The 142,307-nt window shown below is 36.2% G+C and overlaps 13 protein-coding genes and 1 pseudogene across 14 annotated transcripts; 6 read left to right on the top strand and 8 right to left on the bottom strand.

The window, feature by feature from the left end:
- Nucleotides 1-1,407: 1,407 nt before the first annotated feature.
- LOC130734447 (protein phosphatase 2C 51-like) lies at nt 1,408-4,129 on the top strand. Its single transcript, XM_057586878.1, has 3 exons — nt 1,408-2,244; nt 3,056-3,161; nt 3,710-4,129. The coding sequence occupies exons 1-3, from the start codon at nt 1,558-1,560 to the stop codon at nt 4,003-4,005; spliced, it is 1,089 nt and encodes a 362-aa protein (XP_057442861.1). The 5' UTR covers nt 1,408-1,557; the 3' UTR covers nt 4,006-4,129.
- A 2,461-nt stretch (nt 4,130-6,590) lies between these two features.
- On the bottom strand, nt 6,591-8,681 carry LOC130734448 (probable 6-phosphogluconolactonase 4, chloroplastic). The gene is made up of 3 exons (XM_057586880.1): nt 8,277-8,681; nt 7,883-8,018; nt 6,591-7,411 (listed from the first exon to the last, which is right to left on the bottom strand). The coding sequence occupies exons 1-3, from the start codon at nt 8,639-8,641 to the stop codon at nt 6,938-6,940; spliced, it is 975 nt and encodes a 324-aa protein (XP_057442863.1). The 5' UTR covers nt 8,642-8,681; the 3' UTR covers nt 6,591-6,937.
- A 5,047-nt stretch (nt 8,682-13,728) lies between these two features.
- On the top strand, nt 13,729-16,106 carry LOC130733241 (uncharacterized). The gene is made up of 2 exons (XM_057585371.1): nt 13,729-14,904; nt 15,258-16,106. The coding sequence occupies exons 1-2, from the start codon at nt 13,729-13,731 to the stop codon at nt 16,104-16,106; spliced, it is 2,025 nt and encodes a 674-aa protein (XP_057441354.1).
- Nucleotides 16,107-17,602: 1,496 nt separating this feature from the next.
- LOC130734446 (probable 6-phosphogluconolactonase 4, chloroplastic) lies at nt 17,603-19,145 on the bottom strand. The gene is made up of 3 exons (XM_057586877.1): nt 18,697-19,145; nt 18,414-18,549; nt 17,603-18,327 (listed from the first exon to the last, which is right to left on the bottom strand). The coding sequence occupies exons 1-3, from the start codon at nt 19,065-19,067 to the stop codon at nt 17,857-17,859; spliced, it is 978 nt and encodes a 325-aa protein (XP_057442860.1). The 5' UTR covers nt 19,068-19,145; the 3' UTR covers nt 17,603-17,856.
- Nucleotides 19,146-21,449: 2,304 nt separating this feature from the next.
- Nucleotides 21,450-33,448, bottom strand: LOC130733196 (cyclic nucleotide-gated ion channel 1-like; annotated as a pseudogene).
- A 7,275-nt stretch (nt 33,449-40,723) lies between these two features.
- Nucleotides 40,724-45,986, top strand: LOC130734444 (uncharacterized). 2 transcript variants are annotated; one of them, XM_057586875.1, is made up of 2 exons: nt 40,724-40,831; nt 43,023-45,986. In XM_057586875.1, exon 2 carries the CDS (start codon nt 43,069-43,071, stop codon nt 45,628-45,630), a length of 2,562 nt encoding a protein of 853 aa, XP_057442858.1. In that variant the 5' UTR covers nt 40,724-40,831; nt 43,023-43,068; the 3' UTR covers nt 45,631-45,986. The 2 variants fall into 2 exon arrangements, with proteins under 2 accessions (XP_057442858.1, XP_057442859.1); XM_057586876.1 differs by having other exon boundaries at nt 40,733-40,831; nt 43,027-45,986.
- Nucleotides 45,987-48,670: 2,684 nt separating this feature from the next.
- On the bottom strand, nt 48,671-55,967 carry LOC130734443 (uncharacterized). The gene is made up of 4 exons (XM_057586874.1): nt 55,811-55,967; nt 53,568-53,732; nt 49,341-49,466; nt 48,671-49,127 (listed from the first exon to the last, which is right to left on the bottom strand). The coding sequence occupies exons 2-4, from the start codon at nt 53,719-53,721 to the stop codon at nt 48,910-48,912; spliced, it is 498 nt and encodes a 165-aa protein (XP_057442857.1). The 5' UTR covers nt 53,722-53,732; nt 55,811-55,967; the 3' UTR covers nt 48,671-48,909.
- Nucleotides 55,968-58,411: 2,444 nt separating this feature from the next.
- LOC130734442 (protein MAIN-LIKE 1-like) lies at nt 58,412-60,390 on the top strand. Its single transcript, XM_057586873.1, has 3 exons — nt 58,412-59,387; nt 59,471-59,977; nt 60,065-60,390. The coding sequence occupies exons 1-3, from the start codon at nt 58,473-58,475 to the stop codon at nt 60,257-60,259; spliced, it is 1,617 nt and encodes a 538-aa protein (XP_057442856.1). The 5' UTR covers nt 58,412-58,472; the 3' UTR covers nt 60,260-60,390.
- A 437-nt stretch (nt 60,391-60,827) lies between these two features.
- LOC130733188 (uncharacterized) lies at nt 60,828-73,547 on the bottom strand. The gene is made up of 5 exons (XM_057585306.1): nt 73,375-73,547; nt 64,190-64,274; nt 62,948-64,107; nt 61,545-62,850; nt 60,828-61,463 (listed from the first exon to the last, which is right to left on the bottom strand). Exons 1-5 carry the CDS (start codon nt 73,545-73,547, stop codon nt 61,284-61,286), a joined length of 2,904 nt encoding a protein of 967 aa, XP_057441289.1. The 3' UTR covers nt 60,828-61,283.
- A 3,334-nt stretch (nt 73,548-76,881) lies between these two features.
- LOC130734440 (chlorophyll a-b binding protein 8, chloroplastic) lies at nt 76,882-79,168 on the top strand. Its single transcript, XM_057586871.1, has 3 exons — nt 76,882-77,245; nt 77,383-77,444; nt 78,362-79,168. The coding sequence occupies exons 1-3, from the start codon at nt 77,093-77,095 to the stop codon at nt 78,975-78,977; spliced, it is 831 nt and encodes a 276-aa protein (XP_057442854.1). The 5' UTR covers nt 76,882-77,092; the 3' UTR covers nt 78,978-79,168.
- Nucleotides 79,169-80,437: 1,269 nt separating this feature from the next.
- Nucleotides 80,438-84,329, bottom strand: LOC130734441 (two-on-two hemoglobin-3-like). Its single transcript, XM_057586872.1, has 4 exons — nt 82,792-84,329; nt 82,558-82,688; nt 80,772-80,916; nt 80,438-80,682 (listed from the first exon to the last, which is right to left on the bottom strand). The coding sequence occupies exons 1-4, from the start codon at nt 82,926-82,928 to the stop codon at nt 80,589-80,591; spliced, it is 507 nt and encodes a 168-aa protein (XP_057442855.1). The 5' UTR covers nt 82,929-84,329; the 3' UTR covers nt 80,438-80,588.
- Nucleotides 84,330-87,461: 3,132 nt separating this feature from the next.
- LOC130734439 (abscisic acid receptor PYL8-like) lies at nt 87,462-90,516 on the top strand. Its single transcript, XM_057586870.1, has 3 exons — nt 87,462-87,893; nt 89,014-89,229; nt 89,868-90,516. Exons 1-3 carry the CDS (start codon nt 87,510-87,512, stop codon nt 90,084-90,086), a joined length of 819 nt encoding a protein of 272 aa, XP_057442853.1. The 5' UTR covers nt 87,462-87,509; the 3' UTR covers nt 90,087-90,516.
- Nucleotides 90,517-93,791: 3,275 nt separating this feature from the next.
- Nucleotides 93,792-108,028, bottom strand: LOC130734438 (ATP-dependent zinc metalloprotease FTSH 11, chloroplastic/mitochondrial). Its single transcript, XM_057586869.1, has 17 exons — nt 107,269-108,028; nt 106,275-106,428; nt 104,505-104,597; nt 104,270-104,355; nt 104,054-104,177; nt 103,481-103,600; nt 103,125-103,175; nt 102,716-102,777; nt 101,843-101,900; nt 101,607-101,732; nt 101,451-101,531; nt 99,080-99,209; nt 98,818-98,966; nt 97,305-97,586; nt 94,606-94,695; nt 94,415-94,468; nt 93,792-94,280 (listed from the first exon to the last, which is right to left on the bottom strand). The coding sequence occupies exons 1-17, from the start codon at nt 107,844-107,846 to the stop codon at nt 94,125-94,127; spliced, it is 2,394 nt and encodes a 797-aa protein (XP_057442852.1). The 5' UTR covers nt 107,847-108,028; the 3' UTR covers nt 93,792-94,124.
- An 18,817-nt stretch (nt 108,029-126,845) lies between these two features.
- LOC130734437 (bidirectional sugar transporter SWEET3-like) lies at nt 126,846-129,318 on the bottom strand. Its single transcript, XM_057586868.1, has 6 exons — nt 129,169-129,318; nt 129,048-129,084; nt 128,583-128,805; nt 128,241-128,402; nt 127,332-127,451; nt 126,846-127,217 (listed from the first exon to the last, which is right to left on the bottom strand). The coding sequence occupies exons 1-6, from the start codon at nt 129,203-129,205 to the stop codon at nt 126,987-126,989; spliced, it is 810 nt and encodes a 269-aa protein (XP_057442851.1). The 5' UTR covers nt 129,206-129,318; the 3' UTR covers nt 126,846-126,986.
- Nucleotides 129,319-142,307: the final 12,989 nt, after the last annotated feature.

Raw genomic sequence — 142,307 nt, 5'->3', positions numbered from 1 at the left:
GTACCCGGTACGTACCCGTTCCAAAAAAAAAAGGTTTCTGGGCTCAAAATGACGACGTTTTGCCTTTTTTTCATTTTTTTTTCCTAGTTCAAAACGACGTCGTTTTGGCCTTTATATTTTTTTTCCTAGCTCAAAACGACGACGTTTTGCCTTTTTTTGCATAATTTATTTATATTTAAATATTATATATATTTTATTATAGATTATATTTAAAAAAATATACATATATCTAACGTACTCGCACCCCTGTTTTTCAAAAATCGCGTAGCGCGTACCTAATACCGTACCCGTACCCGTGCAACACAGGTATCTTGTAATCTTTTTTCTTGGAAATTCCTTCAGCTTTCTAAAAAAAAATGATTAGTATCATGTATTCATGTTGGGTAGACAATGTACGAAATTTCGCTACACGTGTTGATGTCCAAATGGAAAAAGTAACTAATTGCCAGTTCCGTATGTCTTTTCGATGGAAACTCAGCACCGGAAGGAGAAAACCGCAGCTTGGCTCCAAGATATTTCCTTCTAGGCTTCTAGCTTCGGCCAAAAAGCATACTACATTACCAGTATACAACTGTATTTCACCTCACATAAAATTACATAAATAACCATAAAAATCATGATTGAAAGAATAAAATAAAGTAAAATATTCAATTCTCAATAATACAAAATTAATACAAACAAGAATTATTAAAGAGATTGGGTTACAACATTGGCTAAGTAGAAGAACAAAATAAGAAAAAAAAACTATAAAGGGTGCATGATTAGCATGGGTGACCCGTGGCCCACACCAGCATGGAGAAAGAAAGAAAAAGTGCGTGCGTGTGAGTCTTGTGCAGTGGTTGGGTAAGGGGCAATTGTACCTAAGGGCCCAAATCGAAGACGCAAGCCACCTACAAAAGACACCTGTCCCTCCAACCTCGCACAACCCAACCAAGGCAGAAAGCAACTTCTGCCATGCCACGTAAACCAACCTATGACTCTGACTACGACCCCCTACTCTTTCACCAACTGGGCCCCACATCCACGACACTTTTTTATTACACATATGTCCAGTCGAGTCGGAAACATTCACATCACAATAAATTTAACTTTGGCCGACGAAAGTCTGCATCATACATAAGGTTTCCAACCCAAGAACTTGTTCCAGGCGAAGAAATCAAGTAGATAATGTATCAGTTGAACCAACCACCGCCTACCGGTTAGTCTATCACACCTTTTTAGTTTTTACACAATCGTATCAGCTTCTCCAAAACATCGACCCTCCACGTACCCGACCCTTGAATCTGAACCGTCCACGTCTCCTTCACAAAAATCCAATTCACTGGTCATTAACATTCCACCTGTTACCCTCTTTCCAACCCTCTTTTCTCAATCAACGGCACAGATTCAATGTCTCTCAGATCTCGCAATCAGTCACTTTAAATTTGCTCCCTTCCACTACCGCCGTTTTTCCACCACTGCGTATATTTTTCATTGTCATTTTACATTTCGTTCTTCTTCTTCTTGTTCTTCTGTTTCGTGCTTTCGTTTGTTACAACATTACATGCAAAAACGACAATGAAGAACCCAAAACGACACCCGTCGGAATCCTCTCTCCGGCGAGTGACCTCTGAGGAGACCGTGACGGGGTTGAAGAATGCTCACCGGAGGAGGCTGAAAATTCGGCGAATGAAGTACAGCTGCCAGGCGAAGATCAACGCCGGCGACGGAGATTTTCCTCCGTCGGGGAAGGAGCGGAGGGAGATTCATGAGTCTGTGCAGATATCACTGTCCCTGGCGAACTCTTCGTCGTCATCATCATCGGAGGAGGATCGGGAGCGGAAGCGAGACGACGGCGTTTTGCCGTACGGTTCGGTTTCGGTGGTGGGGAGCAGGAAGGAGATGGAGGACGCGGTGAGCGTGGAGACAGGGTGCGTGACGAAGTGCGACTACTTCGCTGTTTTTGACGGTCACGGCGGAGCTCAGGTGGCGGAGGCGTGCCGGGAGCGGCTGTATCGGCTTGTGGCGGAGGAGGTTGAGAGGTGCGGGAATGGGGTGGAGGAGGTGGACTGGGAGGAAGTGATGGAAGGGTGTTTTCGTAATATGGACGGTGAGGTGGCGGGTAATGCGGCGTTGAGGACGGTGGGTTCCACGGCGGTTGTCGCCGTTGTTGCAGCGGCGGAGGTTGTCATCGCTAATTGCGGTGATTGTAGAGCGGTGTTAGGCAGAGGAGGTGAAGCTGTGGATTTGTCTAGTGATCATAAGGTATAGTATTTTTATTTTCTTATTTTGAAAACTGATACCCCTATTATTATTTTTTATTCTCGAGATTTTTTTATTCTCATAAGGCAGTATATTATATTATTATAATTTTGAGGCTAATTTTTTTTATTTGATTTTTGTAATTTGTTCTTTGATTTAATCCCTATACAGGTTGTCACAAAAAAAAACCCTATACAGCTATCTTAGTATTATTATTGTTGCTATTTCATTATCCTATGCACAAAATTTGACACTACATTATAATTATTCATGAACACAATCATGCAAGTCAAGTAACTTCGAATTGATGATGAAAATGTTTACATTGCCGAAATTGTTGCTGATGAGTGAATTAATGTCTATAGAGGAATGTAAACACTGAACATAAAATTTGGTCTTTTTGTCTTATCGTAGAGTCCATTATTTGGAATTTTTTTTTGACATCCATTATTTGGATTATTTGGATTATTATTGTTGAGATTTGAGATCTTAATTTATGGTTTCGATGGTGGATCAAAACTTCTATAATAATTGGTTAATTAATGCGGGTCACAATTATTTATAGAACACACTTTTTTTTTCATGATTAGTTTTATTTCCTTAATTGATTCAAATTCATGTAAGATCAATTAAAAATATAAGTCTTAGTGTCAAATTAATGAGATCCTCATGAACTTTAATCAATTATTAAGAGAATGTTAAAAAAAGAGTTTTAAAGGGAGTTTTGCGATCACTCCACATAATTTTTTTCTACCCAAAGCAATTTATTGTAAAATACTACATAATTCTGATTCCTTTCTATATATGTGCACAGCCCGACAGGCCTGATGAGTTGATGCGAATCGAGGAAGCTGGTGGAAAGGTCATAAACTGGAATGGCCAGCGTGTTCTAGGTGTTCTTGCCACTTCCCGATCTATAGGTTGGTTTCAACTTTTAAGACTCTTGGTTGAGTGTGTAATTATTTCACAAAGTCTTAAAACATGAAGATGTTATTCAAATTTAATTGTTTTAATGGTATGTTTTGATGAGCGTTAGCAAGAATTGATTCTGCCCGAATTGAATCCGGTAGAATTGATTGTTTTAACATGAGTTCTGTTAAAATATTCTGGATAGTGGCCACCAATCTTTGACATTTTTCACACTTTAACAAATGCTTTTCGTGTGTGTTTATGGTCAAACACGTGGATGGAACTCCCCAATGTTATATGAAAAGAATATTGTGATAGACTATCGTTGGTGAATGTTGATCTCAAGGTTAAGGAATAGCTATCTATCAAACACATGGAGAACTCTAATCCCCACATGCTTAAATAGTCAAACTTTCAGAACTTATATCAATGACGTATAACAAATGGAAAAGTGAATTTGCATGTGACTTGTGATACAGATCTAAAAAGTATAAACACAAAGTGGATCTAAACTTAATCATGTCAAGTTTCACCATATAACCATTTACTTTTGATTCAGGGGATCAGTACCTTCGACCCTATGTAATATCGAAACCGGAAGTGACAGTGACAAAGAGAAGCAGCAAGGATGAGTTTCTGATACTAGCAAGTGATGGCTTGTGGGATGTGATCTCAAGTGAAATGGCGTGCCAGGTTGTGAGAAAATGCCTCAACGGGCAGATTAGGAGAATTTGTAATGAGAATCAAAGTCGTGCTTCTGAGGCTGCAACTCTTTTGGCTGAGATAGCATTGGCAAAGGGAAGCAGGGATAACACCAGTGTCATTGTAATTGAGCTGAGAGGGACTGTAACATAGTTGAGACCTCATTATTAGCAATGACATGTAACATCTAGTTAAATGCCATGAGAGATTATGTTGTATAATAATTGACATGTGAATTGGTTTGTCAAAAAAAGAAGTCATGATTAATTTAGCTTAATTTTTTTAATGTTATTTTTTTTCTTATTATTATTTTTTTGATAGGCAAATGTTAGTTGTTAGAAATGTTGGTAAATTAATCCCTTCTCCGAGTTCGAACCCGGGACCCTTTTCACCCTTCATCCCACCCAATCCTTATGTCTCTAGCTCTTACCTTTAATTTATCTCAATTCAATATAACTAATCTTCGAAAAATCAATATCTTTAATTTGCAAAAGTTTTTTTTTAAAAAGCAGAATATTAAACACAAGCTTTGAGAACAAAACTCAATGGAGACAAAGTAGGTATAGGTGATTAGTAATAGCAAAAAGCTAATCATCAAATAGTGGAAAACAATCTCCAAATAATTATTCCGCTAGAAGTCCATCCCTTTTTTAGTAGTCAACATAGTGGGAGAGCTCACTAAGTGAATTTGGCTAAGGATCTTGTTAGGGTTGCTAACCGACCGATTAGTTCAGGGACCACCTTCACAAATCGTGGACTCTTTATTTCCAGGATGACCATGCATTTATCTAGATTTCCTTCAATCCTTCTCCGAGTTAGCATGAGATCCAAGAACTTCCTAGCTTGCACTCAAAAGGCGCACTTCTAAGAATTCAATCTCATGTTGAATTTCTTTAGTTGTTGGAAGACAGCAGCCAGATCTTCTACATGATCTTCACTACTTACCGTTTCAACAATCATGTCATCTATGTATACTTCAAGCTTTTCCTCAACCATTCCCTTAAAGACTTTATTCATCATTCTCTGATAAGTGGTTCTTGAATTTTTAAAGTCGAACAACATCATCTGATAACAGTAAATCGCTTTATCTGTTATAAAGGTTAGCTTCTCCTCGTTTGACGAGTATATTGGTATTTGATTATACCCCAAGTAGGCGGATTGAGAGGAACTGGAAACCTGGCGAGTTGTCCACTAACTTGTCTATGCACATTCACCACTTTTTTGTTCGTCTAGACCATCATTAGGTTTGCGAGCCACGACAAATATTGAATTTCTCGTATGAATCTGACCCATAGTAGTTAAGTAACTTGGCTTTCAACAACTTGTTGTAGCTCAAGCCCCATATTACATTTTTTTTATGAACCATCGGCTTATAATTGGGATGTATTCCGTTTAAACAACATCGCCCTCGGGTGGCCTCTCGATTTTATTGCTTTACTGTGACTTTCTTAGTCACTTTTCCTTCCTCGATTCTCCTCAAATCGACGTTATAGCACGTCCGAGTAGTTCTCGTGCTTCCCTATATTGTTACCATGTCAAGCTTTGTAGTGTGAAACTTCAACAAGTGTTGTCGAGCTGAAATAATGATCCTAAAACGATTCGTAGATAACCGTCCAAGGATCCAATCACAAGGGGAATTAGTGTCCATCACTAGATGTTGTGGGTTTCCACCTTGTTGAGCTTCCTTCATCCTAGGGTGTTTCTTGCATCCACATATCCCGAAAAATTATTTTGTGTCCTTGAGAACTACTCACCAACTCCACCACTATTGGTATCAAATCATCATGTTCGAGACCAAGGCGTGTAAAGCAAGTCGAGAACATGATGTTCGATGAACTCTCCGGGTCGAAAAACACTTTTTCCACCTCTAAATTTGAGAAGCGAGCTGAGCTAACTATTGGAATCTCTCAATTTGAACTCTTCGGCCAATTTTTAGGGTTTTGTGCCGACTTGAGTTTTCAGTCGATTTTTTAGAGTCGGGTAGATTTTTAGGGTTATGGGCCGATTTTTGAGTTTCGAGCCGACTTTCACGTTTTTGGCCTATATTTAGGGTTTTGTGTCAGACTTTCGGTTTTTCGGCCACTTTTTAGGATTTTTTTTCGACTTTTAAGTTTTCGATCGATTTTTTAGAGTCAGGTTGATTTTTAGGGTTTTCGGCCGACTTTCGGGGTTTCGGCCGATTGCATTAATATAAAAAAAAATTAAATGAAGGAAATTCAATTATATTACCGAAACAAAGAATTTTACAATTGAGAGTATTTTACCATTTTATCGAAACAATAAAATTTGAAATTCAAGAGAATTCAATTGAATCCCCTAGCATTTAAAATCCCTTGAATTTTTACAATTCCTCATCCAAACACAACCTAAGGGTTCGCTAATTCTATGAACTCTTATAAAATGTCAATATGTCATTCTGAGTGACACAAGGCTGTAAGAGATCGATCTTGTGTATGTTATTGTGAAATTTTTCTTTTACATCCAGTGCAATTATGTTTTATTTTATCTTTTCATTTCTTTGATCATTCCAAACTTTTGCTGTTTGGAATTATTCATTTCACAATTAATTTTTCTTCATTGGTTTCCATCAATTCATACAAAATTTATAATGACTGTTCAACGTTTTCAATAAAAATAACCTAAAATATTTAAATCAAATCCCAAGATTATTCGTGAATTTCTATTTATCTACAAAAAAAAAGCATAGTAACACATAGTACTAGTAGTGTTGTTTCAACTTTCAAGTACATTTTCCCGAACAATTTTCATATTATTGACAAAATAAACTTCTTGTCAAACAACTTACAAATTTCTCCGCCATAGAAGAACTACTAAAAATATATATAGAATGTTTAATTGTAGGGCTCACATTTATACACTCAATTTTGTGAAAAAAAATTTATCGTCATAATGCCATGACTTGTAGCAATAAAAACGGCCACAAAAATGAGTGTATGAGTGTGGTCGCTACTGTTATGCGGTCTATTTATAAGCGATGTTGGTTTTATTACTGACAATTTTATTATGATTGGAAAAAGTAGTTATTAATAAATAAAGGTATATTTGACTTGAATATCATATGCTTCTACTCTTTAAAGAGCTTTGAAGCAGCACCTTTATCCAAGTACCATTTCATTTCTCCTTCAGGTGAGACCAGCTCAACAGGCAACTTATCATCAGTTTTATTATCATCCTCTAGTGCAGAGTGCACGACATTTGCTTTACCTGCGCCGGTCACTACCATTGCTACGTTCGAAGAAGAGTTGATCACTGGAAAGGTAAAAGTGATTCTTTCCGACGGTGGTTTTGGGGAGTCCTTGATGAAGGTGACCCATTTCTGATTCTCCTTAAGAAGAGGATGACCTGGGAACAATGAAGCCACGTGCCCATCCGGGCCCATACCTAGAAGCATGAGATCAAATTTTGGAAACCCATTTGTTGATGTAGCAATGACATTACTCTTAATCAAGCGTCTGATATTTGTTTCACAAACATCAGCTGCTCCATCAGGTGATAGGGCATCATCAATGGCATAAACATTTACAGGAGGAATTGGTACCTTCAAAAACAACAATGGCATAGAAAATGTTTAATTTTTAGGAATGCATGATTTTAATGCAAATAGTTTCAATTGCTCAAATTGAATTTTTCTATTTTTGAAATTGAATAAAAATAAATTTACAAAATTGAATAAATTTGATCCAAATGTTATTTATTATAATGTTATTTATTATCCAATAACTGATAGAAAATTGACATTTAATGAGCATCAAAAAGAGTTGTCTAAATAACCTATGAGAAATTTTGAGTTAAATAATTCATCATTCAATCACATTGAAATTAAGTGAGTTGAAATTTCTATATTTTATTTATTTTAAAAAAATCGTATTTATTCATTGAGTTGTAGGTTAGTAATCTACATGGGTGATTTAGATCGACAATCCCGCATCCAAAATCTAAATAGTTAGTTTGAAACCATCCTTATTAATTCTTGAAGCTAAAATATCTATGGCACAATGCAGGGACTTACCTTGGAGAGAAATCCATCATAGGCAAGCTTATAATTACTTTCCAAGTCATCCTTTGCCACGACTCTCTCATCCACCCAGAAAACATGCCACTTTGACCACTCTATGGATTCAGCATAGGGAGTTTCAGCCAATTTCCTAAAATATATAAAATATATAAAAGTGGAGAACAGAGGAGAAACAGAGAGATAGTTGGTAAATTCTGTGTTACCCAGAATTTTTTTTGGGTATTGTACCCGTATTGAATAATTTAATAGATTATTATCATGTTATTTAAGGTAAATACTACATTTTTAGATTTTACTTTACTTATCAATTAACTTTATCTATAAAAGAAGTGCATGCATCTCTTTTACAATGGAATTAAAATGAATAAAATGCCCTTGTAACAGTCACCTGAGGTACTTGATGAGTGAGCCGCCAGATAAAACAACAGTGAAAGCACCTCTCTCTTTGGTGAATCTGTTAGAGAGTTGAGCAACATCATAAGCCAACGACACAGCAAGATGCTCCTTACTGAACACCTCAACGTTTGCATAACCTTTCTCCCACTTCATTGATGCATTCACTTTGCCAGCACATGATCTCTTGGGAGAAAACACTTTGTTGTACCTTAGAGGATTGTAAACGAGTTTCTTCCCAATTATGGGTAGTGGGTCTAACGAGGTCTTTGGATATGATTGAGTTGGATTTGATTTTTGTGCATACACTGAGCTACTTTGGATTGTGAATGAAGTAGGGAAAGTTGCTGAGAAAGCCATTTATGGTATTGCAAAGATTAATTGAGTGTGTACTGCGTTTTCATTTGGTTTTTTTTGGCAATTGGCATATTATTTATGGTTCATACTAGATTCTTTTCTTGGTATTACAACTTACAAGTACAGCAAAAATTGGAATGGATCCTTTTGTTACTACACGGCAAGAATAAAACTAAGAATTGAACCTCACGTTATTTTATATTTGTATGACCTTTATTTTTTATCACTCTTACTTTTTGATGAAATACGCAATCCTGTCCTTAGTTGATAGAATAAAAGAGTGTTTGATTGATATACCACTGAATCGTATATCGAGACTTACACACGCACGGATTTAGAAATTTCAAGTTATGTGGGTAGTATACACTTATAATTTTGCGTGATTATACAACTATTCAACCATTCATTTTTCCTATAATTTCACATCTTAATAATAATCGTAGTACAGAAAATTCTTTCAACTTTATAGTTATCACCGGTAGTATATTAAAGCCAACTCAATTGTGTTGAACCTATGAAAGTTAATTATTTTCAAATTGTCTTTGTAAAAAACTAATCTCTTTGACTTGACATGTAGCATTTTGAAGATAATATCTTCTAATCTCATCTTTAGCACAATAGGGTGAAAATATCAAATTATTGACCTTAAACTAGACTCAATGTTTTATCAAGTGCTTAGGGTTGGTGAGAAAATGATTGCCTTCTTGATTTTTCTTTGGAAATTTTCCATCAATTGCTAGAGTTTAATTTCTTTTTAATACATATATTTTTTACGGGGTCAATTCTCTATTGAAGTCACAAACATCCATGTCTTAGTGGGGTAAATTCTTCTGGTAAATTTTTTTCACACATAAAATTTAAATATGAGACATTACTAGAAATGTAAAGGCTTAATGTTATTGACCTGAGGGAGTTATGATATATACACATCTTTCCACTCTTTTTCCACTTTCACTTTCTATTATTTCTCTCTATCAATCAAATCACATATCACATATTTACTTTTTCTCTAATTTTGTCTTATTTCTCTCTTCCTCCACCTCTCCACACCTAAAAAATGAGGTGTGAAGATATAATTATTCGACCGAGGAGTTCATATTATTTGCAGAGTGAAAACAAAAAGTAAATTAGATAGTTACAAATAAGTCTTTCCATTTCTTTCTTCTTTTAGTTTCTCCTTGTGGTCTACAACTGGTTGAATCCATATTGTGTTAAAGTGGATAAATTAAGATCAAGAGAAAAAGAGGATTACAACTTCATAACACAACTTGACAAAGTTAAAGTTATAGTGACATTGAAGGTAAAATTATAAAGTTATGGGCATTTATTATTATGTGGTGGCAATTAAACATTTTATACCGTAGTATTAACAAAACAAGAAACCAAAAAACCTGCTATATCATTTAGTGCTTAGAGCATCTCCAATGCTAATTTTTAAAAGTGAGTTCTTAAGTAAATAACTAAAAATTAGGCATTAAGCATTGGAAAATGATTGACATGGTGTTTTTAGTTCTTAAAAATAAGAACTAATTCTTAGAGCATCTCCAATGCAAAGTTTTTAGTTCTTATTTATGAGCTAAGAACTAAAGTTCTTATTTCTGAGATAAGAACTAAGAACTGAGTTCTTAACCATTGGAGGAGGCTGACATTAAGTTCTTAATTAGTTCTTAAAAATAAGAACTAAGCATCTCCAATGCAAGGTTCTTAGTTCTTATTTTTGAGTTAAGAACTAAGAACTAAGAACTTTACCATTGGAGGTGCTGACATGAAGCTCTTATGCTTTGTTTGGTTGCATAGAGATGGAGAAGAGATTGAGGGAAGAGAAAGATAGGAGAGAGATGGAGTATGTATGGTTGTTTGGTTTGAAATTACTGTAGGTGAGAGAGAGATAGAGGGTGGGAAAAACCAACTTTTTAACCTCTTCGCAAAACGCGAAGAGATTCACGTGCAGGTGCTATTTTTTTTTTCCGATTTGAGTGAAGATAGTGGCGGTTCGAAACCGCCACTATTATTTATTTTTTCCTTTTCTTGGCAGTTAGTGGTGGTTTAGAACAGCCGCTATCTGCATTGTTGACTTTTTCGTTTTAAAAAATGTTTTTTAATCAAAAGTGTTTTTTTTTCTCTCTCTTCCACCTCATTATTTCTCATCTCTCTCTTCTTTATCTCTATCACACCAAACAACCTATAAATCCACTCTATTTCTCACTTATTTCTCTCTACTCAACTTCTCTCTTCTCTACTCTCTCTACTCTATCTCTCTCTTCTTTACCAAACGGAGCCTTAGTTCTTAAAAATAAGAACTCAGTTCTTATATAAGGAGTTTTACTTTTTGAGTTCTTAGCTTAAAATATTAATTATTTCTCTCTCATTCAAATTACTTTATTACTTTATGAGTTTTATTTTTTACTTTATGAAAATAAAAAGTATAAATAATGTGGTTGGTGAGACCAAATGAATAGTAGTAAGAACTAAGAACTCATGGTTGGAGCAAAATTGCTTGAAAGTTGCTTAAGCACATGTGGCAATACGGGCCCACATAAATAGTGCTAAGAACTAAGAAATAAGAACTAGCATTGAAGATGCTCTAAGGAGCAATGTTATTCGGTCCGAGTATCGGATCGGCATGCAATTGGTCTGTTGTGAACCAGTTTGGCTCGGCCGCTTTAACCGTGAAACCGGTGACCCGGCCGGTTTTTTGATGAACCGGCGAGTCACCAGATTTTTTTTCCGACATCTTTTTTTTTTGTCAAACAACATTCCTTAGTTCCATAAAAAAGGAAAAAAAAAAGTGTCTAGGAAGGATTCGAACCTCTTACATGTAGGAGGCAAACAAGGAAGCTTAGATCTAGGCTAACCTAACTGTTTTGGTAGCATTGATACAATTTATTATATATATAAAAAACAAAAAATTAATAATTAGTACTAATAAAACTATAGAATATGCGTAAGAATTAAAAAACTAGCTTTCAATATGTGGTAAAATTGCTTGATTTAAATGGCTAAAATAAGATAGTTTCAATTTTTTTACTAAAATAAGCTATTAAATCATGAATTGGTTGTTAAATAACAAAATAACCATGAAAAGAGTAAGAAAAAGCTAAGTATTGATTAAAATATAACACGAAACCCAATCAAAAATATATTAAAAAAAATTTCTTATTATTATTCATGAATCATTACAAATATATAAAACATCATCACATAAACTAACTAAAACCATGATTTCAAAAGTGACAATATTTACTTGTGGCATTTATTTTATTTTAATGTATATCATATTTTGTGACATTTTGTTATGGTATTATGAATTTTTTAAATTTTTTTAGTGTCAAACGGTTCAACCAGTGACCTAGTGGTCAGACCAGTGACCCATTGACCTAGTGCCCTGACCGAGTCGATATATGGGTCGAGTCTGATAACACTGATAATGAGTTTTACTTTTTGAGTTCTTAGCATAAAAAAATAATTTTTCTCTCTCATTCATCAACTGATTTAATTTAAATTTAAATTTAAATTATATGAAAATAAAATATTACTAATATAATGGTATTGTGGACCAGATGAATATGAATAGTGCTATGAACTAAGAACTTATGGTTGGAGCATAATCTGCACAAAGTTGCTTAAGAACTTATGGTTGGAGCATAATCTGCACACAGTTGCTTAAGGACATGTGGCAGTACGGGCCCACATGAATAGTTCTAAGAACTAAGAACATAGCATCGAAGATGTTTTTTTAAAAGCAACTTTGCTTTATGAATTCTGAGCAACTTTGCTCTGTTTTATTGCTTTATGAAAATAAAAAGTATAAATAATATGGTGTGGTGAGACTAAATAAATAGTGTTAAGAACTCAAAGTTAAGAACTTGTGAGGTTAAAACAAATTATGCAAAAGTTGTTTAAGCATATGTGGCAGTACGAGTTCATATAAATAGTGCTTAAGAACTCACCTCTAACTCTCTGTATTGTTTGGGTTCTAGGGTTCTAGCTAAATATTGCACGAAATTAGCCAATAATATATATATATATATATATATATATATATATATATATATATATATATTCCATTGACAACTTATAATCACCTCAATGATTAGCCACAACTACATTTAATTAATTATATTTGAAAATATTTTTAGATAAGTGGATACATTTTTTTATTATTTTAATATTACATTCGTTAATTTCTTAATATTACAACCTTCGAAAGATATGAGATCGTTAAAGACATGTATATCTAGTTATGTGTGTTATCTATATGTGGTCAAAGATATCAAATTTTTTACATAACCAAATATTACATTTTATGAACAAATGGGGAAGGAAAGGGTTAGAACGCATAAATGTTGATTATTGTATCTAACTATCTATGCTCTATATTAGATTCTTCTTTTGATATATACTTGATACTTGATACTTGAAGTAAAGCAAATGGTGTGGATCACTTTTGTTAATACAACAAGGCAAGTATCAAATAGCGTAGATATCATATTTTATTTAAATACTGTTTTTATTATTCAATACTGTTACTACAACGTACATGTTTCGTTTTTCGTAATAACCGGAAAGTGGTCATAAACATAAAAAATATTTTTTTTACAAAAAGAATGTTTATAAATTAATTAAAAAGACAATTTTTATATAATTTACTTTGTCTTTAGAGAAGGATCTATTGAAATCATTTCTATTTTTCATCATAGCACATTTGTTCTCATTTTCTTTTAGGTAATCTCATGGTCAGGGCTATTTCTACCTTTGGAATATAAAAGCCCACGAGACCTACAAAATATATTGGGCCTACGCCTTGCTCAGGCTCGAAAGTTACTTCTTTGGGAACCTAACTATGCCAAATGAATTGAATGAAACCTTGGTTGCCCTCATCCCAAAGATCCCTCAACCTGAGAACACCGGTCACTTTCGCCCGATAAGCTGTTGTAATTTCATCACCAAGGTCATCTCGAGAATTATGGTGACAAGGTTGAAATGTGACATGAATGACTTGATTACCCCTTTCCAAAGTGCTTTTGTGGGAGGCAGGCAGATTCAAGACAATATTCTGGTGGTTCAAGAAGCTTTCCATTGCCTCTAAGATGAGGGGAAGAAGAAGCAAAGAGCATGTGATCATTAAACTTGATATGAATAAAGCGTATGACAGGGTGGAGTGGGAATTTTTAGAGAGAGTTCTGCTAAAGTATGGTTTCCATGAGAGATGGGTAAAGCAAGTAATGGCACTAGTTACAGGAGTTACTTACAGATATAGGATCAATGGAAGCGTAGGGCAACGAGTTCAACCGCAAAGAGGTATTAGGCAAGGGGATCCTTTGTCCCCTTATCTCTTTATCCTAATCATGGATGTTCTGTCCAACATGATCATTAGAAGTAAGGTTGCGGGTGACCTAGAAGGTTTAAAACTCTCTAACAATTCTCCGGCTCTAACCCATCTTTTCTTTGCGGATGACGCAATCTTATTTGGCAAAGCACAGGAAAAAGAGATGCAGCAGTTCAAAAAAGTTCTCAATTTGTTCTCTTTAGCCTCAGGGCAAAGGATCAATGTCTTGAAGTCTGGTCTCATGGGGGGCAGTGGTGTTACAGAAACAGTTAAGAGAAACCTGGCAAATACCATGAACATTCAAGTCTGGAACAGCCCTGGAGTCTACCTGGGTATGCCTGCGGTCTGGGGCAGGTCAAAAACCAATTCCCTCCAATGGATAAAGGAAAAGGTGCTTAATAAAATTCAAGGATGGAAGAGCAGCCTCTTAAATCAGGCTGGGAGAGAAACTCTCATCAAGGCGGTGGTGCAAGCTTTACCATCTTATGCAATGTCTATACTGAAATTTCCAAAGAACTTTTGCAGTCAAATCTGCTCAAAGATCGCAAGCTTCTGGTGGAAGGGATCAAAGGAAAAAGGAATTCATTGGAAAAAGTGGGAGAGGTTAACCTACAACAAACAGGAAGGAGGCATGGGCTTTAAGGACCTACAAATCATGAACCAAGCCTTGTTAGCGAGGCAGGCGTGGAGAATACTCCATGAACCAAATGCTTTCTGGGTTCAAGTTATGAAGGGTATCTACTTTCCAAATGAAGACTTCTCAACTGTTCGAAAGAAAAGGCAAGCATCGTGGGGTTGGGCAAGTGTGATCCATGGGAGAGACCTCTTGATAAAACAGGGGCAGTGGGCTATTGGAGATGGAACAAGAATTGACTTGAGGAATCATAGATGGGTGGCCTCTCGAGAGTTATTAACTGAAGCACCAATCGGGTTGAAAGTAAGTGAATTACTAGATGGAGACACAAAAGCCTGGAATGTCCATAAGATTCGACAAACTCTACCCTCAACTGATCTGGGGAAAATCCTCCAGACCCCTGTCAGCCAAACCTCAACAAGAGATAGACTCTTCTGGCCTCACAGTGACACACTGACACTGGGATCTATAGTGTAAAGTCTGGGTACAGGAAAGCGAAAGAGGAAGCAAATCCTATTACAAAAAGAACCTCCACTTCAGCTCAACCTTCAAAAGACCTTTGGAAAGAAATTTGGGGTGCAAAACTGCCACATAAAATTAAGGTATTCCTCTGAAAACTCTGCCATGATGCTATCCCTTCCAAGTCAAATCTAAAGAGAAGAAACTGCTCTAGAGATGAGGAGTGTCCTGTTTGCGGCTTTGAAAAGGAGAATCTCCAACACATTTTCTTTGATTGTGCTTGGGTTAGACCAGTTTGGTTTGGAGGTGCCCTCCATTTGCACTATAGGGAGAGAGCTGGGGAAAATTTTGCGGTTTGGCTGGAGGAATCAATTGCAAACTTTCCAAAAGAGCCTGATTTACATATCTCTCTGGTCTCCTACCTGGGGTTCTCCTTATGGGAAATTTGGAAAATGAGAAATAACAAAACTTTCAGGAACATCAGAACTGATCCTGAAACTTGCATAAAGAAGATCAATTTTGCACATCAAGAATTTCTCAGTAGCCGTGAGCCTCAGAGGAGTACAACAAATTCAAGGAGAGCCCAACCAACCAGAATTCAGGTTTGGAGAAGACCACCAAGGGATTTTTTGAAATGCAATACTGATGCAAGTTTCACAAAATATAACAGGAAGGCAGCATGGGGTTTTATTTTCAGAGATGAACAAGGAAACACTACCTGCGGTTCAGCCCGGATTCTACATGCATCTTCTACTCTCATGGCTGAAGCCCTCACCCTTAGAGAAGCTGTCCTCATGGCAATTAACCTGGATTTAAAGAAAGTAGTTTTTGAGTCAGACAGTCTGGATCTGATACAGTCTTGCAAAGGGGAAAAACAAAAAGGAGAAATAGGGACAATTGTAGAAGATATCAAGAAGTGGAGTGAACAATTCCCTCAATGGAGTTTCAGCTGGATTGCTAGAGCTGGAAACGGAGCAGCACACTTGATTGCCCAGCTAAAGTCTCAGCGCAACCTTCCCCCAAACTGGATCTGGTCTCCACCTTAAGCTTTGCATGATGTCCTATCCAGAGATGTGCAAGAATCAAGGAGCCAAGGTTATCTTTTTGCTCAGAACAGTGGCCCAAACCTTGGTCCTCGTAGCCGTGTAAGACAGGTTTGGATCCCTGTTCAGAGATAAAATTTTCTCTCCTCATCACCATGTGAAGAAGATGGTTTGTTGTGATGCTCCCTCTTTACCCAGCTGACTGTTTCTCTCATGCCTCAATTATGAGGGGTCGGTGAAGTGTGGATGTTATCAATGCTTTAATGTTTTTGTTTGAATGGTAGTGGGAATCTTTGGTACAAAGCAAACCTGTCTCCACAGTGGCAATCCCAACTACCTTGGCTGTGTTATTTAGTGTTCCCTCCTTGTCGTTATTTGTTTTCTTTCACAGCTAGCAGACCCGCGTGATTTGTATTGTTTCTACTGTCTTTAGGCTTCTGTAGATATAGCAGTTTGCATTTAGCTCCTTAGCCTTGGGCTTGGCCCGTTATTAATGAATCACCACTCTTTGACCAAAAAAATAAAAGGCTCGAGAGTCCTTGTTGTATATATTATGGTAGTTGAACCGTGAACCGTGAACCGTATCGTAAATTGTAAACCTATTTTTCTAACTCATGAATCATATCGTCTTTATGTACCGTACACTACAATATAAGTTTCACATTATTTCTAATGTTGAAGAAAGAAGTTAATGAAAATAGCTTTAAAATGTCTCACATTGTAGAATGAAGAAGGGTGTGTGGGAGTGTAATGCAATATCTTTAGATCAAATTCCTTGTTATAATATACTATTTTCATTCTTATTTAATTTTCGGATCTTATTTAATTGTCTGATGAGAAAAAAACACACATATTAAAAAGTAAATTAAAACTCATTTTGTTAATTTTCAAAAAAAATATTATTTATTTTCATGTTTTACCCTCTAGAATGTGTTTTGTCTTCTCTTACTTATCGCTCCAGCAATTGGGCACTACTAGAAAAAACATCATTTAATTTTCTCTTAAAATGTTAAGTGGACAAATATATAGGGAACAAATTGCTTTTCCAAAAGTGGGCAGTTATTAAGGAACGAATGTAGTATACTAAATACCAGCAACCGAAAATCACTCTAGCTTATATTTTTTTTTCTATAGTACTCTTTTTTACTTTTTTACAGTAGTATGAGATATAGTTCAAATATTTTCTTTGGAGTGTAAGTATACTGAGGTCATGAGATAGTTGAGAATCATGTTCATATATTGTAAAAAAATTTACATAGTATTTGTTCATTGGTTGTCAACTTTGATAATTTTTTTTTTGGTCCTTTGGAATTTTGATAATATTTGTGGTACGGTTTTTCTTAAATTTTGGAGTTTTTCACATTTTATTTTTATGTTTTTTTTATTGTGTTCCTGCTGTTTTAATTTCACTATTATTTTCCAACATGAAGACTATTAAAAATATAAAGCAATAAATTATTCAATAATATAAAGTAAAATAAATAAAAAATATCAATACATTATTCAATCACACTTTATTTCCACAAAAGAAAAACACTTTTGGATATTTAAACAATATCCATTTACATTAAGAAAAAAAGCCCATTATTCTATACTTCTTAAAGTGTCTTGTAAACCAGACATTAGTATAACATCATTTAGGAAACAGCAGTAATGTGAAACACATTGAGAGCTAGCACTAGCAGTTCATCTCAATGCTTTATTTTCTTCTCTGCAGCATCTTGCATATATAGATTCACCAAATTACTTGGATCTACCTATACAACCTTGAAGCTGCACCCTTGTCTAAGAACCATTTCAACTCCCCATCAGGTGAAACCAATTGAACAGGGAGCTTATAATCAGTAGGGCCTTTCTCCAATGCAGAGTACACTGCATCAGCTTTACCAGCACCAGTTACCACCATTGCAATGTTTGAAGCAGAGTTAATCACTGGCAAGGTAAATGTTATCCTCTCTGGTGGTGGTTTTGGTGCATTCTTGAGGTAAGTAACCCACTTTTTGGTCTCATTCACTTCAGGGAACCCAGGAAACAGAGAAGCTACATGGCCATCAGGGCCCATGTCTAACAGCATAAGATCAAATTTTGGTAATTCAGTGAATTGTGATTTAGCTACCACATTGCTTGTGACCAAGCGTCTCACATTTGTCTCATAAACATCTGCTGCTCCATCAGCTGGTAAGGCATCATCGATGGTGTTGACGTTGCGAGGAGGAATTGGCACCTGACAAAGAGAATTAACAAGTTTTAATAGAAATTTGCCAATTAAATGTGACATTTATAGTTGTATACTGAGTTTGAATCATGTACCTTTGAGATAAATCCGTCATAAGCAAGCTTGTAGTTGCTATCTACATGAGTCTTTGGCACCACTCTCTCATCCACCCAAAATATATGCCACTTAGACCAATCAATTGAGTTATAATATGGAGGTTCCACCAGCTTCCTGAAATTGTAACATCAAGATTTAAATGCAAGGTTTTTACCCCAAAACAAACATTACAAAATTTTACATGACAACAAAAGGATTCTCATATAAAAAATGCTACCTCATGAAAAATGGAAACAAGGTAAAAATGGAAATGGCACCTACCTGAGGTACTTGACAGCCCCGCCAGACAAAACGACAGTGAAGCATCCTCTTTCACTGATGAACTTATTTGACAGATCAGCAATATATTTTGCCAATGACACAGCAAGATGCTCCTTGTTAAACACCTCCACGTTCTTGTTATTCATTGCTGCTTTCACTAAGCCACCAACATGAGTTCTCTTTGGTTTATTCATGTGAATTGGAGAAGAGGAAATATTGTACCTTAGAGGGTTTCTGCAGGGGTATTTTTGTCCAACCTGGGGTGACAACAATGACACAGTTGTTGGGGATGGTGTGTGCAGTGAGTTCGGTTTCGCTAGCAATCTGCTTTGGGGAGTGCATGAGAGGATGGAAAGTGTGGAAGATGCCATTGGTAAGGTAATGGCTTAGAAGCAGTGATGAGTTTAATGTAAACTTTGAAACTGCGTCGCAATATTATACTTGTTTATTGGCGGGGGTATTTATATATTTTGAACTGGTTGGATTCTTTTATAACTATAGGAAGCTAGGTATGGATACTTGTGTAAGTTCTACAAGCAATCAAGGACAAGAAGGAAACAAAATCATCAAAAGGGATCAGAGACAAAAAATTAAAAGTTAATATTATACTTTTCAAATTTTTTAATAAAATAAGAGAAATAATAGAAGAAAATTGTTGGAAGAGTGAGGATCACTTTCTAATCATCCAATGTAAGACATCATCAAAGGGTGAGTAAGATGTCTTACATTGGATGATTAGAAGAGTGAGGATCACTTTATAAATGAGATGACTCATACACCTGATGCCTTAAGATTTTGAGTTAAAAATGTGGTGTCAAATCCACTTATGATGTGCTCTTATTAGCCCAATGTAATGATACATAGGTTTTATCTTGTTTGCTGCCCAACAAAAATAATTTTAGACCGTGTAAAATTTATGACATATCACTACATTGATAAAAATTAATTTAAACATAGGTTTACTCACTAATTAATGTAAATAAGGTTCAACCAGTCATAAATTTAAGGGTTTACTAAGCTTTTAGTTAATCGGTCCTTAATGTTTGTGAAATACCCCCAGCGTTCAAGGTTACAGTTACCTTACCAGATATATTCATTATCTTCACAGATCCTAGCGGCTTTACCACATGTTTAATAAAGTTAGAGTGAATTGTTTTTCTTTTAATTTTTTCCACATCAAATAAATTACGCCATTTAACGGAACCCCATAGCCACAAGGGACAAAGTATACATTTATAAGGGAGCTTTGTCTCAATAGATGGGTATCTTCACTCAATGCACATTCTAGAACTTCAGGCTAAGTACGTACTTTCGTATCCTTTAGCTTATTCTCAGAAATTAGAATGAACAATAGGATTTAACTCATAGGGTTATAGAAAAATTATTAGAAAGATAATTATTATACAGAATATTATGAGCAACTCTATAATTCGATAAAATATAGATTAAGATTACATTTAACAAATTTAAGTTATCAAGGAACAGAGGAATATAGAGAAAAGCCACGAACAAATTTGAGATATTTGGAGCACATATGAAGATGTTATTTTACGAATGAGCTAGAATAATTTATAAGAATTACGATACTAAAATATAATCATTTGAGTAGAAATGACAAGCTTTCGGTAGATGCGGAATCAATGAATAATAACTTGCATCATTTAGGGATTGAGCTTGTTGAGTAGAAGGAAGGGTTTCAATATTTATTTATTTTTATATCGGAAATTAAATATAAATTGCATCATCCAAGAATTGATCCCTAGACCTCCCCCACAATACTCACTTATCCCCTAGCTTTTACTACTTGAGCTATCATTGGGGAACCTTCAATATTTATTATAAAAAAGAATACATATATGTTAGATAGTTTTATAATATTGAAAAATATAGGTATGTGAAAGCTATATTAACATTAATATATTTTTAATATCGGTCTGAGAGTAATATTTAATTGACTTAAATATGTTTTATGTCCCTAACTTTATAAGATGAATTAAATTGGATCTTAACTTTTAAATCTTTTGAATGTCATTCTTGCGAAAAAAAATTAATCAAAATATATCCAATTGATCAGTCAATAGCTAATGCGGTGAGCCTAGTCAGTTGATGGTGATCATGCGAACTTTTTCGCATTAGTTTTAGTACCTGTAATTTTTTTAATCACGTATAGTCCTTCCTCTTTCAACTCCATCCTCTCACTCTTCCCCTTATTCATCTTCCTCCGTTGCTCAAACACAAAATTCTATTCTTTCTTTTCCATCATCTTCTTCCTCCATAGCTCATGCATTTTCAGAAATAAAATGAAAAATTAAAACTCATTTTCACCCAGATTTAAGATGTTCTTCAAATTCATCATTCTTCTTCATCCCATACTCATTTTCAGTCAAACCCAAAGCAAATCCATGACTATCGCTTCTCCAACGTTGTTCCTGAAAATCGAAGCGTCGTCCCACCGCAACTTCGGTTGCAAGAGTGATGGTGGAGGATTTCATGTGGTGGTAATGGCATGATGCAATGTGCAAAGTGAGGATAGTACTGGTGTTGAGAAAGAAAAAAAAAGATATAAGAAAGATGTCATGTTATTAAAACTAAAAATTACAATGACAACCTTGAAATTATTTACATTTTCACTCACAATTTGATATCAACTCCGTATAATTCCTACCAAGCTCCCATAATATGTTCATCTTTCCTTCTTACTTCTCAGTCAAATGCACTTTTCTTAGTAAGCATCCAACTCCAAATTAATTATACTATTGCTCCTCATCAGTAAAATCAGGTTCTGCAGGCTTCTGAAGCAGCATGGGGGGTATCCTCTCCGACACCCTTGTCTTCCTGGTGCCGCTACGACGCAATAATCTGAGTGCATTGGCAGCAAACCTGGAAGCATATATGGTGGCGCCTAGACTTGGTGAGCTACCAATTGCCTTTGCCAATGCATCTTTCAGCCTATTCTCCTCTTCAACAAGTGACTCTTCAAGCTTCCTCTTGCTGTAGCGCCTCCAGGCTGTAACATCCATAAATCTTGAGGGTCATTTTATTAATATTTTCCAAAAACGTGGATAAATTTTAGCCGAAATAAAAACATTTTTAAAACATTGCTTGAGAATAAAGAAGTTGTGACAAGAGTAAATATGCTGAATAATTCATTTCATTAATGAAAGATTTGGAAGCGTACAATGATTCTTTCAAATTAAAACAAAACGAATAAACTAGTGTTCGACCGCCCCCGAGCCAACACAACAAGAAGGTCTCTAGGTTAGGTTCGAACCCTATAAACAAACTCAGCTCACCCCCAAGTACAGACTCAATTATCACGCTCAATACCCGACTCATACGCCGCGTGCCCTCCAAGGCCTCCTCCAACGCTTGCATCACATCATCTCGCATCCTCTTCTCTCGCCAATCCCATAGCTGAACAATCGGTCGCGCGGTCGATGTCTCGAGCCTTGTCGTCGTCCACATCAAGCAGGTATAGGCCGCATATCGACTGATCACACACATGCTTGTTGTCTAGGCGTTAAGCGCCCCAAACAACAAAAAACAAACAAGCAAGGGTCAACTTCTAACACACACATATCATAAGTAGCGTATACTACCCTATCAATCACAAGTTCTTCCCTAAGCTAACATTCACAAATAGGGGAACTATATTAAGTTCTAAGGTTCACAAGTATAGGGAACTATCTCATAGTTCTAAGTTATTGTTAGTCAATGCTCGTGTACATGCATGCAGACACTTGGATATCCATAAGCCAATCCCTCTTGGAAAGGCTGGACGAACACGACTCCACGATCGGGGCTGGACCTCTCCAACGCATCGCTGCCCAACAGCTTGATGATTGGGATTGGACCTCTCCAACGCACTGTCGTTTCACGTTCGTCCTTATTCAGGGGCTCCCCTGAATGTCACCATCAACTAGCCCAGTCCAGGTCACCAGTCGTGGCCAACCAAGCCCAGTCCAGGTCACTTGGTCCACAATGCATGTCATGCAAGTCAGTCATCATCACTAGGCCCTAAGCCTATCACGTTCATCTCTTATGAACAACATATCATTGCATAATAACTTGCATGCATATCAATAAATGTAGCTAACACCCTAGGAATATAGGCATGTTCATAATAACACTAGCTAACATTTATTGAATTATTATCACATAGCATATCTAGCACATATGTAACATCGATAGTCCTAGTATCATGCTTTCTAACAATCACAATCAATCACAGCTGAAGTGCCCTTACTAGCATATTCATATATCATAAGGTCCTTAACATTTCATAGTCATACAGCTACAATCAATCATAGCAGAAGTGCCCTTACCTCAAAGGTACGCTTTCCTAGAAGTCTCGTGTTGCCCCTTGAAGCTAGGTCTATACTTGGAAATTTCCTACCAACGAACGGACAGAGTAACGTTACTAATCGGACAATCGAATCGATCATAAGCCCATCCCCTTATTGACCACGAAATTCCCCCAAAAAACCTTGAAAATCCGAAACCATTTCTTTCATAAGATGAAACATTATTTTCTAAAACATTTTGCTTGAAGATCATAAGAACACTTGAAGGACTTTCGAAGAAAACATAATTTTCGCATAGGTTCAATCCTCCCAAGATCAAAAACTCTTTATAACAATTTTTCTATGCATATGAGAGAACATCAAAACAATACTTTGAAGAAAACACCATTTTCACAAACTTTTCCTTGACTACTCAATCAAATGATCATTCTTTTCTGGATGTGGCAGATCAGTTTATACTGCAACCACAGAGCATACTCAGAATGACCAACATCACCTTGATCAAGGAATAAAATAAAGCAAGGAAAATAAAATGAAAATAAAGAGAGGGAGAGAGAGCTCACACAAATGCAGAGGAGAGGAGAGCTCTTGGTGTGAAGAAATGAGAGGGGGAAATGCTCTATTTATAGTGAGGGGTGAGAGCCAACCATTAAATGCTTTTCTTTCTCCCCAAGAAGCAGCCCAAACCCACGAAATATTCAGCCCATTTTAGGGTTTCTATACTCTTCCAACCTCACTTGATTTGGTCATCAAAATTTGGCTTATTTCCTAATTAAACCCCCTTAAAAATTCCATTTAAATCCTTAATCATTTAAAATATATAAATCTGAATCCAAAGAGTCTTAAATCAGATATGAAAAGATCCTTGGAGCTTTTAAAAGTTCAAAAATTAATCCCCCATTAATTGAAAGTCAAGGAATCAAAATCCCTAAAATTTCTCCTTCATAAAACCTAGCCAGAAAAGGAAATTACTTGCAACAGTCTCATTTTCCTTCCTCCTCAAGCCTTGGCCGTCCACCACCTTCACCATGCTCAGATTTTCTCAAAAAAATATTTAAAATAATAATTTAAATAAAAACCCAAAATAATTAATGCATTTAATACACAATTTCCCTCCTAAATGCATCAAAACTTCAAATTTAAATTCAAAAACTTTACCAATGGTTTTGGCTCCAAATTTTCGTTCACCACTCTCATAATAACTCAAATTGTTTTTTCAGAATTAATTATTTTATAAACCATAGGTTAAAAAATAATTAAATACATTTTATTTAAATAAAAACCCATTTTATTTAAATAAAACCTCCAAAAATAAAACAAAGGAATATTCCCTCATGGAATATTCTTAAAATCATGCCCAGCACCTCCCCATAAGGTGTGGCCCACGAAATTATCCTCGTCGACTCGATTCGCCAACTCATCACCGCTGTCGGGCCAATTTTGACCTAAAAGTCGTCGTCGCAGAACCCTAGAAATATTACAGTCAAAATGCTCGTATCATCGCGCACGTCAACCTCTAGATATTTCTAAGACTTAATATTGCCTCTAATAATTAATCACCTTTTAAAAAGGCATAATTTCACACATAGCACAAGTAATTCACAAAATATTATTTAATATTATTATTAAAATAATGTGCCCTAAAACGAGGTCTTGCACAGGCCGCTTATATGAAACACGCTGCCCACATGCGCCATTGTTGCGAGTAGAATCTGAATGTGTGGCGCAGCTTCTTGTTGTGAAGGCGCCGGGACTGAGATGCCACGAACTTTAGATCATCGGATTTTAGCGCGAAGGCTTCCACTTCTTTAAGGGTTTGGGCAGTCCTGGTTGAGATGGGGAGGTTGGATGAGGAATGAGGATCTGGAGCCCATGTCAGGAGCTCCTCTCCACAGAAGTCACCAGCCTTGAGGTACTCAGAGTTGAAGAAACCGGTTCTTTCACCATTAGTTGTCATGGTCAATAGCTTACTTGGCATTATGAAGAGCATCTCATCGACCGGGTCACCTTCTCGAACAATGCAGCTTTCTTTTGTGTATAGCACTGGCTTGAGACGGTCACACATTGCATCCAAAAGTTGTTCATCCATTTTCTCGAACATTGGCACCTTAAGTTCATACAAGAAAAACAAAAAATATATGGTTAACATTAAATGGAATAGCAAGTTGTTTAAAATATAAAACAAAACCATTCATGTATCTTTAAAGCTTTTGGAATAATTGGTTCATACTTCTTAGCGTGGTATAAGAACCTCTATAGAAGCATAATTTCATGAGATATTGAATTTTCTAAAGCATTTTTTCTGTATTTTTTTTGTCTAACACATCCATCCTTCGTGGAAGACAATCCTACCCGAGTCGGGATTATCCACATCCTGGTGGGGATAGATATCTTAGTGGTGTTTTTTCATACATAAGACTAGAACCTGACACCTTATTTTAAGGGAATCAAACATGGACCACTTGACCCACCCGTTGGTTGCATTATTTTCTGTCATTAGACAAAAGTATATCTCCCTACATATGGATTTGGTTATTTGTTCACCAATCAAAACATAGACATCTGAAGGACCAAAACTTAGAGTGGAAGCACATTTTCAATCTGGAACTTACTAGGTATTTTGGAAAGATAAATTCATTATAACTAAGAGGTACAAGACTACTTCTACTTCACACAGGTGGTTCAAAATATTCACAGCATGAAACTACTAAAACGGGATAAAGAACAGGGCTAAAGTAAAATAAATCCAGTAAACCAATGATTTAAACAAGGAGTTGGATAAAATTACTCTCATCATTAAAGCCAAGCAAAGATGACGCTTGATGTCCCTTCTTAAATCCTTTGGAAGATTACAGATCAAATTGTCTTCATCTACGCCTCTGGTTTCTTGCAATTTGTATTGTTCATGTCGTCTGATTCGCTCTCTCAGGCAGCCAGGGAGCAATCAATGAGACATCCACTATTCTGCATCCCTCCTTTTTATTCTCATCTCCTCCAATCTTGTCGTTGTTGACTGCAAATATATCTGCTCCAAAGCAAATTTAATTTGTCAAAAACATTGAAGAACAGAATGGCCAAGCTATCTAAATATTGATCTGACTTTTGCAAGGAAAATCAAAACTTGAAACAACATTTTCTTACTCCCTCTCCTCACTTCCTATACTTGTTACATACTTATAGAAAACTAATTTTGTATCTATTACCACTAGTCCTAGATAAGAAAAAGTCCATCATTTTCCATTTGGATTTATTTGCAACCAAGGAAGGAAAAAAAAAATTTCATTTCATATAATGGACACGAAAAAAAAACACCAGTATAACTAGTGGTTGCTCCTACAATAAACTGTTAAATTGCAGTTTCTTACCTGTGAAATTTTCCCGTATACATGGACTATTATGATTATAACTAGTTCGGTGAAATAAACAATTTTGTACTTTTTATTCACTCTTTTTGTACACATTTTTTTTTGAACAGCCAAAAGAAAACATGTATTCAAGATAACACAAGGGGTGCTAAACCCAAATACAAAAGAACCCAAAACACATTTTCAAAACCTCTTTGTACACATGAAACAAGTTGAATATATAAGTTAGCATGCTCATACATTGCACTATTGTATGTTGTAGCATAGGTCATAACTAATTTATTTTACTTAACATGGTATTTTTGTTTTTACAGTAACATGGTATGTTATGAAGATGCAGATGACCAATATTTGAGTTCATGATCGCCAGAATAAGGATTGCCAATGTGAAGAAAATGTAAGGGCACTCAAAGCTATGGGTACTATTAGAAGACAGATAAGAAAATTTAATTTAACTTTCCAAGGAAGTCTCTCAACGAGGGAATCTTAATTCGATTAGAAGTATAAAGACTTTTCTACAAAAACAAGGCAAAAAAAAAGACAATCATCAAAGAAAAATTGTGTAACCTCAAAAGGTAAATGTGGCACTTGAAATCAAGTTATTACAAAACTGAAAATCAACAAATAGTGCTTGCCAGCTTTACAGTACTAGTACGAGAAACAAAGGAGATATTTGGTACTAACCTGCATATTTCGAATGAGGAACGAAAATAATACCAAACCAGCTATGGAAATGAAAACTGCAAAACAGATTTCCCAAACATCGGTACTTGTTTCCAGGTTCTGACCGAGAGAACTGCAACAAAGGCATCCGGCTCCCCAAAAGAGGATGGAGGAACCATAACAAAACATTAGATAATAATGAAAAACATGCTCAAAATTGAAATTCAAAAGAGATACACTCATGTTCATTGTGAAAAACATGAACCCCCACCAGCACACAGAAGCAGCATGTTCATTGAACCATTAAACAGGTACAAAACTAAGGTGAAAAACACTTTCATATCCTAAGCATCAAATCTGATCATCTAAAATGTGCATGCTTAAGATGATTTAATATTTGTCATTAAAAACTCTCCATTTTAATATTCAGAAAATTGGAGATACAGAACAAGACATGACAAGTTAACTTATTATATGTCCATTTACCAACAAAACTATGTGCTAAAAAACTTCTTCCACACAAACACATATGGACCAGAACATGCATGGACGTTGAAAGGAAGAGATTTGTATCCCTAAATTGACAGCCATAATAGAAAAGAACAATCATAAACAATTCTATAATTCATGCACACATGCATATAGAATCCATGTTGAGCTAAAGTTCACATAGTACTCTTATTGCACATCAAACTTCAAAGAGCGGCTACCAAAACCATAATGGCATAAAATCATTGTAACATAATATGATTTACTTCATAATCTAAATTCATATCATAATCATATACTGAACAAGAATCAATGAAGCAGACCTCAAGCTTTTTAGGCCCCACCAAAAACAGTAAAAGAATTTTTGAGGAAAATCTCGTGACTCCACAACACCAGATTGAAGGGCATCAAGGAATATTCCAAAATTAAAGAGTTTTTTATCTTCTTCCTTTATTGGACAAGAAGCATTCAGGTATGTTGAAATTTTGCTCAACTCTCCCCAATGGTCATTACAATACATATCTGCCTTGTTACACATTGTATTACTTCGACAGGCTTCTTGCCATCATATGGTTTCTCGTTCTACAGAAAACAAGTACCAAAAGGCACCAACAACCTAAAAGAAACAATTGATTCAGCAATCAGAAAAGACACACAGATGACATTGTTCCAGGCATTTGTTAATAATTTAACTTCATAAGAAAACACAACATTAATGCACATCAGTTAAATATGCAATTGGGAGCTAAACTAAAGTACTATATGACTTAAAGTTTGAATCTAGTATACACATAGTGGCATAAGAAGCATGAACACAGACATTGGCAACAACATGGATAATGCTACAAAGCAAAATTTTGAAGTGTTGCCTCACATCTGAGACACAATTGCCCAAATGTGTCCAACACAAGCATTACTTCTTTTGAATTGTTTTATGACTTGAAAGAATTTAATGTGATTAAAAATTTTAGTCATTGATATTATACAAATTACAAGCTTTAATATTTAGAGACACGAATTCTAATAAATGATAAAATTTGTCATAGTAATTACACAATATGTACCGGAAGAAAGGAAAGAAATTTCCATCTTAAAATAAGCTATTGACAACACTCCCTAGTCCCCCTCAAGCTGGTGAGTAGATATCTATCATTTCCAACTTCCAAGTATGATACAGTAGAAGCACACAAGGGTTAGCAAGCGCTGAACCCAAAAAAAGATAACTCTGGAGTCCACCAGAAAGTCTGGAATCTACCAGTAAAGAGAGAAAATTCTCAAATTTGATTATCAATAATAAACTGAATAGGCTATGCCTTACAAGTGCTTAAATAGGAAAAGAAAGAAAATCCTACAAAAAAAATAATTAAGATCCTAATTGAAAATAAATAAGTTCCTAGCCAAAAATAAATAAGATCCTAAAAGATCCTAACTTAATTAAAAAACAGAATAGATCCTAAATGTATTTAAAAATACTAAAAATAATAAATTCCTAATTAATCTGCTCCTGTATCAAAGTAAGATCCCAATTCCCAAAACCGCTTTGTGGGAACTCATTTAGCCAACATAACTGCAAATTGATGACCTAAGGGCACAGAGGTCGCAGTGACTAAATCATTGTCTAGATTCTCCATGATGAAGTGTCAGCTTATCTCTGTATGCTTTGTCCTATCATGTTTGACTGGATTATGAGCAATGCCAATGGCTAATCTGTTGATACACTGGCTTCATAGTAGGTTTATACATAATCATTAACTCATCTAACGCCACCTTCAACCACAGTAGTTTACATATTCCTTGTGCCAAGGCTTGAAACTCAGCCTTTGCGCTTAATCAAGCAACTATAATATGTATTTTGCTCCACCATGTAACTAAGTCTCTATCAAAGAATACAACGCAACCTGAAGCTGGTATCTTATCTGTAACTAATCTTTGTAAGTGCCTTACTGGCCATATATGAATTGGCTAACAATACTATTTGCATATGTAAGCCTGGTCTTGTCTGAGCAAAAATATCAATTTTCTCACTAGCATTTGATATTGAATTTTGCCAACTTGAGGACTTTCTTCATCATTCCCATTTCCCAACAATGTGACTCTGCTCTATGGGCACACAAATAGCATTGGAAAATAAAAATGGAATAAATATAAGAGGGGGACTTGGAGATAGGAAGATTTTGTGTATGGAGAGAATTATTGGGAGGGGGACTCGCAAGGCTAGGACTCTCTCAAATCTATCAGTTGAATAAGGAGAAACTGAGAGACACTTTGGATTGAATCTGTGTGTCTAAACTACAAAACAAAGTGTATTATGTATAATATGTACATTTATTATAGGTTACCGAATTAAATTTTATACAACATATTTATTTACATTATTTCTAACACTAATCCATTTTGTAATTTCATTTCTTTTCGTTCTTGTTTACCAAGAACTCCTGAATTCTCTCCATGTGCAAGGAGGACTCCCATTTCTATATCAGTAGAACTCTGTTCCTATCAAAATCCTACCTAAAGTAATTCAGTAATTTTATTCAATATGTGAATATCTCTATCTAAAAGTCCACATATAATGCAACTAGTATAACATGCAAAAGTGGGAACTCTAACCCACTTGTGCAGATCCAGAGTAACCACAAGAGCAAGTATTTGAGAACCAAAACTTCTAATTTATTTATCAGACAAAATGTAAGTGTTTAAATAGAATAAAACAACTACCAATTAAGCAAAAGGACATAGTATAATATAATTAAAATACTTTTCAGGGGAAAAAATCATGTAAATGCAGAAATGGACTGTAAATAACAGAAACAAATAGATGTAGGAGAAATCAATATTACCAGAAAAAATTGCCATGAATATAGATAAGAATGCAACACAAACTTACATGACTTGCAAGCATGTAAAGAAAGAGATTTAATGCGGCTCCACCCCAAGCTGTTTCAATGAGAATTCCAGAGGTCCTCGTGACTTCTTTATACAATGGAAGTATTCGTAATAAACGAGACACATATTGGAAAACAACAACAACTTTCAGCAAGTTCTTTGTATTGAGAGATTTAAACCCGCTCATCTTTGGAATGATAATTAGAATTACCACCTAGAAATATTTTAGCAAGTTTTGAGTCAATAATCTTATAAGTGAAACACACTGCAAAGCAACATTTTGAAACTAAGCCCCAGAAGAGCAAATTTCTGATAACTTTCCATACCTGTGGGAGGGAAAGAACAGCTAGAATATCAACTAAGAAATATGATGACAAATACCTCCTAGCTATTGCCCAAGAATCTTCAACCAGAACACCTCTTCCAAATACTTGAGAAGAGGGAGCTATGAATCCAGTGCGGAATTGGAAAAACATGCGAATTATATATAAGACATCAAAGAAAGATCTTAGAACAGTAGCTGTAATTTCCATTCCGTTGTCAAGGGAAAGACATTTCTTCTCATCATCAATCATAGGGACATAAAAGAACAAAGGGTCCAGTGATACTGAAATAGCACATAATAACACAAATATCTTGTTCCACTTTTGAAGGAATGAACCCTGTGGATCAAGGATTTTCCTTTTAGAACCAAAGCTTCTAGAAAAATCACTGTTAGAGAGAAACTATTCAAATGTTGTCCTGAGTCTATTTATCCTCTCAGAACCAAATTCCAATCCCTTCTGAAACTTCTCAGAAAACGAACTTAATTTAGTTCCAAACCTCCCTGATTGCATTATTTTAATTGCAGGATAATTGCTATCACAAACTTTCTCTGGATTACAAACCTGAAACCTGAACATCATATAAACAATTAATTTAATATAAACTTACTCTATGATTCTAGTATTCCTCCAAACAAGATGGCCTAATCAGAAGTGCTGACTAAGGAACTAAACACTTTAAATTAAAAAGGTTTCACAATTTAGAAAGTTCAAAGAAATTTGATGTGAATCAGTAGTAGCAGAAAGAGTGACTTTTAACACTAAAAGTTCGCATAAACAAAAGAACAGACATAAAATGCTTCTAAACATAACATCACTAAGAGAGTAAATTAAGGCACGCGTCATCGAACTAACCTAACAAACTTCTCTTGCTGAGTAGTACACATAATTGCATCTTAGTTCAAAAACAACATAGCATAAGATAAAGAATGAGCCTTGTGAATCTCACTGAATGCCTCCTTCAAACACTTCAAGTTCTCATTACCTGCTCCTGAAGCAAAAAGAGACATTGACTGACGATTACTATTTCATTTCTCCAACAAAGCACAACCTCCCCCATGAAAAAAATATATCAACATCTCAAAAAGATCAAATCAATTCAAACATGTAATTAACATTGGCCTCATTGCTTTCGTGAGAACCACAAAAATGTGAGACCCCAAAAAAAATATAGTTTGACTCAAAATTCTCACACAGCGCACGCATGTACCCATCATCAATTCATCATACATGTCTTTGCAGTGTGATAGAGTGAAAATCAAAAGATTAATAACAAAAATAACACATAATGACATAATTAACAAACCCCTAATGAAATTCAAAATGATGGGTGTGCTATAATCAATGCATGTATGTATTGTACCATAGTTAAAAGGGGAAAGATTCCATAAGAAGACAAATACCCATTAATCTAATGAAACCAAAAACAAAATCCTGGTTCTAAGAAACCAAACTTGTTGAAACTAACTTCCAAATTTGTGTCTAAATTATGACAAATGGGCAAGAGAAAAAACTCAAACTTTGAAACTGGTTACCATGGAAATGAAGAGAGGAAGAGAAGAAGTAAAGGGTATATTTACCTACTCAAGAAGAAGAAAAATGGAGAAGTAGAAGCAATGATGGGAGAGACACCGAAGAAGAAGAAGAAGAGAGGAAAGTTCGATGAAATGAGTAAGGAAGTGACAGATTCTACTACTACTACTACTACAACACTCACTAGTTTCGTTTTCGGTTTCAAATATAAAAATTTGGGAACAGTTTTTGTGTTTTTGTTTTGCAGTCACAGAGATAGAGAGAGAGATAGAAAAAAAAAAGGAATGGAGTATGTGAAGTGTGAACATCGACGAGGAGGGAAGAAAAGAAATTCATGTGAGTGGAGGGTCCCATCCACAAAGGTTTAAACTGTCTTAAATTAAATAAAGGACATATTTTTGTGTTGAGTTGAGGAGTGTGTATGTCCGCACCAGTCATGTACGTTGACAAACAAGCGTCACGTACAAGTAGGTACGGTTGATTTCGTGTAATAAGGGGGAAGAAAACATGAAAATAAATTAAAACTATATATATTAGCAACCAACAAGTAGCACGCTTGGTAGATAGTTGGATTCCTTAAGGGGTACGATTTCTGTGCGATGCGTATGGAGAAGCATTTGTTGGGAGAGACCTACCCATTTAACGTGATCTTAGAGCAAGAGAAATAGAAAACACAAATATAAGAAACATGAGAATTTTTATATATAGTATTAGACTCAACACTCCTCACCATGTTAGGCAATGTGAGACTTCTCCAAGATGCTTTCTTTCACATATTTCTTCATTCATCAACATTAGCAATATAGGACTTACATCGCAATCAATTCCAACAATCTCCACCTAAATTGACAGGCTCTTCCATCGTCATCATCTACACTGACAATCATAATTTTCATAGTTTTAAATGACAACTATAATTCTCGTTGCCTATATCAACATAAGAAATTATCATGCTACACCATAAAGATGACACTTCACTTGAAACTAAATCATCCCAAGAATTTATGCGTGTCGAAACCATGCTGGAAAGTAATGGTGCAACTTCCATGTTGACTTTTTCCAGAAGTTCATCAGTCATGGACATAACCACACACTTTACATCAACATCAACCAATGCTCGTGTGCTATCGCCATAGCCTTGCATCCATGTTAACCAATGTCTGCATGTTTTCCCCACACACCTTGCATCCATGTCAACTAATGTGTATGTGCCAATTGGAAAAAATTTCTTTACATGCCAAGAACTCGTGTAATCTTAGTTGCATCGGCTCATCCATGACTTGTGGTAAACCAAATTTTCAACTGTGTGCACCAGATAAGTTCTTAGGAAAGATAGATGAGTCACAATGGAAGCGCTTAAGCATTAAGCCTTTACTAGGCAGAACCTTTATATAACAACACTTTCGTGATATCAAACTTCTTCAGCATTTTCACGATGTCACACTTTTTTTCTAATGTGGAAGATCAAACACTATTGCAACCACATGACATACAAAGAATGTTATATCTTATTATCTCATCGACCCGGAGGCTCTGATACCACTACGAAGAAATAACACAGTTGAAGAAATAAAATAAGCAGGAGCACAATCACAACACAAGAATATAACGCGCAAAACTCCAAAACCGTAGAAAAATCACGACAGTTATAAAAGCCAACAACCAGAGAATAACCTGTATGTGAAAATTGTTACAACACATAAACTTCACTCTTATCCACCCATGACCCCAATACTTTCACACTCTCCAAAGCAAATATTTAAACTACATCTCACAATACCATAAAAACAAGAGCATAAGATTAAAAAAAATACATAAATATAAGAATAAAGTGTTTCCAGGTGTTGGTTTTTGATGTGTTGTAACAAGGAACTTGAGATATTTATATAGTCTCACCCACCCTTCACCATGCTAGGCAATGTGGACTTCTTCAAGATGTTTTCCTTGACCTCTTTCTTCCTTCATCAACATTAGAACGTGGGACTTATATTGTTTAGTCTTCGAAGTACTTGGGTATATTTCGCGCTAAGGATTTGTGCTAGAATACTCTCTCTTTGATTGATTGAAATTTATATAGGTTCATTAAAAGTATCAATCTCACTTCTACTTTAGTATGACACATGAATTTCAATCAATCGAAGAGAAAGTGTTAAAGTGAGTGTTGCTAACACTCCTCAAAACATAAATAGGGAGATAAATTAAGTTCATTTCGGGTGGACTCTAAAATACGTATGATTTCAAACCATGTACTGATAATTTGTTAAAATTAATCATTGAGTTGTCAAAAAAAATTAATGGCTAGGATCATTGTGAGGAAGTTACGATTTACCACAGCCGGTTGCAACCAAACTACAAAAACCAGTCATTCTCATAAAATCACCATCATCCAAGTAAACATCGCATTCCCTCTCCACTGGCCACTAGAAGAGGTAACCTACAAAAGATACACATCTGATTCGTTTGCCACATGATAAATCAGATGTTGTTCAAGCAAGAACTGAATGTCATCTTAAAAAATAACAACAACAATGGTAGTAAGTTATATCTCATTATGTTACCTTATGAACTCTACCCATATAATTTGTCATTTAATTTCAATGCTTTGTGAACATTTTCTTGTGACAGGAATATAGTTTGCAAACTATTGAGAAATTTATTATAAATAAGAGCATGTTGCTAATAGTTGATTAAGTGAATGAGACATTAGTTTCCCCAACATTAGAGAACAATTGTGAGTTGTGGGCATTCTCATTAAGTGACTGGAATATAGTTTGCAAACTATTGAGAAATTTATTATAAATAAGAGCATGTTGCTAATAGTGGAAAAAAAAAACAGACTTCTTGAACAAAGTAAATTCCTTAGACGAAAGTAACCATCTTCTCCTTCTAGGTCCATAACAAATATTCCGGAATGTACTCTCTCTATGTGTAGTTTTCAATTTCTTTTTAAATGACAGGGTTTAGTCGGCTTGAAGTGGGAGCATACAAAATTGGAGCTTTTGATTTCCAGGGATGAAGAGAGAGAAGGAACCGAAGGAGTAAATCAATGTAATAAATAAAATTGAAGATGGCAGTGTAGCTTTGCTAGAAACGAAGCAGACAAAAGATAGATCGAGATCTACACACATTGTCCTTCTTTTATGTTTTCACTGATTATCTAATCTTTCTAAAATCAGGCATGTTCATATTTTACTCAATCTTTCATAAAATCAATCTTAATTGAAGTGGGTTGAAGTTATGGGAGCGTGTGAGGGTTGTAGGTGTTTGCACGAAGGTTCTTGGACTAGATGGTGGTTACGGTAAAACGAGCCTGAGAAATGGAGCTATGGTCTGATTAAGAATATGAGGGCATATGCGTAATTTCATCCCAAAATTTCATAAGTAATTGTACATGATTTTCTATCATATGTGTATTAGGTTGCGTCTTCCTTTCGTGCACGTTGGGATATATAGTGTAAAATCGCAGTGGACATCTTATGCGGGCCTAAAATACATGATTTCTACTATGTTTTTCCTATGGTTTTGTACCCTACTATTGAATTATGTTTACATAATGTATGTGCTCTATGACAGATTTGAAATATGCAGGTAAAAATGGGAAAAGGAAAAATAGTGGAAAAACATGGAAAGAAAAGGCGAAAACAGGCATTTGGTGAATTCAACAAGTTGCTTACTCTAAGTACTTGTCGCAGAATGTCTCTTGCAGATAATTGCATCGTTCGATCGAGCTGAAATTTGGATATACTCAATGCTTCCAGATCTTCAATTTGACCGGTCGGATCGTCAAGAAAATGAATGTGCCGAGTGAAAGATCTCAAACAAAGGGGAAGAGTCGTACAAGATTTTGGCGACACCCATGTTATAGTGATTTAAATGAGCACAATCATGGAGGCATTAGGCACGACCACAGATTTAGTAAATTACGTTAGAAACAGGCCCATATGTGCTTTACGTGTATGAGAGAGGTTCCTAGGTCATTCTAACACATACGACTTGTTATTGGATCACTAGACTTCATCCTAGAGGGTCGTAGTAGCAGAGGAACGAGAAAACAAATACTCCATAGGCAGATCCAAGATGGAGAATGCCCCTTTATTGGTTTATCTCTTCTTCTTTCATCGGGATGTTTGCCACAATTAGGATTTCCATGCTTTTCATGTGCGTTACGATTGGTTAAACATCTTTATCAAATGTTGTGATGTAATTAATGATATGAACCCTGTTTATATATTTTATATTTTAGTTTCCTTTTAATGATTGATATTTATTCCTTGTGCTTAATATATACACATTATCTAATCATAATCTCTAGTGGTTAATTCACTCTTGGTCGAGGGATTAGTTTCGTATCCTTTCAATTACCTTGTGTCTCCATAGCCTTCTTTTACTTTTGTTCAAATTACAGAATAAAAAATCTCGCACGGGAATGAATGTTTTGCATGAAAATAATTTTATTTTAAAACTAATAGAAAAATACTTTGTGATATAATTTCAGTTGTTTATAATTATTTAATAATTTTAGGAATATATATGGTAATATTATAGTAAATATATATATATACTTCTTTTATTTATGTTCAAGTTACACGGTAAAAACCAATGGGTGGTTGGTATAAGTGGTATATATTTGATTCTCCTCAAGCAAGGTCTCCAGTTTTAGTCTTATGGTACAAGAGTTAGTCTCACAGTGATGTGGATGTTCCCAGCTCGAAAAGAATGACTTTCGATGGATGATACCTGTAAGGGCAAAAAATGGTTACACAGTAAAAAGCGCACACAAGACGAAATAGTTTACATAAAAGTAGTTGCATGTTAAAAGTAATAGAAAACATTCTAAGCATGTAAAGAAAATTTTCCATGTGGCCGACGAGCATTGGTCAACATGGATGCAAGTGTTAGGAAATAACACAGCTGAAGAAGTAAAATAAACCTGGAGCGCAATCAACAACACAAGAATATAACGTGGAAACTCCAAAACCGGAGAAAAACCACGGCCGTTGTCAAAACCGACAACCAGAGAATAAACACTATGTGAAAATTGTTACAACACATAGACTTCACTCTCAACCACACCCCAAGACCCCAGTACACCTGCACTCTCCAAAGTAAATATTTGAACTACATCTCACAATGCTCTAAAACAAGAGCATAAGAGAAAAAGAAAACACAAATATAAACTTAAAGTGTTTTCAGGTGCTACATCTTTGGTGTTTTGGTGTGTTGAAACAAGGAGTCTGAGATCCCTATATATAGTCTTGAACCCTCCCACCCCTCACTAATCTAAGCGATGTGGGACTTCTCCAAGATGCATAACTTGATCTTTTTTCTCCTTCATTAGCAATGTGGGACTTACATTGCAATCAACCCCAACAGCAAGGTATGTGGTGAAAGCACATATACATTAGTTGACATGAAAGCAAGGTGTGTGGTGTAGTCCACGACTATTGGTTGGCATTGATGCAATGTGCGTGGTTATGCTGATGGCTGATGCACTTTCGGAGAAAGCCAACATAGAAGTTGCACCATAAATTTTTAACATGGTTTCAACATGTAGAAGTTATTGCTATGGTATAGTTTCAAGTTAAGTGTACTCGTTATGGTGGATTGGTGGATTATAATAATTCTCTTTGACGATATATACAATGATAATTATTATTTTCGGTTAAGACAAAACTATGATTGTCGATGGAGACAATGAAGGTTGATGATCCTTGCAATTAGGTGGATGGATTAATTGCAATGTAAGTCTCACATTGATAATGGTGACCAAGGAAGGAATAGGTCAAGAAAAACATCTTTGAGAAGTCTCACATTGCCTAGAATGATGAAGGATATTGAGTCCAAGGCACCGGGAAATATGTTATTTGTATTTTTCCTATGCTCTTGTTTTAGAGTATTGTGAGATGCAGTTTAAATATTTGTTTAGGAGAATGTGAGCATGTGGTTCAGAGTGAAGTCTATGTGTTGTAATTATTTTCACATAGTGTTTATTCTTTGGTTGACAGTTTTGAAAATCATTGTGGGTTTTGTCTGCCTTTGGAGTTTTTTCACGTTATATTATTGTGTTGGTGATTATGCTCCTCTTTTAATTTCCTTAATGTTTCCTAATAGAGCAAGCCCTAGAATCATACAACCTCAAATCAAAGACCCAAACACAAATAATAATGTTTTAGGGGTTTCCATTATGACCTTCATCCTCTTGAGTAAAAGGTTGCCAAGTTCTTAATCTCTCCTTGCTTTTGTTCCTCCATGTAATCCTTACCCTATATCTTCTTCTTCCTTTTAATGTCTTTTTTTCTCTCCCTTCTCTCTTCTTTCTCTCTCTTTCTTTTCCTTTTTTTTCTTCATAATGATGCTATATCTCTCTCTCTCTCTCTCTCTCTCTCTCTCTCTTATTTTCATTTTTTAATCTTCTCTTAATTGCATCTAAACCCTTTCTCTATACTTTCTCATATTGTACTTTCTACTAAATTTTAACTCATATCTTTCATTAAATGATTATTTATTAAACACTAAAACTCTAAAATTCTTTAAAATAATTTAGAATTAAAAATCAGGGTATTACATACTAACTGGATCTTGTGAAGGATCCATGATACGATGTCCTCCTCCACTTAGATTAGCAGATCCTCTTTCTTCGTTTTTGTTCTTCATCATTACTCAAAGAAGGTAGATCTAGAAGATAAGCTCTAGTACCATTAAAGTAAGTGTGACTCATGTGAACTGAGATAAAACTCTGATTATTATTTAACAAAATGTAACATCATACATGTATGCTATTTAGACTCGTAGTAGAGTTCATATTAAAGTAAGCTAATCCTACACCCACTTTATAATAGCTTATAATTAGTTAAAAATAACAAAATTAATTAGGAAAATTGAAAGGGGGAACCCACTAACTATAACAACTATGACTAGTCTTTGCTATGCTCTAATATTGTAGATATCGTAACCCTAACCACACCCCAACCACCTTCAACAAAGTCCTCACAAGCAGAGAAGAAAGTGGTTGTTTGCAGCGTCGCCATGTACTAGACCTCCTTCCACATTATCTAGGTCATGTCCTCCTCATTCTTCTCTTACGCCATCGCAAATTCGAAGGCATTCTTGTTGGAACTCGTGGAGGAAGCTTAGTGGGATCTCTTCCTTCCCCCATTTTGAAGGGTTATTGGATCAAAAAGCTTCCAACGAAGGTAACAAGAAGGAAAGGTGTTAAATGATTTCAAGTGTTTCTTAAGCTTATTTTAGTGGGTCTAGATCTGCATTTATAAACTTCATCTCAAAAAAATTAAATTTGAATGAATTGTCCAAGTTTTTTAAGAAGAAAAATATGGAAATAAAAAAAAAAGTAACTAGAAAGGAAGGTGTGAAATGACTTTAAGTGCTTCCTAAGCTTATTGGAGTGAGGTCTTCAGTTATAAATTTGATCTTAAAAGAATTAAATTTGAATGAATTGCACATGTTTTATTTTGAAAAGGAAAATTGGTGCATTTTCACTATATTGAGCGTATTTTACGCCATATAAATGATATTGGGATGATCTTTATCTAGTAGAAAAGTTAGGACAAAATTCTACAACTGTTATGAATAATCCAAGAGCTAAATTAGGTGTATACTCAGTGATGTTCAGCTTATAAGACAAAATTAAGATGTTGCTACAGCATGTTCATGGAGGAGATGTATTCAAGGACATGTCTAGAGTTGTAGACCACCATTTTGCTTGAAACTTGTGACATTTGAAAGATGTTGTTGATATCTACAATTATGATTTGGGGACAAAGACGTGATTCCAATGTTTGGATTGTTAAAAGACACGCTAAAATTAACAAAATAAAATAAAATTTTACAGTGAAGTCAACCATTAGTCAACTCTTTTTAGTCCCACATTGCCAAAACTTCTCACCTCTTTCTTCTTCTTCCCTTATATAAGGGAGCTTATTCTCATATTTTCGGATCATCAAAGAAAATCTGAGACAAAAGTTTAAGATTAACACTTCTTTGAACATTTCAAAAAAAAAAAAACTTATTTGAGAGTTTTGCGTGACGCAAACGAAGGGTTACTATTGTGCTGCAGGGTAATCTTAGGAGTGTTCTCTTCAAGGTATGTCTTTTTTTTTTTTATCACATTTCTCCTTTTTTTATTATTTGTGTCTTCTTTATTTCGCTATATGTTTTACTCTCTTTTTATTTCCTTAAGTACAGAGATAATTTTTTAACTCTACTCAAATGAAAAATCAAAATAAAGAGCTCGGCCCAAAATGTTACTTAACCAATTTTCCTTTCTAGAAATGGATAATTAAGAAAAATGGGCTAAGTAACATTTTGGCCCATTCTCCTATTTGTTAATATCTAGCTAACCATAGTTAAAATTTAACCATGAGTTAAAATTTAACCATAGTTAGTTGTGTTTGGGTTAAACGGTAAAAGATAGGGATACAAAAGGCCATTCTCATATGTAATTTGGGGGCAATTAGGATCTTCCCTAGCATTTTGATAGATAGAGAGGTCATTGTACATGGTGGTTGTGTCTTTTCATATTCAAATTCCAAAACTCCACTCACAGTCACAGTCTCAGGTACTCTCAAATGCTGGTTTTTCACTTCCTTCATCACTTCCCCATTGTTATCACCTTCAAAAATGCTTCCTTTTTGCTTTTGAATTGCTTGTTAGATTGGGGGTTGCTTCGAAATTTGGGGTTTCAGTTTATGCTGAGTGGAACTGCAGAAATTTTCCATTTTGAATTTCGACCGTTGTTTGTTATTTTGAAAATGCATGTGATTTCCCTGTAGATCCTAGTTTTTCAACGTTGTTCTTTGTTAGCGAGATACATGAGTTTGTCTGAATTCTTTTCTGTAGCTGTCTTTGTTCTGTTTGTGTGGGTCAAGAATTGTGTTTATCAGATGATTTGTGATTGCTATCAAGAATTGAATTCTAGGGTTTTATATATTTATTGAGATTTCTCTTTTTTTTCCTCTGGTATTGAAAGGACTTGGTGTTGTTAGTTGTTACTTTAGACTTTGATATTGTCTCCAAAGGAACGGAAAAAATGAAGGTTTGCTGTATTGAGCTGAGTTTTCAAATGGGTTGAAAATATTTTTAAAATGATTCTAGTTAGTATAATCTTTTGTATATTCATGACATTTTGCGGTTCAGTTCTGTTTTCCCCTTTTATGGTGTGTTTGGTTCAATGGAAGGGAGGGGGTGGGAGAGATTTTGATGGAGGGCAGGGGAAGAGAGGGCTTGATAGGAGAGATTTTTACTGGGGAGGGGAAGAGAGGGCATGATAGGAGAGATTTTGATGGAGGGGACGGGGGAGATTTTGATGGAGGGGACTGGGGAGGGGAAGAGAGGGCATGATAGGGGAGATTTTTATTGTTATCATGTTTGGTTAAGATGAGTGGAGTGCGGGGAAATAACTCATTTCTTGTTTGGTTTATGAGGGGAGAGGAGGGATATTGAAACAAATTTACTTCAGTTGCCCTTAGTTTTAAAAGAGTTAGTGAGCTCTCAGCCTTAGTGATCTCAGAGGGAATAGAATTGTACACATTTGTTATTCGATATGTGAGTGTGAATAGAATCCATAGAAGTATTTCATGGTAATCTATGAATAGAATTTTCTTGAATATTTGGTTTACTAGTTGCTGCATTATGGAAAATCGAATTTAACTGATGGCAATACTTGAAAATGCTGCCAACAGTTGTCATAGTTTCTGTCTTTCTTTTCTAGTGTGGAAAGAAAGAGCTTCTTAATATATGGTATGTTTTTTAAAAACAAAGAACTCTTGTAAACAAGAATCAATTTTTTATAAATTCTGAGATTTGACATTTACTAGTTTCATGTTTTGTAAATATGTTAGAATTTTGATGTTAGATATATAATAAGTTTATGCTTCAATCATATAAATGTTGGTCATATCTGTTTTGCCCCTTTTTTGGAAACATCTGTTCTTATTTGTGTCTAACGTCTCTGAATGTATCGGTTCATTAAATTTTTTAAAATTTTCCCCTTCTCTTATTTTTTTGACTGTTGGTAGGGATTGACTTGTCCAGATATTTAGAGAAAGAAAATGTAGAACTTACTGTCCATTTACTTTCCCAGACGCTTAATCTAGTTTGTCTTCACATCATTATGATTCCATGATTTTTAATTAAATTTGATTGCTTGTAGTGTTGTCAAATATCCGCCATGGCCGATTCTCATTGGAGAATTCTAGCAAGCCGCCATGGCCGATAGTCTGTCATAATCTGCCATCCAGCATCTGCCTTTGTCAAATATGTTCTGTTTTTGGCTTTCTGCCATAGTGTCATTCGCCATTAACAATACTCTTGCTTGTATAAGAAATACCGTTGCTGACTAAATTTTTTGAGTGAGAAGTTGAGTAGGGCCTCATTTGTTAAAATAATCTTGTGAAGTATGCTGTATGAACTTTATGTTTCTGGTGTTTGGAAAGCCTTTAGCATTGACAAGGAATCTCTTATGACAGAAAACATGACTGTAGTTCATGTTGGATACTTGAATTGCTGTTGAATTCTTGAATTGCTTGCACCATTGATTTATCCATTACTAGTTTGCTATATTTGTGACAGAGAACTCTGAAATGCTGGCTTACTTGTAATTGTTTATTCGCTACCTAAAGAATTTTAGGGGCATCTCTCAATGTTTTTTTGTTCTTCTTTGGGTGTGGCATGATTGAAGGTTCATTAATTCAAAGTTTTCATGTTTATAGAATCAAGCTCTAATTGTTAAATTCTTTCATGTCTTTTAGCTAGGTGACAGAGCAACATATTGAGAGTTGAGACAACTGGGAATATATGGATTGCAACAAAGATGAGGCAGCTAGGGCCAAGGAAATAGCTGAGAAGAAATTTTCTCTCAGGGAATATGCTGGTGCAAAAAAGTTTGCTCTCAAGGCTCTAAATTTGTATCCTGCACTGGAGGGTGTTCCCCAGTTTCTGTCAATTCTGAATGTTTATATCTCTGCTGAGAATAAAATAAATGGACAAATGGATTGGTATGGTATACTTGGAGTGGATCCCTTTGCTGATGAGGAGACAATTAGAAAGAAATACAGGGTATTGGCTCTCAGTCTTCACCCTGACAAAAATAGGTCTTTAGGTGCAGAGGGTGCATTTAAGCTTGTTTCAGAGGCATGGAGCTTACTATCTGATAAGGCCAAGAGACTAGCATACAACAACATCAGGAGTGTGGGTGGACTTCAGCATAATGCTCCCAACCATGTTGGGGCTCAATCAAAAGCACCCAGTTCAAATGGTTCTAATAATCCTAAGAAGAATGCAACCTCAAATGTGGGTGGACCTCAGCATAATGCTCCCAACCATGTTGGGGCTCAATCAAAAGCACCCAGTTCAAGTGGTTCTAATAATCCTAAGAAGAATGCAACCTCAGATGGGAGAACTGGAAATAATAATGCCCGGGCACCACCTTCACCCTCCATTCCTCGTCCACATAAAATGTCGGGTACCTTTTGGAGTTCCTGTAGTCGTTGCAAGGTACATTTTGAGTATCTCAGGGTTTATTTGGATCAAATTCTCCTATGTCCCAATTGTAAGGAAGCTTTTAAGGCTATAGAGAAGAGTCCGCCTCCTAATGCTGTTAAGTCATCTAATTCGGCTTCTCGGAAACATGATCAGAAGTCTCAACATCATGCTGGAAAGAATCACCCCATCAATCCGGGAAGAACTTCTGCAGTTTCTCAAGACAAGAAATCCAGCAGTTCTGCAGGCATGTCTTCTTTTAACAATACAAGCTTCCAGCGCGGTCCTCCCTCAAGAATGCCTGGTTTTGTTGGTGCAGATGGATCGTCGTCTGTTACTGCTGCAAGTAAGCAGCATTCAAGCAAGAAAAGAAAATTTGAAGGAGCTGCATCAATTACTTCGCGGGAGAAGAATCACCCCATCAATCTGGGAAGAACTTCTGCAGTTTCTCAAGACAAGAAATCCAGCAGTTCTGCAGGCATGCCTTCTTTTAACAATACAAGCTTCCAGCGTGGTCCTCCCTCAAGAATGCCTGGTTTTCTTGGTGCAGATGGATCGTCGTCTGTTACTGCTGCAAGTTTTAAGAAGCAATCAGGCGAGAAAAGAAGAAAATTTGAAGGAGCCGCATCAATTGCTGCGCGGGAGAAGAATAACATGTATAAGGCGTCTGATGGTTCTTTTAGTAACGTTGAAACCCCTATGGAGAAAATAAGGATAGATGATATTCACTTGTACAGGGCAAATCATATGACCATGCGAGATGGAGCAACCAGTTTGGGATCTGGAAAACCTAACATGGGAACAGAAAGGACTTATGGATTTCCAGGTGTAGCTATAAAGCATCACATGAGAGAGTTGTCCCTTTTTGAGACAAGGACCATGTTGATCAATAAAGCACAGTTTGAAATTCGCAAGAAACTTCAAGAATGGAGATCAGCAGCTCAAGCTAAGGCTAGAAAGAATGACAAAGGACATATAAGGCAGAAAAGCACATTTGATGAGAAAACAACTGGCCCAGAGAAGCATGGAGGCTCCAATTTTGATAGTAATAATTATATGAAATGTGATTCTATTGGTGAAAGTGTAAAGAAGAAGCAAGCATATGTTGCTATCAGTGTTCCAGATCCTGATTTTCACAACTTTGACCTGGATAGATCTGAAAATTCCTTTGAGGAGGACCAGGTTTGGGCTGCTTATGATGATGATGATGGAATGCCTCGATTTTATGCTAGAATTCACAAGGTGATCTCCGCGAAGCCGTTTAGAATACAGATCAGTTGGCTTAACTCTCGAAGCAACAGTGAATTGGGCCCAATGAACTGGGTAGGTTCTGGTTTTTACAAAACTTGTGGGGATTTCAGGCTTGGCAGGCATGAGATAACTGAATCATTAAATTCATTTTCACACAAGGTAAGGTGGACAAAAGGCAGAGGAGTTTTTCGCATCTTTCCCGGAAAGGGGGAAATCTGGGCACTCTATAAGAACTGGTCTCTTGATTGGAATGAAAACACTCCGGATGAAGTGGTACACAAGTATGATATGGTGGAGGTGCTTCAAGATTTCAGTGAGGAGGAAGGTGTTTTAGTTGCTCCACTTGTTAAGGTTAACGGTTTCAAGACGGTGTTTCGCAGGCACAGCCATGGTCAGGTAAGGAAAATTCCTAAAGTGGAGATGTTCTGCTTCTCTCATCAGGTTCCGAGTTATTCGCTGACAGGACAAGAATCTCATAATGCTCCGAAGGGCTGTCGAGAGTTGGATCCAGCAGCCACTCCTTTGGACCTCCTTCAGGCAACAACAGAAGCTGATGAAGCATTGGATAATGTTGGGAAATCGAAGGAAGACAAAATGCCCAGTTCATCTGAAAAATGTGTTTGTTAAGGGTAGTATGCTTCAAAACCTAGTACAGAAGATATATTTTAGATGAGGATGGTAGACAGAAAAAGGATGATAGATGATACCTAAAGTATAGAAAAGTAATGTGACTGATGATGCAAAATGCAAATAGGCTTAAGACATTAATTTCAAGATTGATGAAGATATACTTTCATAGGTTACTATTGATTTTGTAAGCCTGACCATAGTTTTTTTTGGTGCCATAATTGATTGGGTTCACAGCATTTGGATTTTGCTATATAATTTTGAGACTCGTTATTCATATAGGTATGTATACTTGAATGCAATGTGAATGAATTCTCATCTTAACTTTTTATCTTAATGTGGTTGCTAACATCAAATTCAAACATCACTTAGATGAATAGACTATATTGCAATTTATCTGTTGGCCTGGTGCTTTTGCTTTTCCAGTATATTTGGGTCAGATTCAATGTTTACATGCTGATATGTGTTCAATGCAATGATTCTGTTATCAGCTTAACGTTGCACTTTAAATTATATTTATTTCAACTATAAGTTCTTGTATAGGTTTTAAGATACACGAGTTTGTGATAAATGCAATTTATGACATATGGGGAGATGCATTACTTTTCTATGGTTTTTACATTTTGAATTGAAGGGAAAACCCAAATAAAAACGATTTAGTGATGTTTAGTTGATAAATGACAAAATCTGATATTTAACCAATCATCACGTAGATTACAATGTTTTAAGACGTGGGTTTCATGTCATTTGCTAAAACTAAATATTTTTTTCTCTCACAAAACAGTATTTTCATAACCTGTTTTTTCTTCATATTTGTTTAGCATGTGGTTTTTTAAAACAAATCCATTAATGGGCTTAAATGAAACTAATAATTGTATGTATTTGAGTTTATGCATAGTTTATTTTTTTTTCTACGTCGGAAAAATAAATTGCATCATTCAGGAATTGATCCTTAGACCTTCCCCTCCTCAACTCATATGTCGTCAGCTCTTATCACTTTCATTCGGTGATTTTTTTATTTATTTATTCGTAAATTATATTTAATAATATTTTTATATGTATTAAATATTTTTTTTCGATTTTAGTTCATTGTTGGAATAAAGTTGCAAAAATATCACTACAATCAGAGGAAATCGTGGTACTAGTTCTCGCGAGTAGGAGCATCGGTCAATATGCCATATGTCAACAATGATATACTCACACCTCATTTTTTTTCTTTACTTCATTTCCGCTTATTTTTATTTCTATCACTCTCCTCTTATCATCTATCACATATTATACTTTCTCTCTCATACTTTTTCTTTTCTTTATATCTCTCTCCTCCCCCACCTCTTTTCACCTCGATTTTTAGGTGTGAAAGAATAATTATTCTGTCACATGTCGAGCAAAATTGATGTAACACCCGTGTATTAAAATTTTAATGACTTGGCATTTGAGGTGATTTTTAATAGAGTTATGATTCATTTACACTTTCACTTTATTTACACCTCAGTTTTTATTTATCTTTCTTTTTTCCTTTAATCATATGACTCGTCATCTTTTTCTTTCTCTTTCTTTTCTTCATATATTTCTCATCTCTCCACTCCATTTACACTTTAAATAGTTTGTTAACAAAACTTTATCCTTTTAATACTTACACATCACGTTAATTTATCTTAATCTCTCTTCATCTACGAATGATAGCTCAAGTGGGGACATATGGGTTAGGTGGGGGCGGTTAAGGGATCGAGGTCCAGAAATCAATCCTTAGAGGATTCAATTTATCTTTCCGATGTAAAAAAAAATCTTAATCTCTCTTCCCCCAATTCCACATTCATCATCTTCTCCTTCCCAACCTCCTCCATCACCACTCACCTTCATCATCAACTTCTCCCACCCCCCCGCCCCTCCATAACCATCAACCATCCACCTTCACCATCTTCTCCTCCTCAGCCCTCACCATAACCAGAAGTAAAAATAAACCCATACGTATAAACTAGTACCGGATGCAACTTTATGCTCCGTCAAAAGCAAAACTAATATTTAGCTTTAGATAAAGTTAATCTAATTTTCTTTTAGCATGTAAAAATAAAAATGTGAAACTGTTTTAGGAAGCATTTGGTTTGGTAAACAAGTTGGAACAAAACATATTAGTTATGTTATGTGATTGTTATATTTTTTAAGATGGAATAAAATAGGATATAGGAGTCCTCGAACAACGGTATAATTTGATATTGTGAAAAAATGTGGAACTGAGAATACCAAACGAAACACTCAAAAATTTTACATAAAAGTACTCCTATTTATATTTGAAATATTTTAGTTATATAATAATATAAAAAATTAAGATTCTTCACAAAATTATTATGTGTTTAATTATATTAACAATTAAAAGTTATGCATGTTTGTAACAAACTAGCAATTTTTTTATAAAATTAGAGCTAATATATAATCAATTTGGAAAAAGAATATTAAAGTAAAAATTGTTAGCATTTTGTAGCCATTTAGTTAGACTGACATAAACGATGATAATTATATTGTTACGACGAGTTATAAGTTTGCTGTCAAATATCTAGGTCCAAATATTGAAGCTTTCTTTTAGTGTAAATCCCAAATCAAATCCAGTATGAGCAAGATTACGAAAGTCACTAGCACAAAAAAAACTTCATCCATTATGCAAAATGTTCATTAAGACTTTAGCCCCATTTTAAATAGCTTATTTGAGCTTATATAATAGCATAAGCGCTTGTGCAAGTGTTTGGGTAAGCAAAAGCTTATGGCCTACCATATGCTGTTTTGAGCTTATTTTCATAAGCTACTCAAGATAGCTTATGAAAAAGATCGTATACTTATATACAACTTATTTTCAATTTATTTCAATAAATTTTTTCAAATAGCATATAAATAAGTGCTTATGTCATAAGCGCTTATGGTAACTCCAACTAGTGCAAGTCTCATTAGAACGCAAAAACTAAAATAAGTTTACCATTCATTAATATGGTTTCTATAGTTTATCTATGCGTCACCATTCTTGATACTTGTTCCCCAAGAGACTCACTCATAAGAAATTCAAAAATCATATTTAAACGGGGAAGATTGAGAGCCTGGAGATAAAACAACTAAGTTAGTACCTTAGCAAGAGATCTCCAAGTGCTTTCTTTGTGTGCTAATGTTATGCTAACTTTAAACTCTAGTAATATTGGAAATGGCAAGCTTAAGTGCAGTACACCCATAGAAAAACCCAATAAAATAATGCAACAAACTCTGATGAGTCTCCCCAAAATGACCGGCACTAAAATGTTATTTCTTGGTTGGGCTTGGAGCTGTAAGCCTCGTGAGAATATAGCAGTCTGGTGGCGTGATGTTTGTGTAATAGTTCTGGATTGTTTCTGTAATTTCGAAGCCGAATTTCTTGTAAAAGTTTATGGCATCTTCATTGTTTGTCTGCACATGCAAGTAAACCTCAGAAATGTTTTGCTTGGAGCAGAGATCAAGAACATGATTCAACAGTTTTGTTCCTGCATAAACCCCAAGATTCATATCAGAAAACCTGTGCCTATCAACTTTATAAAAAGCATGGTACATGATTTAAAGGAAGTAACAGATTTTGAAAATGACTGTAATGCTCTTCATAGGAAGCTTGCACCTTAACAGGCTCTTAACCTGTATTTGTCACACAGTGGCGAGTATGCAGCTAAGAGTCATAACTAGATGATAAATTTCTTTCTTACCAATACCAAGTCCACGGTAAGGTGCCAAAACCCCTAAAGTCATGATGTAAATCCGAACTTGCCCCCCACCTTCCTTCTTCTCAAGCCGGCACGCAATTGCCCCAACACAAATGTCACTGTAGTAAGCTGAAAGAAAGCATCACAACCAATCTAAGGGTTACTATTGTATTTCAATGATGAATGTGAACTTGCATGCAACATGAATAATGTTGTTGAATATCTATTAAGATTTAGTTTATTATGAGTCTTATCTCATGGAGATATAGTTAAGATTTGTTTATCTATTTTAGATTAGTATCTATTTAAATAGAGATGATATCTATTTAAATAGAGATAGGTTTAGATAGATTTAGTTTGTTTTAATCTCTTTGTTAGTCTATATATATTGTAGTCTAGTCAAGTATTATGAATGAAATACACATAAATATTTTTCATCAAATTCAAGTTGGTATCAGAGCCTCTGGTTGTTGTCCTTGTTTGTTGGGTTGGAATGTGTGATTTCAGATGCTGAATTTTCGGTGTGGAAACCACAAAAAGATCCTTACATCTGTGGTGATTTCTCAAAATCAGTTTTTCATAATTCATGTGAAGTATTCACACAGAGTAAGCGGTGAAGGGCAATTTCAAGTCTCTACAATTTCTGATTACCGCATTGCATTGTGTGCTCCGTTTGTGTGTGAATTTCTCTCTCCGGCAGCAGCGATTTCTCGAGTTAATTATATTTGTTACAAGCTATGCATATGATATATATGCTCTAGCTTGAGGGGAAGTGTTGTGTGAATTTCTCTCTCCGGCAGCAGCGGCTTCTCGAGTTAATACTATTTGTTAGAAGCTATGCATATGATATATATGATCTAGCTTGAGGGGAAGTGTTAGATATTGTTAAATATCTTAGAGACTACAGTCAGCCGCCGCCGCCGGATAGAGAAATTCACACAACACCTCCCCCGTGAGCCCCCTCATGGTGACTTTCCAAATCTCTTGGGTTTATTTTTCGTACTTTGCTTCCGCTTGTTAGTTCTAGCCGTTTTCTTACGGCCTCGTTTCTTCCTGATTATGGTCCCCTTTGTATTGGAACCCTAGTAATGTTCAACCACTATCAAATCAACGTCCTTCCACGTGCTGCCTTCCCAGCCGTCGTTCGTGACGCTGCTTCCACAGAAAGGTTCGCCATGTTCTCTTGGTTCTTGCGTTCTTGTCAGCCACAGTCACGGTGATTTGGTCTATTTCACCGCCGTTTTCAATTTTTCATAGATTCAGAGTACTGTTAGATGTTTTTGGAGCCCCTTGCTCTTTATCGTGTGATTTCAGGTTATCTCTTTTGTTACTTCTGCTAATAAAATTGAAGAAAAAGTTGGAGAAGGAAAATATTCTAGTTATTCCCTTGATGAAGTTGCCGCAATGATATGCAGCACCATATCACTGTATGGAGTTAAGGTTACTAACGTTTTTCAAGATCTAGAAGAATCAAATTTCCTCCGACCCTACATGAGTAAAGCCATTGAAGATATATTTAAAGCATGTGTGGCTTTGGAATTGAAAGAAGCTGCGTCTCAGATTTCTGTTTCTGCACTCTGATTACTGCAATCAGAGATTATAAGGATTTATGTTCTTGGAGCCTCTTGCTCTTGTACGTTTGTTCGTCTTGCTTGGTGGTATTTTTCTGCTCTTATTTGAGCCTCTGGTTGTTGTCCTTGTTTGTTGGGTTGGAATGTGTGATTTCAGATGCTGAATTTTCGGTGTGGAAACCACAAAAAGATCCTTACATCTGTGGTGATTTCTCAAAATCAGTTTTTCATAATTCATGTGAAGTATTCACACAGAGTAAGCGGTGAAGGGCAATTTCAAGTCTCTACAATTTCTGATTACCGCATTGCATTGTGTGCTCCGTTTGTGTGTGAATTTCTCTCTCCGGCAGCAGCGATTTCTCGAGTTAATTATATTTGTTACAAGCTATGCATATGATATATATGCTCTAGCTTGAGGGGAAGTGTTGTGTGAATTTCTCTCTCCGGCAGCAGCGGCTTCTCGAGTTAATACTATTTGTTAGAAGCTATGCATATGATATATATGATCTAGCTTGAGGGAAAGTGTTAGATATTGTTAAATATCTTAGAGACTACAGTCAGCCGCCGCCGCCGGATTCCAAGCCACGCGCCTCCCATCTCTCTGCGTGTGAAGTCCACGCGTCGCTATCTCCGCTGCTTTGTTCTCGCTGGTCCTCTTTGTGTATCAGCCAGGTTTGGTTTTAAGGATCCTCTGTTTTGACGTGTGTTGTGCCATCTCTCATTGTTGGCCAAGTTTGGTTTGGTTTGGTTTGGTTTTGGAGGTGACAGTGTCACCTTCGTTTGTTTTGTCTCGATTGTTTGGTTTTCTGGTTTTAGGGCTTCAGCTGCGAGTTGCGCTGACCCACTCTCTAGTTGAGAGTTATTGGTTTTGGTTTTAGGGCTTCAGCTACGAGTTGCGCTGGCCCACTCTCTAATGTTTGAGAGTTGTCTGTGTCAAAGTTGACACCATTGTTTGTCTTAGAAGCCATCAATCGATCGACCTCAAGTATGTTTTATTTCTGTGTGGTTGTTGTTGGTGAGTTGTTGCTTCAACCTTGTTTTGTTTCGGGCGTATTGTTGCTGGTTTTTCGCCCTTGTTTGCTGGCTCAGCTACCCTACGACACTCCAAAAGAATTGGTTTTTGTCTTGCATCAAATTTCAGCCAGATCAAGTATGAGAAGTTGTCTTTTGCCGCCATGGATTTACTAGAAGTTTGAAAGGTTGTTCAATTCAGAGATTCGCCAAGACTGTCATTATTAAGGGATATCTATTAAGATAATTTTCTTCTTGGGTTAGATTTTGTTACAAGCTTAAAGCTAAGTAAGTTTTAGCTTGAGAGGGAGTGTTGAATATCTATTAAGATTTAGTTTATTATGAGTCTTATCTCATGGAGATATAGTTAAGATTTGTTTATCTATTTTAGATTAGTATCTATTTAAATAGAGATGATATCTATTTAAATAGAGATAGGTTTAGATAGATTTAGTTTGTTTTAATCTCTTTGTTAGTCTATATATATTGTAGTCTAGTCAAGTATTATGAATGAAATACACATAAATATTTTTCATCAAATTCAAGTAATGTTATTAAATATACACTCTACAAGTCCTTGTACACCCATCCCACTTTTATGCATAAACCATACTATGGTACTAGCGCAGAGATATCAAACAAGTTCGCTAGATTAAGGTAAAGCTTGCATCTCGATCTCGGCCACGTCAAAAAAATTCAGAACTGAAAAATGTAATACTATGATAAAATATTGAAGATTTGCCATGAATTCCAATTAAGTGTGAACTTTTTTTAGAATGCAGTTGAGCAGATAAAAGAAGAAATGCTATCAGAAGTGAAGAAGAATTTCAAATCAAAGAGGGGGGGGGGGATCCTTAAATCAAGCAGAAAAAGATAAAATTCAAAAATCCGCATCTACCAAGGAAACTGACAGAACTATCCTATGTTATCATATATTCTTGTCCAAACTCTTAAAAGGGGTGCTTATTTCATGCTGTTAGGGGACAAGAGTGGGGAAGTGTAAATCTAAATAACAATAGAGGATATTGCAAAAGGTAGCACATACGAATTCTGAAATACACAAGAAATTCAAATTATTTACAGAAGAAAATCAAGTGCAAATTGAAGTAATCAATAATAAAAAAAACATATGAACCAAAATTTGAAGGGTTTTGCTATCTATTACTTGAGTGCTAGAGCACTTTACTTTTGGCCAACGGATAAAATATTTTTTTAGGATTAAAAAATAATCACTCTCCAAGGATTAGAGTTCACACGTAAAGGGACAACATTGTAAATTGTAGTTGTAACTTGTAAGCAATGATTAATAGCAGTACACAAATTTAAAACATCTTCAGATGAAAGAAAATACTAATTGTGAATTATATTAACCAAGCAACAGAGAAAATTTTGACCTCATTTTAATATTGGTAGGAAGCTATGGGCAATCTGAACAGGAAACCAAGTATGGCTTACAGAAAACCTCGAAGGAAATACAAATAAAATGAAACAAAGAACAATTCATAGTATGTTTTAGCATCAGTTAAAAGGACCAATCTATCAAATATATCCTCTGGCTATTAGCCCATAGAATCTGAATATGAATATTGAAACATGCAAGATAAAATAAATAGGAAGGGAGAAAGAAGCAATTAATGATTGAATGTACCTAGTTTAGTGAATTCGCCAGAAGCAAGTGCATCCGCATAGTATTTGTCATTGTAACGAACAGGGAAAAGAGCAATATTGAGCTTCTTGAGCTGCATAAGGTTCTTGTCCCTCACTCCATCAAGTGAAATTGAGACTTCACGGCCAACTCCCATTCTATTTTTTTCTATCAAAAAGAAACAAATTCAATTATAATAATGAGATGAAATGTTAGCAAAGGGGAAGGAATATATGTTTGATTTCAGGCATGGAAGTCAGCCAGGTTAGGCTTTGCTTATACAGGCCAGGCCTGATGTACAAATTAAATGCCCAAGTCTGGAGTATCAATGATAGCCCTTTTTTAGGCCTGACCTAGTATTTTTATAAGCCCGGTTTGGCCTCTTAGCCATTTAAAGGCCTATTTCATATTAAGGCCATTAAATAGGCCAACTAGCCTATCTCTAAACAGGTTGAAAGGCTAACAGTCTACATCAACAGACCCTTACCAAGAGGCCTATATAGGCCATCACTGTGGCACTACCTAAAGTCATAGCATATTTTTATGAAAAGCAGAACCTAGTGCATATTGGTTATCGACACTTTTGTGGATACATTTTAGTTGTTTGCTTAGTTATTGCCAACCCTATAAAAGATTTCTGTATAAGAATTCGAGTTGTCAACAAAACATTTATAGCAAGCAATGATAAAGTACTGAAGATACTACTAATGATGACAATTCTAATCCATACTAAAGTAAATTTAGTTCAGTTTAGCCTCCAGTTGCTAGATAGAGAAATGCATTCCTTATACATTGTAAAAACTAAGGGAAACGAGAAAGAGAAGTGCATTCCTTATACATTGTGACTCAAGCTACTAATACTATACTCGGACCAGCTATGATCTTGAGGGTCGTCAGTTGCAAATCAATTAAGGAGCTCAAGCAATTTGGTTAAGCTTTCCTTGCTGGAACCATTAGAGTTAGTGTAGTTCTAAAAAAGCAATTTGGCCTCTGCGACTCTAAGTTAGTGTTAACTTTGTGGATGCAAAGCTTTCAAAACTTAGAATGGGCTTTTGGATGCTAACATTTAGTGTGAGATTTTCCGACGCTAAAGTTACCAGATTGAATATTGAAGAGGCTGCTGCACTAATTTATACCTTTTTGTTTTTAAATTTCTAGAGGGGTTTTAATTTGGTTTTTGACCAAGAATCCTCACAACTAGAGCTGTAAGATTAGCGGTAGAACTAAGGTTCCTGTTTTTATGTAGGCTAATTTAGCATTCTTTCTATATAAATATGTTATGTGCTTGTGAATATAACATTTATGACTATCATTAGTAACCCAGCTCTTAGCAGCAGTTTATCATTACTGTTTTTGCACCTCCTCTGCAATTTCATGCTTCTAGGCTTATTGCATGAAAAGTAACATTATTTATATCTATCATATCTAAGTAAATATACTAGATAAAATCAAGAATGAACGTATTGGAAGAAAAGCAAGACCTTTAAAAAAGATGATAAATTGCACTTAATGTGATTTGAATAGGTAAGAAGATTAATTCGAAGTGAAAAGTCCTAATAAGAAAAATGCATCGAATAAAAAATAAATAAATCATATAAAAAGTAAACCAATACTTAAAAGAGAAACCAAGAATTGAGATCATCGACTAAGACTTTGTTCCAAATGGACTATCTAAATGGACTTCTTGAAGACTTGATTCATTACGAATACAATCACAGATCATTTAACCCAAATAATTAGCCTTCTAGTTCTAGAGTCCAGACTATTAGTATTCTCTGTGACAAGCACCTTAAGGACATTCATATTACCCAGTTCTTGGTCTGATAGTCTCATAGTGAGGACTTGTAGATTGCACTGGGTTTGTTCTGTTTGGAATTTTTATATAAGGCAATGGCTCATTCAAGATATCTTTAAATGCCGGAAGGATTGTGATCTCATAACCTCATTATAAATTTAATTTTCTCTGCATTATGGATCTACAGTGTGGTTTTGTACCACAAAACAAAAGAACTCACATTCTAATGCAGCCTTTTATTGAAGCTCGAAATTAATATAGGCTATAAGGCTATAAATATCAATATCAGCATATCAGACCAGAGAAGTAACATAGTAGACGCGAGAGTATTGTAGACTTGTAGTCATCATCCTCAATTAAAGAGTAATTGAGATGAAAAAAATAAAAAAAAAAAGAAGAACACGAACAACAGGGATGGAGAAAGATGAAAAGAACAGGGGAGTTTGCTTACCCAAAAGAAGAACACGAACAGGGATGGAGAAAGAAGGAGACGCGGCGCAGCGGCGGCGGCCCGCACCCTTGGACGGCGGCGAGAGTGGACAGGGAGACGCGAGAGAGGAAGAGGAGACGCGAGAGTAGAACACGGTCTCGAAAGGTATGAAATTAGGTTTAGGAAATTTTATAAATTAGGGATTTTTAATTATAAAAAAAAAAAAAAAAAACCTTGACTTGGTGACTCGGTCATGACTCGCGAGTCTACCGAGTCAGACCGAGTCTTGCCAGAAAACGAGTCTGGCAACGAGTCCACCCGTTTTCCCTATGCAGACTCGCGAGTCTACCGAGTCAGCGAGTTAACTCGCGAGTCTGACAACATTGGTTGAAGGACTCCATGACTATTAGACTATTGCTGATTAAAGCCTAATGCTGGTTGTCTACTACTCAAATTAAATTTCTATCAATTTTCATCAGAAAATGAAAATGGTTTCAATGTGTGATAAATGTTGTGCAATTCGAAAGCCCACCCCAAACTCAACTACGCGTAGCTACTCAGTAAAAGCACCCACAAAATTGTAAACTTTTTACACTATGAGACCCCCATGCTAGCCTACTACAGTATCATGAAAACATCTTCATCAGAAGAAAAAAAATTCACAGAAGAGTAAAAGTTCATAGTTTTTTTTTGGCATACATCTCCAACTTCAACGAATGAGGGAAAATCTAAAACCCTAATGTTGTATTGTTATGCAGGGTCGAATGAATCGGTGGCGGGTATAAGAGAGAATGACTTACAGTGATTGAATGAAGTGCTGGGAATTCAGAGAGGAAGACTTGGTTTCCGTTGACGTGGTTTCTGAGCTCCTCTACCGGTTGAGCTCGAGCCTCAGCTTGACCCTTTCACGATTGCAAGTTTGTTGAGGAGGAAAAGGGAGAGGGAACTTGTGGGAAACCTCAGAGTCACGATTGCGAGTTGATGAGAAAAGGTTGAAACCTAGACTCCATACTCCATAGTAAGGGAAGGGGGAGAATGGAATAGGAGATTTAAAATTAGGGTTGGAATGGGCAAGGGACAATTTTACATTTAAAATTAGGGTTGGGCCATTTGGATTTGGAATATTAGTGTGGGTGAAGCCTAGGTGATTTTAGGTAGCGTTTGATAGATATGTCAGGTGAGGGTCGCAACAAAACAAATGGATTTCGATATGTGTTTGTTATGGTTTTAAGATTGAATTGAGCGGTACATAAAACCTTTGAAACGGTAGACTCTAGTTTTGTGGAAAATGTTGAAATGGAAAAGAACGAAACAAAGATACTCTAATAAAATATTTTAGACCAACAAAATTAGCCCTACAATTATTTGTTTATCTTTCTTATCACACTTCACTCTTCTATTTCTCGTGGAGCTATATCTCTCATCTTTGGAACATTCAACATCACATCTCTTCACTCCCATCCATTTATTGTCCGAGGCAAGTTTTATTGTTTGCAAACATCTATTCGCCCTTCATCAATGATAGGTTTCTTCTTTTTTTATACGCTCATGACTTCCTTCTTTGCTAGCATGAATATGCCCTAAAACAAAACAAAAATCAAGGCATTTAAATCTGTTTAGCGTTACAAAATAATAATAACAAAATAAGATTAGTAATATTAATTTGGCAGAGACTATTTGCGCCCCCTTTTTTGCTAAGTCCGTCATCCCCAAACACGCGAAAAGACTAAAATACCCTTCAGTAATTTAAATTTAAAAAAAAAAAAAACTACCTTATCTCTACAAACCCTCCCCCCTCTTTCAACCGTATACCATCTTCCTCTCCCACCCAATTTCAAAAGTTTCAACCCTCACAAAATCAAGTCTCTCAAACCCACAACCAAGTCAAGAAGAGGAAGAGAAAGGAGGACAACCAGTAAGAAGAAGAAGTAAGAAGAAGAAGTTGAAGTAGAAGAGGAAGAAGGAGACCAAGTCAAGAAGGAGTAACCCACAAAATACAACAACAACCCATAACCCACAAGAAGAACAACAATGTAAGTTATTTCTTACAAGTTTTCGAGGCTTAGGTTGTATTTCGTGTTAAATTTCAGTCCCTCGATTTGATTCTGCAATGGGAGGAGGTTTCGTGACTTTCCCGCACTCTAAACCGCGGACAGGTTTTATGGCTACCGCATGTTTAAGTGCGGTACGCCTGTCAAATCTTTTATACCTACCGCATGTTTAAGTGCGGTACGCCTGTCAAATCTTTTATACCTACCGCAAGTTTAAGTGCGGTTAGCCTGTCAAATCTTTTATACCTACCGCAAGTTTAAGTGCGGTTAGCCTGTCAATTTTTTTTTAATTCTCTCTGAATTTTCTCTGAATGTTTATAAATTATTTTTTATGTTAGCAAACTGTTGTTTATGTTAATAAACTGTTGTTTATGTTAATAAATTGTTGTGCATGAGTATTAATTTTTGTATTTTTAATTTTCAGGCCTCCTAGGAAAACTGCCCGTGTTGTTGGTCCTTCTACTGAACCTACTGCTCCACGGGATCGTAGCTCCACTCATGCTTCTAACCGCAAACGGTCAGAAGATGCTAATAGAGGAAGGGGTAGAGGAAGGGGTCGAGGAAGGGGTAGAGGAAGGGGTAGGAATGCTGAACAAGAGCCTGCTGTACATGATCAGCAGGATGATGAGATTATGGCTGATCAGCCGGATGATGACACTGAGGCGGAGGAGGAGACTAGTGGTGAGGAGGAGACTAGTGGTGAGGAGGAGGCTGAGGAGGATGTCGGTGCTGACCTCGAGGCGGAGTTTGATGAGGAGTCTGGTGATGAGGACGATGAGAACAGGTTGTGGTATGAGGGAGGTCCGTTTGACCTTTGCTTGTTGACTAAGTATGGCGAACATATAGCTCGTGACATATGGAGGTCATACAAGCGGCCAAATTATGAGACTAGAGGTGTGCTCAAGACCTATAATCATGGGAGGATGTGTCATCCTGTAGTCCATCATGCTCGGTACATAAGGGGTGCGGTGCATAATGCAGGTTTGCGGTGGGTGATGAAATGCACAAGCCCGAGTGTTGACCAGAGCATTATTTCTGCTTTTGTTGAGCGATGGCATCCTGAGACGTCATCTTTCCACTTACCCTGGGGGGAAATGACGATCACACTTGAAGATGTCTCAGCATTACTCCACTTGCCCGTAGAGGGTGAGTTCTTCTCCTTTGGTAACCCGACTAGGGAAGAGGCGGCTCCTGCGGTTGCTCAGTTACTTGATGTGGACATTGAGCTTGTGATGGAGGAGTTTGATGCTTGTAGGGGTCCATCTCTTCGCTTTAGCTTTCTCCAAGCTATTGTGGAGAAACACGTAGAGGCCAACAATGAAGTTCCTGCATGCCGAGCTTATATGCTGCGGTTGATTGGCATGACCCTTTTCTGTGACAAGAGCAACACATATATTGGTGCTGTGTATTTGTCTCTGTTTGAAGATGTTGAGAATGCATCAAGGTGGAATTGGGGAGCTGCCACTTTGGCTTACTTGTATGGTCAGCTCGGGGAGGCCAGTAGGAATGGTGCTAAGTCTGTTGCTGGTTATTTATCTCTTCTGCAGGTATTGTTATTTCTTTCTAATTATTGTTAAAACGTTTGTTGTTAAATAATTAGCATCATACTTTGGCATTTTCTCTTTTGCAGTCATGGGTGTTTGCCCACTTCCCCGGATCAGTGTTTGAGCGCAGGGACAACCCTGCCTACACACCAGACAGGCCTGTTGCACTAACTTGGGAGGCGCTTCGAGGGACTACTGAGGTTGCGCAGAAGAGGATGAACCTGGATACGTTTCCGGCCAGTTCTGTGATTTGGAGACCTTATGTAGAGCACTATGATCACTGGCCCTTCCCTCAGGTTGCCTTGTATAGGGGATTTATCAGGCATGCCGGGATGATATTCCCATACCTCCCAGATCGAGTCATCAGGCAGTTTGGCCGGATCCAGTATGTGCCAGATCCCCCACCATCGTCAGTTACGTGCCGGGAGTGTGATCGTCGATTTGCGCACTGGAATGATCACATTTGCCATCTGTCGGAAGAAGCTGCTTTCCCTTTTCAGACCACTGGCGAATACACTCCTTGGTATATCAAGGTCTCACACCCTTACATGGTCCCAGATGAGTACAAAGGCGACCGCTTCGCATTTCTAGAGGTACTGACACTTGTTTTTGCCATGTGGCTTACATTACGATTATGTGTATGCCTATGTGTATATTGACCTTATTTATTGTCATTTCAGAACCAGTTTGCGGAGCTTGCGTTGTACTCTGGCATTGCGGTTGATCCGACGACAGATGGATCGCCCCCGCCGGGTTCACCGATGTGGGATGTGGTGCACAATATGCATACCATCATCGAGGGAGCAGTGCACGGGAGGGGAAGAAAGATTAGGGGACGGGACTCGGGAGCTGGGCCTTCAAATTCTGGGCGTTAGATTTAGGGACCTTTGTACTTTTATTTTGTTGGATAATGATGTTGTTTAATGTTGTTTAATTTCGGGTCTTTTGTTATGTGTTTTGTTGGATAAAGCATCTATGTGTGTTTGTTGGATAATTTCGGATCTTCTGTTATGTTTAGTTGGATAGTGCAACTATGTGTTTGTTGGATAATTTCAGATATTTTGTTATGTGTTGTTGGATAATTTGTTTAGCATCATACATTCATGTTATCACTGGCCCAAATGTTATGGTTAGAAATATAGTGAGATACATTGGTTCTATTAATGGGGAATGGTTATATGAACCAAAATTGGGAATGGTTATATGAACCAAAAGTTTTCTGCCAAAAAATCACCTACCGCAGTTATAAGTGCGGACAGGGTGAAAATATAAACACCTCCGCAGTTATAACCACGGGAAATTGGTTCTATTAATGAGGCTTACAGTACCTCTTACAGATGCATCATCACCTACCGCAGTTATAAGTGCGGACAGGATGAAAATAAAAACACCTCCGCCGTTATAACCACGGGAAATTGGTTCTATTAATGAGGCTTACAGTACCTCTTACAGATGCGTCATGACCTACCGCAGTTATAAGTGCGGACAGGATGAAAATAAAAACACCTCCGCAGTTATAACCACGGGAAATTGGTTCTATTAATGAGGCTTACAGTACCTCTTACAGATGCGTCATGACCTACCGCAGTTATAAGTGCGGACAGGATGAAAATAAAAACACCTCCGCAGTTATAACCACGGGAAATTGGTTCTATTAATGAGGCTTACAGTACCTCTTACAGATGCGTCATGACCTACCGCAGTTATAAGTGCGGACAGGATGAAAATTAATGACAGTTATAACAGAGGCATGCACAGACTGATTTCCTGACAGTTATAACAATCCAGAGGCATCACAAGCTTTTTAAGGAGACAGTTATAAAGTTCAAAGTAATCATCCGTTACACGCATATAAATTACAAGCAATTCGTTACAAAACAACTTAATGATCCAACATAATTAATCATCACTAAGGTCAATAATATCATCACTACATCCTCCATTTTTTTGTTTCAGATAAGCCGCGTATTCTTCAATGCGCTCTTTGTAAGGCTCTTCCCATTTTCTTGCATCCGGGTGACAGTTGTATGCCCACAAGTGAGCTGTGGTCGGCATTGGATGGCCTTCACGAAGAGTAACCTACAAGCAAAGAAGAGTATAAGCATAAAAGTATAAGGTTTTACATATACGTATTATGAAGGATAAAGGATAAGGATTTACCCCAACGAAATGATCTTTATTGACAAGCACAATCGGCATGAATTTGTGCTCTTCCACTAGGTCCGCCTTTCCCTTTAACGGATAAAAAGTGTTGCATCCGGTATTAGCAATAGTCAACACTATGAACTTATATGTTGTGGAAATAAGGTAGGCCATATTTGGTATCATCATCCACTTGTCTTCACCTACGGGCTTAGTATCCTTAACTGTTAGAGCTAAACGCATTTGGTTAACCTCGCTGGCTCCAAACATGTTGATGTACATATTAGCATCCGAATCAATCTCCGTCAGAAGTTCCCTACGTATAAGTGGCCAATCGTCTTCTGCAAGACCCTTCAACGATGCAACACATCTATATCCACAGTGGCCATCTCCCTTTACATTTATAAAGTCAACAACGAATGGATGAAACTCACCAGGGATTTGTTTAAGGTAGCGCCGACGTAGGTAACTACTCACAGGCTTCTTATTCTTTGTACACACCATCCGGATCAGAGGACTTTGTACCTTAGAAGCCTTAGAAGCCGTAGAAACCTTAGAAGCCTTAGAAGCCTTCGAAGCCTTAGAAGCCTTTTGAGACCTAACCTTTGGAGAAGGTTCCTGTAATGGTGTCGTGTTGCTATCACGCCATGAGCCCGGATACTCCTTGTCAATAGTCTCCCATCTACAAGGAATGCGCTTTGTAGAGGTCTCACCACATCCCTTGGCAAACTTCTTGGGCTTGTTAGTGGATCCCATTGGCCTACCCCTTGTTTTCTTCTTTGTTGGAGCGCACATAGAAGTCGTTTCTGGATAAGTAATCATTCTAAGGCTCTCAATGATCGACATTCTAACTCCGTGAGAAGACTCCTCGAACTTGGTTCGTAATTTATCAAATTCAGACTCAAAACTCAAACCCAATGTTGGATCCATGTCACGGTCCGAAGAATCCCAAGTCAATTTCCTCCAATGTGGATGAATTGCAAGTAATGGGACAGATTCAAACTTCATGAGCTCACAAGCACATGGTAGTCCATGGGTTCTCCTAAGTACACATTCACAGTATATACCACCAACCCCAATCATGCCAATTTGAGTCTTCTCTTTAACAATAATGTGCAATGCGGCTCTAGATACAAACCCGCGCAAATGCTTATAGAACGGGTCATTCAAAGAATGCTCTGTGACAAATATGCTGAGCTGGAAGGACTCCTTTATCTTGTCATGCTGCATGATAATAAGCTTGTTCATCGCAGTCCACGCAATGACCAAGTCACCCTTACTGTCGGACAATAGTTTCTTCAGCTTTGAGTGTGCCCCCTCAACTCTGCGCATGGTATAAACATGAAATAAAAAAAACAGAAAACATTTTGCCAAACATTTTACAGTTGAAGTAAAAAAAGTGAAGGATAGCAACAAATTACCTGTTTGTTGTCGTGCACCCCATGTGCATACAAGTATCAATCTCAAACTTCACAAACTTGCTTCTCAAAGGCAACCAGTTAGTCTCAATGTAAGTCCAGAGCTCACCGGTATTCGACATAGCACCCACAGCTTTATCATACTCAACCTCGTTGGCAGCATACATCAATCGATTCCATCTATCAGTAATGTCTTCACGTGTCTCAATGTCTTTCACAAGTTTCTTCATCTCGCCAGTTACACTCTTAAGTACATGAAACTGACATAGAAGACAGCTAGCTGCGGGAAAAACAGTTTCCAATGCTTCCATCAAAACTTGGTCTTTGTCTGTAACAAAGACCTTCGGCAGATTGTCCTCATTAATGATCAAGTCTTTTAATCTATTCACAGCCCAAACAACCTCATCCTTTTGCTCATTCTGCATGTACGCAAAAGCAATTGAGTATGTCAAATTTGTCGACGTAACCCCCACCATCTCAAGTAAAGGGGTCCTGTACCTATTGGTCTTGTATGTACTATCCAGAATCACAACATGAGGAAACTCATTGAATAAGTGAATGGAATCAGGGTGTGCCCAAAACAAAGATCTGACCACATCAGTACCATCCTGCACCCTGGACCAATGTGCGTATTTGTGTTCTTCCAACAACTTCATCAAGTGTTGCATCTCGGTCAACGATCCCCTCTTCAACCTGTTGTATGCTTGCTTCTCATTGTAAATCTGTTTAATTCTAGTCAAGTTGGTTGGGTTGTGTTTCCTTATAGCAATCAAAATATCACTGGCCTTGACCCTTTCTTCAATCATTTCTCCCACCATCGCCTTTTCCTCTGGATTTAGACGGCCAACATATGAGTGACCCTGCAAAACCTCAGCAGTGTCATGATTATGGATCCCACTATGCACAAGCACCGTCCACATTTTATCTTTATTACTACGCCTTGCCCTTAGCCTGAATGGACAATTACACTTCTTAGTTCCAGTCCGATTTCGCTTTAACACCGATGTGGATGGTTTATATTTGCCGCCACGCTCACATCCTAGTGTCATCACGGCCCTCCTTTTGTCAGATCCATAGTCCGACTTCTGAATAATAATAACATAGCCATGCTCTTTACCTACAGCTTTGGCCCAATTAACAAGATCTTTGGAGGATTCAAAAGCCTACAACATTTAAAAACTCAATTAAGTATACATCGCATGACCTACACATAGTGCCTAACTTGTTAAATTGAACAAAACTTACTTGGCTAGTGGTGAAAGCTTTTGTAAGATCCACAGAAGGCACAATCTCCATATTGGGCCTATTTACTTCCTCAGGTATCATTATGCTGCAATCAACAAAATAAGCTCAATCAATCTAAAAAACTTTGTTCTGTCCGCACTTTAATATGCGGCAGCACATATTTGCCTTCCGCAGTTTAACTGGCGGACCTATTATTCCAACATATCACTTTCCGCACGTATGTTAACGGGAAAATCAATTTTATTTAGATAGTAGCAGTACCAGAACTTAAGACGATTGAAATGACTAAGTTTTTTTGACTTCCGCTAACAAGTTAGCGGAAGGTATAAATTTAACACGTCCGCACGTATGTTAACGGGAGCGTGTAATTTGTTTCATTCCCGCAGTTTTAAGGGCGGGACTATCCAGTTACGTCAGAAAGTCGCGAAATCGCGATGGAAGCTAAAAAAAGCTGAAAAAAAGCTCGGAAAAAGGTAAAAACTTACATGGGTAAGCTTCTATTCTTGACTTGAGATCACCCAAAAGAGCTTGGTGGTGGAGGAGTGGAGGAGTGGAGGATTAAGAGGAGAGTGAGGAGGAGGGTGAGGAGGAAGAAGGAGATGGTGTGTGGGAAGTAAAAATTAAATATTACCTTTTTATGTTTTTTTTACTAAGGGCATTGTTGGAATTTTTAAAAAAGGAGATGGCGGACTTAGCAAAACAGGGCGGCGCAAATAGTCTCTGCCTATTAATTTAAAACTCTGAATGTGTTGTTAGCCACCATGAACAAATTGAAAGACAAAACTAATCACTAAATAGTCAGTTAGTCTCAATTTCTTAATAGAGGGGAAAAAATAAAAAATATGCACCTCACTGGTGTTAAAGGAGGATTCACATCCCTCATTTGGCAAGATTCTGGCTGAGTTAATTCCTAAAGTTATAAAATTTTCCAATTTGAAATGTACGATGAAATCATTGATCCAGAACAACGCTTAACAACCTTCAATACCAAAATGGTGATCAATGGAACGAATGACCGACTGAAACACAAACTCTTCCTGGGCAGTCTCACGAAACCGACATTGATCTTATCCATAAACCTTCAAACCCAATCAATGCTTAACTTTAGATATTTCTCAAGGAAATTCTTAGATTAATTCTCAACTCAAGAGAAGATAAGTATTTCCCCGACTGCCTTGTTCAACATACGATAAGTTCGAATGAATCCTTACGAGAGCATCTAGGAAGATTCAATACCATATATGTCTATGAAACTAAGTAGAACTCCTGCATGTGTGTCTCTCCTTTTTCTAGTGGAATAAGAGCAGCCCCCTTCAATAAATATTTGATCAAAGTTCATGTTTCCTCAATTGAAGTGATAAGAGAATGGGTGACTGGTTCTATAAAATAGTGGAAAGTGAATATGAGAAAATTACAAGGGAAAGCTTGGAGTAAGGCAAAGCTCTGAATTGTGAAATTTTATAGGACCTATGAAACCAGTAGACCTTGCAAAAACTCAACTTGGTATTGCTAGCATTAACGACAAAACGACAAGAGAAGGGGAGAAGGAGTGCTAAATGAACAGAGAAGGAATCTTTCTTCTTTAAAGACTAACAAAGCTAGAATATTGAAAGGAAGTATTTAATGTGAAGCTGGTCAATTTACCCACCTCAACGAATCACTTAATAAAACCACACAAAGATAGATGGTACCAAATTCGTAGAGGACATGGACATGACACATAAGAGTGTCGAACTCTTTGCAAATAAAGAAGTTCAAAAAGAAGAACATTTGAAAAGAGGCCTTCACAAAAAATATGCAAAGGCTCATGATCTCACAAAAAGGCTAAGAGTCAAATCGAGGAAGATGCTTGAGAAGAGATGTTGAGTGGAATGGATTCACACGTTGTGTAACTTCGAAGATTTTCACCTGCTTTAAGTACATGCATATGTTATGCATGTCAAGGTGATTAAATCATTAACAATATCCTGATATTTTAGAATCTGATTTCGTAATTAAACTTAGTTTCAGATGTAAAATTATCAAAAATGTTGTAGTACTTTAATCCTAAATATATTGGAGTACTGATAAATTTTATTTAAAAGTTGAAGATAAGCTATTTTATATTGATATACTTGATAATTTTTATTGTTAACAAGATGTTTTAATAACTGAGATATAAATTGGATTGGTATCCCTAAAATATTTTTGGTAGAAAAAGAAGTATTTTTTTAAGATTAAAAAGATTTAATATATATTGCCATAAACACAGGAAAATCCTTTGCAGAGAACAATATGGGAGGCAAACCCAGCCAAAAAAGTGGAATACAACACCTCCCAAGAGCATAAATACGAAAGGCCGTCAACCAAAAGCCACAAGACGTAAAATAGATCCAAACAAGATAATTAAAGAAAGCCCCAACAAAAAAGAAGTATTATAGAAGAATTTAAATGTGCTAGTAAGAATAAAATTAAATAAGTAATTTAAAAAGTGAATATCAATTTGCTTATATTAACTGTTGAGATTCCTAACTAAGGGATTTAAGCTTAAATTGGCCTAAGTATGTTTTTAGTCCCTCTAAAATTAGGTCTTTTGGTTTAGCCTCCTCTAATTTTTTTTTTGTTATATACCCCTAAATGCAAAATAATACCGAGGTTTCAGTCCCTGCCGTCGCCAAAAAACAATGATTTTAGAGGGACCTAAGACATAATAAAAATTGAATTTTAGGTCCTTCTAAAATCATGTTTCTTTAGTTTAGGTCCCTCTAAAATCCTGGTTCCTTGGTTTAGGTCCCTCTAAAATATGTCACGTCAGCGTCCTGTCAGGTAAAGGTAACAGCAGGGACTTATTTCTCCATATTATTATCAAAATAAGGGTGTATGCAAAAAAATTAGAGGGGCCTAAACCAAAAGTCTCTAATTTTCAAGGGACCAAAAAAATATTTGTTTTCTAAGTTTTTATAAATCATTTATGACTAAAGTTTCTCTATCATAAGTGAAAAATAGAGAGGAAAAAGTGTAATGAAAGCAAAGACTAGGTATATTATAGAACACACTAACATAGAATATCATGATATAACTTACTTCTTATCTATATATTTTTGACTTTTCAAAAAATATTACATGTTACTTTAGAATAATGGAACCCATATCTAATTGAATCTTTTTTTTTTATTGGTGTAACATATCTCATTAGTGTAACATCATACTATTAAAGCACCCGTGAGTTCATTGTTACACTTAAAGTCTTGGAACTGCAAAGTGAAGAACTAATTGGGAAATTGAGGACGATCCCATTGATCAACAATCTCCATATCAATTGATGTGCTTCTTATCATAGGTTGGTGAATTCATACTTGCTATGGTTGAAGGTATGAAAAACGGTAGAAAGGGGGGGGTTTGAATAACGTTTTCAGAATAAAACTTCCACCTTAAAGATTTTAACAAATCTTTCGAGAACGAAGTGCTTAAGATAAGAGATAGAAAAGCACACAAGGATTTTATCCTGGTTCACTTGATAAATCACTCAAGCTAATCCAGTCCACCCGTTAAGGTGATTTCTTCCTTCTTAGAATGAAGGCAATCCACTAATCAGGTAAATGTTACAACTGCACTTGAAACCTACAAGTGACTAACAATACACTGACTTAGCTCACACTAAGATTCACTCTCTTAGTCTTCTCTAGGATCCGATCAAACTTGATCTCCTAAAGGTAACTAAACAACTGTTTAAGAAAGAATGTTTACAAAGAATTTGCTTCTGAAAAGCTAATAGTAAACACAATGAATTCAGATGAAAGAATGCTTAGAAGGTTTGAATATAGCTTGCGCGTGTGAGATTCTTCCAACCGCATCTTTCAATCTTCAGCCTCTATTTATACTCTAAGGATTAGGGTTTGAACGCTGCATGGGAATGCTACCGTTGGAGGGCAGTTCTGGAAATTCCAGCTTCTGTTGTGGCTGAGAATGTTAGGTAGGTCGTCAGGATAGTACATTTGATTTTGTACTTGGATAGTGACTTGACCTTTAAATCTAGTAGACTTCTGATCAGGGGAATGCTTCATGTTGGAACTTGTGAAGCTCGTTGATCAGAGTCAGAGGGAAGCAGAGATCCTCTGACCGTTGTATCTTCTGATTCTGAACTCAGAGGGAAGTACATGGTCTTCAGAGTCATCTTGCTTCTGGACATCAGAGTTTCCACTTTTCAGCTTCTGGATCTTCAGAGTCTTCTGCACCAACAGAACATCTGAACCTTCAGAGTGTCTGGGTTGTCAGCACGTCTGGATCTTCAGAACTTCAAGTGACTGAGTCCATATCAGAGCTTGTATGGCTTCAGATCTTCTGAAGCGTTTCTACTGTTTAGAGAGAACATAGATGTTGCGAAAGCGTTGTTTGGGTCACTCTTTATGCACAGTGCTTCTGATTTGTGTGAGATAAAATTGAGGTCAGAGCCTGTAAATAGCACACTCAGAAAAACACGTTAGAGTACCATAATTGTTCATACTAAAATGTTAACTTGTAATTATTAAAACATAGAGTTGTACTACTCGATCAAAACTTGATCTTACAATGGTCCAACTACGAATACAATTGAAGGGTATTGAGGTACTGAGAAAACATAAGTTGATGAGTTTTCTAAGATGAGAACAAGGTTTATCTTTTAACATTGGTGAAAGTGGTTACAAAACTTGTTCCAACTTGTCTTGACAAATTCACCATTAATGGCATGGTATGTAGAACTTCTTTGATAAATTATTTCATATTTTTATCTTAAGAAGGAATCTACACTCCATGTAGGTAACAATATCCCAAAAAAGAGAAACAATAACATGTTATATTTCATTCCAATTTATTTGTAATTCATAGGTGCACCTGATGGATTTGCAACCAATGATTTTAAATCTTCTAATATTTACAAGGGAGAAATCAGAATGTACATTTTAGATGTTGATTTCTTCATGGTTAATTTCAACTTATTTATTTATTTGAATAGAAAACTATAAATGGAATATGTAGAAACTTACATAATGCCATGATTTTAGATATTATAAAAATAATTCAAAATGTAAAATTTCATATACTTACAGATGATTTTCTTCACAAAATTCCACAACACCTCAATTAACTAATCCTGTAGGATCAGAGAAATATAAGAGTGAAGTGCATAAGATTAAAAAACATGGCATGAATTATTTAATAAAGTAACTAATTAACATTACTTGCAATGAAAAAAAATCAGAATGATGATTAGAGATATAAGTTATAAGTTTTTCCTACATTATATCAATCCCTTTTTCAGTAAAAAAAAGTTAACAATTAGTTAATTCTGAAATAATTAACGCACCACCACAATTTTCCAAGAAATGTATAAGTGAAAAAAGAAAAGTGAAGATGATAATCTTCTCTCGTGTTGACTTGGATAATAAAAGACAATATAAATAAACTTCCAGTTATCGTGTTTTACTTGGGAGAGCTCAACAATTTGTATTATTCATTCAGCTTTTTCTCCACTTATACATGATAAGAAATGGAGTGTCAAGATTGAATTCAAAAGTATAGACATAAATGGAAGCACAATGTAAGTTATCTTAATTTATATACATGTAAAACAAAATATATTACTAATAATAATAATTATTATTGGCAATACCTTCAACACAACAAAGGCATGAACCATGACTTTCATTATCCATTTCCTGTACCACATTAAAGATATCGAGAAACTTCATTAATTATGAAAACTAAAACAGTTCAGCTACATTCTGAGTATAAGATTTAAAATAATCAAGAAAAAATAGGAGAAATTAATTGAACTTAGGATTACAAAACTCGATCTTACATATATGGGGAGGAATCTAAAGTTATATAGACATACACACAATATTTTTAGCACCAAGGTGGCTACTTAATTCCTCAGTAAAAAATTTCAATGTATGTTAGGAGCACTTGTTCCTATCTCACATAATCAAGAGCCATTATAATAAGAGCACTAAAAATTAAAATTTTGTTAGAAAACCTAAAGAATGACTGTTTTGTTTGAGAAATTTCCTATGTTCATTAATGTGTGCACAAGAACTATCTTATTTTACACTCTTACTACATTTAAAGATTCATACATGGAGTAGTAAGTTGAAAATGAAAAGGAACAACACTTCAACCTGGTAAAAAATCAATCTTTTTCCATACATAGGTATTGAAATTATATATTGCAACAACATACATTCATGTAAACATAGAAGTAGATGTGGAAAAACTGAAAGCATTATATACACCAAATATGATCTACAATAATCATAAATAGACTGAAACATAATAGTGCAATGACCAAATTTAAATCAATTGGCCAGCTACCACCATTCCTCAATCATACGTGCATGTTGTTGTCATAACATAACATAGAATGAAAGTATTTAAGAGTATTTAGCATGCAATATTATTTTTTGTAGTATACGAAAATTTTACTCAACTATGCAAATATAACTATTTAACATGCAATATTATTTAAATAATTTTATGTGGTATATAAGAGTTATGTAGTTGTCAAATTATTATGAAGGATGAAGAGTATTTAACATGCAATGAAAAAGGTGAAGAAAGAGAGAATGCAAAGAAAGAATGGTGAAGATAGAGGCATGATCAGGGCGGTGAGTATGAAATGATACTTTATGTGGATGTAGTTTGAGGTAAATGTGAAATGATGAATGAATTGATACTAATTAACCTAATATGTCACTATATTTATCTCAGACTCCACTATGTCCCATTTTTTTACCAGCCAACGTCTTTTACAAACATTATCAAATTGTTGAATAGAGTCAGAGTGGCATATCATGGCCCATGATCAAAATTTGAACCCTCCCACCCTAAGAACCTTCATTGTCCTCAAACACAAATATTTTATCAAATATAAATTACACAAATAATATTAGCAGAAAGAAGTTTAGATAAAATACACATATGTCTAGTTGAAATAATAGAAAATTTTTTTGGTAGATGAAAATTTTACTCAACTATGCACACATAATTTTTTTTCATAAGATATTTATAGAGTTATAATTCATGACTACCTCTACTAGCTAGGTCTTGCCATGGAAAATATAGTAAAAATACCAATACTGGAAATACAACTTACTTGAGCCAAGTAGGCATACTTCTGTAAGATTGAATATTTGACACTTCGAGTGTTTAACAAATTGAGGTAAAATATTTAGAAGGTCTCTGTAAGTTGAGTGGGAGATGAAAGCCTTTATATAAGGGTAAATTTTATTACTTAAACCGGAAAAATATTACATTAAATTAAGACAATTTAAAATTGGTGAGCGAAAGTGAAACGTGAAAATGATACATTGAAAAACTCAAGCCGTGGGACCCATTTTATTATACAAAACTTGCGGTGAACTAACATAACTCTCGCATGAATGATGTGTGACTAACAAGTTACATGATAAAGTCCACATATAGGGTGAATTTGTTTGAATGCAATAAAGAGAAAATACTAATTTTGAGGAAAGTCGGGGGCGTGAAAGACATGTCACAAATAAGATACATCATAAAGTCATAACACGAGATTTGCTTGCTTAGTTAAAATGAAAAAAAATATAATATTTCAATGAAAGTTGGCACAATTGCGGCATGAATGACATGTGATGAAGAAGCCTTTATCATATAATTGATTACCTATCTGGCATAATATTGTAAAATAATTAAAGTAACTAAATTTTAGACTAAAACTTACAGTAAACTGATACAATTGTGGCTTGAATGATATGTGACCGATAAGATATACGATCAACTCCTAATATGGGTCCATTTTCTTGAATGAAAATAAGATAAAATAATAATTTTAGGAAAAACCAGCATGATTTTGGCTTGAAGGACATGCCATAAACATGATACATCACAAAGTCTTAACATGGAGTCTTCTTGCATAAATGACATGTGTTGAAGAAGCCTTTATCACAATTCGTTTCCTTTATCAGACTTAGTAGTGTAAAAGAAAAAAGTATGGTTGGACTAAAAATTATTACAATGAACTGACACAATTGTTCCATGAATAACATGTGACAAATAAGATACATGATAAAAAGTCTTGATATGGGGTCCATTTTCGTAAATGATACGAATAGGAAGTAATAATTTTAAGGAAGATCGACTCAATTCCGGCATAAAGAACATGTAACAATCAAGATACATCCTAAATTCCTAACATGGGTTTGCTTGCTTAAATCAAACAAAGAAAAGTACAAGTTTCAAAGAAAATTGATATAATTACAACATGGAGGATATGCCACGAATAAGATGCATCATAAAGTCTTAAAATGGGGCCCTCTTGCTTAAATGAAATGAAGAAAGAAAAAACAATTTCATGGAAAACTTTTATAATTGCGATTTCGATGACATGTGATAAGAAGCTTTTTATCATAAAATAGGTTTACTTTATCGGGAAAGTATAGCAAGAAAAAAAATTAATATAACTGAATTAAAGTTTTGTGTTGGGCGGGACCTCACGCTATGACACCCATCCAACAACATATGCAAAGGGGTGACTGAAGAGCTTGGAAATGCATTCTCAGATCCTAAAAGGGAGACTTAGCATCCTAGAGGGATCCACAAGACTCCAACAGACCGAGCCTTAGTCACAATAGGGTTAGTCAGGCCACAACTAAGAAACTTGGTCGAGCCAGCAAAGAATGGACTTAGTTTATCCACATGTAAGGACTCTTTGGGCCAAGGATTTGTAAGGCCCAAGAGTCAAATTAGGCTTATAATTACGGTTTAGAGCCTCCCCTCTATAAAAGGAGGGCTTTCACTTGTAAAAAGGGTTCGAATATTATTACATTGCGTCTTGGTTTATTACACATTCCTATATCTTCTCAGGTTTTCTATCTTGAAGCTTCTCTTGTTCTTCTAGACAAGAACATTGGCGTCTTATAGTGAGTTCAGGCCTACTTGGTGTTTTCAAATCTAGTGGTTAAGAGGAGAAACTGATGCAAACATGGTTAGGGGTCGAAAGCCAATTCTTCGGTGTCCTGTTGGGCTAACTAGAGGAAACAATGGTGGAAAGAGTCCGATACACGAGCGCATTCCAGATCCGGTTGTGACTAATGATGGAAAGGGAGACCCCTCGAGCGACCACGATGATGTAGAAAAGATCCCGACCCCGGTGGTAGATGGTGGTGGTGGAGGCGGTGCGACCAAAAACATACCAGAGCCGCCACCAGAGTGACTGCTGTAGAGTTGCGACATGTGTTGGAGACCTTTTAGGTGGTCCAAAGGAAGTATGAGCACTTGCATGCTCAGGTGGAATACATGCGGTCTCTGCACAACTACTGTAGCAGTGATCATCAAGATGCGGAGAGTGTGGTTGATTTCCAACCATTTGCACATGTGGTTGTAGTTACGGATATCCCGAAGAACCTCCATACTTTGGTCCGACCAACAACAGACCAGAGCCGCCACTAGGGGTGATTGTGCCAGAGTTGAGATAGGTGCTGGAGACTGTTCAGGCGGTCCAAAGGCAGAATGAGCACCTGCAAGCTCAGGTGGAGTACATGCGGTCTCTACGTGACTACCGTAGGAGTGGTCGTCAAAAGGCGGAGATTTGATTGACTTCCAACCATTTGCACCTGTGTTTGCAGCTACGGAGATCCCGGAGAACCTCAAACTTTGGTGCTAGACTCGTATGTTGGGGACTCAGACTCGGTGGAGTACTTTAATGTCCCCGAAGGATAGCTCAAGTAGTAAGAGCTAGGGATATAAGGGTTGGGTGGGGTGAAGGGTCCCGGGTTCGAACCCGGAGGAGGGATTAATTTACTAACATTTGCCTATCAAAAAGAAACTTGAGGTGCTTTAATACCAAAATGGTCATCGAAGGGGAGAAAATGCAGTCAAATATAGGTTGCTTCCGTCAACGTTCAAGGGAACAATGATGACTTGGTTTATAATGCAACCACCCTACTCTATCAGGAACTTCACATACTTGTCCACAAAGTTCCTAACACAGTTTTCAACAAGCCAAGCACAAAAGCCAACCACAAAGGACTTGTTCAATGTTAGACAAAAACAAGGTGAGGTTGTTAAGGTTTATATGGCTCGCTTCAACAAGCTCTCCATGCATATGGAAGACTTGAATCCAGATATATGTGTGACAACCTTCAAGCATGGATTAAGGGCGGGGCCTTTGAACAATAATCTTAGTTGGCAACCCGCACAAGATATGACAGAGAACACACGATTTATTTTGATGGAGGAACATGATGCGTAGAAAAAGGAGTGTGAAGGTTGGGGTGTAGAAACAGGAGTTGGACCGAGTCGCCCGCCCATAAGGGCGGTGAAGCCCCATGAAGCTAACCAGCTGACAAGAACAAGGGAGGCAAGGCCTTAAACAAAAAAGGGGGAGGCCAAATCAACAAAGGTAGGCCCCACCAGGAAGGGTTTGGAATCGCCCCGCCCTTATCCCTCAAGTACGAGGAGGATACACACCCATGAATACTAGCATGAGCAACATATTTAGAGATATCAAACAAACCAAATCTAGTGCGGTACCTGTCCTTACAGAAGAGGCCGTCGTAGAATGTGGACACGTCGAAATGGTGTGAATATCACAAGGCGCTCGTACACCACACTGATAATTAATGGACCCTAATGAGGGCAAGCAAAAAACAAATAAAGGCAAGGCACATTGATAATTACATAAAAAGAGAGAACGCTTCCACCATATAAGTTCAGGGAGCGTCCCTAGTGGTAGAAGAGAAGGTGGCGAGTACCGTAATAGATATGTTAGGCGAACCCATAGGGGAATGAAACTCTATATGTGGAGGTTTCGAAAAGGGTAGACTAAGCAACAAGGCGAGATGAAGAAGTATGTGAGGGCGGTTCACTCGGTCCAGAGTGTGGAATGTAAGTTTAATCATGTACACATAGTGTTTTCAATGAAAGAATTCGCCCATGTGAAGCCACATGAAGATGACTCAGTGGTAGTGAAGCTCTGGGTGAAAAACTACATAACGTACAAGGTCTTGCTTAACCAGACAACCTCAACAAATATTGAATATAGGGATACCTTTGAAAAGTTAGGTCTCATGGAGCGGACTTGAAGCCCTATAACGGGTCGTTGATGAGATTTACAAGTGAGATTATGTGTTCGAGGGTATGTTGAGCTTCAAACTGCATTTGGAGAGGGTAAATATGCAAAGATTGTTATGATAAGTTCCTAGTAATATCATGATTTGCTTCTTATAATGTCTTGATTGGTTGGAACATGTTGAATTAAATATGTGCTTTAATTTCAACCGCTTACCTGATAGAGAAGTATCCCTTGAGCAATGGAAGGGGGGCGTTTTGTGAGTTGATCAAGAAGCCGCCCGTGTTTGCTATTCTGACAACATAAAGTTGTATGATAAAGTAGTGACAAAAGTGGGGCACAAATATCACAAGGTGTCGATGCAAGAGGACTTTTTCATAGATCCACGAGATGATGGCAAGGTTGACAGACCTCAGCCGATAGAGGACATTAAAATATTATACATTGGGGGAAAGTATTTGAAGGTAGGGAGTAAGCTGACTGGTTTTTTTAGTATTGGATTCATTGGTTTTTAAGACACTATTATATCTATGGGAAAATGGTTAAACATTTGACTATAATTTTAAGGATTAAAGGTGTGTCCATTATTAATGTAAAGTTTGTTTACACAGTCATTCATGTGAACTCTGTCACATCGAAAAATATATTTTCGTTTTTATTAAAATTTAAAACGAAAAGTTATTTCTCCTCCTAAACATGCTTTGATTAATTGTCAATGCAAAACTATTTTACACTGATAACGCATATTCATCAAACTCTAATTTAAATTAAGCTTTGTTTTTTAAAATAATACACCCATGTCATTGCCTACATGTCCTTTAAATATCGTACGATTATCAAACTATGTTAGTTATTGGACGAAAAGTTATGAGAAGACAAATTTTGTTTGATTTAAATAATTGGGGGACTTAAATTAAATGAAAAAAAAAACTAGATGGAGCAAAACCACCCAACTACTATACTAAGGAGACCGAAAATGTAATTAAGTCATTTTAATGATATAAATGAGTTTGATTTCTCGAGAATCATAAGCACTTTGCCAAAGCAACCCCTTTCGACTAACCTTGTTTACAGATGACAAAACTGGTATGATCAGTTAGATCAATCTGCTAGAAATGGGGTGTGACAAGTTGAGTTTTTAAGCCCACCAACATGTTTTGACGCACCCCGCATAACCCATCAGAAGCGTGCGGAAGGTAGATTGATCTCATTTGATTTTCTTCTTCATAAATTTGAAATTTTTCAGACTATTATTATTATCTTAAAATATTTCTTAAATTTTAAAACTATTTTAGATGGGTCAAACTGCCAATTCACTCTGTTTTAAGCAAATCAATTCATCTTGTTTTAGGAGTAATTACTTATCATTTATATTTTCATATATTTTTTCTTTTGATGGGTCAACCTGTCGCTCAGAGCCGAATGCATTATCCAACCCACTTCCAAAATGCGAGCGAGCCGGGTTTGGCCCATCTTCGAGGTCTGTTGACCCAAAATCAAGATTAGTAAACTATATTGCAAATTTTCAAAAATTTTGATGAATGAATGGCACCAAAGCGCTCCTATAATAAGACCGAGGAAATTCCCTCTTATCCAATTCATCCTACCACGTGTGTATACTTGGTTGGAGAACTAGATCTTAATCTCATCCTCCTTCAATATCAACCATGAGTTCAATGCTGTTCTTGAAGTAGTGGCTTAGAGTTGTTCATAACTTCATATCTTCCTGCTAGCCTTGGCTTATTAGTGTGTGGGTGCGCAATAGTATCATTCATTCTTAAAATCTAATTAATATTCTAGAACAAACCTCTCTTCTGCTCCACACTAGAGAGGGAAAAGCCATGGCTGCACAAGCTCTTGTTTCTTCATCATCTCTTGCATTCTCAGCTGAGGCTGCCAAACAGAGCCTTGGAGCAAGATCACTCCAATCTCCTATTGGATCCTCCAGAAAAGGCTCCTTCATTGTCAAGGCAGCTTCTACTCCTCCTGTCAAGGTCCTCTCTCTCTCTCTCTCTCTCTCACACACACACACACACACACTCAAATGTGCTTTTTTTTTCCCTTCTTCTACACATGTGTCCTTTGATCTGCATTTTTATTGAAAAAAGCTTTCTCTGTCTTTTGGATTCAGCAAGGAGCAAATAGACCCTTGTGGTTTGCATCAAAGCAGAGTCTTTCTTACTTGGATGGCAGGTAATTTCATCCTAATTGAAAATGAGTGCTATGTTTGTGTTAATTCAGTGACAGTGTACCTGACCACATGAACTTATAAGTTATAACATCATTTTAAGTGGATAATTAATAGTATTATTTCCAAAGTTTAAGTATGAATGTGATTGTAATTCACTTATACAGTGGTTATTTAACCTGTTATCTACTTAATTAGATGTTTGAGAGACTAAATTTAGCTAAGCTAAGTATGCAAGTTAGTAGGCTAAAAATTGAGTGAATGGTTGAATTCGTTCGTGAATTCATAGGTTGGTCATGCATGAAGGAAATACCTTCATAAATCCTTGAATTTGAAATTAATGTTGGTCCCTCCCTTAAAAATCCCTGAAAGTTAGTGGACTGAAACTGACAAAGGATCAACATGACTCACAATTGAATTGACACATTCAAGGGTTTCTGAAGGATGAATTGGAGGGTTCACTGGCTAAAAATTTGAAGGATTAGCTAAATATTTTCATATCTCTGTTTTTCTCATTGAATTTTCGCCCACTTTTTCCAATTTGTATTTTTTTCCCAATCATATCACTTTTGCTATCTCTTCATTGTCTTTTTTTTCCTACATCAAAGGCAGAGCTGACATGAGTGTGAACAATAAAATTTTACAAGATATATATGCAGCATAATCGGTTAATATGGATGAAGTTTTGTTCTCACCTCATTATAGTGGTAAAGAGATGGAGGGGTGAGAGATAGGAAGAAAAAAGAGAGAAAGTATGTACGAGATGTGATATATAATATGATAGGAAATAAGGAGAGGTAGAAACACAAAATTAAGTGAAAAAGAGCGGAAATTTTTTGGAGTGCCATGAATCCAGATTGGGTTAATTTGATATATAGCTTGAAGTTGCTGGAACTGACTTCAATTTTGGCATCCTTTGCAGCCTTCCAGGTGACTTTGGATTTGACCCACTAGGACTCTCAGACCCTGAAGGAACAGGAGGGTTCATCGAGCCAAAATGGCTAGCATACGGTGAGATAATCAACGGTCGCTTCGCAATGTTGGGTGCAGCCGGTGCCATCGCGCCTGAAATTCTCGGCAAGGCCGGTCTGATTCCAGAGGAAACAGCACTCCCATGGTTCCAAACCGGTGTGATTCCACCTGCAGGAACATACAGCTACTGGGCAGACTCATACACGCTGTTTGTGTTGGAGATGGCGCTCATGGGCTTTGCGGAGCACAGGAGGTTCCAAGACTGGGCCAAGCCCGGGTCCATGGGCAAGCAGTACTTCTTGGGCCTGGAGAAAGGCCTCGGAGGCTCCGGTGACCCGGCGTACCCTGGCGGGCCTTTCTTCAACCCTCTTGGGTTCGGTAAGGATGAGAAATCCATGAAGGAGTTGAAGCTCAAGGAAGTTAAGAATGGAAGGTTGGCCATGTTAGCAATCTTGGGTTACTTTATTCAAGGCCTTGTCACTGGTGTTGGGCCTTACCAAAACCTCCTAGATCATCTTGCTGACCCTGTCAACAACAATGTCTTGACCAGTCTCAAGTTCCACTGAATCTAATTAATGTATGTATCAATCTATGTATATGTATGTTGTTACATATATATTCATTACTCTCGGTTGTTGTTGGGGACTAGAGCATCATCGTGTGTACCTTTTGTTCCATGGTGTGGTGTTGTAAGGAAATGATCGACATGTAAAAGAACTAGAACTATTCAGCATCCTGTGTTTGCATAGATTCCTAACGTCCCTGATCCATTCTCTCAAGCCTTTTCTACCTTTAAAATCGCACAAAATAATGCTACGATTTTTCATATTCACGAAACGTATTGAAATTAACTGAAGGAAAACACTATTCTTCAGTGAAGAAAAATGAAGATGCATGAAACTTAATGTTTATGTAAACCTCTCATTGTCTCGCCCAAATTCACCTGAATGGATACCTTGCTGCAACTTGCACACATTACATGAAACATCCAAGACAAATGAAGCAAAGTCATTCCTTTATAGACGATCACCAATGGCGACCTTTTTCAATCCATTTCCTTTTGATGCGGTTAATGGAAATAGATAGAGATTTACAATACCCAAATTTGAAATCATAAACTGAATCATGCTAACATCCATAGAAAGAGCTTTGAGATGAATTTTACATTTTTAAGCTTGATTGTATTTTAATTTTGGAGAATTTTTAATACAGATAAGTAGTTTGAAAAAAAGTCATGTTTTTTGTCGAAACTCGAAACCCATATACAGGTCTTCGATTGATCATGGCGAACGACGGAACGGTGAAGGCTAACAGCGCGGCGGCAAACGACGTTACAACACAACGATGATGACTAACGACTTGGCAAAGAAAGACGCAGATGCAAATGAATCGACGATGGACGATGCTCTGTCACCAGCACAAACGCGTGATGCCTGAGTGACGAACGAAACGGAAAAAGGAACGACGGTGGACGACACACTGCCAAACGGTGGCACGAGGAGTGCGCTCGGTGGAGAAAATGGCGGTGGCCATTGGTGTTGCCCGGACGGTGGTCCTTCGGTGAAGACGGTGAGAGATTAAAAATATCTAAAGAAGAAAGGGGCAAATGGGTTTTTTTTTTATTCATCGGAAAACTAGGCAAATGGGTTCCGGTAGAAGAAACGGGAAGTTAAAGCAAAAATTACCGAAAGATTCAACCTTTCACTATATAGTTCTTTCACATTCATTTTGCTTGAAACCATTTTACTTTCAATTCATAGCTTGAAGTTTGCTGGAGTCAGCAAGTATCTTAAATTCGAAATCGTTAAAGGAAGAGTAAACAGTGACGGAAAAACGTTGAAGAAAATTATATATATTTTACTCCATCGGAAAACTAAGAAAATTATATTTCAATTTGTCATGATTTAACTATCAGATGTTTGAATTGTCAATGCATAGAGAAGTGCAATTGCTATTTCAATTTTTCGTGCATTTTATCAATTCTAAACTAACAAATAACCAAATTCATCTCCCAGTTCATGGATGATTCTTCTAGTCCATTCAATACGGAGTTTTATAAATAAAAGCATAAGGCAATTAACTGATACAAAGTAAGCTGTTAATAATGTAAGAAATTCAGAATCGTTTTTTCGCTGTGCAGCGTACAGGTAAAAACACTAGTTAACTGATAGCAAGTATCATGAATTATCACTTCCGGCTGCATGTTTGCATGGCATCTGTTCGTTTTGTTTCTTTAGCTCATTTCCAGCCACCAAAAAATATGCTGTGTGCCTAAAAAACATAAAAAGGGGGTGCGTATAGTAGATATTAAAAGGGGTAAACATTTGCTGGTAAGTGGCACTTCTGGAAAGAAAATAAACCTGAAAAAATTCTGCATTTTGATCTTTGAGTCATCATCTATATCTGGAGTACTGTCTAATGCTTGTTGCATGTGATGTAGCCACCTCTCAGCAGCTTCATGTGTGACAGGAAATGGTCGATGTCGCCCAATTAGGGCAGGATGCCCTGACATAAATCAATGAAGAAACCACGGTTCAATGTTCAACATTCAAAAGAGTTTATTTGAGCTTATTTTACAGCATAAGTGCTTATGCTAGTGTTTGACAAATCTAATGTATATCTTATGATCTACCTATAAGCTGTTTTGAAATTATATTCATGAGTTATTCAAATTAGCTTATGAATAAGTGCTTAACCTATTTTAAGCTGATTTCAACAAGTTCATGAAATTACCTTATGAATAAGCCCCTATGCGATTAGCTCTTATTGACATATGCCCTTAATTAAGCAGGCTTTTTCTCTTTAATGTGTATAACATTCAATTTTGATTTCATCAATCTAACTTTGACAGGAAAACACCAAATGTAACCATGCCATAAAAATATAAGAATAGAGGACATGTGATGGGATCAATGGATGAAAATGCAACATCATTAAAGAAATTTGTTCACATGCATCTAAACGTTTTAATAATTGTCTGTCTCAGTTATCAAGTTGTTAAAACTCATATAGAGTAGCTTCACTCCTAACGGGACTGGACCCAACCTGCCTGTTCTTTAACACTATTAAGATACAGTCCTATTGGTAAGAGAAGCAAATTTTGTCATGCAAGAACTAACTTGACCAACCAAGATTAATTGAAGAATGAAAAGTCCACAAGTTAAATTGAAATAAAATGAAGTTTCTCTCTATCCAACAGGATGATATCCATTATCCTTCTAAGAGGATTTAAATTCATTCCTGATAAGTACAGATTTAGGTGGTAAATTGGCCACTAAGCTTTTGCTGGGAAAATTGAAAGGGGTAGGTTGTAAAGATTTCTCTCAACATAACCAATACATGCTGAAGTGGATTACAGTAGAATAAACCTCTGTAAATTTTATTTATTTCTCTTAGTTTCGGTCGGTACTTTGGATTTGTAATTTGCATGACTCAATCTTTCAGCAACCACACTAACCGGAGCTACAAATTTGACAAGGTGATTGATTATTGTCAAGCAACCACTTATCCCAAAAGCTTAAGCTGTTTGGGTAAGGGTCACATCAATGGTTTTATATTATATTCTAATACGCCCCCTCACGCAAGAGTCCTTTGGGATTGAAGCCTGGATGCACAAGCCCACCTACCATGTGCTTAAACTCCACTTTTTAATTAGAAAGTGAGGGGAGCAAGGATCGAACTCTAGACTACTAAGTCATAGAGGCTCTGATACCATGTCAAGCAACCACTTATCCCAAAAGCTTAAGTTGTTGAGTAAGGGTCACACCAATGGTTTTATATTATATTTTAACAATTATCTTCTTCCTTACACATTTTGCTTAAAATCTTTTGAGGAAAGGAATATAAATCAATCAGCAAAACATTACAATACACAAAGACACAAACACCCACATCACTTGGAATTACTTACTATGAATTCTCAGTCATTTTCCCTTATCATTTTGAGATGAACAATCACTCAATTTACACATTCCTCAAAAAATACACCACATAAATAAAACCAATCAATTCAACCATCTGAAGTATTTTTGATTCTACCTCCAACTTTGAGGAGCTTCGCTTACTAGAATTGACTAGGGTTTAATTCAAATAATTAATTTGATGAAGGAAACATTTCGAAGAGCAATGAAATATAGAAAACGGTACCTTGTCTCTGAGAAAAGAGAGGAGGACCTCCCATTCTTTGCACAAAGAACTCGTATTGGTTTTGAATGGCGTTTTGTTTCTCAGAATCAGCGAATATAGAACGAAACCATTCTTCATCATCATCATACACCCTGCACGTACGAAACCCAAAATCAATACAATTAATTTCAATCATAAACAAACACAAAGCCAATTTCAGGCGAAATGTATGTATGTATGTATGTATGTATGTACCTGTTGTAGAAATTGGTGGAGAGGTTAATAAAGGTTTGAAGGCCAAGTTTCAGGAACAGATTGGTGTCGTCAATGGCGAAAGCTTCATCGGAGGGAACTCCGCTCCATTCAGAAGCTTTATGCTGCAGGCTTTGCATCTCTCAAACGACACAGCCTTTGACCTAAACAGCAATCACGAATGTACCGTGAATGGTTCAGGGAGTTCTACAGTAACTGCAAGTACAATTTATATTGAACTCATAAAGTTGGAAAAATTTATTATGGTCCTCTAAAAACTTGTGTAAAGTTACACCTCTACCTTTTGACCTGTCATTTCAGGTTTTTTGTATTTTTTATATTTTTAAAAATTAAAATAGTTAATATATTATACAATTATTAAGTAAATAGTTAGAGAATGATTAGGGTTCATTTAAGATTAACCCATTAAGGTAATAATTTATCCTTAATTTTTTCCTCTTCTCTCTCCCTTCTTCATCTCTTCTCTTTTCAACACCTGATCCAAACTTCTATCAATATCCAAACCCCAAAACCCATCCCACCATCTCTGCAAAGCCAATCATCATGCTTTGTTCTTCCTCAACCCAAAGAAAAAAAATTCAGGTGCAACACACGACACAGAGGAAAAAAGAAAAGAAAACCCATATGGGAAGTTTGAGAATAAAAATAAGAATTCAGAGGACAAAATTAAAGGAAGCCATATCTAATCTGAAATTCAAAGATGATGTTCCAGAAATCAAACGAGGTATCGATTCAGCGGAATATCCGTTTGTACGACTTTGAAGCACCAACAGAGACAAAGAGCGGTTCAGGGAAGGGAACCTCTGATAATTATTCCTTATCAATTCAATTCATTTTTCTGTTCCTTTGGCTTGTTAAAATTGAAAACCAAATCATCATCATTACTTATCAAACCCAGAAAAGAAAAGAAAAGAAAACCCAGAAAGCAAAATTACACTAAACACCCACAATTTTCCTTCACTACCCATTCTCTCTTCATCTTCCCCACAAACCTTTCTCCTTCATAGAATCCATAGAAAGCTTGAATCTACCAAACAACAAACCCAGTACCAACAGCAACCAAAACAACAGATCTGTAAAGCCTTACTTTTCTCATCCTCTTCCCCTCTCTTCTTCTCCAAAAAGACCCAAACACCTCTGCCCAATCCAGTCGCCGCCGCCATCTCCGCCGCCTCTCTTCCCAATCTACACGACAATCATCTCATCTCTTCTCAATCCACACCTCAGTCATCTCCTCTTCTCAAATCGACTTCAACCGCGATTTCTCCTCAGATCTGGTGGTTTGGGTTTGTTGGTGGTTTTAGGGTGGGTTGGCTCGGTGTGTTCCAGATCCAGATTCAATTTGTATAATGTGGCTGCTGGGAAGATTAAGTGGTTTTATGCTTCTTTTATCCATTTGTATAACAGTGGCTGCTGGGAAGATTATGGATCTGAGGAGGAAGAACATGTTTGTTTGGTATCTCAGAAAATAAATCTGCAGGAGGAGAGAGGACCTGAGGAATTGTGGAAGATGATGATCAACAACCATCTTAAAATGTGGATTATTAATAATTATTTCCCTAATTATATCATAATATATTAAATATTTTTATTTTTACAAAATATAAATTACCTGCTAAACTTCCTATTGCAGGTCAAAAAGCAGATGTGCAACCATGCACAAGTTTTTAGAGGACCATAATAAACTTCTCCCCTAAAGTTCGCTTAGATTGCACGCAGTTCTTGTACATTATATTTTCATTTTATTATTTTTTTAAATTTGATTTCTTATTTGTTTTCTTTGTAACAAAAAATAAAATCAACCTTGGATTGTTCTAAATTGCTTAGCATTTTTTTTCGAAAGCAAAATCTATATTGATGACAAAATTGGAAATGATATATAACCCTCCTTGAAGGGGATCAAAGACCGACAAAACTAAAAAAACATCGAAGAAAAAGCCCTCAAAGACAAAAGACTACCGGCCAAAGAAAAACCTTCAAAGACTCCAAAGAGCCAACAACCACCTAAAACTTGCCCTGCTAATCTAAGAAGGTTTGTGCATCACGATTTGGGGTGCAATTGTAACGCCCCAATTTTCGAGGGTCACTTTAGTAACCTTTGCACGAATTAAATACGTTGACTAAACTTTCGGAGTTCAAAAATGCAAAATTTTTTCTTCTTCTCCAAAACATGCTTTAGGAAATGCATAGTTATTACCCAATAATAGATAGTTCTATATCCATAAATACACGTACAATTGAGTTTTAAAAAAGAAATATCAAATAGATAACTCTAATGCCCGACAAGCCCCTTGTGATATCCACACAAGGTAAACCACAACACAACAGAACATCAAAACCTACCATTTTCTCTGAACCCAAAAGAATACAAACTCATATGATCATTCTACAAGCTTCAACCAACAACGGTAAGCTTTCTACCCAAAAGGCTCAAGCCTTACACAAGACGCTACTCCTCCTTTGAAGAACTTCCCTCGTCGCCGATCGATCTCCAATAAGAACTGCAACGGAGCTCTGGAATCTGTAGTCATGTAGTCAATCCCACAAACGACTCCGGGTGCACTTCACCGAACTGATACAAAGACATAACACTTCATCACATCATCATGGATCCTCCTCATCGGCAGCACCACCGTGACTTCCTCCAAAGCATTGTACTTGATCATGTCGTCGGCCATCACCTGACAGTCGCTGGCCGCCTAAACACAAACAATACAAACAAATGGTGTGCGAGGGTCAACTTCTAGAATATAAATATATACATAATAATAGGTAAGGAAGTATACACACAACCATATACTTATATGCACTCATAAAATATAGTATATTCAAGAGTCATTTCTATTCACAGTTACTGATGTCGATCTATGGATCACGTGGCTTGCGTCACAATACGAGAGTTGTCTATGATAAACCTCCCAAACACTCATAACAATCAAACAAATTCACATAAGAAATTATCCCAAAGCACATGAAATTACAGTTCATATTATAATCATGAAGAAATAGGCATCATAGCATACATCACTTGTTCTCACAACATCAACCAGGTCAAGTTAAGTTAGACCCTAAGTCAAGTCAGTCTATATGTCCGTGCACATGCAATGCTCATCAAATGAGACAAAATAGGGAGTATGAGTATTGTTTGTGTTTGTTAAATTTTTAAGTTGGAACAAAATGAGATAAAAGGCTTTTCAAACAATACACTTTAGTTCTATGAAAAAGAGTGAAAGTAAAGACAACAGAACATGATTCCTCTAATTACGAAGTACGAGAATTTTTCCATTTTTTATTTTTTACTTTTTCTTTATGTATATTAATTAGTATAAATCATTAAATATAATAGGGGTATGAATGTAATTAAATTTGCAGTCATGTTTTGTCCATAATGTATCTACCAAATACAATGTGCAAAACATTGTCGTCTCGTTTTATCCTATTATGTTTCATTCTCTTCAGTTCAATTTTCAAATACTACCTATGTATTTCATCTCTTTTAAAAAGAGTTAAAGGCTTTAGCTTGATCTTGTCTTTGGAATAGACTTAAAGGTTTTAATGTCCTTTTCTATGTTTAAATGTTAATTTTGTATATGGGTTAGGTTACTTTATTTTGTACCTTTTTATTGGCTTATAAAAATAAAGTGGATAGTTAGGCTTCTCGCCAGACAACAACATAAGTTTTACCCCAAAAGATATTCCTATTACATAAAAATAAGTAGTATTATTGGTGAAAAAAAATAGTATTCATACCTTTGCAAGTTCGCTAGTACATAAAATGACACTGTTATCATATTTGGATGCCACTAAGGATTGACGAGTGCAAATGTACAATACAGTGTAACGAAAAATCATATTAAAATAAAATAGGATCATTAGTAGTAGATATTTTGAATATTTCAATTATAAAATGTGAACTTCTACTAACTTACACTTTAATTTTTTTGTGTTACAACTATACTCCACGAGAAACAATCATGTTCGAGTCAGAAATATTTACATTATTATGATGAGGTTAACATTCTTAGCAATTAGCTTTTTCAATTCACAAAACTCGAATATAAAATTTCACTTAAGGAAAATTAAATATGTACCATAAGAATAAATTATATATTATATATATAAATTGAAAGAAAAACATTAGTATAAGATAAAATAAAATGAAAGAGGCATTTTATCAAATTCTATTTTATTCTACATGTTTGAAACAACTAACAAAATAGACTGCTCTTTTCAAAAAAAAAAAAATAGATTGCTTAACCAATAAGGAAAGCTAGATTTAATTGGCAAGTAAAATATGGAAACAAATAAAATATTGTGTTTCTTTTGAATTTAATGTCAATTTAGATTAAAATTAACGTGTCAAAATCATATCTCTTTAATCCCGTTAAATTAATATAATAAATTCTAATTTCTCAATTAATATATTAATATATGGACAAACAAATTGTTAGTTTGTAATAATAGCAATGAGTGGGGGGCCATTTATAAAGAAGCAAAAGAAAGAAACAGACAAACAAATAATATTTTAACCAAGATATTTTCATTTTTATAATCAAGCAACGTACCAATTAGGCAATTATAGTAACAAAATTATTAATTTATTTAATTTCATTATTAATTTATTTTTTTCCTCAGTTGAATCGGATAATAACAAAGAAAGAAACAGCTTCATTCGGTATCAGAAGAAGTTTCCACGATCCATGGTTGTTGTTGTCTCTGACTCTCTCACTCACTCACACGCATCTTCTTCTCTTCTTCTCTTCTCATTCCTCTCTCTGATAATTGAAGACCACACGCTTTCTTTCTCTTTCTGTTTGTTTCTTTCTTTAGGAAAAGTGATTCCTGCACGGAAGCGATTTCATTGGGTTTTGCGGCGGTTTGACGGCGGTGAAGATTTTCAGCTGAAACGGTGTGTTTTTGAATTGGGTGTGAGCGAAATGAATGGGATTGGTGGGATTGGGAATGGGAATGGTGGATTCAGCAGCTTGGAGATGGAGTATATAAGAAGGCACCATCGGCATCAGCCTGGGGAGAATCAGTGTGCCTCTGCGGTTGTTAAGCATATCAGAGCACCGGTTCCTCAGGTAATTGAATTGAATTGAATCAGTGTGAATATTTCAATTTCGCTTGCATCACTGTGTTTGAGTGTTTTTTTTTTCTTGTTTTGAATGATGGTGTTTGGGAATTGCTGGTTTGATTATGGAGGTTTTGGGAAATCATGTTTTGGTTTTGGTGATTTGGGTAGGAGCATGATGAAACAGTTATGTCTGATTTGGTTAGGGGGATGTGAAAATGTTGGAAGCTTTTTTTGGGTCTGTTTTCATGGTTGACCTGCTTCTCAGCACTGTTTGGTCTGCTTGTACTTTTTAGGTTTTGGCAATGAATGTTTGTGTTAGGAACTTGAGTGGGAGAATGATCAGTGTTATTTCCGCTATTTGCCGCCAAATAGCGGCCGAAATAGCGGATTTTTGGCTCTCCGCGATCGCGATTTGATAACACTGAGAATGATGAAAAACCTTGTTGTTGTCAAATAATGAAAAACCACAAGATAGTGTGTGATTCTTGTGAAGTGTTTATATTCATAATCCTGCTACAGAAGCTGTAATTTTGACTAATTGATGCTCTTGTTATTCTATTTCAGCAAACAAACAAGAAATATCCGCGAGCCTTTTGCTCGTCTAAAAAACTTGCAGTAGGAATTTTCAATTTTGGATTTAGTGGACTGATTCTTGATTTTTTTAGTGAGGATTTTTAGATTCTGTTTTTTGGTTCATTGAATATTCTGTCTGCTTGGTTTGGTTGGTACAGTAGTATATTACCATGGTTGAATCATTACCTTTTACCTGAAAAATTGACCAAGCTTGAAGCTAAACCAAATTTAGTTCTATTTTCTATTCCTCCTCCGTGCCACTGCTATTTATCGTGTGTTTGTTTTTCGTTCGCATTAACACAGACATGATTTCACGGGTTGCAAAACTCAAACTGAGAAGCTGAATTTTGTGGTGTTGAATTCAACGTGATCCAAATACACTATATAAAGAGTTTGGTGTGCTTTATTATAATGTTTTCTGATAATGCATTAAAAAATTTCATTGACACTGATTGAATTGTTGTGTTCAGCACTTCAGCTAGCACCTACCCTGTGCTGAGAAATTGTTAATTTATCATGCATTGATTTTCTTTTTTTCAATTCTTCTAATCTAGGTGTGGTCCTTGGTGAGGAGGTTTGATCAGCCACAGAAGTACAAGCCGTTTGTAAGCAGATGCATTGTAAGAGGAAACCTTGAGATTGGGAGTCTGAGAGAAGTTGATGTAAAGTCAGGGCTTCCGGCTACTACAAGTACAGAGAGATTGGAGCTCCTTGATGATGATGAACATATCCTCAGCATCAGGATTATTGGCGGTGATCATAGACTCAGAGTATGGATATATCTTAGCAACAAATCAACTCATTCCCTTTTAAATTTATTTTTCTGATAATTTATTTGTCTTGTTTGAATATAAGTTCATGTGTAAGTTGGACTTCTTGCCAATTGGAAGGACGTTAAACTAAGGTGATATTATTTTGATAACTTAAAAATCTCTACTTCATAACTCTGATGTTGGTGCTGACGGTGAGGCCTTTATGTTTATTGATTAGGTGAACACATTGTGTTTCATTTATATAGTTGTCTGCATGTGAGTATTTGCTTGGATGAGGCAAGATGCTGAATAATGCCAGTGCATTCTTTGTCACTTCTAATATTATTATATTCTTGCAAGATACTGAAATGTTTCAGCTCTTCCTAACATTGTGAACTTTGGCTCTTTCTTTTGGGATATAGTGAATCTTTTAAATTTGTCTTCCTCCTTCGCTTTCTGAAGGTGAATTAATTAACTATTCTGATGCATATGATGGTTTTTTCTTTTTCACTTCAAAACATGCAGGAATAATCAGGCTCTTAATCTAAGTGTATTTGTTTTCTGTAATTATTGGTTATATTTTGCCCACAATCTTACTCCCTAAAGAAATAAATAAAAATTTAGCTTTTAATCTAATAATATATTTTCTCTTTCAGAACTATTCCTCTATCTTGTCCCTGCACCCAGAAATTATTGATGGAAGGCCAGGTACACTGGTAATTGAATCTTTTGTGGTGGATGTACCTGAGGGTAACACCAAGGACGAGACCTGCTACTTCGTTGAAGCCTTAATTAAGTGCAATCTCAAATCACTTGCTGATGTTTCAGAAGGGCTTGCCTTACAAGATCGCACTGAACCAATCGATCAGATATAGGAGCTTAAGATAAGAGACGTTGTTCAGAACTTAGCTGCCATGAATGAAGCTTCGGGGGCCTTCATATCTCGAAGGCTTACGAGATGGACTGGTGGTGCTTGCTTCCATTAATTATAGAGTATCAGGGTTTGCTATTCCATTTGCTCTTTAGATTACCCTTGTTATATATGCTGGTTTCTCTCTTTATTAGTAGTTAAAGAACAGTATATAAGACAGTTGACTGAATCCAGTGCAGTAACAGATGAAAGACCAGGCTCCTTGTAGATGTCCATTGTTTTTGTCTTTGTGGTATGTTCTTTTTTGTATATAGGTGGTGGTGAAGCATGGACTGTAGAAATGTTTTGATTAGTCAGTTGTAGTTTCTAATTGTAGTAGCCTGAGGTTACTTAATTCTTACAACAGATTTCTATAGTTGGTTTGTTTTTCTTTATTTGTTTCAGTTTTGGCACTTACTTTGGTTCTTTTCCTCTTCTTAGTTTTCAAGGGATGAGTGAGCGCTGCGGAAGCTTATATGAAGATTGAACTTTAGGCTATTTTTTTATATCATTTTATTTCATAATTTATCAATTAATATATTTATTAAATATGCCATTTTTACCAACGAGGTTTGGCTTAGGTCTGGTTGCGTTTTATTTCCTCTGTTCTTTTCACTTAATTCATGGGACTGGATGGCTGCCATTATTGAGAATTCTGACTCTGAAAGGTTTCTGCATAATCGATGGAAGAATAACATGATGATGTCTGGTCGTTGCAGTTTGTGCAACGAGCATTCTTTACGGTGTTTCAACCCCATTATGATTTTTCTGTTAATCATATTTCTAATAACTCCCCCCCACCCCCCCCCCCCCGGGTTGAATGAATTTGAATGTGGAAGGCAGTTAGGTCCCTCTAAGATGGGTTGTGGAGGACCAAAGAGATCATAATGGAGTTTGGATCTTTGGTTTCCTTTGAAGGCAATGATTGTCTCTCGCAGTTGGGCTCTCTAAATTTGCATTCTTGTGCTGCGTTTCTAGCACAAGAATGCAAATTGGGAAGTATTTATCAACCATGTCTCTTAGGGAGTTCAATAAACCGACAGATGGTTTGGCAAATATGGGTGTAAGAGAAAGGACTATCTTGAGAATGTGGGATTATCCTATCAGGGAGGTTATGTACTTGCTAGATAGTGGCTAGTTGCCCTTGTTTTGTTTTTGCTGTGTTTGTTCCTGTTCTGTTTTAAACTTTCCAAACTACCGAAAAAACAAAACGAGGTGTTGGTAAATAAGTTATAGAACCTGTAAGGATGAGAGCACAAGTTTAAATCGAGTAAAAGATATTTGTTGGGACGAACATGCAACTGTTTTCTTGATCGAGTAGCGATGTTTGTCAAGACAAAAATAATCATATTTATTAACCTGTTGGCAGTTGGGTCACATCAAGTTTCAAATATTATTTTACCTGATTTAATTAATTAATAAATGGAGTTTTAGATAAAAGAAAAAAAAAATTGAAATTTTGCAGTCGAATAGGAGGACTCATTGGTATTCACCCAAGGAGGCCTACCAAATGAAGTATGAGGTTGTTTTGAGGGATAGTATACCCAAGAAGGCAAACCAAATGAAGTATGATGTTGTTAGTATAATAGTATAGACCCTCCTAATAAGGAAGTCTCGATGAGAAATCCCAAATTCAGGAGATGAGAGAGGAGAGTGAAGGAAGCTCAAGTATTGAAGCTCCAAGGGATGGACAACATAAGGAAGATTTGGGGAGAAAGAGCAAGTAGAAGGGTTGATGAAGCATTGATAGGGACGCGGTACAGAAAAAAGAACCCATGATAGAAGAAACTATGTTGGTGTGTCGAAGGGAAATGGAAGGTTGCAGCAATGGAAGCAGTGGAGGTTTAAAGAGATGCGGTGGAAGAAGTAGGTGAGGCCAAAGCGCAGATGGTGTATCTTTGTTGATGTTATTCACGAGTCATGACAAAGTGACCATGCAAAACATGTTGCAAACCCTCGATAAAGCACAGTACCCTCATTCTCATGATTCACACATCAATTACGACCATCTTCATCCTCATGAACCATCGCGTTCAAATCTTGTCCCCTACTCCGCCGCCAACCTCAATAAAAGGCTCTAAGGTGCAAATGCAGGTGTATGTTGAGGGTTCTCGAGTTATTGAATAGCACTAAGAAAGCTATTGGTAATATTTTGCATTCCTTCAGCCAAAGATTTTTGAACAGGTCTTAAAAGATTGGCTTGCTCCCTCAAAACTCCTTTTATCTTTGAAGAAGTTCTTGTATCGCTTCAAGTTGTACAAATCTCATGATATGTACCACTACTTCCTCATCATGAACTAGAGGGAGGAAGATATTAGTCCTCACCAATCTAGGTTTTTATAACATATGGCTGAGATTCTTATTAACCTTGGTAGAGAAACCCCATCATTTCGGCAACGGTGCTATTCCACTTTAATGGTTAGCCTCCTTGAAAGCTTTCTTTTAGTAATTTTTATAGAAGCACTTGCACACCGCTATTCCACTTTAATAGTTAGCCTCCTTGATAAAGCCTCCTTTTAGCAATTTTTTTAGAAGCACTTGCACACCGATATCTTAACCCAACAGGTAACTATTGGTTAAAGCTTTGCGGGTGGGTGATAGCGTTTGTTGAGGTTGATAGAGAAGGTGAGGAGAGGACAAGTGGTGGAAGGAAGAAGTGGACCTGGAAAAAAGAAAAAGTGTTTTTCTCAAATATGAGCTCCCGGATGCTCTTGATCTTTTACAGTGGCAAACGACCTTCAAGAATCTTCTGGCACGATGGTGAGATGTTAACATGACAAGTAGAGGTATCTGCAGAGTCTCTCCGGCACTCAAATCAGAAAGAGTGTTGCGCGAGAAGCTCAAAAACATAGAAAAACAATGAGATAGAAAAATGAGTAATGTGCTTCGATAAATAAATAGCCAAGCCTACATTTATATACGTGGTAAGAGTCATACTCGAGGCGTTGTGCCTTGGTATAGACTTAATTTGTCTTCCAAGACATAGCTTTCCACAAAGCAGCCTTTTTTTGGACAAAACAAAGCAGCCTTGTAATGGTGTTATAAACATGTCGGCTAATGTTCGCTCCATTTTAAGTTGAATCAGACAAAACTCGCTTTCGATCATCTCGACTGACCCACATGGAGTCCACTTAGCTATGGGTCCTTTGGGCCGCCTCAAATGATATTGGACCCAATAACCTTTTGAACAAACAAGAACAATAAGTAAACAAAATTGAACTTCAAGGGTAGACATCTCTTACGGAAGAGAGCGTTAAAACTGCCTTAGATGGGGTAGAAAAACTTCAATAGGGAAGAAAGCTTTTTTCATGTCACATGGAAAATACTCCTGATTGAGTTTGCTGGGTCTCCCGTCTCGTAACATCATCCACAATGCAGATGTAACTGGAATTTTCAGCTTACAAAAATGTCATTTCACTCTTTTTTGGTTGATGACGATTCATATTCGCATATATGAAAGAAGGCTCTCAGCCACTCTTTAGATTTACTATTTTCCAGCTGATTCAAAGATTACATTTTCAAAGTTCAGATCATCAACAATGATCAAGGCCCGGTTTCAGGAATTTGGGGTTGGGGAAAATTTCAGCTCATTGTGTGCAAGCATTTCATTTCTATCAACCCTTCCATTCACAATTTAACCTTGCCAACGAAAACTTGGAACTCCATAATATAAAGAAATTCTTACTAATGAAGAATGAATAGGCTACTAAACACAATTCTCAAAATGTCCAATAAGTTACTTCCTAAAAATTATACAGTTCTCAAAAAAATATTGCCCTCACAAAGAGCAATCATACTCTAATGGGAGTAGTTGCTTCAGAGATATTCAAAGGTTACAACATATAACTTACTTCCTATAACCATCTTTTGCAAAGAATAGTATGCACAAAGAGGGGAACTGGCAGAAACTAGATTAATAAAAATACCTGTAGGACTTCTAGGTATACTGTACAGAGCTTCCCCTATAATTAGTACAGTAATGGACAGGAAGTACAGAAAAAGATTACGCCAGTACAAGCTCCCCTTCTGCTTCTTCTTGTTCCTGTTGTTCTGGAAGTCTTCCTTCCCGATGTGGGAGAAGTAATCGCTTGATTTCTTCTGCACTAAGTGTCTCATACTCTAATAATGCATTTGCCAGCGCATGTAATGCCTTCTCATGCTGAAGAAAGGTCAAAATGTTACTAGGGTTATGACTTTTCAGATGCCAAACACTAGTAGATATCAAACATTGCATAATCCGAGATAGCCAACAAATATTAAACCATGCTAAGCAGCTAATTTAATTTGACAAACCTTCTTCAGAAGGGCTTTCACTCGATCATATGCTTCTCTAAGGAGTTTAACAACCTGCAGAACAGGTAACAAAACTTAAATCCAATAGATTTCATGTTTTCTAAGGTATTCTTTAGAGAGAAAATCAACTAAACCAAACATGATTTTCATCATCAACACGTTATAAAAGGATATAGATTCATAGCACTTGCCTCTGCATCAATACGTGACTGCATATCAGAACTTGGTCTCTCCTTTATATGAACTGGCCCGATTGCATCACTCATCCCACAATTTGATACCTTGTGTGGAGAGGAAAATTAGAAACAGAGTCAAGCATTGGATTTTAAGCTCATTTAAAAACGAAAGTATAAAATTAGGAGAACCCGAGAGACAACTTAGATTGAATCCGTGTGTTTCAATCACACAGCGGACACCATTATATATAATAGGAGAAATAAATGTACAATGTCATTGTAACCCTATTTTCAATGATTATGCTACCTATTTACAATTAATAAAAGAGCCAAATTTAATTAAAGACCTACTTATTTACTGGATTAGAGGCAATGCGTAAGGCTGCCTGATTGTCACAAATAAGTGTAATCTGTGGAACGTCCCTAAATCTCAAGTCGTGAAGAAGTTGTCTGAGCCATATAAGTTCACAAGTAGCTGTAACCATGGCTCGATATTCTGCATCCGTACTTGATCTTGCCACTACACTTATTTTATTACTCTTCCAGGAAATTAAGTTATCACCAAGGAAAACACAATACCCAGAGGCAGATATCCTATCCGGAGAAGAACCCGCTCCTATAACTCGTGCATGCCCCTTGTTTTCGTATAGTAAACCTTTTCCTGGAGCTCCTTTAATAGATTTCAGTATGTTAATCGACAAACACTATATAGCAGTATAGTGTATACAATGTTAGCAAAATCTATAGCAAAATCGCAAAATCCTAAGATTTTACGATTTTGCAGCACTGTTCCGATTCAAAACGCATGCAAAATCTTTTTTTTGGTGGAATCCCGTAGAATCTTAGATTTTAATCGTAAAATCGTAAAATCCTATTGAATCTTACGATTCTAGTATTTTTTTAATTTTTGAAGCTGATTCCTAAAATTGGGGAAACTAGAGAGTTTTTTGACTTTGTGGAAAAAACAACCCACCACCCAGCATTTAGGGGATTTTGAAATTGAAGCTCTAATTGATTGTAGTTGCCAAATTTGAATGGTTAATTGATAAGAATTAATAACTGATTGTATATTTCGAAAAATCAACTCATGTGACCCAACCTTCATGCCTCTAATTGCCTATTTAATTCACTCATAGTAGAGTGAATTGAATCACGCATTCATGCTCTGTTTTCTGTAGTCTCTATCTAGGTCTCTTCCTCTTATGTTTTCTCTTCATTCTTCAACATCTTTGTTTTCCTTCATTCTTCAACGTCTCTGTTTCATCTTTTAATTTCATGTTCTAGTACTCTTATGATTTTGGATTGAGATTATGACTTATATGGATGTTAATCTGATGAATTTTTATTCCAATTTTTGTTAAATGATGTGACTTACAAGATATCAATGCTATTTTTTTGTTTTTCTATTTATGGTAGAATCTTACGATTCAATTTACGATTATACGATTATACGATTTTGAACCCCTCTCCGATTCTACGTAGAATCTAGCTTTTCACAACATTGAGTGTATAGCAAGATGGTGGCTACACCGAAGAAGAAGCAGGAAGAAGGAGGATGAAGCCAGAAGAACATCCGAGGCTCGCTGGCGGCTGGGCTCGTTAGCGGCCGGTAGAGGCTCGACGGTCCAAGGGAGGCAGCACAAGTCTTAATTCGACTTTCAGGGTCTCTTTAGGGTTATAGGAATTAAGAACCCAAAAAATAATAAATACCCCCACTAATAGAACTGAAAAACCTAACGTACCCCCATGGCTGCGAATCAGGCCGCGGTAGCGCTCGTGATCACTGCGATGCCTATCTGCGCCGCTACGCCCCTCGCCCTCGCCCTCGCGGGAAAGCACCTCTTTCACGCGCAATTAACAACCCTTGTTTAACATATTCTCTGTATGTTAGTTTCTGTTAAGCCTACTGTTTAGGTTTGTAGCTAGTTAGGTGGTTAGTCTATCTGGCACTTTGCTGGCATTCTGTTAGAGTCAATTCTGGTTGTTGAACTGTATATATAGTGTAATCATGTACACATTCAGTTTAATGAAATCATTTCACTTTATTTAGAAACTGTTTTCTCTGAGGTTAACAACAAGAAATGCAATTAAGCCAAAATACTAATGACCTGTCAAACCCTCTTTGCTATCTGCTCTCATTCACACGTCTTTGCTCGTCTCAGGCTCAAACTTGCTCAGCTGCTATCATATTTCTTTTCTATCCCTAATGAACGGTACGACTGTGGATGGCCCATTCTCTTCCTCCATTCGTTTCTAGTATTTCGTTATTTTCTAAGCCTCAGTCCCTGCTCTATATACAACTTTTTCCTTCCTCTACATGTCTCTCTATTTCCTTCTGTACTCTCTGCCCTACTTCTTGCATTCTTGGGATTCTATCCTCTTTGTTAAGTGATTCAATCATTCAAGGGTTGCTTAACTATGATACTTTTGGTGATTTTCAATTAGTAAAACATGTTTCTAATTTATTTTTCTTGACAATTGAGTAGGTTATTAGTGTTTTTTTATTTTACCACATTCTGTAGTGCCTTTTGGTATACGGTGAGAGTGTGTGTATTACTTTTATATAGCTGCTGCTATAGACCGCCAACATTCACGTGTCATTTTTATAGCGAATTTTAGGCCTTCCTCCATGTACCGCCATCCACCATTAGGGACATAGTTTTTTTAAAATACCCAGACTGCACTTGACACAAAACAGGGGAGCAGAATATTACCATGTAATGGGCAAGCTCAGTAGCAGTATGAAGATCACTACTTGCTCCAGTTGTGACATAATCCTGACCAAAGATAAGCTCTTCTGCAACTCTTCCTCCCATACAAACATCAAGGCGAGCTAACAACTGCTTCTTGCTTATTGAAGTCTCATCACTTGAGGGAAGCTGAGTGACCATTCCTAAAGCAGATCCACGTGGCATGATTGTTGCCTTGTGAATTGGATGTGCACCCTCAGTGTTAAGGGCAACAATTGCATGGCCACTCTCATGATAAGCAGTAAGCTGAAATTTTCACAAGCACTAGTAGCATAAATAAACATATATCAACATAATATTTTATTATCTGCAAATAAAAGCTATTACTACTAGTAGATAGGCATCTACTTAGGTAAACCGGTGGCAAACTGGTACAGAGAGCAGAACATTTCATAATACACCAGCACAATCTGATTATTCTAAATAAATTAGACTTAAATGATGATAAAAATATTTGTAAAATAGTTGGTTCTGAGCAATGAGTACGTCAGAAAGTTACCTTGAGAAAAATGGTCAAAAGAGGTGAAACGTTTATAAAAGAACCTATTTACTTATCCATGTATACCAGCAAACAACTAATTTAGCAACTAACTATTTGTTAGTGTCATCCATTTTTCTAGTTTCACAATATAAAGGTCAGTGTTCTCTCTGAGACCATTTTGTGGTACAGTCAATGGAATGGTTTAGTTTCCAGAATTTTCCATCTTAGTACTTTTTAGTATACTGAACAGTGATGCTAAGCCTATCTTCACATCATTTGTTAGAAATAATAGTAAAAAAATAAATAAAATCATCCAAGTAAACATTTAGAACAGTTGGTTCATGACATTGTATGAAACCTCTATAACTAAATGGTTTAGAATTTGATCCCTGTTACTCCCTCCTTTAAATAAAAAGTTGAATTGAAGCACAAGATAGGTGTTCCTGAGCACTGTCCACGATTTAAACTCAAAGGGCTCTAGTTTAAGGGGTCATGTTAGCAATAAATACAAAATCATTTGGGTTGCTTCACATAACGGCGTAAACTTTGGAATCATTGATTTAAGACAAGGTATCAAAGCCTCTATATGACCAAGTGGCTTATGGGTTTATGCATTATACACACTTCAAGCTCAAAGGACTGTTGTATGAAGGAGTATGATAGAAATAAATATATAACCATTCGTATGAGTTCACTTAACAACTTAACCATTTGGGATAGTTACTTCATGACAGGGTTTAAAACTTCCCAAAACTTGTTTTCATAATTTTAGTATTTTGATAAGCCTGCTGCAACTTCCCAGCATGTGTTTACTACTGCTACAGGGAAAACTCAGTAATTTTCATATGATGTAGCACAGAAGATCCATGTTCAATTTTTTTTTTAGACAATTAAGGTTCAAAAATATGTAGTGCAACCCTATAGTTTATATCAATCGTATAAGCCACCGTTCATTAGTTTAAATACTAAACCAGATTTCCTGCCAAATGCACATACCTTTTTTGACTCTTCTGATACAAACATTGTTTTCCGCTCTGTACCCATAACTATTCTGTCTTTTGCAAACTCCAACTGTGTAGTTGTTACTTTCTCTGCACCTTCCACTGCAGCTTTAATGGCAGCGACATTTACCAGGTTCGCAAGATCTAGTTTAAGGGAATATATAATTAGAGACAACATACTTCAGAACTTCAAAGGAGTATATGATTAGCATTAATAAAAATTAGCTCATGTCAAATATATTTAAATTATACTTCACCTGCCCCATTGAATCCTGGGGTACCACGAGCAAGTGCTTTAATATCAACATCATCAGCTACAGGTTTGTCTTGCAGATAGAGTTCCAAAATTTCTTGCCGACCACGTACATCTGGATTTGGTACAACAATCTGCAATTCAGAGTTTGTCATTCTTCTTATCTTCTATAATTTATAAGCATTAATTCGGTTCTCTTTATTTGGGTTTACCGGTTTAGTACCCAAGATACGTTGAGAAGTACTATAGTAGTTGATACTTATATTATATATTTAACAGATTGTCAACTATTAGTGAAATTAATAATCAATAGATGCTTCATAACTCACCTTGAGTACAATATGTCCATAAGGGTACCATCACAATTCCCATATTTAATAGAAAACTAACTTATCCATTCAGCACACTGGTATGATAATCTTTTATATTTAAGTGTTCAATGTAAGGTTGCTTGGCTGGTGTTTAAATTTATAATTTTTGGTTAAAAGAAGAAAATACTACTATAACAGACAAAGAAAGACGCTTAAAGCATGGCATGTGATATCTCCTACTAGACCTCATTACGGGGTGCTTGAATCTAAATTTTGTCAACATGCCACTTGAAGAGCTCAACAAAAATTCAAGCAGAATAAAACCTAGGTCAAGTGAACTCCAATGGAAAGCCCAAATGCACCACAACCAGAAAAAGGATAAGCATGTCATCTAAGTTAGGCTAGGCAGTCTCTCTGCATGTCCGATAGACAAAACCCTCTAAATAGCTATTAATTGAGTACCATGTTAGAATATCTACAGAATATATTATCATGACAGGTACAGCCAATGAAGAAGAAAGAAAAAGTGACTTTATTGAAGAATGCTATAAATTTCCAAGTTACTTGGACAGGGTGGGAGCTGTTGCTTATAAGTTGGATCTTCCTTCTCATAGTAGGATTCATCCGGTTTTTCATGTTTCACTTTGAAAAAGGATGCGGGCAAGGATTTTCAGAGTCAGCCACTGCCCCAAGTGATGTTTGAGGATCAGGAATGGGTGGTGTATCCGGCTTCGGTCTTGGACTCCCGTAGTCCCGTGAGTCAGCTTTTGGTGTAGTGGAGGTCTTGATCCACTGGCTGGATCTCCCCGATTATGAAGATAGTTGGGAGTCTGCAGCTTGCATTTAGGAGGCTTTCCCAGATTTTCACCTTGAGGACAAGGTGGATGTTTTAGGGCGGGGTATTGATAGGGACCGACCTACATTGGCGAAGGTCTATGTTAGGAAATGTAAATAGGGAAGCAGGGAATAACAACCTCTTCCCTTAGTTGGTTGTAAGTAGTTTTCGGTAATACATTCTGTTAATTGAGAGTTGTATAGAATAACTTCCTCCTTTATAAGGATAGGGATAGAAACTAGAAAGAGTTTAGGCAGGGAATAACTGGGATTAGTTTGGTGGGAGTGCACTGGATACTCGAACTTCCAGGGGATACTTGTATTCATTTTCCCTCTGTTCTTGCCAATTACAGGAAGCAGAGATATCCTAATAAGAACTCAACAGTTTCTTTTCTCTTCTTCTAGTCTGAACCTATCACTCTTGCATAGAGATTCTGCATCAGCTGGATCTACAACCAGCAAGCCTCATTTCCTTCAAACTATGCTATTTAGTTCGTCCTTCATTGAGTTATATACTCAAGTATGCAATCTCTCACCAATATTCTTCGAGAGTTTCTTCTCCATTCTTGCTCATCCCAATAACAGCTCCTCAAATAGTAAAAAATCATTAGAATGGACTACCCATTGCTCCAAAATCAGAACACTGATACCAATAGACAGAACACTGGTATTTTATTAGAAAGCCTGGGAAAATCTCCCCTAGCTACAAACTCGCAAAATTCAGAGGGTTTGCATTTTGAAACCCCTTTACCGAAAGGCCATCCCTCTCTCAACTGAAAAGATACCTCTCCCATTCAACCCCTTCTCTTATTTACAAGTAACATGCATTATTTCTTCTAAATTTCCTAGCCAACTAACTAACTGTCACACTAACTGTTACTAACAGACCAAACAGTTTTATTGAAGCTCTGAATACCACTTTTCTTCTTCAAGTTTCGGAGGTGTTGGTTGAGTGTATAAGACCATTTGGGTGTATCACTATTTTGTAGATTTGTTGCTGAGTAAAATGCCAGGGTTTTTAGGAGAACAATTCTACACTGTGAGTTATCATTTTGGCTTTGACAAGGGAGACACTACAAAGTATTTTCTAGCTATGTTTTATATTTTCCTTTGTCTCTAACTTAGTTTGTTTCTTTCTTTCTCTAGGAGGACTTGTTATCATCCTTCTATCCACATCTCTTTTTTCACTTCATAACTTTTTATAGGGGAGAAAATAATGTAAGAACTTACATGCCGATCAAATCTACCAGGCCTTGTTAAAGCTGGATCAAGAATATCAGGCAAGTTTGTTGCAGCCATTAATATTATTCCCTACAAGATAAAAAATTGTGAATAGATTTTGAAAAGCAGAGAGGAAGAAATTGCACCCAAACTGTTCAAAGATACCTCATTCTGCTCAAACCCATCCATTTCAACAAGAAGTTGATGCAATGTCTTTTTGGTATGGCCCTCCCATTGTTTCCTTGTTGATCCAACAGCATCAATTTCATCAATGAATATGATGCAAGGAGCCTACACAAGATAGAGACAAATTAAGCATGTTCCAGAATCAGAAACAAGGACCAATGTACAGATGAAGCCAGAGACAGTTTTGAGAGACCATCAACAAAAAAACAACAAACCTTCTTTTTGGCTGCTTGAAATAAGGATCTTACACGTCGAGCTCCAACTCCAACAAACCTAAACATGAAAAGCGATATGGAAATGATCACCCCTAGCAGCCAACATATCACAACACTCAATGCAATAAAATGGCTACAGTATTGATATGCAAATGCACAAGAAACCCATTCCAGGAATTACAACTTTCTGAAGGGAAAGAAACTAACAGAGAACATTTTAGCATCTAATTAACCAATTTAAAAGTGCTACACATCTCACAGAAATAAGAAACACTAGAATGTTAATAACTGATCATTGTGTTAACATATTTTAATGCTGAAATTATTTATGTATTCCTTTGTAGTAGAGATCATAAAAAGGCAACTCCTGTGTTTGAGCTAAAACATGGAGACCCTTGACAAATATACTAAATTCTTTTCACATATCTTCAGTCTTAACAACAAACACAGTTCATTATGTCAAGATGCTGAAAATCAATTTAGGAATAACCAACAAGCAATGCATTCAGTTCAACAAAATGGTGCCTGTACTACCCCTCCCCCAAGAAACAAAAGACTGAGAAAGGCATCAATTCTTGTTAACAAAAGACTGAATACTGTTACTGATTTAGTAATATGTTGATAAGATCACGTTCCCACGAAAATTGAAATAATAAATAAGATCTAGTGATCAATAACAGAAAAACATACAGTTTATATTACAAATGACACCAGTGTTCTCATTAAAAAGAAGTAACACAACAGCATTCTTAGTCACTTTCAGAATAAAATTAATGTACCCTCATTCAAGCCCACTAGCATGCAATATCCTAATCTCAAAGCTACATACCAATGCTAAAAATTTAAAGTTATAGAAAACAAAAGCAGCCTTACATTTCCTCAAATTCAGACCCTGCCCGATAGAAGAATGGAACGCCAGCTTCTCCAGCAATAGCCTTCAAGGTCCCATATAAAGAAAATGCAATCAGATCATAATAATCATGAATTTTAATAGATTAACTCATAATGTCCATAACAATAAAGTAGGGTTTTAGTTATAGTTCAGAAGAATTCAGCAGAGTGTCAGAGTGTAAACAATATCAGAGACAGAGACAACAACCGGAATCCAGATTTATGTCCCTCCATGAACTTCCCAATAGCACATAGTGTATAATAACAGTGACAGTGTAACACATCCAGAATGACAATGAATCCATAAATAACATTAAAAAGAAACACCAGTAGTTCTAATTATGGAAGACAATAAATTTTTAAATTTCTGACGACATAGAATTTAACTGACCTTGGCGAGCAGTGTTTTTCCGGTTCCAGGCGCTCCTGTCAAAAGAATACCCTGAAAAGAAGAAGAAACCCTTAGCCTCATTTGATGTAAAAGAAAAGCAAGTTCATCAGCATAGTATGCAATGAAAACAAAAAGATCACATAAAATTATGCTGATCAAAACCCAAATGTTTAATAGGATTAACAAAATGTGCATATAGAGATGGATTAAATGTGTTATCATCAGCTCATAAACAGTAATGGAATAAAGGTCTTTCTCCTAAGAATTAACAAGCCTATACATGTAAAGTAGAAATATGAACAAAAGCTATCGGGGGGGGGGGGAGCACAACAGAAAGAAAAATAACTTTGTTAGACCTTTGGCAACTTTCCTCCAAGGCGCGTAAATTTAGCTGGATTCCTTAAGTACTCTACAACTTCCTCAAGTTCTTGCTTTGCATCATCACAACCTTTCACGTCCTTAAAAGTTTTTACATTCTGTAAGGAGAGAGAATGAGATATAAAGAGATATTAGAAAAAGATTATATAAAGAGGTCTGGCAGAATTCTGATTTGTTGATGTATTTTAAATGCAAGACCTTCAATACAATGACCTTCCACACGACAAATAAGCAAACTATAAATGACTCACTTGATAGTATTAGATATAACTTTAGAACTAAAGGGGGTGGTTAATCTTTCCAACTTCATTGTTGAGTGGTCAACGGAAGAAGTAATGGCATGTGGTTAGCAAGGACTTTTTTAGCTGTGGATAATAGAAGGATTATGCATATATCATGTCATTGTCGATTAACCTATTTCACTTACAATCTTCTAATTCAAACATGTCCATTGAAAGTCCAAATTTTATTTATCCCTATCTAAACTATACAATTTCGCATATTGTAATAGAAATCATAGTATGTCAGTAAGAATAGATTGACAAGTCAACCTTTTCTGGCATTACTTCCTTATTTAGCTCCTTTGGGGAATAGGAAGAACTTGAACCAACACCTGAAGTTCCAATCCCACCCAAGCTTCCTATGTATTTTTGAAGTGCAGCAGCACCCATAAACCTGACCATAGCAGAAATACAAGTATACACAACTCAAAGAGTGAATGCTATACACAAGAATGAGAGAGACAGAGAGAAACAAACGGCTCATACCAGACCAATCCCACAGCTACAGTAAACAAAATAGTCGAGATAAGCTCTTGGGCAAAACGTGATTTGTTTGATACTTTTGGATCAACCTAAAGGACCAAACAGCTTCATGAGATTCCAAGAACAAACAAGCAAAAGAATCTGGGTTACAAAAGAAAATTTGAACAATTTTATTCCCTAGTACTTATATATGCTAACCACTCCAAGAATAAACAAAGTCATTTGGTAAAATTGTTACCATAACCACGTGTAACGGCTGCTTGTCTGATATTCCAGGGCTAAGAAAAGCTTCATCTGTGCTACCTGATGCACGCTGCTTTAACTCTTGCAACTGAAAAATATGTTTGCTATAAATTGCCCGCAGTATAAAACAAGTAAATTATTAACTCAAACGTCAAATGAGACTGTTAATATGATCAAACAAAGTTCATGTTCACAAAAGGAAAATTTGCATAAGTAACTGGACAAGAATCCTTATCGTTACGGCTCCATTACATATTCTATCAGACTCTAAGATAAAAAGGCAAATCAAACAATTCAGATCCAGACAGCTATGTAAAATGTACCAGAAAAATAGATTATCCAAAAAAAATATTGTGAAAAAAAAACCACCAAGGTCTTTTTTCTCATTATGTGGACAGACCACATAGAACAAGAAACGCCATTGTGTTCTATCAAGAACCAAATTCTCAATTCCATTTAGATCTAAGTTCATGTTAATTATTAATGGTTTATCCTAGAGTTTTTCGCAGTTTCCTTTTACCTCTAACTATAGCGTATCCTTCATTTGGTCCACTTCATTTGAGGTTTGTAATAGTCATCTTTTCATATCCCCAAAACACCTTGGATGAGATTTAATCTTCCTCTTCCCAACAGATACTACTCCCCACTTTCTCTTTAATGCATTCATTTATCATACTATCTTGTCTTGTTTTCCATGTCTGATCATTCAAACATCCTCATTTTTGCAATATTGAGCTTTTTCTCTTCTTGGTTCTATATGGCTCAAAGTTTAGTACCAAAACAGCATGCAGATTTTATGGTTGTGAGATGAAATCATCCTTTAAGCTTCAAAAGTATCTTTCAATCACACATAACACACCAGGAATTTCTCCCTCTCATCCACCCAACTTAAATCCTGTGATTTGTGTCTCCCTCTATTTCTCTATCGTCTCAAATAATAATGCCAACAAGTATTTCAAATTCTTAAGCTATTAGCCTATTACATAAAAAATATGAAAGGTTATGAACAAGTATCTCTAATAGACAACCCAAGATAGTGGAATGTTATGATTCCCAATTTTCATCCTTATGCTGGAGCCCATGCACACCTTGTTGAACCAACCTTCAATGCAATCTATTTTGCTTATACTTTACCAGTAAACACGTGCTTCAAAAGTTTTTTTGACAACTTCAATTCCCTCTCTTAACACTCCAACTAGGTCTATATCATCCACAGAAAGCATGCATTGTGAGTTGAGACACTAGTCCTTGAATCAATCAGTAAGCAAAACCAAAATCAAGGTTTCAAGAAAACAATACTGGAATTCACAAAACCAATCATGTCAAGTTTTCATAATAAGGCTAGAGTCATAATTAGTAACATTCACGAAATCAGGAATATACAAACAATTCAGCCGAGTTGATTCAAAAGTAAAAAATTAAATGAAAATGGTGCTGCATGAAACTAATACCTCAATAAGAAAAAAACATCATTTGGAAAGGAAAAAACCATCACAGAGGAAATCGCACACATATAAATCGCACACAATGAAATTATCTATTACAACATATATCTAAATCTCTATGATGATGCTTGTGGAAAACAAAACAGAACAAATTTACTTTTGAACAGACTACTATCAACAAATAGATACAAAACAAGACGTCTAGCACCACGCCTCTCCACCTCCAATAATGAAAAATGAAGTACCAAGCATTCACTAATACATACTAATAATAGACTGAAAAAACAAGCACAAGAACATGAATAATTCAAAGTGATTACCAAGATGGGAAGGCTAGAAGGTTTTCCAGATTCCTCATCTGGAAGATATTCGGCAATCGCATTAGTGACTACAAGAGCCCGAAGATACTCTGCAACCCCTCTACTGTCCACAGCTCGATCCCTTTGCTCAAATCGCTTAATGACAGACTCAGGACTAGAAAAAAAAAAAACATGAATTGAACTTTTTTAATACAAATGCTAATGAACTTCGACACAATTTCCAGCTCAAAGAAAAATAGGTAGTCTCCTATTGAAAAGTTTATCTCAACCATCTCCAATTTCAGCATGTAATTTTCTTTTATCTAACACAACCTTCTAATTTAAGTTAAAACAAAATAAAATGAACATTCAGATTCTTAAGCCTAATGACTAACGCCTCAAGCATTCACAGCCTGAGCATCCATTCTAATATTTTTTCGGGTTTCAAAATTCGTTTCTTAATTTACAATACGGACCTGTGAACTTTAACACAATTTCCAGCTTAAAGAAAAACAGGTCGACCTATTGTATACCTAACTGAATTTTCTCCTAATGTCAAGTTTTTCCCCAGTAAATTAGATGCCCACATTCTTCAATAACTCAAATTCAAATTCATATTTCTACTTCCAGCTTCTGATTTGAGAAAAGCATCCTTATAAGATTATAAATGCTTAATGGAAAAGCATCCTTATTAGTTTATCTAGTGCCTGTTTGGGTAAGCATTCCCACCCTGCCAACGCGCGTCTTTCTGGAAGCATTGCACTGGTCAACTCCAATATAACGCGTGTTCACCCTCTGCCAACGCCAAACCAAACCCACCCCTAAACTATCACCAATTCAGCATGTAATTTTCTTCTATCTAACACAACCTTCTAAACATCCAAGTTAAAACAAATTAAAATCAACATTCAGATTCCTAAGCCTAATAACTAACCCCTCAAGAATTCACAGCCTGAGCATGCATTCTAATAATTTTTCGAGTTTCGAAATTCGTTTCTTAATTTGCAACACAAACCTGTGCTTGTTTAGCTCAACAAACAAAGCACTCTGCTTGGCAGCATCCTGAGGGTTCGCGTCGGCATCGGAAATCAACCGTGCCAACCGCTTCTCCCGGCGCCAAAACGGCCACCAGCCATAGAATTCCGAAACCACCCTCTCCACACCTTCTCTCGCCCTCGCCCACACTCCCACCAAAAACACCAATAGCGGCAACCGCGTATCACCAGCAACAACAGCCTCAACCTCCACCTCCTTCTTCTCATTCAAATCATTCCCAATCTTCTCTTCCCCCTCCAAATCACCAATCACCTCGAGCCTCGATTCGTTCGAATCCGAATCCGAAACCGCGACTGTCGCATCACCGTCACTGCTCGAATTAACAACCGCTTCCGCGGCCGCGTCGACTGAAGGTTCCTCGGGTGGTTCGGGGCGGGAACTGGCGGCGGAGTCGGGGCGGAAGGTGCAGTGGACGCGGGGGCGGAGGCGCGTGGGGTGGAAGGAGAGGTGGTGGTGGAGGGAGAACGCGGCGGCGTGGTTGGGAGAGAGGAAAGGGAGGGGTGGTTTGAAGAGAAGAGAAGCTTGAAGTGTGGCCATTGTTGTTGTTATTGTTAGGTTTTATTGTGATTCTCTTTCACTCACTCTCTGTGTGATTGCGTGGAGTGAAAACGCTAGAGGAGAGACATAGAGGATGTGAGGAAGAAGACGATGCAAGGAGAGGAACCTTATCCTACACTGAAATTGGCGCCTGCTTCAGATCTTTTTGTGCCTGAGATTTTATTAAAATTTCATCATATATTGCCAATTATAATTGGAAATTTATCCCCTTTTACACCAAGTTGACTAATTGATGATAGAAAAAAAAATCAGGACTATCACTTATTTTAAATAAATATCATTAGTCCACATAGTAGAATGGGATTTAACCCAAACTCTTCCTATGATCATGAATTCATGATCATGTATTTTTTTTTTTTTGAAACTTTCCTATGATCATGTAGGTTACCTTTTTATAAAATTATCTTTATTTGATATTTTTTTATTTTACACTTAAAAAGTTTAAGAAATAGAAGAAAAATCAATTAGACCTGGAAAGTTGAGGAGGGCTCAATTTACTCCAGAAGTAAGTTAAAATACTTACTCCAAATCTTATTCCTCAATTCTATTAAAAACTAACGGATGAGATTAAAATTAAAAAATGATCACATGACCTGTCTCCACATTTCTTCCTTGGCGTGAACCTTTCCCTTTTCCCTCATTTCCTATTCTTTCACTGTTTCTGGTAGGATGCTTACTACCAACACTTTACCCTAGGAGAGCAACGGTAAGGAAGACAAGAAATAAAGGAAAGAAAAGACTAATTTGATTGTTCATTACTTTCAGCCGTAAGGGTTTCCCCTTTTACATAGTGGATAATGGGTCTGATAGGCTCTTGGGCCTGCTAACTTCCTAGCCCAATGGTATCTAGTACCTTCATTTAAAGAAAAGACAAAAGATGATTAAACAGTAAATAAACATCTAGGAGCTTCTAGGTCCTTCTACTGAAGTGGAAAGTAGTCATTCATCCAGATGGGTTTGTAGAGGTTGCGCTTGGGCCTGGGGTTAACAGGCCTGCTACCAGTTTCTTCCTCAAACAATATGAAAACGGGATCTCCTATGTTTCTTCCATCTCCCCCTGTTTCTTCCTCCTCCAGAAACGTTAGCAACCACACCAATTATGAGATTGTTATTCATAAGATCTGTATGTGTAAATTAAATCACATAATTTACAAGTAACAACTTGATTACGCCTCAACTTGAAATCAGGTTTTGATCTTGATTATTCCCCACCTATATCAGTTAGTTAATCTCATGGGAGACATAATCATAATGCAATGCTTAATCTAGACATCAATTTTCAAGGCAGAGAAGTGGCTGCAAGAGGAAGAGAGGCGTTGGAGCATGGTGTTAGGGAAGTTGGAAACAATAAGGTTCCAACGCAGTGCAAGGGTCACGTGAGAGATTAGTAAGTATTAATCTCATCCGTTAGATTTTAAGGACTATATATGTTTATCATAATTTGAAGGGTTATATATGTTTGTAGTCCATGTTGAATCTTTGCTTCATGCAAGATTTGAACTCAAGACTTGTTCGTATTTTAAGATATTCCAATCAAATAACTCGTTAGGAAATCAGCTAATATATGTTAAATCTAAATTATTTTCTCAAAAAAAAAATCATTGTTTTTTTTTTCTAAAAAATTATTTGAAATAGGTTGTATGCTGTCATCATGCTCAGTGGCGGAACTAGAAAAAATACCATGAGGGGGCCAAAAAAAGATATGAAACATAAATTAAATTTTTTTTATTTGAAATGGACTCATATAGACATATATACACAAAAATTAGTGACTAAACTAAATTATATACTCATTCAAAATTTATTATAAGTTATATTAATAATGTTGGAAATTGGCTTTTTTCATTTTTTACAAATTTTTCTATTGAAAAAAAATATTCTTTCAGTTATTAGTTTTTTTGAGAAATTTATATATTAATTTTATGCTCTACGACTATTAGCTTTTCTTTGTACCAAAAAAAAAAGACTATTAGCTTTCCTTTGTACCAATAAAATAATGTACATGAATGACTAAACAAGTTTACATACCTAGAAAAAACACAAGCAAGTTTGTCAAAATGAAATATAATGAAAAAATGGCTTGGGGAGGAATTGAAGACGCAACCTGGCAGTCATATGGCATAAGCAACAACCACTGGGACAACATACATCATATGACCAACTATGCATAGGTACATATATATACAATTTCAGACGTGGCCTTTGGGGGGGCTGCAGCCCTCCCCTGTCTCAACGTGGCTCCACCACTGATCGTGCTTACATGGTTTAAATTGTGCTGAATCATTGACTCATATTACCAATCTTAATCAACTAAAGGTTGTTCACGTAGACTTTTTGCACAATTTTTAGTCATTGCAAAAAAATTTCATCAACTTTGGACTCTTTTCTTTTCATTTTTCATCTTGCCCAACCTCTAACTCTAATGCTACCTTCTACGCCCGACGGCTATGGCTCCACCACCTTTTGGCAGCTTCTTTAACCTCCACCTCATCATCTTTCCTTTCAGTTCCCCACCTCTACCTAGACCCTGAATCCCCAAACCTCCCATCCACCTATTTCCTCCACTTTCCCAAACCTCTCAAATCAAACCCATTTAGTGAGTTATACTTTTGTGTCATGATTATACTTCTCTCATTTTCGAGAAGCCAAAAGATGGGGTAACTATATTTCCCAGTTCTCTTTCCTAACAATTAAACCTAGAAACCACTTAGAGATTGCTGGAAAGAATAGGACATTGTCCCTAGGAGAGAAAACAGAGATTGCAAGCGAGTGAGAGGTTGACAAAGAGAGAGCACATGAGATATAGAAGAGGAAGATTTGAGATGTAAGTAAATAACACAAGAAAAGGGGGGCTTGAACTGTTTTCTTTTAAAAATCAGTTTTTCGAAAAGAATATATGTTTTTGAAAGCTTTTCGTAAACTTTTAGTGCAGCGGAAATATAAGCAGAGTTATCAGACGATCAACACACACATATTTATACTGGTTCACCCCTGAACGATGGGCTACGTCCAGTACTTAGCCACCATCAAGATTTTCACTAGCAAGTATTAAGGACTTCTCCAATACAAGTATTCTCCAGTGTAACACCCCGATTTCCACGTGTCACTTTAGTAACTCAAAATCAAAATAAAGCGGAAAAGAAGATATTTTTTTTTTCCGTTTTATTTTAAATAAAACGACTTTTCGAAATAAAGACTCAATCCAATGCGATGAAAAGAAACTAATATACAACTATATATATACAGCTCCGGCTGTAACATAAAAGTCAACATCACGAGTGACCTCCAGTGACGGAAAAGTAGTCTGAAAGTGATGTCCGCAGGCCAATAGGTACAAACCATAATCTGTGACAAAGTGTGATAGTACAGTCCTCCAAAAGAAAGTAAGTCAGCCTCAAGTGACCTCAACAAGACCTCCTAAGTCCAACCAACTCCATATGATCCTCATGAAAGAGAATCACACAAAAAACTATAAGTCGGGAACTACCATGTCCCAAAAGAAAAGACCATCAGAGCCACGACATACTCTTACTCTAATTACCCAAGAGAGCGCGTCTCAATACTCCTCCTCCTCCTCCTCAGCATAATCCTCGTTAGAGTCAGAGTCAGAACCAAAGTCCAGAATAATCAGCTCACTATCCACATCAATAATCTCTCTCCTTTCATACCGAGACACCAACCTAGACGCCCGTGTCTCTGCATCCACCACTCTGACGGTCACACCCTCCTCTGACACGCGTACCAAAGGTACCACGCTATAACCACGGGAGGAAGCATATGTCCTAGAGCGAATGACGGTAGTAGGGTCAGAATCATCCTCAGACTCAGCAGGCCTAAAGAAAGAAGCGGCATCGGAACGGTCAGCGGCGGCGGGAGAGCTCGAACTAGACGATGCTCCACCGGCCGGCTCCTCCTCAGAGGGATCCTCGTCATCAAAGGACGGTGGTGGTGGCGGCACTCCAGTACCGGGACCACAGTGAACAGTGGGTGGCAAGTTGAAGCTCACCGAGTAACGTCGCAACAAACCCTTGGTCAATCTCCCAAACTCATCAATCCGATCCTCCATGATCCCCCCCCATGTATATAGCTCGGTGACTGGCGGGATCGGTCACCCACGCAGTTGGGGAATCATCTAACATCTCATATCGGGTTCCCCCCGAAGGGTGAACCAGCTCGGACCAATCGACCATCGACATCTGACAGTAGGCGTACAACCGCCCAAACACAAGTAGACAAACAAGGCAAGCGCGAGGGTCAACTCACGAAATAGATAAATAGTACACATAGTGCACGCAACGAGTAAAGTATACAAGGATAGATACTTAGGTTCGATAGGCTTATAATATCATATGAGTATCATAACTTCAAATGAAATAGCAATAGACAATAAATGACAACTCAATCAGCTATCAAGAAACATAACGATATTCAACGATATCAAGTCAATAAGTTAGAAATGTATGATGAAATGTATGTCATGCTGCAAGAAATGCTCCGGAAAAAGGATGGGCACCAACGAGTCAGTCCTAACACTGGCCTAGTGTTTAACCATTTCCGTTCGAGCGTCTCTTACACCAAACAAATGTAGTCAGATCGGTCGTAACCCACAGGTCTTCCATTTTCGTCTGCTACTAAGAACCACACGCAGTGTTCTTATGTGAAAACCCGGGTCTTATGACCATTTTGGGATTCACCGAGGTCCGATATCCCACCGTGTATGAACCTGAAAATGTATGAATGATGCAATATGATTAGCCAATAAACGTACGACCAACCCCCGTCACGTCGTCACGTGTTCCGTACTCGGAAACTTATAGTTTTCTCGGCTTATATTTTAGATAGCCAAACAACAAACTTGCTCGTTGAGCATAGTGTCAACGCACACAGGGTTTCCCCTAAACTTGGACTCGGCGACACTTCTCATTTTCCAAAACTTAACTCCAAGTCCTAAGCTTTCTTCTGAGATCATTATCATTAATTAAAGTGTTCGGATGTTGTTTAGTGTATTATGAATTTTCTTTGTGAAATAATTTACATTTCTTTTTGTCTCTAATTCTAAAAGTTTAAAAGATCCGATCAACCTAAATGATTCCCTGAGAAGGTCTCGATCCATTAAAACAATGAGGGCCCGAACCTCGGTTCGTCCCATCAAACATTCTCTCAAAATCTCGTCGCTAGTATGGCATAACTCTCCTGTTTCCCCACACTCAGACATACAACATATATATGTATAATTGCACAACAAAGTTAGCACAATCCAACAAATCATGACACATATATCAACACATCCTAAGATTAACCATTTAGCACATAACATGTGAATCAATCAACATCAATCAAAGCAATAAGCAAGTAATATCACATATATCGGCCGAAGCTCTAGAAATCAAAGACACACGTTTCAATCAGTTCACTCGACCAAAGCCTCCAAAAATCATTTTCCAGTTCAACTTAACATGTGAATCAATCAACATCAATCAAAGAAATAAGCAAGTAATATCACATATATCGGCCGAAGCCCCAGAAATCGGAGACACACGTCTCAATCAGTTCACTCGGCCGAAGCCTCCATAAATCATTTTCCAGTTCAACTTAATCAAGTAAAGCATAAACAATAAATCAAGTCGAATTGATCGACGCCTAAGACATTAGCTAGCAAGGTCAGTTGCCCTCACCTCGAGGTTTTCCAGCATCACACAGCAAGAGTTCCCCACTCGCTTCACTCACAACTTCAAAGAGTTCCTCAGACGAACCTTTGAGCAAAACATAACAGAATTCAATCAATTCAAGTCAGAACTAATCAAACGATAATTACTAACGTTATACAAAGCATTATAAGCTCCATAGTACGATAACCTAACACGATAAGACAAGTTTTCGCAAAAGAGAAATTTCTCCTCCCCCCTTAGGGTGGCCATGACACATGAAAATGTGTTCCGACACTTTTTCTTCGATCAAACTTGTTTACTAGGTTATCATTAGTCATAACTAGGGTAAATTAGATCTCAAAGAATTATCGGGTCGAAAACTGAAATAGGGACAGTTTGGTTAAGGTTTTTAGCTCAGAAATTCAAAGTCAAATTTTTTTAAAATAAATTGGATGAGATTGTTGCTAACGACGTTTATGACGACTAATCCTACTGACTCTAAGATCAGTCGAGATTTTTTGATCCAAAAAGCAGAACCACAACTTAAAAATGGGTATTTGGACAGTTTTGAATACTTACAACGATCCGGCGAGAATCGGCGAACATTAACGGAGTATTTGTGACGTATAAATCGTAGGGATGAAGTTTAGAAAGAAGAATCGAGCTATTTGGACAGTTTAACAAAAAGCTCTAAACTTTGAGCATAGAAAGACATAGAGAAAAACGACAGAGTTGACGATCAGAGGTTAGAAGTAGCATACATACCTCGATGCCAACGTATAGCAACTAACAGAGCGACGATCGGGTAAGAAACGGCGAAAATCTTCCCCTCCCTCTTCTCTTCTCAAGCTCGCGGGTTTGGTGTTGATGGTGATGAAAATTTTGAGTTTTCATGCTATTTATAGAAGATGGAAAACGCGGGAAAATGAAAATTTCGCGATTCCGATTTTTCCTGTGCGTTCCTCTGTGAAATACAAGATAGAATCTAACGACAGAATTCCAGAACTCGAAACAGGTTTCTTGAAATTTAGATAATCGATCCAATAACTGTATTAGACGATTTAACCCGAAAAGTTACTTTTTGCAATCGATGTCGGATCAGAAAACTTTCTTCTGAAGAAATGTTAGAAACATCGAAAGAAATCGGTACACACGTGTGGAATCTACGTTTGAAGCTCCGAATAGAAATAGTCTTCATCAACAGTTTATTTTAAGGTTCTTGAGCTACCAGGAACCTAGTTTCGGAAAACTTCCAGGGTTTGTGTCGAAACACTTGTTATGGAAAGGAATAAGAGAAATTCTTATATTCCTCTGAAGATTTTTGAATTTCGTTCCTACAGTGCTTTACGAGCAGAATAGCCATTAACTAACACTTTCGCCCTAAGGCAGAAGTGAATAAGGCTCGTGCTATAACCTATAGCGAATATAGTACTATTCTTAGTCATTTCCTGAACTTTCTCCTTCATGAAGTTATTACAAACATTGAACACTCATTCAGTTTCCTTCACGATACATCGAAACCTAATCGTGAATAGTAATTTATTTAATTAATTCTATAACTCAAATTTTGGGTCTCACATCTAGGACTTCTCCTTCAAGTATTCTACAGGACTTCTCCTACAAGTATTGTCCATAACTTCTCCTACAATCTTTACAAAGATCGTTTGGTTCTACAGAGATTCTCTTCTTACAAGAGTTATGGTAGAGAATTTATAGCACTGGAACTCTAAGTTTTTTGGTTCAGATTTGACTTTGAATCACTCAAGAGTTCTGAATCTATAGAGAAATAAATGAAGAGGTTTGATTCTTTAAGGTTCTAGGTTCTTTCTCTCTTTCAACAGATTTGGTGGTTAAGTATTTGACACTTAAGAAATTTCTGCTTTGAGCTTGAAGGACTTTGAATGCTTAGAAGAATGAAGAAATGAATGCTTTGATGTTCTTGTTCTTTTTTTTCGTTTGACTCTCTGTTCTTCTTTCTTCAGATCTGCCTTAAATACTTGCTTGCAATTGTTGTAGCCGTTGTGAGATAAATTTGGCCGTTGTTCTAGCCGTTGTGTGATAAGATATGGCTATTGATTCAAATGCTTCGGTTGGTAGATGCATTAAATGCATGCATATGTTCAAGTCTATCCTTTAGCTTAAAAGGTGATGTTTGTCAGCTAGTAGGTGACAATAGACTTTGGCTACTTTTCAGACATGAGACAATTGGGAAATATAATGTTGACATGTTGTCCTTTTTCCTTTTCGGTCAGCGAGCTTTAAGGAAAGAGATAGTCTTCACGTGATCTCTTTTGAATCCTTAACAATTGGTTGCATTCTGACTTTGTCTTTGGCGCCTTGAAATTTGTCTTCAACTTTTCTGAATGATGAGTTGACATTGGACGGTTAGGAGTGAATGTGTCTTGACTTGTGTTGTATGTGTGCCAGACGGTCTTTGCGAATTCTGAATCTTTTTCTTTTTTAAATGGTTTGACGTTGAAGTACTTTGTTCAAATTGAATATATTATGAAATTCAAATTAGTTGATAAGCTTAGTTGAAATTAAAGTGCTTCTATATAAAAATTGTTATTGATCAAAATTAGATTTTAAAACGATATGATGCATTTGAACTTAACAAGATTGACGAGGGTGGTCGACATGTTTCGCAGGTGGTTGATGAGCATATTTTTCAATGTTTTTCTAAACATAAATGCTCAATTTTGAGTAAACAACATTTAATTTTAAAATGTATATTGAATTTATTATTTTAATCAAGACATGGAACATTTAGTTGACGTCTAACTCCAATTAATCGCCTTAACATGCATAAGATATGCATGGAATCTTTTTTTTTTTTGAAAATTAGTTCATTCAATTAAGAAGAAACAACCGACATAGAAGTCCTTACATCAGATTGGACTAAACCAATAAGTTCTTGAGGAACCTCCTCAATCCAAGCAACATCACCCAAAGAAAATGAAAGTTTAGCTAAGGCATCAGCAACAGAATTGCCAGTTCGCCGGACAAACACAAAGGAAAATAACATCAAAACTAGAAAGCAATAAACGACAATCCGAAATCAAAGCATGCAAAATAGAGCAGCCACCTCCACGAATCCAAGCATCAAATAACACCATGCAATCCGTCTAAAAAATAACTCGCCGAAAACCAAGATCACGAGCCATTCCAAGCGACCAAGGAGTAGGGGACAAAGTCGAGCCACAAGGAGTGCAAGCAGCCGCGAGCACTTCACCACGAGAATTCCTAGCCACAAAACCAAAGCTAGTGCATGGAATCTAACTAGGTGCAAAGATGGAATGTTACATGACACGACTGTAAAGACTAAGGTATCGTGGTTGTGCTTTGTGACACCTTTGATTCGTTCTTTGTTCATGTGATGAACGTGCTCTTTTATGAATTTATTCAGAATCGTGCCAATATTCACCACAATCGTGCTCTTGTCAAGCACCACAATTGTTCAAACCTCAGCACGACTATGCTCTTGCACTTTTTTTTAGATTTAGATTTTAGCTCTATTTTCATGTTAGAAATGGTTATGAAGAAGTAATTACTAAATAAATTATAATACCTCATTTTTAAATAAAGCCACTTGCAAATTATGTCAAAACTATGTATGGTTTTGTCATGCACCATTTAGGGGAAGGTTGTAAGGTTAACAATTACAAGCAACACGAGTACGTACTAGCGCCTGAATGTAAGGCCTAAATCCATCAGAACACAAGTCTAGTCTTACATTCATCGTCTTTCTCACAAAGTACTTATATGTGTCATCAAAGCTTCCAAGCCTCCTCATCAAATGGATAAACATAAGAACTTGCATGTGTACTTTTATTTTCATGATGTCATCTCATATGAGCCACAATTTCAATCAAAACAAAGATTCTATGTAGCATAGAAATTATTGGGAGATAGAACATCCTCTTTTGAGGAACATCTTTGTATCTTCCCGATCCTTTACTTCCAGGCTTGAACCCCAGTTCTTTGCAGATTTTGCATTGAGTTAGGTTGACATATGCCTTGTAATATATTGTGCACCCAGAGACACAACAATCTATCTTTTGAGCATTCAACCCCAATATATGCACCAACTTCTATCCTGGTAGTAGCTGTTTGACATACACGCTTCAGCAATTGGGGCAAAGTAATCTATACCTTTTTGACGTAAGTGAAAGCTAGACCTGCTTGCTAAAATGATAACAATAATTAATAAATTAGACTCACTAGACCCTTCGTGGATTGGTAGGTTTGCAGTAATAGACATATCATAAAACCTTTGAGCTTTGAGGTTGGATGATTCCTATTGTCGATTGCCTCATCACCAACATGAACATCACAAATTGGCCTTGGGGGGTCATACGTCAAATGATCCATTGCTTCAAACTGATCCTCATTCTCGTACTCCATATCTTGACTATGATCCGAGTAATGCTCCTCAATGTGTGGATGTTCTTCTCCATATGAAGTCCAAATCTTGTACCTAGGTTTAAATCCAACTCCTGTACAAATGATCTTTCATCTCTCCCGATGTCAACAACTTGATGCATTGACAATTGACACATGGACCCCTAATTCCTCCCTCTATAAAAAACGATTGGTGTTGTCTAAAATTGTCAACAAATCGACCAACTATAGTAATTTACTCTAGTTTCACACCTTTCCTTTCTGCATACAACCTATCATACATCGAAGAGCAATACATTTTTCTGCATGTTCACACGATTTATTACAATTGGAAATTGATCATACTTAATCAATGGATCCTTTTCCACAAAAGGTATGACCTTCAAAAATAAACACTTCCCATACTCGAGTAATAGTTCAATTTTAAAACTATCTCAGACTCGATGAAATTAGCGTCAGTGTCAAAACCAATGCTAAATGCTAATAGATATTCTCATTTGTTAAGTGCCTTTCTATCTTATTTCAAAACAATTATCATATTCCCAAGTCATGCTTTACAAAAGCTTGGTCTCTATCTATCTATTTATCAATATCAATCAATCAATATCAATATATATTAGAAAGAAGAACTTCTATCAGACTGATTTAGTGACGTGTCATTCTCACGTTAATTCTTAGTGACGTGTCATTCTCATAAAAAAAATTCCACATGTCATTCTCAGGTTAATTCTTATAAAAAAATACATTTTTAAATTTTAGATTTGATTAGGATTTAGGTCGCTTATTTCTTGATTCTATCTTAATTTATTTTTGATTTATTTTTGGAGTATTAATTAATTTTTATGGTATTTTTATTGAATTTTCGGATTTTTAATTAATTCAGAATTTTATGAGTTTTTATTGTAATTTGCTAGATTTTGATAGTTTTTATCTATATTTATTTAGTACCTTTTTAAATTTTAGATTTGATTAGGATTTAGATTGTTTATTTCATGATTTTATCTTAATTTATCTTATTATTTATTTTTAGAGTATTAATTAATTTTTATTGAATTTTTGGATTTTTAATTAATTCAGGATTTTATGAGTTTTTATTGTGATTTGTTAGATTTTTGTAGTTTTTATCTATCTTTATTTATTATCTTTTAAAATTTTAGATTTGATTAGGATTTAGGTTGTTTATTTCTTGATTTATCTTAATTTATCTTATTATTTATTTAATGTTAATTTCAGGAAATATTTTATTTTATTTTAGAGTTATTTTTAGAGTGTAAATTAATTAGGATTTAGGTTTTTTATTTTTATCTGAAATTAATTAATACTCTAAAAAAAATTCCACGTGTCTTTCTCAAGTTAATTCTCATAAAAAAAATTCACGTGTCATTCCATTTGATAGATTCTCTTATGTTGTCTTATTTTATCTTGAAACCGAATTGTAAAAGATTTGCCCTAATTATCTAAGATTTACCTAGATTACTCCTTACTAAATTTATTTCCAAAACAAATCTTGAAACCGATTTTATTATCTCTTTAAATTAGGAAAAGTCTCAAGCCTAATTTACTACATATTTACAGGAATCCCGTGATTTATCCTTTTATTCTTTCTCATGATCCACAATATAAAAAAAAATGTAATGCTGAGATTATATTCCATTAAAATTTAAAAGATTTTTCATAATTATCTAAGATACTGCATCAGTCATCTCCTCCTCTATATATTAATATATATTATAAAAGAATTAGATAACTTATCTTTTGTTGACACGTGTTTCATAATTCCAAAACAGATCTTAAAACCGAATTTTAAAAGATTTTCTCTAATTATATAAGATTTAAACAAACACGAATAATCACATTCATGATGAATTGATATATCAAATACAATAGACATATTCCCCGTGCAACACGCGGGTAAAAAAAACGTGGTCCTTATCTATTTATAATATAGGAATTGATAAACGCGCAATCTAACACCGCCACAACACCGCCACCTCATTGTTTAGACCTCTAGCAATAGTGTCACATCATCAATTTTAATCAATTTTAATGATGTGTCACGTTGTAATCTTTTAAAGGATTGAACAGAGCTAGAAATCAACCCAGCCATAGATCCACTGCAATAGAGGCACGCATCGAGAACCTCCGTCTCCTTGCGTCGCATCCTCCATCCTCAGAGTCAAGGATCAGCAATTGACGGACGCCTCCGCCTCCCTGTGTCCTTGCAGCAACGGCGGAGCCACACCCACCAATTACAAGACACTCAACGGCTTTAGAAGGTGATCGATAACTTCCAGAAGCAGTATGATGAAATCTGCTTTGAAGCGTGTTCGACCATCCCCTTGCGTGCTTTGCAATGTTGTACCAGACACCACAAAACCTGTGACATTGTGGCCGTGGCATGCTAGGAAAAGGGGTTTTTCTTGATTCTCTTACTCACAGTGGCGGAGCCAGGATTTTCGGGGAGCCTGGGCAAAATTAAACCTAAGCCTAACTAACTGCACCTGATGTCTGACCTAGAATTTTAAATTGCAATTGCGGGCAATGCGGTGTTGCGGGGTGAATAGCTTGTTGCAGTGACAAATATGTCGCATTCTTAATTAAACACCCAACTTGAAACAGTGTGTGTTTGGATCAGCGTGGTTGAACTAATAGTAGTTAAATAATATATTTTAAATAAATATTAAGTAATATATTAAAACAAATTACTCTTTTTGACTACTGTAATATATGTTTTAGATTTCTAAAGTTTGATTAAATTTTACGGACTCAATTTTGATATTGTTTTTTGGTCAACAGAAAACTATATCTATATAATTTTTTTCCAAATCTATATACAGTAGTATACTCTTTTTTGGGTCAAATACAGTAGCAGTGTTGTCAAATCACGATCGCGGAAAATCACGGCGAGGCCAAAATCCGCTATTGCGTTTAGCGGATAGCGTCGCGGGCAAATAGCGGTAACCACATAGCGGTTAAAATAAGTAAAATATTATAAAAAAAAACAGCAGCTTATCAGACATCTATTGCAATACTAGAGCAGAAACATTTGAAATGAACAAATAAAAACTGCATAAAAAACAACAGCTTATCACATAACAATAAAAACTGCATAAAATCATCATTTTTAACAACCAAATTTTAATTATTAAAGGGTGCCACCAGAAAACTATATATACTCTTTTTTGGGTCAAATACAGTAGTAGTGTTGTCAAATCGCGATTGCGGAAAATCGCGGCGAGGCCAAAATCCGCTATTGCGTTTAGCGGATAGCGTCGCGGGCAAATAGCGGTAACCACATAGCGGTTAAAATAAGTAAAATATTATAAATAAAAAACAGCAGCTTATCAGACATCTATTGCAATACTAGAGTAGAAACATTTGAAATGAACAAATAAAAACTGCATAGAAAACAACAGCTTATCACATAACAATAAGAACTGCATAAAATCATCATTTTTAACAACCAAATTTTTATTATTAAAGGGTGCCACCAGAAAACTATATCTATATAATTTTTTTCCAAATCTATATACAGTAGTATACTCTTTTTTGGGTCAAATACAGTAACAGTAGTATACTTTAAAAAATAATATAACGCTGATGTAATGTTAGTTTACACATATAGATAAGCTCTTTAGCCCAGCCCAATATATACCTAAAACCTAAAAAAAAGAGAGAGAAGGATACACAGTACACACCATCTCTTGCAGCCGCCGCATTACTCAAAAATGAGAGAAATAGATTCAAGATGCTACAGATTGATTTTTTCTTCCAAACTCTTCTACCCTCCATCTCCTTCTCCATTTTGTGCGACACATTATCTCTTCTCCCCCTTCAACACGATCACAGTGTGTTATACAGAGGCTGAACAGTAGCAGAGTAGCTCACGGTAGAGTTTTTGCCTAGGCTGCCCTTATTTTTTTTTCCCAAAAAGGACCCCAGTCCAAATCAAATTTTTTTTTTTGCCATGGAGCTCGGGCAAGCGCCCAGGCAAGCCAGGCGGTGGATCCGCCCCTGCTTACTCAGCCAATGGTTTCAAACTGCAATGCCAAATTTGCAACAAATACATGCACTTATTAAGCAAAATGTGAGGCATATTGATTACCTGTAAATATGTTATGTATTTGGGTGGAGAGGCCTGAAGATTTGTCTGCTTTTCTTATGATTGATTGACAGATAATGTTGAGATTCAGGATTTGAAGGATTGTCTTATGATTGAGCAAGAAGAAAAAAATGGGTTAAACAGAAAAGTGCAAATTTTAGAAAAGGAATGTAAGTGGGCGATTGATTTGCCAGATCCCCTTTAATTGAATCACCCAATCCTTCCCGCAACCAAACTTATTATACTTAATTTATTGCAATTCTTTCTTTATAGAAGACCAGCTTATTGTTTTATTTGGGCATTTTCATATTCTATAACCTGAAAATAAGTTGTTGTTTTTCTGCTTCCTGCAGTGCTGCCACAATATATGACTCACTAACATTGTTCCTCCTCACCAAAGAAGACATATTGAAGCCAGTAGCTATTGTGCTCACTAGACCAGCTATGGACGGTAATTAAGCCATTGTGGGAGCAATTCTTTACTCAAAGTAAAGCCTACTCCTCATTCCACCAATCTTTGTCTTCATAGGCTTACCAAATCTCATATTCTTTCCTACTACTTTGGTCATCATGAACTTATTATAAGCCATTGGTAAGTACAATCATAAAATTCTCTTTTGCCATGCATTTAGGATCTGATTAATTATTCTATCATTCAGTTGGTATGAGAAGTTTAGTGAATCTTAATGAGTGGTACTAACTTTTTACATTTGAATCGACAATTTTTGCAAGTTAAGGAGTAAGGACTCATTGTGCTGTAGAACCCTTTGTATTTGCAATAGTTAAATTAGCAATATGGATCCTGTTTACTTCCTTTCTTGCTGCTCTTACCAATGTCAAACACTTTCTCATTTTCAGTCAAATTAAGTAATGTTAAGTGAGGAAATGAGACAATTGCTGAAGTAACTTGAGAGAAAGCTATATGCAACCAGAATATGACATATAAAGGTTTCCGACTGTGACAGGGACAATAGTCTCAGTTTAAAGGGGCTTATTCATAGGTTAGATATTTTATTTTCCTGTTCAGTGTTTATCACTTTATTTTCACAAATACATCATATGGAAAACATATGCTGATTTCAGCTGAAATGAGAGAGGTAATTTCTTCTTTTTTTACTGTAAGTACCAGTGTATATCATTTTGGTTTTCCTTCCTGAGAAAGCAAGTTTATTCTCATAGAATCTTAACATCATTTTTATATACTAATGTCATAAAGTTCACTGCATTATATTCATAATCAGGAGGCATGTGTTTTCTAATAGTTATAAGTAAGCAAGTTTTTATAACATCTTTTGAAAGCATATATATTGGAATTTGGGCTCGAAAATTAATAGATTCATCTATGCTACTGAATGATAAATTGTCCATGTGTAAGAATAAGGAAAAGAAAGACTTGGGCACTATGCATATTTTCATTGCTCATTGGTATTTTTAGAATAACAAAAAGTATCATTTTAAGCTTATAAAATAATTTTAACCACCGTGCATTGCGCGGGTCTTAGTCTAGTAATAATATAGTAATTCTGAAGCGCGCGCTATAATGCTATCAAATCATTCTTTAGACTACTATTAACACTTGCCAGATCAGATTTAGAACTTACGTGTCTCTTTCTCCTCCACCTTAGCTACAATCCTCTCCGGAATCCCTCTCTTGTAACGCTTTCCCATTCTATATACTTTTATCTTTCTTTCTTAACAGTTCTTTTTACTCCTCTGTAACGCTTTCTTTCTCTGCATTTTACCCTCTTCAACTTCAACAATGCAAACTTTAATTTTCCCCCTCCCGTCATGCAATATCCGTGAATGGATGAAGGATGTGACACAACCCCTTCTTCCTCCGTCTGCGACGATGGCAGCGACAAAGCCCCTTCTTCCTACGCCCGCAACATCCTTCACCAAACACAATCATTAGCCGTGGTTTCCACCCCTCATCACGTTTTGGACTCGCGAACTAAGAATGAAGGTTACTCAGCTCCTTATTCGTCCTTCCAGTACACCATTTTTGATTCTTTGTTAAGGTAGATGATTGACATAGGCAATTATGGAGGCTCACAAAAGAAAATCCCCAAAGCTGTTTTTTCAAGTATGTCACTTTCCGATCATTCCTTTTAAACCTGTGAGTACCCATCTTAGAATATCACTTCCTTTCACAACCCTTCACCCATACTACTTCTAAAGTCCATTTTTATTGTTCTTTTCAGCATTTAACCATCACTTTATTATTAGCAGAGACAAGCATATTTTACCAGTGTTTGATACTATGTTGTTTTATTATGAATCTGCTGTAGCAGAGGAACAAGCATTGAATGGCATAGTGATGATATCAAACCCTACCACAAGCAATGTCACATTTCTGTGAGTGCTATTCAACCCTTTTTAAGTTAATCTCAGGTTTTCCCATTCACATATTCTCCGACAACATTCATATCACTTGAAAAGGAACCCATGGCGCAATAGTTCTGTATGATTAAATCATTTTTCTTCATGAGACATATCCTAATTTTTATGTTGTACAAATAATTTGGATCACTTTCCTTGGACTTGTATTTTGCATGTTTTGAAGTGATTATTAATATGGACAATTTGCTGCAAATTTCCTCATGTTATGCCAAGTGAAAACTGACATGTTTTATGAAATGGTTGTTAAGATGTTGGCTTTTTAGCTAATGACTTGGTAGGGCATCTTTTTGTCCCGCCTATATTTTTGTGGCCTTGACAACTATTATAAGTGGTTCTGTATCAATTGTGATAAAATAGGCCAGCTTATGGGCCTGGATTTGGGGCTGCTAATGGACTGAGCAGTTAAGGGATTGAGTTGTATTAGCTGTTAGTTTGTGAGTTTGTAACAGCTGATTAGTTGGTTAATATTTAGAGAGCCAGCTGTCAATTTGTTAGGAAGTTACAATAGCTGGTAGTTAGTAGCAGTTCAGTGACCTTCCTCTAAGTAGGGAGCATAGTTAGAAGTTAGGGTCATTTTGGAAATAGAATCAGTTTGATGGGAGTGACCTATTCTCTCGAATGCTGAGGAATTGGTACCAGTTACAGTGTTCTTCAATAAGAGAAGTATATTTTCTGTTCTGTTCATCTTTAACCTTCTTTTTGGTCCAGTTTCTATCAATTTGATTTGCTAATATCAACTAAGATGAATGAAAAGGGGCTTAAAGTTAATGCCCGCTTGGCTTTTTATTGGTATTTGAAGTTATATTATAGCCTTCAAACGGTTTGAGTGACAACAAAGACCAATGTTGCACATGAACATGTTAGGTGTTGAGAATTGAGATTTTTCAGAGTCGTTCACAAATATAACGTTTGTGGTTATCTTTCCTTTAAGCATACTCACCTGTTTCTCTTTCCTTTAAGCATACTCTCCTGTTTCTCTTTATCATTACTGATGACTGGTAGCATAATTGTCTTCTATGTTTATCTTACCTATGTGCCTATGGATCAACAATTAAAACTACAAAAAGCTAAGTTGAGCCAATGTCCATTTTAGTCAATAAATACACATTGAAACACAGAAAAAGTATCATCACTTTCATCATGATTCTGAATTCCTTGAGCCTGAGGGTATGTATCTCAACCAATTCAAAATAACTGAGTGGATTTTGAAAATACATTCAAGCTATGATGCACGGGTACTCCAAAAATCGCATTGTACCCGTATCGGTACGTACCCGGTACGGGTACGCCATGGGTACGCCGTGGGTACGTACCAGGTACGTACCCAAGTCCACCCAAAAAAAAAAATTTGGGGTACGTTTTTTGGTACGCCACGTGTACGTTTGGGTACGCCCGTGGGTACTCCGAATACTTTTTTTACAAAAAATTATTTTTTTTCAAAACTACCTCGTTTTTGTTCACTGATGATGGAGAAGGGAATGATGACATCATTACTGTTTGAGAGAGCTTTGATTTTGTACTGTTGGTTGTTGAACAATCTATCGTTTAATTGTTTTGTTGTGTTGAACAATCGTATTGTCTCTTTTGCGCTATTTTAATTTGTGTTACTGTCTATGTTGAACAATCTTATGTTATGTCTCTTCAATGTTACTCAATCTTATGTTATGTTTCTTCAATCTTAAGAATATCTATGACGGTATGTGTTTGAAGATATATGTTTAGGTACGTATTACATATTTTTTTGATGATTTTCATTAGGTTGTGATAGTTTTTATGTTGGTCTTTCATATAAGTATTGACCATTAGGAGATTTGATATTTTTAATTAATAATATTGTGGTAGAAAACATTTTATTTCTATTTATATATTTATTTATTTATACACATATATATATATATATAACTGGCGTACCCGTACCTTGGTTTTTCATAAAATGCCGTACCCCGTACCCGGTACCGGTACCGTACCCGTATCCATGCAACATAGCATTCAAGCAATGTTTTCAAATATGGGCACCGGCAAAAGTGATTTAATTTCTCAAGTATGTATTACTACAAACATCAATTAACTATATAATTAGTGGCAGCGAATTAAGTAATTGATACGTAGGTTCATAATCAGAAGCTCATTTCCCTTCCAAATATGGTAACTTTTTATAAATTTTAATGTCTGAATATTATATTCCATTAAAATATTTATACTATAATAGGCCACTTCTATTCTAAAAAATTCACAAATCATTACTTATGCCGCGCAACGCTCGGGTTTGTAGTCTAGTTTATATAAATTTAAGAACAAACTTCGTTAAGTTAAAAAGCTCTCCTTGAAATTTTGTCTGTTATATGTTTTTTTCTTTTCTTTTGAACTATCTCTGATTAAAACATATAATCAATTAGGTAACAAAATATCAGTACCCACAAAAAGAAAGACATGAAATAGGAAGTGCCTTAAATTTATGTCATGAATACATCCACTTGTTCAATAGCTAGCTTCTCTAATGAGGTAGACATTTTTTTTCATGTTAAGGAAATTTGAAAAATAAACATAGAAATTGAAATCTGAATAGAACTACATGGTCATATTTTTGGAGTTGATATCATTATTAAGAATTGTCACATTCTTTTCTTCAATGTCCTTCGTTTCAAATAATCCCCCTTTTTCCAAGTCCAATTTCTCCATGTTCTCTTTGTGCAGCTCCACCTTGTTGTTAATTGGTTCTTTCATTTCTCTCCTTTTCCAGTATTTGCAGTGGAGAACCAGCTGCAGGATGCTCAAGGGAGTTCCAACTAAACTTGGTCCCTGTCATATGATTGGTGGAACAAAACATCAGTGCATGTCTACAACATTTTCCTAGTAAGATTTTTGTTGAAATTAATTTATAGATAAATAGATACTAATATTAATTATACGAACCGCAACGAATATATCCTGAATGAGAAGTCCATATGTGAGCCACAACACACTAGCTAAGAATGAACACAAAGATAAAGGGAGTGGCATGAATTCCACGCTCTTGGTTTGTATCACTTTTTTCTGCAATAATCAAAAGAATTGAAAGTTATGTAATGGAAGGCTATAATTTATTCTTGTAAAGTGGAAACAAATTGCTGAGCTATCAATTAGAATTTTTACACAAATTTAATAATTAGCAATTTCATTATGGTAAAAACTTTTTACTGTACTTTTTGCGAAAAAAAAAAGTTTTTACAATTATGATTATCAATTAAGATAGTCATGAGATATCAATTACTAATTACTACTACACGCTTTTAAGTTTTAACTTAGGACTTGATAATTATAAAATGATTATTTCTCTAAACCCATTTAAAATGGAGGAGAATATTCATACTTATTTTTTCTAAATATTTCATCTTATCTTATGTAATAAAATTTTGTAATTTATAAATTTGTGGACTTAAAATTTCAATTAAGAGACCGAAAAATGCTAAAATATTCACCATTTTTTACACATATCAAATCACATCTCACCATATTTTTTAAAATGTAAATGTATAATAATGTACAAAGTGGATTTAGTCGCTAGCACACCTCTTGCTGATTTACCGTATTAAACTATGAATTTTAATATATTCACACTTCATTTTTTATCTACTATTTTCATTCATTTTTGTTTCTATCTTTATCCTCCTTTCTTATCATATCACCTATAATATCTCATACTTCATCTCTTCCCAGCTCAATGGTAGGTAAGGAAACATTAATCATTAAACTCCTCTGTTCCCCTGTTTTGGTTTTGCTTTGTCTGTCTGTGTTTCCTTTTATGTTAACAAAAAATCAGAGTGGGAGATAAAAAAGACTCACCATTGCAACCAAAGGGGATGCATACATTGCTACTGCAACCCCCAAGCCCACACTACCAACTAGTAGCTTCCGGTGACGATGATCAGGGAAGTTAAAAGCCGATACCAAAGCAATGGCGCAGAACACTAGAATGACTGGTATTGCTGTAGTTGCTACCTTCACCTGTTGAAAGTAAAAACTTATCACTTTCAGCAACCATATAACTTATATTAACATTAATTTTATTAAACCACATAATTGTTAATATTTATTTGGTTTTGAATTTTTTGTCTCAAAATTAAACAACTAGTAAAATTTGTAAGACCCTCTAATTTGTCTTTGTGCATGAAGAGAAGAACTTGCCTTTTGTTTTGCTGAAGAATACCAGAAATAAATGAGGACATAGGATAGTTCAAAAACAATCCCAACTCCATTAACTGTAACCAGAGGGAAATTTTCCCACTTGTTGCTTACAACAGGCAATCCATACCAAGTGAAAAGGAGACAGTTCAATAGTCCTATGATGTATGGAATGCATGAAAATTCCTCTGTGCTTTTTTTCCTAATCACTCTCTTGAAGGTAACCCTGCACAATTAAAATTTAATCATTAAGTCATGTCAAAGGTTAATACTTCATAGGGAGAAGATGAAAGGAACTATGGGCATATTTAGATAATGAGTGAAAAATCACAGCAACAATCCAAAATCATGATGGACAGAAACCAATTTTGTTAGCTTTTGCGACTGTCCATCATGGTTTTGGTCTTATCACAATTTATCCACATATGCATTGTATGGAGTTCTAGAATAGTGGGTTGTGTAACATACGTTGGTGCAGCATAGAGGGACACTGAGGCAACATTCCCTGTAATAAACATGGGTCAATTTTTTATTGAAGACATTAATACTAAAGAATGCTAAGAAATTGTGGCATGAAAAGAAAAAGTACCAATAACAGCAACGACCATACGAAAGTGTTCTGCCATGTTTAGATGTTTACTCTCTCTAATGAAATGGGATGAATATTGTGTACCACTTGAGTATGACACTTGAGAGGATGCTCTATTTATAACACTTGAAGAGCACTGTTGAAGACTTGAAGCCTAGGAGTAGGCTCAAAATAGAGGTAAAGAAAGAATAAGAAAAAAGAATATGCAAAATTGAAAAACAAATTAAGAGAGAGAGTGAGTGAATGAGTGATGTCTGCTTTTTTATTATACTTGAGAAACTTTTCTCTCAAGTTGCTCTACAGTACACTCAGGCTGATATGTAATTCCATTTATTTTACAGTTTTAGAAGGTAACATATTGTACAAGCAAGACATATGCTAGTCTGCTACTAACTTTCATAAGAGTGGTAAATAGCACTAGATTTGCATCATCTCTTTTTGACATATTTCCTGCGTGTCACTTGAAATTTTTTGTCATTTAGAATATGTTGGCTATATTCCTTCTTTAATTTGTTTTTTTGGGTACAATTTGTTAAGTGCCTTATGCTTTTATGTGGGTAAGCATTATAGATACCAATAATGTGTGAAGAAACATTACTAAATGAAATGCTCTGTTATTGATGATGTGGCTTCCATTTTCTTGAGACATGGAAATTTGTTTGGTTATAAGCCACAGATTAAGTTCATTGGACTATTGTTGGTTTTCCATGTTTGGAAATTGACTTTCTTTGTTTAAATGAAAACATTTTTTGAAGTATGAAGAGGAGAAAAACGAAAAAAACAAGTAAAAGAAAAATGATGCTTTGGGCAAGGTTTTTTATTCTTGCATGTCAATGGGGTGTGACATCCCAATATGTGTTATCATTATTATAACGCTTAATATGTCTTCTATGGTAAACGAATAAGAGAAAAAGATGATGGACCGATGGTGTAAGTTTTTTTACACCGTCAACCAATCAAATTTCAAGGATGTGTCATGTCAATTAATGAAATTAAATAAAATGAGAGATTTTCTCACATTCTTGAAATCTGATTGGCTGACGGTGTAAAAAAACTTTACACCGTCGGTGCATAGTAATTAAACTCAACGAATAAATTATAATTTTACTTATTAGCTAAACTAACTTGAATGAAACACCTAAAACAGAATAATACGATATGGAATTTTATTATTCTAATTCAAGCATCACCAAGAATTCTGTGAACCTTCAAACAAAAACTTTCCAGTATGTGGAATATAAATTATATTCATCTGATCTAAAGGGCTTTTAGATGTGCCATTAACAAGTTCATCTGATCAATACTATTCTAGTTCACTGCTTAAAAAGTGGGTTTATCTTGTTGATGATGATGATGCCTCATGATTAAGAAAGAAAAATATATATTGACCACAAATTAAGAAGGTAGATACCTTTTGGTTCAACATGCAAACCCTAAGTTTTCAATGCGAATAATCCAGAAAAAAAGTTTAGTGAAGATTTGATATGAAATCCCCTTTATGTTAGTCTTGTCAGTATAGCTATTTGCTAGCTAATTGGCTTCACAGAGTGGAAACTCAATATCCGCATCCCAGACTCTAGCAATGGGTTTCTGATGCTTCTTCAATGTTTGGTTCTGCATTGGTGATGCCATTCAAGTAGCAAGAAGAATATCATTCTATGTCGACTTAGATAACCTATGTATAGTTGGCGTCGCACTGTTCATACCAAATATCAACTCTTGTAATTTTTATGATACGATCGATATGGAAAAACGATTGAGAGAGAAAAATATGGTGTATATAAAGTGGCTTATATATGCGATAAGAAGAAATAAAATTAGTGAAAAATTGGATGTATGTGAAGTATTGTCTTACTCTTGTGTCTAGGTATAATAGTAATTGCTAAAAGTAATGATCTCTTATTCATATGAATCATATATCTCAAAATGCATAGTTAAGGGACTAATCCACTACCTTTGTAGATCTAGAGTAGCTAAATGAGCTCCCCCTCAAACATTCTTTGTTGCGTTTAATGTTGATGGCCTGGTAGTGTGTCCCAGAATCCGATTGACGAGTATGCTAACTGGTTAATTGGCTTTCATGATTTCTTTAGGATTCTGATATTCTTCATATGACATTGTTAGCAATTTTCCATGAGCTATCTGTGACTTAGAAAGGGTGACTTAGCTTCCATCCTTCTGATTTGCTTTTCAGATTCGCTTCAAGCAGTTTCTTCAATTGAGCACGCTTCTTCTCCCATCATAGATAGGCTACTCTCATTGATATTAAAGTTATTAGCACCATACTAGACCACTGGTGTTGGTCACATTTTGCGAGAAAGCAATGCTTGTGAAGTTTTTTTTGGCAAAACTTAATGTTTAGTGTGATGAGGAGTTTCACATTTCGTTAATATATGGTAAATTTCTTGTAGTGGTAAAATCTCACGAGTGAATTAGAAGCTAGTCTGAAGGGAGATGCTATAAAAACTGCTTTTGTTCCGAATTAGTTTCATTTTTTTAATTTTTTTTTACGCATTCTACCAAAGAAAGGGAATTTTCAATATATGTTTCTTGTAGTTTTATTTTTCGTGGGTGTCAATTAATCCAACTTTCACGCTTTTGAAGTTACATGCGGCTGCTGAATTTACAGCTTACAGGACAATATTTTTTTCTTGACTTACATTTAGCCTTTTTGCTCCAATTTGTAAATTGTTTAGGTGCCGCTACATCACCCAATATTTATTGGTAAAAGCATTCTATATATCTTCAGTGCTCAATAATATTTGACATGTGTTTTAGATAATTCTAGTTCATTATACATATCAAAATATTATTGAATCACCTTAAGAAAAGTGCCTGATTTCACTTAATAATTATCTAAACTAATTTAGAGAACCTCTTCTTAAATAAATTACATAACAATTGTTATGTCTAAACTTGTTCAATAATGTTTAAAACTTAAATTATTATTTTTTGAAAAAGTTTAAAGCTTAAATTAGACGACAACATTAATGCTGATAAAATTATGCCAAAAAAAAAGTTAAGACCTATAGCCAAAATCCACCGATTGATACCATATATCCACTTTTTGATCTAAACCATTCATTGAGTATTACTCTGAAACGCAAATGGGGTACCCCTGCTGCTTCTGCATGATTCGGTGAGCTCTATGGATGGATCAGCAATTCAGCAGCAACACACACTGTGTTTTAATTCCACAAATGTGAATTCTATTTAGAACATATACCCGAATAGTGTAAACATTACATCTATTTTATGTGTCTAGCACAAAATCCACTTTGGCGTGGATACTTACACGCTTAATCGTCACATGGGGTGTAACGAAAATAGAAACTCATTTTCTTTTAATCAACTGACAATTATCCCTCACATGAGTTAATTTTGTGTTGGGCGCGAGAAACATAAAATTTTGGAGGATTTTTGCATTTGACTAAATAGCAAATCATAAGTGAGTATATCACATGTTTCATCCAAAATTTTAAAGCATTGAGTGAATAACTCATCTCACCTTATAAATCGCTAAACATTTTCTTTTCTACTAATGTCAGATTCCTTACTCAACTCGATATATGATCAACATTTTATTCGATATGAAAACATCACCATCTTAGTAGAACTAGTTATTACAGTATACATTTTTCTTTCATTCAAAACTTTGCTTGAGGAACTCCACCTATGTTTTGAGTTATGTTAGGCTTCGGCAGATCATGTAACTAGTCCATGTATTCAATACATGTACCAATTTTATTCAATCAACTCAGATATTTATTTGTTCACAGAATAACTTCTTTAGGCATTTAATATTTTCGATGACACTTAAAAGGTCATGATCGACATGATATCGATTTGTCACGATCCAGCTTGAAACCTAAGTCTCAAGCTAACGGCCAAGTTTTTTTCTCCCATTTTATGAAGCAGATTCACCAAATTAAATCTTGGTTCAACATGTGACAAAGGAACTCAAAGAGATAAAAAGATGAAATTTATGTTGTGAGATGGAATAACAGGACTGCATATTGGAAAGGGAAGCAGGTAAAATATCTTTGTCCTTTCTTCCATTGGCAATGTTGTACATGTATGTCTTTTTGTTGCTTCCCATACTTCTAAAGCTACCAATCACACGTACGTGCCAATCTTTTAACATTATCTACCTCCACGAACAGGTCTGCTCTGCATTAAAAAAATCAATGTCTTGTTTTGCCGACGTATGATGAAGTTGACTATACATGAAAAACCCCGTAATTAATTCAGTACACCATTAATTAAGATGAATCAGAAGACACAAGCTTCATCAACAAATGATTTTATAAGATAAAGATACATGCATGCTTCTGTATTACAAAGCAATCGAAACAAATAGTACATAAGTCAGGGCAAAATATCTCCATCTTCCTCTCGATCACTACAAGAAAAGTGTTAACTAGCATCACGAAAAGAAAAATGCTAATAAGCATCGGTCAAAAGAAGACACTAAATAGGTAAAAGTTGACGCTACAGTCAATTTAGCATTAGTATCGAGGCTCACGATAAATGGCTTAAACTAATGCTATAACGTCGATTTCTGCAGTTGGTCGGGTCTAAACTTAACGTAGGCGGCTCTAAGTCATAAAAAACATGTACGCTTCCATTACAGTTGACGCAAATCCATAATAATTAGGGTTGATCGATCGTATAGGTCAACTCTATAGTCGATGAATAGCGTCGGCTAGGCCAACGCGGTTAAGCCTAAGAGTATATACCTAAAAGTCCCTTAAGTATGTTTTGATTATAATACATAAGTTATAAGGATATCATGTATGTAAGTACTTGAATGTAGTACTTGTTGTTAACATCCCCTTATTTGTATTTTCTTGGGGGTTGTTGCACCCCTTATGTCATTAATTCTATTTGGCTTACCAAAAAAAGTACTTAACTGTAGTGTTTTGAAATTCCATGAACAAATTTATTCAAGCACTATTAAGTTCAAGCAGCTTCGTCTAACGAAGTCTGCCTTGAAAACTTCATTTCACTCCGAAGCAACTTTGACTAACGTCATATGTGAAGTTGTAAGGACTTTCCACACATGATATTATGGCAAATCAAGACTATTCAACCTAGTTTGTACTTCAAGATGCCTTAGAACAAGGGAATTATATAGATATAGGGTCAGCCTTTTTTTATACCCAATTCATTCCCTTCCCCTTTATCATTTTACTAAATACACAATACTTTTTTGAAAACTTCAGATTTGCTTTTAAAGAAACCAAACTTTGAGTCTCAATTAACCAGCACACAACATATATTCACATATCACATAAGCAGTGGCGGATCCAGGACCCCCGATCAGGGGTTCAAATTTTTCACATGAAAACATCGGTAAAAATATAATTAAATACAACTTTAATATGTTTATACATAAGAAATTATACAAGTCATAGTTGTCATCTACGTGATTTCATATTATGAAATCGTTGAACAATTTACACGAGCAGTAGCGATCCTTTTCTCCCCTCAATCAAAGGAAAACTGAATAAAGTTAAATCTTACATAAGACTTGCAGAAATATATAAAAGCGACTTTCTCTTATCATTTTACTTACTGATGAAAATAGCAGCCCAAATAAATAAAAACAGAGGAAAAAATACCTGTCATTTGAAATTTTGTATCTGCAAATATTTATGTATATATGCACATGTATATGTATGTATGATTCATTAATATTTATGTATATATGCACATGCAAAATATCTTAGTTTAAATTGACCAACTGAGGTGAGAAATCTAAACTGAAAACACCAGAAAAATATATTATTCTCATTGAACGTTTCCAATTCAGTAAATATCAGATAAATGAATAATTCGATTGTCTTCAAGAATTAAGTATCTAAATCGAAACAGAAAAATTAAACAAAGGAAACATAATTTGAGATTGAACTATTTTGCAGACGATGATTCTGATTGCAGTTCTCACATCTCAATTGAGTGGGACTTAGGGCAGCGAGAGAAAGAGGGTGAGTGACTGAGTGCGTGTGTGTGTGAGAGAGTGAGAGGAGTAAGTGATGGTAAGTCTTTAGTGCAAATAGGTGCAAAACTTGGTCTACTAGTATGATCTAAAAATTTCAAGGGGTTCAAAAAATATATTATATAAGGGTTTAAGTGCAAAAAAAGTTTGTTCAGGGGGTTCATTTGAACCCCCTCACTTCCAAGTAGATCCGCCCATGCACATAAGCATATGCATCATATCTTAAATAGAACTGAAGTCTTAGTGATACTTATAGTTTATCACACACTTAGACACCCAACAGGAAAAATAGTTAAACCGGATCCCATAAGTCGGATACAATGATCTGATAGAGGAATAAACCCTTTATTTACACCAATAAGCTTACAATAGTCCATTATAACTACTACTCTACTAAACACATCTATATCTATCTATATCATGATATGATCCCCTATCTAGTTCGTTCCTTGTCTTGTCTCTCGTGTTATGATCCACAATAGCTATTAATAATAGATTTTTCTCATGTTATCACGCTTTGAGTGTGTCCATTCATTGTTAATTTGTCTCCTCATCAAAATACTCATTTAATTGAATTTATGCTCAATTATGTATGTGGACCATAAATTAGTTAGGGAAAGTCTGTCTCCGAAAGATAGCTCAAGTGGTAAGAGGACATAAGGGTTGGGTGAGATGAAAGGTGAAGGGTTTAGGATTCGAACCCTGAGGATGACTAATTTACTAACAACTAACATTTGCCTATAAAAAATAAAAAAATAAAAGCTAGGGAAAGCCCGGCAAAGCTCCCAAGTCAGTGGGAGCATTAATTAACAAAAGATCTTATCCGTGCATAATTTGGGTGCAAGCTTGCTCTGTTTCTACGTCAACTAAATGTGGCATGGGAACGTAAATGTTATCTATGCCAAGTATAGGAACATTGAGATATTAAAAAACAGACCTAGCTAGCAATTTCAGCATGGAAAAGGTTTCGATGAGAGCCAGTTGGAAGGCAAAACAAACATAAAGAGACTGAAGAATTTGTCGCTGGCTAGTTGAAGTTTGTTTCCTTTTCGGATTTCACATGCTCTAATGGTCAACATAAAATATAGTTCCTGAGGTTTGAGTGAAGCTTCATGCCAACAAACATTTTTAAAAACTTACGTTATATGGGGAAGGGTTGCTCACTTAGTAAATTAAGGGAAATGAAGGGAGTTGCAGGGTGAAAAGTTAAGGTTTAAATTCTGACGAAGGAATTAATTTACTAATAATTAACAGCTACTAACATTTGCATATAAAAAAATACTTACGTGTTATATATTTTATGTGCAGTTATGATGACGTATGTTAAAAATTGGTCTATCCATGAATTATATTTTTACAGCTAGTATTATTCTATTTTATTTACAATGTACTTTCTTATGTGCTTAAATTTATTTGCTCAGAGAATACTCATTTTAATTTAAGAAACATGTTTTTCTTAATCTGAGGTAATACTTTATTAGTACTACTGTTGTTATGTACCAAAAAAAAATTAGTACTACTGTTGCTGGTTTAAAAAAAATATTACTACTGTTGTTTTGGATTACTTGGTAATATTCCTGGTTATTAGCCACTATCTTAAACACTTTTCGGTGGAGTTGTACGGTTTGAATTTGAACCACTAAACTGAGTTGGATTAGTTTGAAGTAGTTTTGACCTTGTTACAATGATAAAAAATGAGGAATGAATTGTGGCCGCTTAACCAAGTTGGATCTGTGTCATTGCCAAGTAGTTATTGAGTAGGATGAAGGATTATTCTACAAAAGCAGTGGGCACACACCAAATCAAACTTCTCATATTCGTCCATCTAGAGCATTGAATTAAGCAAGACACTTTTACCTACCCATTTGTCAAGTTTAACTATTTATGTAAGGTTTTAATTTTGTCTCTTTATAAGCTTCCCTGTAGATCTTCAAATACTTGGGGAGCCCTAGGATATACATGTACGACACTAAATATTTGAATGTCTAAGACCCTATACCATGGATTTGAATAGTTTTTTATTGATATGAAATACATGCATTGACCAAGCTTTTATTCCATGACCATATATTGGACTATATTCATCACTCATCAGTGCCATTGAACGCATGGAAGATGGCGGTTTCAAGCAGTTTTTCAAAGGGTGCATTTAGAATCAATGTAAAGCTAGGATCTTCTTCTATTTAAGACTTAATTAGAAAGACTAAATAAATGTTCACAATTCTTTGCTCGAAAAATCTCCACAAGCTATATGTCCCCATACATAATGTTGGAAACTTGGAATGATGACATGCAAGAAATTTAATTCATCTTTATTCTCTTTTTCTGTTACTCTATCAAATATTGAATAGCTTGATTCAGTTTTATATCAATTACAGTTTGGTGTTTTATTGGTCTTAAAACCCATTTTTATGGTTTTAAACACCCTTTAATGTGATCATCATGAGCTGATGGCCGTTGGAAGAGCATGGGATGGGTACGACTATATTATGGCTAGTATAGATTGGTTGGACTTGATCAAGGGAGTATGAAGAGATGTGATGTCCATTGGTTTTTATGTAGGCATAAGTGAGAATAAGATTGATAGATATACAAAATACAAAACGTGTTTTCGTCTCCTTTGGTTATTCTGAGCATTATTGTAGAGATTCTAGCATGTTTAAGTTCTGAGTGCACAGTGCCTTACATGCGGCTGTGTTAACCTTGGGGAGCAAACTCGGCAATGGATTGCACCGGAGGTCTGCCGGAATTTTTGCTTTCAAGGCAGTGGTTCGTCCACGGCGCAGCCTTATCTTCCTAATATTTCCAACACATAAGAGACACACAGTGACAGGGGAAGTGGGGAACAATAAGAGTATGTTCAATTTTCTAAAAGATCCTGGCTTTCGTGCTTTGGTGGGCTCAGCCGATTGCTCGAGAATGCAAATTATCCTATTTTCTGATGTTAGCGATGTATAGCGGTCAAATAGGCTCGGGGTAGAAGTTTTGTATAAATGTATCGCCATGATATTAAGTATTTTGATTTAAGATAGACGCTTATGACCCCCCCCCCATGCCCTGCGGTAATGATTTCTCAGGCATTACGACCTTTACTACAACGATAAAACATGCTATGGGGTGGTGGTTCCGCCTATAGGGTCAAACCAATACGTTCTAAGAATAAATATTTGAATCTCATCGTGGATATGAAGATGGAGACCATTATCCCGGCAATAGTGAGACATTACATTTAAGACCTATTGCTCATGCAATTTGGGGTCCTCATTTTGGTCAACCGGCTGTAGAAGCTTTTACTCGAGGGGGTGCTCTTGGTCGGTGCAACCCTTTTTTCTTTCCTATTTGTACTTTCTCTTATTCGATTTGCTTCTTTCTGCACTCTAATTTGCGCTTTTTCACTTTTTCTTCATCGTTTCCTTTAATTTTACGCTCTAAGCTTTTTGACTTCTTCGCACTCACTTTCTTAACAAAATTCACAACAGTGCATAAACATTTTCACCAAAGAACTCAAGAGGGCTCTAAATCCAGTTTGTAGATCCTACTTTGATTCCATCTGTTTGTCTCGACCAGGTAAACAGCTGCAAAAAATGCTATAACGTTGATACAATATAAATATTGCTATGATTTAAGTCAAAATTCTTGCGGGTCTCTAGGTAAATCATTGGCCTACCCTGCTCATCACGAAGAATATCCCATGCATGTCGAGGATCTCCATCGATCTTCCTATTTAGCTCAACAGAATCCCAACTTTCACCTTCACTGTGATAAATACAATCATTGATGTCAAATAGTGAAGGAGTTGGTTCAAATATGTGTGATGAGGATATGCTTTGTCGAGCTTCAATTCCTCTTAGACATTTTCTTGATGAATTCATGAATGTGCTTGATGGAATGAAATGAGGAGGATCGGGTATCAAAACATTTGGCGGATGAGAGTATGGATGCTTTTTAAGCGCCAATCATAGCACCACGAACATGATTCTTGAGTTGGGACCTCTTCACAAAAGAAGAAGACTTACAAAGGGCATGAGCCTTCATTTGGACAGGGTCACGACCATCTGATGGATCATGTGTTAAAATTTGTTTAATTTATATCAATTTATTTATATGAACAATCAATTAATTGGAAAGTAAATTTAGTGACCCTCAATTTATATGCACCCTAACTCTAGATATAACTTAATAACACAATGTACAATTCTAATTTTATAATTATATATATATAACTTTCATAAATCTTATAAAAATATAAATTTAATAATTAAATTTCAATTATTTTGAAACATGAATAGGGATTGGTTGGGTGAAGTAGAACTTGGACGGCTCGGTTTGGGGTACCAGCGAGGCGGCATGCAGCGGTGTGCTTCATGATAGCTCTGGTCATTGGCTTCAAGGTTTTTGCAGGAGGTTAGGGACTTCTAATTCTTTGATGGCGGAGCTCTGGGCCATCCAGATCACGTTGGAAGTACTTGTGAGTGGGTCCTGTCCTAAGGTCATCATTGAGAGTCATTCAGCGGAGGCGATTGCGGTGGTTAATTCATATTTGGAGATGGTGGGGGCTATTAGTCGTGCAGTCCCGTATGGAGTGGAGGTCCAGTTCCATCATGTTTTGAGATAGGCCAATTTTGTGGCGGATAGCTTAGCTAAGTCTGCTCATGTTTTTGGTTTTGGGACCCAGGTTCTGCTTTCTCTGCTTGCGGAGTGTCGTCATCTGTTATACCAGGATGTGGAGGCGGCTCAAGCTGCTCTTTTTGCTCCTCTAGTTTAGCGTTGTTTCACTTTCGGGGCCATGCCCCTCCATGTTACCAAAAAAAATATTAAAACATGAATAGTATAAACAATTTTAGATGCAAGGAGCCTCACAATACAAAACAATCAAATAAGAAATAAGATAATTCTATAAATAAAAATATCAAAAAGAAAAAAATGACCGAGTAAGAAAGTAACCCGAAAGCTCATAATGCATACTGCAATTGCAAAAATGAAAGAAATCCTAAAAATGACATTTTTCAAAATCTTATATGTTACCGACGAACTTTACCATCAATAATGTACTGACAGTTTTGACTAGGTATTTATAATCTAGCAATGAAAAGTTGTTGGTAAATTGACAATGGCTTAAACCATCAGTATACCTTAGTTCATGATAAAGATTCGAGTTTGATTTTTGTGGCACATATTTTCCAACGACCATAACCATTGGTAACGGCCGTTAGAAATGCATCAACAGCTAATCCCACTACAAAATATTTTTCACCAATATTAGTGAAGGTTAAAAATTACCACTAACTTGGTAGAAATTGGACCATTGTCGCGTCCCCTTCCATGAGTGACGACTTCACCCGACTCCTATCACCTCAGGAGCGAGCGACACGACGTAAATTTGTTTTTTCTTGAAATTCTGGTTCACGCACAAGATAGATGTCGAACCAAATGTCTAGGACATCTGGCACAACGTACAGCAGATAACAACACAATATTAAATCAACAAAAACAGTAAAGAACACAGAGAATTGTTAACCCAGTTCGGTGCAACATCACCTACATCTAGAGGGCTTCAGCCCGAGAAAAATAATCCACTATTATAGAGAATCAAGTACACAAAAGGTCTTAATTGAACAACCCCTGTTCACAGCCTTTCCTACTTATTCCTACCCGTGGTTTATTACTTAGGTCTCCCCCTAAGTATGAGAATCCCCTCTCACTTTCTCACACACAATCACTGCCACAGTGATTAATCTCTTACAATGAGAGTAAAGACGATCTCAAGATCAAACACCTCACAAAACAACCCTCAGCTTAGAAGAATAACATAAAGCTGTTAAGAGAACAATACAAGTGTGAACTGACAAGAGTAAACCCTAATTTACTCAACATGAAGCCACACCTAGCAACTAGGTTTAGGTCTTCTTAAGTAGCAGTCATCCAGGCCTTGTCTTCAATGGGCTTGGGCAAGCAAAGAGTCCACACTAAAATCAGGAAGTTGTTAATGAAACAGATTTGCATAAAATCTTCAAAGATACGTTTTCAGTTGCAGATAAAAACTTCCAAAAATATCTCCAAATCAAACCCCCTTGAACCGGGTTTGATTACACAAAGAATATTCCTTGGCAGCACACAGAAGCTTCCAACAAAACCCTAACTTGATTACCATGTAATCAAAGCAACGCTTCACAGATAACTTAGCCAACTCACAACAGATTCGCAGGGACACATGTCATAGTCAAGATGTTATGACATCGTGTCCGACATGTTGGCACACATCATACATTAGCTAAAATGTAGACAATTGTGACGCCCGGGGCCGGCGAGGGCGGGGAGTGATCGCCGGTGCAGTGAGGCACGGACAAGGAGCGGCTCCTGACAGGCTTCTAGGCGGAGGGGCACATGAATGAACCGATTTCACACCCGAACAAGAGGTATTCCGAGACTGTATAGGGATGGACTATACAGTTGAGGAGGGCATAAAAGATTTGATTGGTACTACTCATAACAACAAGTTGCAACTTCTTTTCGGGAGCCCAACTCATAAGAACTCCATGGTTAAGTGTGCTAGCCTTGGAGCAATATTATGATGGGTGACCTCCTGGGAAGTTTTCCCGGGAAGTGCGCAAGTGAGGACAAAGCGCGCTGAAAAGACTCGTGTTGTTACCGTGAGGCCAGTCGTCAAGTCGGGATGTTACAACAATCATAACAAAGGAACAACATTTCTTTTTGTTATGTTATTTCTAAATCTCACTAACTTACTCTTAGCTTTAGGGATCACTAAGACAGCGAACTGTCTAAGAGTTCCCTTCATCCCTTCAGGTGAATGAACATTGTCTAAGCATACATGATTGAAACTAAAATTAAACATGTATCACACCACATACGTGACCGGAGGCCACTACATAGTACACAAACAAATTAAAATTGTTCAAATAGAGGACACACAAGTCATCATTAGGCATCATCATCAAACTCAAATTAAACGAAAGTAGAATAAACTTCATCAGACCATTTGGCTTCATTCCATTCCCATGTCCTCCTGCTTCTCCTCGCTGCTCCCCTCGGCCTGGACTAGCACTAACACTCTTCCACCCAAACCCTCATACCTCATGAACCTTTATCTATACACCCTAGCCTCTCTGGATAAAATGGG

The sequence above is a fragment of the Lotus japonicus genome, chromosome 1, assembly GCF_012489685.1.
Source record: "Lotus japonicus ecotype B-129 chromosome 1, LjGifu_v1.2".
In the NCBI taxonomy this organism is placed as follows: domain Eukaryota; kingdom Viridiplantae; phylum Streptophyta; class Magnoliopsida; order Fabales; family Fabaceae; genus Lotus; species Lotus japonicus.
Note: the sequence above shows the minus strand (reverse complement) of the source record. Positions and strands in the feature narration are given on the sequence as shown.

What these genes read in the sequence shown, in the direction of transcription:
- LOC130734439 (XM_057586870.1), top strand. Translation starts at nt 87,510, where the DNA reads ATGGTTGTTGTTGTCTCTGACTCTCTCACTCACTCACACGCATCTTCT. An exon ending in TCAGAGCACCGGTTCCTCAG is followed by an intron (nt 87,894 to 89,013) that starts GTAATTGAATTG and finishes CTTCTAATCTAG; the next exon opens with GTGTGGTCCTTGGTGAGGAG. An exon ending in GCGGTGATCATAGACTCAGA is followed by an intron (nt 89,230 to 89,867) that starts GTATGGATATAT and finishes TTTCTCTTTCAG; the next exon opens with AACTATTCCTCTATCTTGTC.
- LOC130734443 (XM_057586874.1), bottom strand. Translation starts at nt 53,721, where the DNA reads ATGGGAGTTGGCCGTGAAGTCTCAATTTCACTTGATGGAGTGAGGGAC. An exon ending in TGGCGAATTCACTAAACTAG is followed by an intron (nt 49,467 to 53,567) that starts GTACATTCAATC and finishes GCTTTCTTTCAG; the next exon opens with CTTACTACAGTGACATTTGT. An exon ending in TTACCGTGGACTTGGTATTG is followed by an intron (nt 49,128 to 49,340) that starts GTAAGAAAGAAA and finishes GGGTTTATGCAG; the next exon opens with GAACAAAACTGTTGAATCAT.
- LOC130734444 (XM_057586875.1), top strand. Translation starts at nt 43,069, where the DNA reads ATGGATTGCAACAAAGATGAGGCAGCTAGGGCCAAGGAAATAGCTGAG.
- LOC130733188 (XM_057585306.1), bottom strand. Translation starts at nt 73,547, where the DNA reads ATGGTTGGAAATCAACCACACTCTCCGCATCTTGATGATCACTGCTAC. An exon ending in TCACTCTGGTGGCGGCTCTG is followed by an intron (nt 64,275 to 73,374) that starts GTATGTTTTTGG and finishes TGTTGATTGCAG; the next exon opens with CATAATGATACCTGAGGAAG. An exon ending in ATAAAGATCATTTCGTTGGG is followed by an intron (nt 61,464 to 61,544) that starts GTAAATCCTTAT and finishes CTTTGCTTGTAG; the next exon opens with GTTACTCTTCGTGAAGGCCA.
- LOC130734441 (XM_057586872.1), bottom strand. Translation starts at nt 82,928, where the DNA reads ATGCAAAGCCTGCAGCATAAAGCTTCTGAATGGAGCGGAGTTCCCTCC. An exon ending in TCCACCAATTTCTACAACAG is followed by an intron (nt 82,689 to 82,791) that starts GTACATACATAC and finishes TCGTACGTGCAG; the next exon opens with GGTGTATGATGATGATGAAG. An exon ending in TCTCTTTTCTCAGAGACAAG is followed by an intron (nt 80,917 to 82,557) that starts GTACCGTTTTCT and finishes GATTTATGTCAG; the next exon opens with GGCATCCTGCCCTAATTGGG.
- LOC130734446 (XM_057586877.1), bottom strand. Translation starts at nt 19,067, where the DNA reads ATGGCATCTTCCACACTTTCCATCCTCTCATGCACTCCCCAAAGCAGA. An exon ending in GGGGCTGTCAAGTACCTCAG is followed by an intron (nt 18,550 to 18,696) that starts GTAGGTGCCATT and finishes TTACAATTTCAG; the next exon opens with GAAGCTGGTGGAACCTCCAT. An exon ending in ATGACGGATTTATCTCAAAG is followed by an intron (nt 18,328 to 18,413) that starts GTACATGATTCA and finishes TCTCTTTGTCAG; the next exon opens with GTGCCAATTCCTCCTCGCAA.
- LOC130733241 (XM_057585371.1), top strand. Translation starts at nt 13,729, where the DNA reads ATGAGGGGAAGAAGAAGCAAAGAGCATGTGATCATTAAACTTGATATG. An exon ending in AAGCACCAATCGGGTTGAAA is followed by an intron (nt 14,905 to 15,257) that starts GTAAGTGAATTA and finishes TCAAATCTAAAG; the next exon opens with AGAAGAAACTGCTCTAGAGA.
- LOC130734442 (XM_057586873.1), top strand. Translation starts at nt 58,473, where the DNA reads ATGGCTGATCAGCCGGATGATGACACTGAGGCGGAGGAGGAGACTAGT. An exon ending in GTTATTTATCTCTTCTGCAG is followed by an intron (nt 59,388 to 59,470) that starts GTATTGTTATTT and finishes TCTCTTTTGCAG; the next exon opens with TCATGGGTGTTTGCCCACTT. An exon ending in ACCGCTTCGCATTTCTAGAG is followed by an intron (nt 59,978 to 60,064) that starts GTACTGACACTT and finishes TTGTCATTTCAG; the next exon opens with AACCAGTTTGCGGAGCTTGC.
- LOC130734440 (XM_057586871.1), top strand. Translation starts at nt 77,093, where the DNA reads ATGGCTGCACAAGCTCTTGTTTCTTCATCATCTCTTGCATTCTCAGCT. An exon ending in CTTCTACTCCTCCTGTCAAG is followed by an intron (nt 77,246 to 77,382) that starts GTCCTCTCTCTC and finishes TTTTGGATTCAG; the next exon opens with CAAGGAGCAAATAGACCCTT. An exon ending in CTTTCTTACTTGGATGGCAG is followed by an intron (nt 77,445 to 78,361) that starts GTAATTTCATCC and finishes CATCCTTTGCAG; the next exon opens with CCTTCCAGGTGACTTTGGAT.
- LOC130734438 (XM_057586869.1), bottom strand. Translation starts at nt 107,846, where the DNA reads ATGGCCACACTTCAAGCTTCTCTTCTCTTCAAACCACCCCTCCCTTTC. An exon ending in AGGAAGTAATGCCAGAAAAG is followed by an intron (nt 103,601 to 104,053) that starts GTTGACTTGTCA and finishes CTCTCCTTACAG; the next exon opens with AATGTAAAAACTTTTAAGGA. An exon ending in TTCAAGCAGCCAAAAAGAAG is followed by an intron (nt 101,733 to 101,842) that starts GTTTGTTGTTTT and finishes TATCTTGTGTAG; the next exon opens with GCTCCTTGCATCATATTCAT.
- LOC130734437 (XM_057586868.1), bottom strand. Translation starts at nt 129,205, where the DNA reads ATGGCAGAACACTTTCGTATGGTCGTTGCTGTTATTG. An exon ending in CATCCCCTTTGGTTGCAATG is followed by an intron (nt 127,452 to 128,240) that starts GTGAGTCTTTTT and finishes TGATTATTGCAG; the next exon opens with AAAAAAGTGATACAAACCAA. An exon ending in TTCAGGATATATTCGTTGCG is followed by an intron (nt 127,218 to 127,331) that starts GTTCGTATAATT and finishes ATCATATGACAG; the next exon opens with GGACCAAGTTTAGTTGGAAC.
- LOC130734447 (XM_057586878.1), top strand. Translation starts at nt 1,558, where the DNA reads ATGAAGAACCCAAAACGACACCCGTCGGAATCCTCTCTCCGGCGAGTG. An exon ending in ATTTGTCTAGTGATCATAAG is followed by an intron (nt 2,245 to 3,055) that starts GTATAGTATTTT and finishes ATATGTGCACAG; the next exon opens with CCCGACAGGCCTGATGAGTT. An exon ending in TGCCACTTCCCGATCTATAG is followed by an intron (nt 3,162 to 3,709) that starts GTTGGTTTCAAC and finishes CTTTTGATTCAG; the next exon opens with GGGATCAGTACCTTCGACCC.
- LOC130734448 (XM_057586880.1), bottom strand. Translation starts at nt 8,641, where the DNA reads ATGGCTTTCTCAGCAACTTTCCCTACTTCATTCACAATCCAAAGTAGC. An exon ending in TCACTCATCAAGTACCTCAG is followed by an intron (nt 8,019 to 8,276) that starts GTGACTGTTACA and finishes TATATATTTTAG; the next exon opens with GAAATTGGCTGAAACTCCCT. An exon ending in ATGATGGATTTCTCTCCAAG is followed by an intron (nt 7,412 to 7,882) that starts GTAAGTCCCTGC and finishes TTGTTTTTGAAG; the next exon opens with GTACCAATTCCTCCTGTAAA.